This window comes from Arachis hypogaea, chromosome 10 (assembly GCF_003086295.3).
Source record: "Arachis hypogaea cultivar Tifrunner chromosome 10, arahy.Tifrunner.gnm2.J5K5, whole genome shotgun sequence".
In the NCBI taxonomy this organism is placed as follows: Eukaryota; Viridiplantae; Streptophyta; class Magnoliopsida; order Fabales; family Fabaceae; genus Arachis; species Arachis hypogaea.
The window spans coordinates 97,593,101-97,737,279 of record NC_092045.1 but is presented as its reverse complement, the minus strand read 5'-3'; the positions used below and the strand labels follow the sequence as shown (position 1 = coordinate 97,737,279).

The 144,179-nt window shown below is 36.8% G+C and overlaps 8 protein-coding genes and 1 long non-coding RNA gene across 11 annotated transcripts; 2 read left to right on the top strand and 7 right to left on the bottom strand.

Annotated features, from left to right (window-relative positions):
* Window positions 1-24,293: 24,293 nt before the first annotated feature.
* On the bottom strand, window positions 24,294-41,812 carry LOC112716068 (pentatricopeptide repeat-containing protein At3g09650, chloroplastic). 3 transcript variants are annotated; one of them, XM_025767921.3, is made up of 3 exons: window positions 41,688-41,812; window positions 27,502-27,568; window positions 24,294-27,295 (listed from the first exon to the last, which is right to left on the bottom strand). In XM_025767921.3, exon 3 carries the CDS (start codon window positions 26,948-26,950, stop codon window positions 24,686-24,688), a length of 2,265 nt encoding a protein of 754 aa, XP_025623706.1. In that variant the 5' UTR covers window positions 26,951-27,295; window positions 27,502-27,568; window positions 41,688-41,812; the 3' UTR covers window positions 24,294-24,685. The 3 variants fall into 3 exon arrangements, with proteins under 3 accessions (XP_025623706.1, XP_025623705.1, XP_025623707.1); XM_025767920.3 differs by lacking the exon at window positions 41,688-41,812 and adding an exon at window positions 28,920-29,768; XM_025767922.3 differs by lacking the exons at window positions 27,502-27,568; window positions 41,688-41,812 and adding an exon at window positions 28,920-29,649.
* An 11,800-nt stretch (window positions 41,813-53,612) lies between these two features.
* On the top strand, window positions 53,613-55,697 carry LOC112716067 (uncharacterized). The gene is made up of 2 exons (XM_025767919.2): window positions 53,613-53,938; window positions 54,906-55,697. Exons 1-2 carry the CDS (start codon window positions 53,848-53,850, stop codon window positions 55,508-55,510), a joined length of 696 nt encoding a protein of 231 aa, XP_025623704.1. The 5' UTR covers window positions 53,613-53,847; the 3' UTR covers window positions 55,511-55,697.
* On the bottom strand, window positions 54,692-56,407 carry LOC112717782 (uncharacterized). Its single transcript, XR_011866811.1, has 2 exons — window positions 56,021-56,407; window positions 54,692-55,213 (listed from the first exon to the last, which is right to left on the bottom strand). It is a non-coding gene; the product is annotated as an uncharacterized lncRNA (long non-coding RNA).
* A 591-nt stretch (window positions 56,408-56,998) lies between these two features.
* Window positions 56,999-59,258, bottom strand: LOC112716066 (ylmG homolog protein 2, chloroplastic). Its single transcript, XM_025767918.3, has 3 exons — window positions 58,636-59,258; window positions 58,347-58,552; window positions 56,999-57,494 (listed from the first exon to the last, which is right to left on the bottom strand). The coding sequence occupies exons 1-3, from the start codon at window positions 58,951-58,953 to the stop codon at window positions 57,221-57,223; spliced, it is 798 nt and encodes a 265-aa protein (XP_025623703.1). The 5' UTR covers window positions 58,954-59,258; the 3' UTR covers window positions 56,999-57,220.
* Window positions 59,259-61,663: 2,405 nt separating this feature from the next.
* On the bottom strand, window positions 61,664-63,605 carry LOC112717781 (uncharacterized). Its single transcript, XM_025769724.1, has 5 exons — window positions 63,084-63,605; window positions 62,765-62,990; window positions 62,516-62,640; window positions 61,886-61,955; window positions 61,664-61,779 (listed from the first exon to the last, which is right to left on the bottom strand). The coding sequence occupies exons 1-5, from the start codon at window positions 63,603-63,605 to the stop codon at window positions 61,664-61,666; spliced, it is 1,059 nt and encodes a 352-aa protein (XP_025625509.1).
* A 17,168-nt stretch (window positions 63,606-80,773) lies between these two features.
* On the top strand, window positions 80,774-91,312 carry LOC112716064 (copper-transporting ATPase PAA2, chloroplastic-like). The gene is given in 18 exon segments (XM_072205181.1): window positions 80,774-81,520; window positions 81,604-81,681; window positions 81,946-82,043; window positions 82,145-82,198; window positions 82,351-82,437; window positions 83,070-83,234; window positions 83,558-83,668; window positions 83,813-83,881; window positions 84,387-84,496; window positions 84,802-84,907; window positions 88,073-88,139; window positions 88,558-88,637; window positions 88,913-89,361; window positions 89,619-89,793; window positions 90,172-90,303; window positions 90,473-90,623; window positions 90,760-90,844; window positions 90,846-91,312. Coding segments are annotated over 18 exon segments (2,727 nt in total). The 5' UTR covers window positions 80,774-80,871; the 3' UTR covers window positions 90,907-91,312.
* A 52-nt stretch (window positions 91,313-91,364) lies between these two features.
* Window positions 91,365-93,167, bottom strand: LOC112716065 (uncharacterized). The gene is made up of 5 exons (XM_025767917.3): window positions 92,649-93,167; window positions 92,442-92,562; window positions 92,163-92,347; window positions 91,848-92,077; window positions 91,365-91,761 (listed from the first exon to the last, which is right to left on the bottom strand). Exons 1-5 carry the CDS (start codon window positions 93,043-93,045, stop codon window positions 91,603-91,605), a joined length of 1,092 nt encoding a protein of 363 aa, XP_025623702.1. The 5' UTR covers window positions 93,046-93,167; the 3' UTR covers window positions 91,365-91,602.
* A 731-nt stretch (window positions 93,168-93,898) lies between these two features.
* Window positions 93,899-95,381, bottom strand: LOC112716063 (uncharacterized). The gene is made up of 7 exons (XM_025767916.3): window positions 95,046-95,381; window positions 94,925-94,967; window positions 94,760-94,830; window positions 94,570-94,664; window positions 94,414-94,481; window positions 94,213-94,323; window positions 93,899-94,134 (listed from the first exon to the last, which is right to left on the bottom strand). The coding sequence occupies exons 1-7, from the start codon at window positions 95,248-95,250 to the stop codon at window positions 94,005-94,007; spliced, it is 723 nt and encodes a 240-aa protein (XP_025623701.1). The 5' UTR covers window positions 95,251-95,381; the 3' UTR covers window positions 93,899-94,004.
* A 1,519-nt stretch (window positions 95,382-96,900) lies between these two features.
* Window positions 96,901-98,489, bottom strand: LOC112716061 (protein OXIDATIVE STRESS 3 LIKE 1). The gene is made up of 2 exons (XM_025767915.3): window positions 97,851-98,489; window positions 96,901-97,676 (listed from the first exon to the last, which is right to left on the bottom strand). Exons 1-2 carry the CDS (start codon window positions 98,075-98,077, stop codon window positions 97,175-97,177), a joined length of 729 nt encoding a protein of 242 aa, XP_025623700.1. The 5' UTR covers window positions 98,078-98,489; the 3' UTR covers window positions 96,901-97,174.
* Window positions 98,490-144,179: the final 45,690 nt, after the last annotated feature.

Here is a 144,179-nt window from a genome sequence, read left to right as displayed (position 1 = left end):
CGCAAATTGTCCGGAGAAGCAGAAACAAGGTGCTGGAAAGGCACAACAGACTGGTCAGTGTTCACCACCTCAGCTATAGGTGCCGAGGGATCCGAGACACTTATTCGAGGTAACTGTGAAATGGCGGGTCAAACTTTAAATGCTTTATTTGATTCGGGAGCATCACATTCATTCATTGCATTTGAGAAAGCCCATGAGTTAGGACTAAAGATTGTAACTTTAGGTTATGATCTAAGAGTGTACAATGCTACCCATGAAGCCACGGTAACTAGGTTAGGATGCCCGGAAGTTTCCTTTAGGTTCAAGCAGCGTGATTTTGTTCATAATTTAGTCTGCTTACCGATGATTGGTCTTGATCTTATCTTGGGATTGGACTGGTTATCTAAGAACCATGTTGGTGCACGAAATTGTGATCAATAATTTTCACAACTCAAATAATCCCCGGTGATGAAACCAAAAACTTGGTGTTCAATACCATGGCATAAACACAACTTCGCACAACTAACCAGCAAGTGTACTGGGTCGTCCAAGTAATAAACCTTACGCGAGTAAGGGTCGATCCCACAGAGATTGTTGGTATGAATCAAGCTATGGTCACCTTGTAAATCTTAGTCAGGCAAACTCAAATGGGTATGGTGATATGCGAATAAAACATAAAGATAAAGATAGAGATACTTATGTAATTCATTGGTAGGAACTTCAGATAAGCGTATGAAGATGCTGTCCCTTCTGTCTCTCTGCTTTCCTACTGTCTTCATCCAATCCTTCTTACTCCTTTCCATGGCAAGCTTAAGCAAGGGTTTCACCGTTGTCAGTGGCTACCTCCCATCCTCTCAGTGGAAATGTTCAACGCACCCTGTCACGGCACGGCTAGCCATCTGTCGGTTCTCGATCAGGCCGGAATAGAATCCAGTGATTCTTTTGCGTCTGTCACTAACGCCCCGCCTTCAGGAGTTTGAAGCACGTCACAGTCATTCAATCATTGAATCCTACTCAGAATACCACAGACAAGGTTAGACCTTCCGGATTCTCTTGAATGCCGCCATCAGTTCTAGCCTATACCACGAAGACTCTGATCTCACGGAATGGCTGGCTCGTTTGTCAAGTGAGCACTCGGTTGTCAGGCGATCAACCATGCATCGTGTATCAGGAATCCAAGAGATATTCACCCAATCGAAGGTAGAACGGAGGTGGTTGTCAGTCACACGTTCATAGGTGAGAATGATGATGAGTGTCACGGATCATCACATTCATCAAGTTGAAGAACAAGTGATATCTTAGAACAAGAACAAGCGGAATTGAATAGAAGAACAATAGTAATTGCATTAATACTCGAGGTACAGCAGAGCTCCACACCTTAATCTATGGTGTGTAGAAACTCCACCGTTGAAAATACATAAGAACAAGGTCTAGGCATGGCCGAATGGCCAGCCTCCCAATGAGGGTTCAATCATCAAAACATGATCAAAAGATCCAAAGATTGAAAGATCTCCCTAATACAATAGTAAAAGGTCCTACTTATAGAAAACTAGTAGCCTAGGGTGTACAGAGATGAGTAAATGACATAAAAATCCACTTCTGGGCCCACTTGGTGTGTGCTTGGGCTGAGCATTGAAGCATTTTCGTGTAGAGACTCTTCTTGGAGTTAAACGCCAGCTTTGGTGCCAGTTTGGGCGTTTAACTCCCATTTTGGTGCCAGTTCCGGCGTTTAACGCTGGAATTCCTGAGGGTGACTTTGAACGCCGGTTTGGGCCATCAAATCTTGGGCAAAGTATGGACTATCATATATTGCTGGAAAGCCCAGGATGTCTACTTTCCAACGCCGTTGAGATCGCGCCAATTGGGTTTCTGTAGCTCCAGAAAATCCACTTCGAGTGCAGGGAGGTCAGAATCCAACAGCATCTGCAGTTCTTTTCAGTCTCTGAATCAGATTTTTGCTCAGGTCCCTCAATTTCAGCCAGAAAATACCTGAAATCACAGAAAAACACACAAACTCATAGTAAAGCCCAGAAAAGTGAATTTTAACTAAAAACTAATAAAAATATACTAAAAACTAACTAGATCATACTAAAAACATACTAAAAACAATGCCAAAAAGCGTACAAATTATCCGCTCATCACATGTCCTGCTTGATTGTTCTACAAAGTCGGTGTACTTTATGCCGGAAGATACAGAAGGGCCGGTCGTGGTAAATAATTATTACTTGAATTCGATGATGGTGAACTGTTTTGGAACCGAATGTCAGGGTATCATGTTGTTAACCGCGGGCGTTTCGGGTGATGATCAAAGGTTGGAACAGATTCCGGTTGTGTGTGAGTTTCCGGAAGTGTTTTCCGATGATATTGATGAGTTTCCACCTAACCGAGAGGTTGAGTTTGCTATTGAATTGGTGCCCGGGGCGGGACCAATCTTAAGTGCTCCTTATAGGATGTCACCGTTAGAGATGAACGAGCTAAAGTCTCAGTTAGAGGATTTGCTGGGAAAGAATTTTATACGACCAAGTGTCTCCCTTGGGGTGCTCCAGTGTTACTGGTGAAGAAGAAGGATGGGAGTATGCGGCTCTGTGTGGATTACAGGCAGCTGAACAAGGTTACAATAAAGAATAAGTACCCATTGCTGAGAATTGATGATCTCATGGATCAGTTACAAGGAGCTGGAGTTTTCTCCAAGATCGATTTGCGATCCGGTTATCACCAGATAAGGGTGAGGGGTGAGGATATCCCTAAGACTGCTTTCAGGACTCGTTATGGTCATTACGAGTACACTGTAATGTCTTTTGGGTTGACGAACGCTCCTGCGGTATTCATGGATTACATGAATAGAGTTTTTCGTCCGTTTCTGGATAAAACGTTGTTGTCTTCATTGATGACATACTGATTTATTCCAAGACTGAAGAAGAGCATGCGGAACACTTGAGGACCGTGTTGCAGATTCTAAAGGAAAAGAAACTCTATGCAAAACTGTCTAAGTGTGAGTTTTGGAAGAGTGAGGTGAAGTTTTTGGGCCATGTGGTGAGTAAGAAGGGAATAGCCGTAGATCCAACTAAGGTGGAGGCTGTGATGGATTGGAAGCAACCAACCACCGTAACAGAGATAAGGAGTTTTCTGGGTTTAGCTGGCTATTACCGAAGGTTTATCAAGGGCTTTTCACAGATAGCTTTGCCAATGACAAAGTTAACCCGCAAAGACACTCCATTTGTTTGGACTCCTGAGTGCGAGGAGAGCTTTCAGACATTGAAGAAAAAGTTGACCACTGCACCTGTGTTAGTGTTACCCGAGCCGAGTGAGCCATTTGAGGTGTATTGTGATGCCTCATTGAAGGGTCTAGGGTGCGTGCTGATGCAGCATCATAATGTGGTGGCGTATGCCTCATGACAGTTGAGACCTCATGAAGTTAGTTACCCTACGCACGATTTGGAACTCGCTGCGGTTGTGTTTACCTTGAAGGTGTGGAGGCATTACCTCTATGGGGTTAAGTTCCAAGTTTTCTCTGATCATAAGAGCTTGAAGTACCTCTTTGATCAGAAAGAGCTTAATATGAGGCAGAGAAGGTGGATGGAATTGTTGAAGGACTACGACTTTGAGTTGCATTACCATCCGGGAAAGGCGAACGTAGTGGCGGATGCGTTAAGTCGGAAGTTGTTATATGCGGCTTGGATGATGCTTCAAGAGGAGAAGTTGCTCAAGGGATTCGAGAGTCTAAAAATTGGTGCTCAAGAAGTATCTGGAACCTTGTGTTTGAGCCGATTAGAAATCTCAAGTGACTTTAAGTCCGAACTCCTAAGGGCTCATCAAAATGATGAAGCGTTATGGAAGGTGTTACCGGCTATTGAGCAAGGAAAACAGTGGAGAGTGTCGGAAGAAAAATATGGGTTATGGAGATTCAAGAGTAGGATCATTGTGCCGGATGTTGGCACTTTGAGGCAAGATATCTTAAAGGAGGCACACAAAAGCGGATTCTCCATTCACCCGGGAAGTACTAAGATGTACCATGATTTAAAGGCGATGTTTTGGTGGCCGGGTATGAAGAATGATGTGGCGGAATATGTTTCAAAGTGCTTAACTTGTCAAAAGGTAAAGATTGAACATAAAAGACCTTCCGAGATGTTGCAACCTTTAGAGATTCCGCAATGGAAGTGGGAAAGTATTGCAATGGACTTTGTGTCTGGATTGCCAAGGACTAGGACTGGTTTTGATGCTATCTGTGTGATTGTGGACCGACTGACGAAGTCAGCTCACTTTTTAGCCATTCGTATGACTTACACCCTTGAGGAGCTAGCACGGTTATACATAAAGGAGATTGTGAGACTTCATGGTGTACCTGCTAATATAGTCTCTGATAGAGATCCTCGTTTCACTTCAAGATTTTGGGGTGCATTTCAGAAAGCTTTTGGAACCCGATTAAGCTTGAGCACGGCTTACCATCCTCAAACAGATGGTCAATCTGAGAGGACGATCCAAACACTAGAGGATATGTTGAGAGCTTGTGTTTTGGACCAACCGGCGAGTTGGGATCGGTATATGCCATTAGTGGAGTTTGCATACAATAATAGTTATCATGCGAGCATCGGAATGGCTCCGTATGAGGCCTTGTATGGGAGGAAATGTCAATCTCCGCTATGTTGGTATGAAGCTGGAGAGAAAAGCTTGTTAGGGCCGGAAATGATAGCTGAGACTACTGAACAAGTCAAGAAAATCCGTGATAGGATGCTTGCGGCGCAGAGTCGTCAAAAGAGTTATGCTGATCAGAGGCGAAAGCCCTTAGAATTTGAGGAAGGAGATCATGTTTTCCTTAAGGTTACTCCGACTACAGGAGTAGGTAGGGCGATTAAGGCAAAGAAGTTGAATCCTCGATACATTGGTCCATTTCAGATCCTGGAGAGGATTGGACCAGTGGCGTATCGGATGGCTCTACCTCCTCATCTTTCAAATCTGCACGATGTGTTTCACGTGTCGCAGCTTCGGAAGTACACTCTTGATGCTAGCCATGTGTTAGAACCTGAGTCGGTTCAGTTAAGGGAAGATTTGACGCTTCCAGTGGCTCCGGTCAGAATTGATGATACTAGTATCAAACTGTTGCGTGGAAAAGAGGTTTCATTAGTCAAAGTGGCATGGATTCGAGGCGGTGTTGAGGAACACACTTGGGAACTTGAGTCGGAGATGCGAACGGATTATCCGCATTTATTCTCAGGTATTTGCATTTGAATTTTGTGGGCAAAATTCCCAATTAGGTGGGTAGAATGTAAAACCCGGTTAATTAACGGCTAATTAGCCTATAAATGAGAATTTATTCTAGAAAGTCCAAAATGTGATTTTTGTGGCTAAATATGATAGAGGAGATTGAGACGAGAATTTCGGTACCAATTTTATAGAATTCGGGCCAAGATTGGACCGAACGGGCCAAACCGGGCCAACTGGACCCAAAGTGGGCCCTTGGCCCAACATAACTAAACCAAAACCCTAGTTTTCAGCATTCTCTCTCCTCACTAAACACACTCACATGCTGAAAATGGAGGCCATGGAGGGAAGAACACTCTCTCAAGTTCTTTCTCTCACTTGATCTTCAAACCACCATAACTTTTGATCTAGAGCTCCGATTGCCGCTCCGTTTGTGGTCACGCGTTCACTGCAGAGAGCTCTACAAAACTCATACAATTAATCTTGAGATAAGCCACGTTTTGCTCTTCGAAATTCCAGCCTTGTTTTCGAGTTTTATGAGCAAAAATGTTGAGATTTTTGGGCTCTTTGATGTTATAGGACCCAACTCTCTTGAAGGAGAAGGTTAATCTTGTCTCCTTGGACCTTGGGTGTGGTAAGATTCTCAACCCTAGTGTGATTTATTGTTCTATGATGTTGTGTATGGGTATGATGATTGTGGCTTAGGTTGTGTATATGTGAATATTGGAGCTTAATTGGTGATTTTGAAAAGCTTGAAAAAGGGATTTGGTGGTGAAAAATCTGTTCTTGGAGGTGTTGAGGCCTTGAGAGCTTGTGGATAAGTGATTTGGAAGTGCTCCGGTTGAGCTTGGGAAATCGGCTAAGGTATGGTTTCGGTTTCCCGTATCTAATATGTAATGTGGTAGGAAATACTTAGGCTAGAGGCCCTAAGATAGGCATTGAATTGTTGATGTTGTTGAATTGTTGATATATATGATGTGGTCATATATGTGATGATGATTAATGATGCCTTGATGGTATGATGTATGAGAAATATGCATGTTGTGATATATGCTTGATGATTGGTTATGGTTGAATTGTGGGTTGAACCATGTTAATGGTGAGTATGATATTGATTGTGTACAATGATGATTTAGTGGAATTGATGTTGTTGAGAATTGGCATGAGGAAGAGTATATGATATGTCAATATGTTTGATTTTGAGCCACTTGGGTGAAGTGGGTTAAAATGATGAGATAGTGATTTTGTAAATTGTGGTAAAGTGTCAATGTGTGAGTTGAGGAGGCTTGATGTTGAAATTGATATATTTAGATTGAATTCAAAGAAAAGGGATGAAAATGGCATGTTTTGATTGATTTTGAAAAGAGTTGAATATGGCTTGTTTTGAAAATGGCATGTTGTGGTTTTGTATGAAAAACATGGTTTTTGGGCATACTTTGACGGGACATAACTTGGACTACAGATCTCTGTTTTGTACCAAATCTGTTTAGAAATAAAATTGGATCCGGGATGTCCCTGCCGTTCGAAGAACGGGTGAAAAACGATTTAAAATGAGGAAGTTATGTCCGTCGGAAGATTGGGGGTTGAAACTGTGAATTCTGCAGCTTTTAACTTAGAAAAATTTTTAGCAGAATGACCCCCCGCGCGTACGCGCACTTGGCGCGTACGCGCCGTTCTTCTCGAAAGCGCCATCCACGCGTGCGCGTGATGTGTGCGGGCGCGCCGATGTGCTGCACCCAATGCCCAGCCATTTTCCAGAGAGTTATGCCAGAACTGTGTCAGTTTTGTGCCTGGGGCACGAGAGTACCCATGCGTACGCGTGGTTGACGCGTGCGCGTCGCTTGACTAGTTTTCAATCCACGCGTTAGCGTGCATGACGCTTACGCGTCGATGAGTTTTCGAAGCCATCCACGCGTGCGCGTGGAGTGCGCGTACGCGTGGATCTGTTTTCATCCCAAAGTTAATTTTTGAGTTTTAAAAGCCAAATTTCATACTTCTAAGCCTCCGATCTCACCACTTATGTCTTAAATCAGTATGATATGTCTAGCTATGAGAAGAAGGGCTAGTGAATGTGGTAACTTGCGAGTGAAGCAAGGGAAAAATGGATGATCAATGAGGATCAAGCATGAATATGTGAGATGCGGAGGATGGTGGTGGAAGTGCTTGTTATGCCATGGGCCGAAAGGCTGTAATTGTTGATGAAACAGCTGGTTATGGATTTAACCGTGAGCTGGGTGGCTGGTTATGGATTTAACCGTGAGCCGGATGGCTGGATTATTGCCGTGTTACGGCGGGGCTATGATTATGGCTATGTATAAACACATATATATGCGGTTGAATGAATTGTGAAAGTTGCACTTCCATTATCGGAGATGAGAGTTTCCCTGGGAGAATGCAGTGGCTAGCCACCACGTGCTCCAGGTTGAGACTTGAATCTCTTTTGACCCTATGTCGTCAGGGTGGCCGGGCACTGTGAAATTCCCGGACGAGCTCAACCCCAAAAATATTCACCAGTAATGGTGATGGATAAATATTCACCAGTGATGGTGATGGATAAATATTCACCAGTGAGGGTGATGGATATGGATCATGATTATGATCAAGTTTACTTTGAGTATGACTCAAGTTGGGGAGACACAACAAAGGGACAGTCCAATGGTTAACTGCCAGGACTTGTCGGGTTGGCTCTATAACCGACAGATGATATCATCAGCCACTAGGGACAGGCATTCATCATATGCATACTATATGAATTGTTTGAGATTGCCTATTTGACTGCATATTACTTGCTAATTGTCTAAATGCCTTAATTGTTCCTATTTGTGTATTTCTTGTCTAATATAACTGTGTTTGCTACATTATACTCCTGCTGGTGGTTGGGAGGTGAGAAGGAATTGGAAAGGAAAGTATTAGTTAGACTGAAGAATCTTTAGTCAGATACCCTTATATGGTTTAGCTTGTTTATAAGCTTTGAATTATCTGGAGGAAGTTCTAGGATTGCCTTCGGCTTTCCTCTATTATTATGTATTATATATGTGGAAGCTGTTACCATGCTGGGGACCTCTGGTTCTCACCCATGCGGATTTTGTGGTTTTCAGATGCAGGACGTGAGGTTTCCCGCTGAAGCATGCTGGAGACTTCTAGATTTGCAAAGATCTTTTGTTCTCGGGGCTATGTTTTGGTTTATATGTTTTGCTTAGATACTTTTATCTCCATTAAATAATACTAACTGTGATGACTCCTCTTATGGGAGATTTTGGAGATTAGGTTTTATGTATTTGTGTCCCTTTGGGTTTCCTTTGGGGTTTTCCTTATTTTTGTCATATGTATATATCGCTATGCTCAGACCGGTTATCTTCGCAGCCGGATCTTGAGTCTTGATATTCCTATTTTTGATACTCCTTTGTAGATATATATAATCTCGCGTTGGTTACCCTTATTCATTACGTTATCGATCGGAGTGCTGCGCTTTTGAGTTGCGATTTTTGTTTACCCCTTTTTTTTTTTTACAAAGGCTCCTAGTTATAATCAATCATTCATACTACTATACGTACTAAATTTTTATTTTAGAGGTCGTAATACCTTGCCATCTCTGAATTATGACTTAAGCATAAGACTCTGTATGGTAGGGTGTTACAGTGCAAAAGGATCAATGGATCCTATTCCAGCACGAGTGAGAACTGACAGATGATTAGCCCTACGAAACCCGTATTTGGACCATTTTCACTGAGAGGACAGATGGTAGCCATTGACAACGGTGATCCACCAGCATACAGCTTGCCATGGAAGGAGCCTTGCATGCGTGGAGAAGACAACAGTAGAAAAGCAGAGATTCAGAAGACAGAGCATTTCCAAAACCTCAACATGTTCTCCATTACTGCATAACAAATATTATTCATTTCATGTTCTTTTACTTTTTACAAACAAAACTCTTTTCAGCATTAATCTCGTGACTAAAGTTTACAAAATAACCATAGATTGCTTCAAGCCGACAATCTCCGTGGGATCAACCCTTACTCACGTAAGGTATTACTTGGACGACCCAGTGCACTTGCTGGTTAGTGGCACCGGAGTTGTGAAAAGTGTGAATCACAATTTCGTGCACCAAGTATGATAATTGAGAATGTTAAATGAGATTTGAGAATAATTAGTTATTCTATTTCCAAATTTGGATGAGATCCTAGCTGATTCTGTTTTCAAATTGAGTTATGATTTGATTCATAAATTTGAAGGATTCAGATTTAGAATTTCAAGATATGATTTAAATTTGAATTGAGATTCAAATTTAAAATCAATAACGAATCTCATACTATATATATGTACGTCAAGAGTACAGGAAAGACATGAGAATAAAACACAAGGGGTTTATTTCTTCACCTCTATACACATAAACGTATGTGAGCCTGATTCTTGGAGAAGAACTTTATGGCGTGCAAAGAGTTGCAAGAGGTTTCTCAATTTAGATCAGATGTCCATTGGTCAAAGGGTTGACAGCAAAGGTTGATCTCTGTGTGGATACGTGATACAAGGATTTATACCGGTTCGAAATTCCACAAAATAATTCCATTGTTAGTATAGTCTAAACCGATAGTCAATCCTCGAATCAAATTAAATTTATGGTTTTGTCACATGTACAAACCCCAAATAAGAATTAATCGGAGTATTTGGACTCTGGGTCGTCTCACGAGGATTGCAATGAAGTGTATGATTATTGGCTATGAAGTATGTTTTGGGGTTTTTGGACTAAGAGACATGAAAAGTAAATGATAAGGAAATTCAAATAACAAAAAGGCCTTGGAAATGGTTGGTGGTCAAGGATCTCTATCCTTATCACTAACCACAACATGAGAATTGGCAAGGATCAACCACATTAAGTCATCCTCTAACTAATAATGGAGAGTCAAATGAGTTATATCAATCGAAGTCCATAAGTCCTAGGTCTCCACCAATTCAGTTAGTGAGATCTAAGGTCAATAGTTGCCAATCATCAATCACTTGGACATTAGCAACTCAAGAGTTCCTAAGTTACCTTTCCAAGCCAAGATCATAAAATTCTACTCTAAAGCCCAACCAAGCATTTTGGCAAACACTTGGTGGGTACAAATGGAAAGCATAGTAAAAGTGCAAGAAATATAAATCTACCAACTACCAATTGCAAGGAAAATGAAATCACAACTCAAATCAACAATAAAAGAACATCAAACATTAAATTGCACTAAAAGTAAATCAATTCCAACAAGAGCATCCATGAACATAAAAGATAGCAAAAAGGGGAATTAACATGAAAACTAAGAGGAATCAAGAATAAGAACATGAAATTGTAGAGAAAACAAGATGAGAACATGAAATTGGAACTAGAATTAAGATGAAATTATCCTAACCTAACCCAATTCTAGAGAGAAGAGGGAGCTTCTCTCTCTAGAAACTAAACTACATGATGCTAATCTACAAACAATTGCTCCCCCCCTTTGCTTGGGCTTCAATTCTGCATGAAATATACTCCGAAACATGTTGGAATTGGGCTTGGGCTGCTCAGAAATCGCCCCCAGCGTTTTGCCTTTAAGTGAGTCACGTGCGAGTATCGGCGCGTACGCGCCATGTGCGCGTGCGCATCGATTGGCTAATTCTTCATCTGTGCGGACGCGGCATGTACGCATGCGCGTCCTTAGGCAAACTCACTTTTGCGCGCACGCGCCTTGTACGCGTGCGCATCCTTTGATGCATTTCCAATCTTTGTTTCTTCATGCATTCTCCCATTTGTATGCTTTTCTACTCATTTCTTCCATCCAATACTTGGCTTATGAACCTGAAATCACTCAACAAACACATCAAGGCATCGAATGGAATTAAAGTGAGTTAAAATCACCAATTTAAGGGCCTAAAAAGCATGTTTTTACACTTAAGCACAATTCAAGGGAGAATTACAAAACCATGCTATTTTATTGAATAAATGTGGGAAAAAGGTGATAGAATCCCCCAAATTAAGTACAAAATAAACCACGAAATCGGGATTTATCGAGACGCATAGCACCTTCGTACGAGAAAGTAATTTTTACTAGCGTACACACAGGTATTTAGATCTTATCTATATATTGTTTATTATTGGAATAAAGTTTAAGCAAAAAATAGATCTTTAGGATACGTTATTACTTCCGCTGCATGTTGTGAACAACATGGTAATCCTTTAGATATACCCCATTAGTGATTATGAAAGCTATGTCTAACAAGTACAAAAAAGTGGTGAACTGATGCGTGAACATCTTTCCTATCTTTTCCTAGTGAATTTGCATCTAATTTGTTGAGTTTAATCAAGAATTAATTATATTTTAGCCACTATGGATGCTATTTTGAGTTTTGTGCAATACTGTTTATTTTAGGTAGCATTCGGCTGGATTTGATGGAGTTTCTGTAGCACAAGAATCAAAGGATATGGCAGCGAGGAGCGACGCGTACGCGTGATTTGGAGCTTTCCATGGCGACGCGTGCGCGTGACTAACGCATACGCGTGATTTGAAGATTTGCACAGCGACGCGTGCGCGTGATCGACGCGTCTGCGTGACTCGGAAAAAAGACCATCGACGCGTATGCGTGACTGACGCGTACGCGTGACTGACGCGTACGCGTGACCTGCGCCACGTTCAGAAAATGCAGAAAATGATGGGGGTAATTTCTGGGCCCCATTTTAGCACCCAAGTTAGGCGCGGATCCAGTGAAGCCAAGTGGTCCCCACGTTACAAAATGCGGAGTAGTTAGTTAATTTTGATTTAAATTCAAATTTGATTTTAAAATAGGAAAATATATTATCTTAATTTTAGATATTAGATTTTTAAATTAATTAGGATTAGTTATAAAAAGGGGAGACTTCTCTTCTATTGAGGGAGATTCCATTAGGGGGATTCCATTAGGGAATTCTATACAAATTTACATTCCACATTCCATGAGCAACTACTCCTCCATTGTTAAGGTTATGAGCTCTGTCTATTTGTATGGATTGATTCATTTGATCTTTCTAATTTAATTCATGTTTTGATTTATATTTCAATAATTGTTTTCGTTCTTTATTTTATGAATTTGGGTGGAACGGAAGTATGACCCATATTCTAATTGAGTTCTTGTATATCTTGGAAAAGCTCTTTACTTGAACAACAGTTTGAAAACATATTATCCTGAATTTCTAATTGTTTGTATTTAATGGGATACGTGACATATAATCCCGTTATTTTTGGATAATTAGGATTCTTGTGGCATATAAATTGAAATTTGATCATCACCTTCTAATTGGAATTAATTGACCAAGGAATTGGCAGTTAATGAATTTTAGAGGAGATTAGGAAGGTCTAAGGAATTAGGGTCTAGTCACATATAGTTTGCCATGAATTAAATCTTGCATGATTAAAATAGTTAGTAAGAAAAATCAATCCGGAAAAATAGATAACTCTGAAGCCTTAACTGTTTTCTCCATATTTTATTCCCAACTTATTTATTTTTTCTTTTGATATTCTGAGTTCGAACTTAAACCTTTTGAATATCTCAAAACCCTTTTCTACTTGCCTAACTAAGTCAATTAATCAATCATTGTTGCTTGATCCATCAATCCTCGTGGGATCGACTCTTACTCACGTAAGGTATTACTTGGTACGACCCGGTGCACTTGCCGGTTAGTCTGTGGTTGTAAATCACCGCACCAAGTTTTTGGTGCTGTTGCCAGGGATTGATAGTGATTAACAACTATTTGTTGTTTGATTGCTTAGATTAGGCGTTTTAGTTTTAATTTTATTTAATTTTTGTTTTAGTATTATTTTTGAAAAAAATTTATTTTGATTTATTTTATTTAAATTTTTTTTCTTTTCTCTTAATTTTTGAAATTAAGTTTGGTGTCCCCATAGTAATTTTTCTCTAAAAAAATATTTTTTTAAATCCTAGTATCTTTCTTTGTTTAATTTTTGAATTTATAGTTCACTTCTTTTCATTTATTTTCGAATTTTTTTATTATTATTTTTATTATTATTCCTTTTCAAAAAAATTATGTTATGTCTTCTTTGCTTTCCTGTTTACCACATGGTGCGTTTAATTCTTTTTGGTATTTTGTGCTAAGAAAAAATAATGGAGAGAGATCACATAGGTTACTACTCACACCCGAGTAGTGATTCATATTATGGTGGATGGAGGAGCTATCCAAATTTTGGTTGGCAAGGTCAAAACCAAAGAAACTTCAATGCTCCATGTTCCAACTATCTAGAGCCACCACCTCCATATTCATACCAAGAACCACTATCTCCATATGCATATCAAGAACCATCATCTTTCTATCCATATCAAGAACCGTCATCTTTCTACCCATACCAAGAGCCACCATCTCCTTATTCATCTCAAATACTATCAGATCTTGAGCTTCTCATGAAAGAATTCCTACATGATATAAAGACAAGTGTCAAAAATGTAGAGAAATATGTGCAGACGATGATCAAAAACCAGGAAGAGGAACAAACAAATTCTTTCCCAAGAGATACAATGTAAGATCCTATAGAAGAAAGTGAGGAAACCAATCAAAGGAGTTTATACTCTAGTGAATTAGAGAACTTTTCACCCTCACATATGGAAGAAGAGGAAGATGCACAACCTCCCATGCCTTTGGTAAGCAATGAAGAAGAGATTGAATTAGAAGAAAGCTACCAAGAGGAAGATGTTGAAATTGAGGAAGCTTGCAAAGAGGTAGAAGAATTCAAAGAAGAACACAAGGGAGTGGAGCTTGCAAGACCTCTTCCAAAGCCATCACCATCCAATACAACATTCAAGTGGGTAAAATTCCTATCCTTAACCTTTACTTTCCCACTTGAATATGGGCTACTGGAGACGGATGGTCAACATAGAGCTCTTTGTGGCATTAAGAGTAAGAGGAAGATGGTTAGTGGCAAGGGTTGTCAAGCAAGGTTCAATATGGTTGCATGCTCTAAATTGAAGTGCAAGGATTGGTGTAGAGCTCAATTGAATAGATCTAGAAGGTTGTTTGGATGTCTTTGTGAGAATTCAGATTGCTTGCCACCCGGTGGAAACAATGGTGATCCACAAGAAGACAGATGTAAAAGCAAGGTTTGGGACCTTGGAATTAATTCCCACGATCAACACTCTTGGGGCGTTGTCACTTGCTTCAACTTGCTCGAAGGCGTTATGCGCCTAGTTTGGGATCCCGGTAGCCATTGGAATTACAAACATTGGTGGAGATTCCTGGATCAGTACAAGCACAAGCCACCATGACAAGGAGCTCACCACATGTCCAACTTAAGGACTTTAACTAAAAGTGCTTGGTGGGAGACAACCCACCGTGGTATGATCATTCATTTTTATTCTTAGTTATTTTTCGTAGTAGTAGTTTTCTTACTTATTTTATTTTTATTGAGTTCTTACTAATTTTCTGATCATGCAGCTATTTTAGAACAGGAACCGGAAAAAAAAAAAAGAGCACCTGACGCGCAAGCGTCGCTGACGCGCACGCGTCAGATGGGTGTGCGTAAAAAATAAAAATGAACAGAGAATGTCGCAGGAGTAGCGCCAGAATGATGCCTTTTGCACAAACAAGCCCACGCGTATGCGTACCCCACGCGTGCACGTCATTCGTGATTTTGGCACTCCACGCGTACGCGTCACTGACGTGTACGCGTGACCTTGAAAAACGGCGTAAATATGTGTTTGGGCAGAGAGTTGTGCATGCGCACGGCTGGCTTCGCGCGAATTGCACAAAACCCAGGGCATGTGAACGCGTTCTTGACGCTTACGTGTCATTAAGGAAATTTTGTGCCCCACGCGTACACATGCTGCACGCGTACGCGTCGCCTGCGCCGTACAACTCCACTAGTTCGCCGCCCAAGTTTTAATTTTCTTTCCCCCTCTCCCAATCCTAATTCTCTCTTGTTCTTTTATCCTTTTCTTTTTCTTTCATCATAATATTTATCTCTTTCTATTTTTAGTTCTTCTTTGCTTGAGGACAAGCAAACCTTTAAGTTTGGTGTTGACGCTTCGCTTAAGGATTTTCTGTTTATTCCTATAGCACCAAAAGGAAGGCGAATCATCTTCATTGAGGAGCACAACCTGAAGAATAAAGTGACCGCTAGGATAACTAAGGTAGTTGAGTTCCTTTCATTCTATATTCCTCCCCTCTTTTTCTATGTTATGTTCCAATTTTTTGCTATTTTACTTTGTTTGTTGCATGATCCTTTATTAGTTAGAATCCTAGGACTAGTTTAGTTCTCCCTATTGCTTTAATTCTAAAAAGATGTCTCATGTATTACTCATTGAGCTTGAATCCAAATCAAAAAAATATAGGAGTGATATATTGCATGAGAAAGTGGGTTTATATTGAAGAATAGTCTTATTTACTTAAATGTGGTGGTATTTTCTGTGATTCTGAATGCATGACATGAACAGTGCATATTTTTTATAGTGAAGTTTATGAATGTTAAAATTGTTGGCTCTTAAAAAAATATGAAAAAAGAGAAATGTTATTGATAATATGAAAAATCATAAAATTGATTCTTGAAGCAAGAAAAAGTAATGAAAAACACAAAGCTTGTGAAAAAAAAGAAAGAAAAAAAGGATCCAAAGCAAAAAGAGTGTGCTTAAGAACTCTGGGCACCTCTAACTGGGGACTCTAGCAAGGCTGAGTCACAATCTAAAAAGGTTCACCCAGTTATGTGTCTGTGGCATTTATGTATCCGGTGGTAATACTAGAAAACAAAATGCTTAGTGTCACGGCCAAGACTCATAAAGTAGCTGTGTTCAAGAATCAACATACTAAACTAGGAGAATCAATAACACTATCTGAATTCTGAGTTCCTATGGATTCCAATCATTCTGAACTTCAAAGGATAAAGTGAAATGCCAAAACTATTCAGGATTGCAGTTGTAAACCCCACTACAAGAAGAGACATGAGCTTAATCGAACTCTCATTCTCATGCAAATTCACATCCTAAGCTTATATTAGTTTTGGTTACTTGAGGACAAGCAACAATTCAAGTTTGGTGTTGTGATGCGTGAGCATCTTTCCTATCTTTTCCTAGTGAATTTGAATCTAATTTGTTGAGTTTAATTAAGAATTAATTATATTTTAGCCACTATGGATGCTATTTTGAGTTTTGTGCAATACTGTTTATTTTAGGTAGCATTCGGCTGGATTTGATGGAGTTTCTGCAGCACAAGAATCAAAGGAGATGGCAGCGAGGAGCGACGCATACGCATGACTGACGCGTACGCGTGATTTGGAGCTTTCCATGGCGACGCGTGCGCGTGACTGACGCGTACGCGTGATTTGAAGATTTGCACAGCGACACGTGCGCGTGATCGACGCGTCCGCGTGACTCAGAAAAAAGACCATCGACGCGTACGCGTGACTGACGCGTACGCGTGACTGACGCGTACGCGTGACCTGCGCCACATGCAGAAAACACAGAAAACGCTGGGGGTGATTTCTGGGCCCCATTTTGGCACCCAAGTTAGGCGCGGATCCAGTGAAGCCAAGTGGTCCCCACGTTACAAAACGCGGAGTAGTTAGTTAATTCTGATTTAAATTCAAATTTGATTTTAAAATAAAAAAAGATATTATCTTAATTTTAGATATTAGATTTTTAAATTAATTAGGATTAGTTATAAAAAACGGAGACTTCTCTTCTATTGAGGGAGATTCCATTAGGGGGATTCTATTAGGGAATTCTATACAAATTTACATTCCACATTCCATGAGCAACTAATCCTCCATTGTTAAGGTTAGGAGCTCTGTCTATTTATATGGATTGATTCATTTGATCTTTCTAATTTAATTCATGTTTTGATTTATATTTCAATAATTATTTTCATTCTTTATTTTATGAATTTGGGTGAAACGAAAGTATAACCCATGTTCTAATTGAGTTCTTGTATAACTTGGAAAAGCACTTCACTTGAACAACAGCTTGAAAACATATTATCCTGAATTTCTAATTGTTTGTATTTAACGGGATACGTGACATGTAATCCCCTTATTTTTGGATAATTAGGATTCTTGTGGCATATAAACTGGAATTTGATCATCACCTTCTAATTGGAATTAATTGACCAAGGAATGGCAGTTAATGAATTTTAGAGGAGACTAGGAAGGTCTAAGGAATTAGGGTCTAGTCACATATAGTTTGCCATAAATTAAATCTTGCATTATTAAAATAGTTAGTAAGAAAAATCAATCCGGATAAATAGATAACTCTGAATCCTTAACTGTTTTCTCCATATTTTATTCCCAACTTATTTATTTTTTCTTTTGATATTCTAAGATCGAACTTAAACCTGTTGAATATCTCAAAACCCTTTTCTGCTTGCCTAACTAAGCCAATCAATCAATCATTGTTGCTTGATCCATCAATCCTCGTGGGATCGACCCTTACTCACGTAAGGTATTACTTGGTACGACCCGATGTACTTGCCGGTTAGTCTGTGGTTATAAATCACCGCTCCATGAACACAGTTAAAAAAAATTTACAAAGTATCAGTGGCAAATTGATATGTCGTTTCATGATGTATTTTGTGCTTAGGACTAATAAAGGTGATTGTACTAGCTAATGATAATGATCATGATGTGATTTATTTTTATGCCCATGCTACGATAAACTACCAACTTTGCTAGACATATTAATGCATAACCTGGAGGCATACTTTTTCTTACTTATTAGTAGATAATAATTATCATTAATAGAAATTATGCCCATTATTCTTCTTTAATTTACAAACAATCTTTCATATAATATACTATGCCAGTGGAAATGAATCGCCTCCAGCACCATAGGGACATCTACTACGACTGTGACCTTCTATACTGCATAGCCTACAACATCATGGACCTCGTATTGATTGTGTGTCCATCTCATTTAGGAAACGAGTCTGCTTGGGACGACCTTTAGTAACTCTTTTAAGTGAAGGATTAGGTATCATCATTGGCCCTCCATACATGGGCCATGTTGTTGGGTTGCCTAATGGCCTAAATCTAGCTCAGTACACCTTTCGGATCTCATCCATCCGATACACCTCGTGTACGTATACTTGCCACTCAAGACGTTAGTTTGCACAACATGCAAAGACATGACGACATGGAAAGCGATCTACTTGAAAATAACTACAATAACAGTGCCTTCATCGTAGATATACCGCATACTCAACACCGCTTGGCATCTCCTACAACTCGAATACCTCATTCTGCCTATCAAAGCAACTAACCATAATGTTTCCAACTACGATCAAATTTGCTTGAATCCTTTCAGTCACTGCTTCAAAGAATAAATGTCCGGCTCTAATGCAAGTCTCAGCATCAACCCTCTTCCTTGTGAAAAGCTCATTCAGTCTGTAAAAAGTTGCCTTAACTAGTGCTACGACGAAAAGATTGCATGCACCCTTCAACACCCCATTGATGCACTCCACTATGTTTGTCGTCCTATGACCCTATCGATTGCTGTCATCATATGCCAAAAAGTGCTGCTCACGGGGAATCCAATCCAGCTATCGAGTGTATGCCTCACCTCGGCTACGCAATCGTTGATAATGGATTTCATATTCATCCACCATCCTAGAACAGCCTAGAAAATATCATACAACAAAAACACGCATTAATAACCCCTATTGGAAACATGTTCACATAGTGCATAAAATATTAAATAGAACACGTTGCTAAATTACAAATGTTTACCACAAGCTTTTTCATGAACAGTGCCTTGAAATTCTTCAAGAAGTTGGATGCTATGTGCCTAAAGCAAAACATGTGTATGGCTATTGGTGACTCTGATGCTCCATGACAACGAGAAACAGCTGATCTAATAGACTCATGTCAATCGGAGATAAGCCCCACCACATTCTTCGTCACCACATGTGTTTGCAAATGACGAAGAAAAAAGAACCATGCATCTGATGTCTCACCCTCAATAAGGGCAAAAGCAATTGGCACAATATCATTGTTGCCATCCTGAAAAACTGTAACCAACAACGCACTTTTATAATTTTCATATAAGTGTGTGTCATCTACCTGCACAATTGGCTTGCAGTGCCTGAATGCTCTAATGCATGGGTGGAAACTCCAAAAAACTCGATTTAGAACCCTGACATCCTTAGCCAACTCATCCCCGCAGTAGCAAAGTAGCATTTCATATTCAACGGCTGTTGATGGCTCTTTCCTAACCATTGCTTTAGCTTAAACCATGTGGCCAACGCTTCATAAGAGGCTTCCTAACCACCAAAATTTTTTTCAACTGTCTTCTACTTAGCCAACCATGCTTTGTGATAGCTAATCGTATAGTTAAATTTTGATTGGACATCTGAAATTACTTATCGCACTTTTATAGATGAATTGGCCTCTTTTTGGTATATAAGGATCTATATTTTGACAAATATAAATCTTAAATTCATCGAACGACACTATAAAGAAAAGAACAGCTATACATAGATTATTACACATAAATATTACACCTTCTGATAAAATTTGACCATTATAATAAATTTTAAAACTAATATTTTTATTCATTTTTTATTATGAAAATCAAACTTTCATTTTAATAAATAAAATAAATTAATTAAACATTATATTCATAAAAAGAAATAACCATACATCTAAAATAAATAAATAAAAGCAACACTAAAAAAGAAGAGAAGCAAGAAAAATAGCTTCAGAAAAAGAAGAAGGAGAAGAGATAAACAATTGCAATGGGATTACATTCATGAACTCTCTTTATATAGAGAGGAGATTACAGATTCAAATTTTGATAAAACAAATCAACATTACCGATTTCATGGTTGCGGATTCCAAAAAATTTTTGTCCTACTTTAAATCATTAGTCTCATTTTGGTTTGTGTTTTGTCTTCAAATCGTTAGTCTCATTTTCAAAAATTTTTTGTTCTTATTTAAAATTGTTAGTCACGATTTTTCGTGACTTTAAAAACTCCCATATCAATGCATTATATCAAATTAGTGTAATATCCAAACAAAATGGTCTAAATTTATTACAAATTTAAAATATTTAAAATTATGTATTAAATTTTTAATAATTTTATTTTATATTTAGTTAAACCAATTTAATTACGGTTCTATTCTAGTCAAATCATTGAATTATTAAATAAATCATTTGACTGGTTTAATGATCGGTTCGCTTCTCGTAATTTTGGTTTTTAGTATAAGTGACGGGTAGCCAGCTTTCTTCGTAGCCATTCAATATGCATGCCACTTCCAAAGTTATCAGTAAATAACATATGCTAAAGAAATAATCTAACATGAATACTACACCACATAATAATTTAATTGCACTGTCTATCACCATAATTAGAACTTTAGATGGGACAGATCATATTGCGGTAGTTAGATAGCGCAATGCATCTATGCAGGTACTTATTGACTGAGTTATTACTTTAGGCGCAATAATAATTTTTGTAGAATTTTTTAAAAAAAGTAAAGTTGAATGAATAGTAAAAAAAATTTTAAAAATATACATTATATATTATATCTTTATTTTTTTAAATATTTTTTATTGTAAGATAAACAACTTTGTTCTTGTAACAGCCCAGACCACCCGCTAGCACGATATTGTCCGCTTTGGCACACAAGGTCTCACAGTTTTGCCTTTGACGATAGGGATGCTAGCCGAAACCCCCCACACTCACTCGTCAAAATGCGTCATGTTAGGGAGAGGTATCCACACCCTTATAAGGCATGCTTTGTTCCCCTCCCAACCGATGTGGGCCTTACAATCCACCCTCCTAAGGGAGCCCAGCGCCCTCGCTGGCACATCGACCCAGATTCCGACTCGGTATCAGTAACAGGCCAAACCACCCGCTAGCACGATATTGTCTGCTTTGGCACACAAGACCTCACGGTTTTGCCTTTGACGATATGGATGCTAGTTGAAGCCCCCACACTCACTCGTCAAAACGAGTCATGCTAGGGAGAGGTATCCACACCCTTATAAGGCATGCTTGGTTTCCCTCCCCAACCGATGTGAGCCTTACAATTCTTTATTAAAAAAATACTCTTTACCTTAACCTTACTCATTTTTTGTACATAATCTTTGGCATGTTACGCGGAGCGGTCCGGCGGGTTTAGACCCGCCGCCCGCAGTTAGGCGGGGTAGGGTGGGATTCTAGAACCGTCTCAGTAGGGGCAGGGCGGAGCGAGGCAAACTTCCACCCCTATTAAAGTAGCATTTGGTAGGGGGTACTAAGACTGAGATTGGAGACTAAAATTTAGTATTGTGTTTGGTGGTTAGAAATTGAAACTAAAATTTTAGTCTCTATCTCCAAAATTAGAAAGTAGAAACACAAAGAACTAAAATTTTTGGAACAAAAACTGAAACTTTAACAAATAATATTTTTCTAAAATACCCTTATCCAAATTAATAATTTCAAGTTTACTCTCGTTTAGTTCTTCAACCACCACTTTTGTCCTATCGTCGCCACCATGACCACCACCTTTCACCTCCTAACCTTACTCCATCTCTCATCCTTACCACACACATCTTTCATCATCCCTCCTTACAATCCATCACTATCAACAACAATAATATCAAGAACAATATCAAAATCAGAATAATAATACCAACAACAACAATATCAAATATATCTCTAAATCAAAACAGAGAAAAAAGAGAAGAAAAAAGAGAAAAGGACACGGTGTAATACGACATGACAGTGGATACTATTGTCATTGTTGCTGAAAAAAGAGAAAAACAGAGATGAAAAGAGAGAGAAAATGGATGGTTGGTAGGCAAGAGAAAAAAGAGTAACATGATTTTGATTTTATTAAGGATATTTTAGTAATTTTATTTATTAAAATTTTTATTTTTATCTTAAATCAAACAAAATACTAAGACATAATTCAGTTTTCTATATTTTATACCAAACATAGTATAAAAACTTAATTTAGTTTCTATTTCTCAGTCTCTCTCCCTCAATTTCAATGTTCCTTCAGAACCCCACCTAAAAGAAGGGGAAAATGCCAAAAAAAATTAAAGGCTTCGTGTATCAACTACTCTCTATGCTATATATACTAAAATACGTTCTATAAAAACATTCATATACCTCTGATTTTACATATCATCTATTTTATTATGGTGAATGCTACCGTGATAAAGGATACTTTTTTCCTCATGTGAGAAAGTAGCATAGAGTATGCTGTTGCACTGACTCATAGCATGCGTGGCATCACGTGCAAACAATGTCTAGAGACTTCTTACTTATTGTGTAGTGGAATTATCAGGAATGGGTCAATTAGGACAGTTTGGTTATGTTTTAATGAAAGTGATTAAGTTTTTGGATTTTTTGACATTTTGTGGGTGCATATTTTTGTTACAATGGGCTTTTTATTGCTGAGCTTGAAAGAAATTATGGACTTGCTTTAGTGTTTGCAGGCTATGTTTGGGTTTCAGAATTAAAAAATAAAGTACTTTACTAAAAAAAAGTAATACATATATTTAAGGTTTTAGAATTAAAAAAATTAAAAAAAAGAAAAAAATAAATACATATATTAGGATTTTAAAATTAAAAAAATATTAAGTGTTTAGGATTGCATAAAAATAAACATTTTAGAAGAAAAATAATACAAAATGTGTTTATTGGAGGGCAAATCATGGCCAAAAAAAAGAAAAGTAAAGTAAATACATATATTTAGGATTTCAAAAATTTAAAAATAAGGTTTAGAGTTAAGAATTTAGTGTTTAGTGTTGATAGATTAGGGAGTGTGATTTATAATTTAGGGTGTATAAATTAGGTGATTGTTGACATTCATAGTGATATAATTGAGCATTAGGTTATTGTTGCCAAAATAATTGGTGAACTTGATGACTTAGTGTGTATAGTGTAATGATATCTGGTATGCTTTATTTTAAATTTAATTAAAAGTTCTAATATACACTAAATACGTAGTATGAAAATAAACAGAGTCATATATTATGCTTATATTGTTAGTGATATATATTTTGTTTTGAAAAAAAGTTTTACTTTACAATTTTTTAATTAGTGAATATTAATTTAAATTTGACAAAAAAGTATAAATTAAATGACTTGAAAATAAACACTAAAAAAAATTGAATTTGTAGTTTAAAAATAAAATAAATTAGATTGTTTTTAGTTAATTAAAAAAGTTGCAATTATTATTCAGCTAATGTTGGTTTAGGGTTTTAGGATTTATCAAAATTGATATTAGTTTGTAATTTTTTAAATTAACAAATAAGCCTCAAATTTAAAATTTAAAATTATTAATATATTGTGAAATTACAAAATTTGAATTAACAAATGTTGCAGAATTAATTTTAAAATTGAAAATTAAAAAATTTAAAATTTGAATTTTTTTAAATTTAAAATTATTTTTAACTAATGCAGGAGAATTAAGTTTAAAATAAAAAAATTTAATTAAATAATTTAATTGTAAAAGAAGTACACAAGAATTTAATACTACATAGAGCAGCATGGTCCGTTTGGAATATTCCCAAAAAGTCAAAAACACAGCATGGGTCCGTTTGGAAAGCTTGAAAAATTATTTTTTTAGCTTTTAACTTACGAAAAATAATAGTATTAATATTAGTGTAATTTTTAAAATTAAATTGTAGTTTTTTAAAAAGTTATTTAAGTGCAAAAGTTAAAAAAATAATTTTATAATAAAATTTTTTATTATATTTTTTTTAAAATAAGTATTTTTAAAACTAAAAAAATAAATACAAAATAACTTATTTATAAACTACTTTTAATATAAATTTTTATTGTTTAAACTATTTTTTCAAAAAAAATTTAACTATTTTTAATATAAATTTTTATTGTTTAAATTATTTTTTTAAAAAGAATTTAATTAAGCTGTTTAGCTAAATTGAGCCGATACCCACAAACATCCAAAACATGAGTTAATTGCAAAACTGAATGCTTCGTCACGTTCAAAAACGGAGAAAAAAAAAATTTACCTTCCATAGCTTTCCCAAAAATTGATCTGTTTCAGACAAAAACGCCCCCAAATAACTAATCATATTATATGCAAAACTAACTCTAATTAATTAAGCATAACTTCGCCCACATTTCATGTCAATTCTCGAATATCAATGACTTTGTATTTAACTAGCACCTAATTATGGGCCCCTTGAAAGAAATTACACTTAATTGACGCAAAGCAAGTAACATCATATGGTCATAGGTGCACCAACTTTCCATGACAAGTAAATAATACATCCGGCCATGGAGAGTCTGTCTAGCCTTTCCAAATGACTACCAATACAAACAGAAAGTATACAAAAATCAGTTAGTTAATTACAAATTCAGGAAAATCAAAAGAATAAGAAAAAGAAGTAGCAGTGTGTCCTAATGTTTGTCAAATTATTACATCAATCTGTTCCTAGCATTCTACACTATTAACAATGAGCAGATTTTGTAGAACTGCCCAGTTCAGTAGCCATAGTTCGCACCATAAACTGAGCCGTAGCCTCCAGTATGGCCTTGGTCAGTTGGTTGGATGGTGGAGATGCATAAACAAAACTATGAGGCGGCGGTATCATCATAGCCCTCAATAGGTTCTAACCTCCACTCACTTCCATAATAAGAATTTGGCAACCCAAGCCAAAACTTAAAAGCCTCGGCTGCCCTTCTCCTCTCTATTCTCCTGTCTTGCCTTGCCCTTGAAGCATGCTTGCTCGTGAACATTCTTGAGTGCATCTCCACATAGATTCTAGTAAACTTGGTCTTGTTTGGAGATATACCATTTTCTTCCATGCAAGCCACAATCTCCAAAGCCTTTCTAAAGAATGCAGCCCTCACACATATATCAGCCAAGGTATCCAAAAGCCCTTCATCTGGCTTCAATGGAGGAACACAAGAATTATGTTTCGAACCTTTTTTTACCATCTCCCACCTCTCCTTCACTTCATTCCAAAGCAAAAGTGCCTCTCCTGGCCTTCTTGCCAATGCGATTCCATTTGCAAAGCTTCCGTAAGTTCCCACATCAGGGTGGAACCCCTCGTCCTTCATCTTTTGAATCACTTTCTTTGCTTCTTCAACCAAACCCAACCTACAATATCCTTCGACCAACATGTTCCATGCGATCACATCCACCTTCACTCGAGGATCATTCAACATTTCATCGAAGACCTTGTGAGCCAGCTTCGGCTGACCAGAGAATGCGAAAGCTTTCATCAAAGTCGTGTAACTAATCTTGGTGGGAGCTATCCCTCTTGTTCTCATTTCATTGAAGAAGCCGAGAGCCCCAGCACTGTCATCAACCAATATGCACCCATCAATGAGTATATTATAGGACACAACATCAGGCTGAATACCTCTATCATCAACCATCTCCTTAATCAACTCTCTTGCTTTATCTATCTGAAATTGATTGCAATAACCCTTAAGAAGAACATTATATGTTATCCGATTTGCCGCCACGCCAATCCTCATCATTTCAGCAAGAACTTGCCGTGCCCTGTCCATGTAACCAGCCTTCACAAGTGCCGAAACCACCGTGGTATAAGAAACATGATCAGGATGGCTACCAGCATCGTCCTGCCGGCGCATTGCCTCTAGCATCCTCACAGTATCAGTAACCCTCCCAGCCTTCATATAACCCTTCATCAGGGTGGTGTACATTCTAGTATTTGGAGCATAAGCTTTTGGCAAAACCGGCAAATCATTGCAACTGTTAGATTCCATGAAATTCGGAAGCAATTTCGCAAAAGCATTCTCAACGTCAACATCAGCATCATTATCATCACTCTCACTTAATTCTTCTAAATTCAACTCAATTTCTCTTTCTCTTTCCCTTATTATCCTAGAAAGATCCCTTCTTCCTTCCCTCATTGCTTGAACCAATCTCTCAGCAGTTTCTAAATCGCCAAGATCAACATAAGAGGCAACAATGCAATGCAAAGTTGTGACACAAAACGGAATCCCTAATTGAAGAATCCTCTCCAAAACATAAACAAGCAAGTGCTTCCTACCAGTTCTACAACACAGCTTCATCAAAATGTTGTAACTGAACGCATCAGGTACGACGTCGTACTGAGGCATTTCATTGAACACCTGCAAGAACATGTTAGAGTCACCCAAATTGGCACAGGCATTAAGCACCGCATTGAATGCGGCGGTGTCAGGCATTGATGCTGCGGCAACTACACCGCCACTGGAGAGTTTTCGAAGGCGGCGGGTGACGCCCTTGAAAAGACGGAGAGCCTCGGCGGGGCCATTGTCATCGGAAGAGGTGAGGCGGCTGACGACGGCTGACCAGGCCTTGACGTTAGGGAGGTAGCCGGAACGGAGCATGGACTTGAGGACGGAGGCGGCGTAGAGCGTGTGACCGGCATTGGAGGCGGCGACAGCAAGGAGTCCGAGGCAGTTGGCATCGAGGCGGTGGAGCTGGCGTTCATGTCGGAGGCGCGTGACAATAGACTGGGCGCGCTTGAGCCCCGAAATGGTTTTCTGAAAAGAAAGCTGAGAAACTAAGCGACTCAAACATGTTGAATTTGGAAGGTGTTGGAGATTAGAGTACAGTTCCCATGCTTCTTCTGTTTTTCTCTGACGTAAGAGATAGAGAAGGTTCTGGTCTTGGCTTTCGGCTGTGGTTGTGAGGTGTGTGAGCTTGGTGGTGATGGTGGTGGTGGAGGGGGTGCACGCGAGGGAGGAGCACGTGGTGGGGAATTTGAAAGGAGAAGGGAAAGTGTAAGGGAATGGGTATGGTTTAGAGGAATAAGAAGCAAGAGGAGGAGGTGAGGTTGTTTGTGATGATGAAGGAAGAGGTTGTAGTATTCCGTTCATGGTTTACTTCTCATTTGATAATTAAGCAAAGTCGTAATGAGTTGTGTAAATTGCAGAGGTTGTGTATGTGAGGATAAGCGAGGAAAAGATATTTGAGTGGGTTTGTGGGTGCGAGTAGGGGTGTTCGGTTTGCGGTTTGGTTCGGTTTTTAGAAGAAAAGTCATCTGAACTAATTACACATAAAATATTCGGTTTGGTTTGGTTCGATTTTTTTTGGGAGACCAACCAAACCTTTAATTGGTTAGATTCGGTTTTTGGTTTTTATCTCACTTATTCAAAAAAAGTTCCATGTCCTGCAAGGCTGCAACGATTTCACAAATTCTTTCTCATTCACCTTCTCTTTTCCTGCATTTACATTGAAAAAACAGAATTGAAATATAATCAATAGAACAGAACAAAAAAATTTAAAATTAAAACATAAAATTAGAATCAACAACCCAACCAAAGAATCAAGAATAACCCAGTCAAATATTTATTACAAATCAGAATCAACAAGACTAAACCAGAATTTCAAAAAAATCAGAATCAGAACAAAGAAAATCAAAACAAACCTGAGGCCGAGGCTCCATTGGAAAGGACGAGGGAGATGCTATGACAGAGGTGACGAGGCCAGAAGAACTGGAGAACAAATTAAAATGAAGAATAGTTCATGAATTCTAAGTTTGCGAGCGGTTTATAACTCACACTAGCTCTTGAAAAGCTATATGTCACACATGTACAAAGCAAGCATTGAATTCACTCATTTTAGTATGCCTAAGATGCCTTAAATAATACTGGCAAAATAAAACAAACAAACAAGTTAAAAGAGCTTAAGGACATTTAGGCAATCAAAGAATTGATGCAATTGTGATGGATTGTCCAAAAGAAGAGTTTTAGCATATGATATGTAGTGATTGAAATTCAAATTTCAAAGAAACCAACATGACATTTACAGACAACACATGTACTCAAAACTCAAATCAATGAAAAATTTTTAGCACTTTACCCAATTCTTTATCACAAATATTCATCTCAACAATGAATCATGCCAAAGAATCAAGCCTTTTAAATCACATGATAGCTACAACATGTAATTCAAAATCCAAGATAGTCATAGAGACATTTTATCGAATACTTGGCTTCCAAAGGCATAAACAACACAAAATAGCACTAACAAGCATTTTTTCAACATCAATTCACACAGTTCACCATATATAACACAAATTCAGCACCAATATCCGTCAAAGAATCAAGAATAAACATTTATAATCACATCAATGCATATTAAGAATAATTACATGCAAACGAACATTGATTTTCAAAGATTGAACCAAAAATTCATTAAAAGTTCTCTGAGACAGTTTATCGAACACGTGGCGTGCAAATGCATCAAACAACTCAAATAACACAACCAAGCCTTCTTTCAACTTCAATTCACCAAATTCAGCATCAATTACACAAAATCAACAACATATTGCAGAAACTCAGCAGCAAATCAGCAAACAATCCGAACCAAATGAAATTCAAACACAAGAATCATAATAGCATGATTAATTACGTACAAACTAACACCCAAAAATCCTAATTCTACTCTAAATCCAACTAACAGCAGCAAGTTTTTGGCAAAAACAACCTTAACGCAGTGAATTAACGCAATCAAACATCACTGGAACAATTTCAGCATCAAAATTCATCAAAATCAGCAATAAAACAGAGAATCTCCATACAATCAAACAATCACAGCAATAATTTCTCAGCAAAATAGTGATCAACACAGCAATTAACACAATCAGACAATTCCAAACACTTCAACAATCTAAAACCTAATGTATTAAATCTAACCTAACTTAATCAACCTAAATCTACTAAGATTAGAAAACTAAACGGAACTAACTTTAAAACTGATTCAAAAATTAAAATTGAAACTCTTATTGAACCTAAACCAAATTAAACAAAAATTAAAGGAATTGAAAAAGAGTTGTTCAAGAACCTGTAATGAAGAACAGAGTAAGAAATGATCAGGGAGGGAAGATGCAATTGTAGTGGCAGTGACCAGCGGCGTCACCGGGTGGTGTTGCAGCTTCAGGGTGGTGCCGGCGTTGGTGAATTGCTAGCCGGAAACTGGAGAACAGGGATGGAGTGCGTCTCGGAGGGCAATGCGGTGGAGAAACAGAGGTGAGCTCCTCGATGCTGGGTTAGAGGGAGAGGCAGCGCTTGTGGTGACTCTAGTTCGCGAAACAGGGAGTGGAGAGAGACAGAGAAGGAGGTCTGTGAGAGAGAGTCGCCGCGATGCTGGGTCACAGAGGGGAAGGGCTCGACGGCAGTGCTGGCTCAGTCGAGGGAGAAGAAGGGTAGGAGTAAGGGGCTGACGCCGGTGGGTTCTGATTCGAGGCGAGAAACAGGGGAAAGGCTTCGGTGGGTTTATGATGGTGGGTGGAGGAGAGGCCGACGGTGATGGTGGAGCTCGAAGAAGATGGCGGTTCGGCGGCTCTGAGGACTCCGATGTGATGGTGAAGCCGAAGGGGAAAGGGGAAGAAAAGGAAGAAAAAGAAGGGAGGAGAGGCTGGCTTCGGTGGGTGTGTGTGGGGCTCGAGGGGAAGAAGAAGAACTGGGTGGGGCTCGGTGGGTTGCGGCGGCACTGGGTGGATGAAGATGGCGACGGACAGAAGGGGAAGAAGATTGATGCGCAGCGTTGAGAGATGGGGGAAGTGTGGCTGCCCGAGAGGGGTGAGCGAAAGGGGATTAAGCCGCATGGTTTTGAAAACCGGATCAGACCGGCCGGTCAAACCAGTTCGACCGGAAATCGGAGAACCTTATGGTTCGATCCATGCTGAAAATCGTCATTCTAAAAACTGTTAAAAAAAACCCATTAAATTGGCCGAGAACCAAACTGAACTTCGCCCGGTTTTCACAAAAAGGGTCAGACATGGTGTAAAGGAATTTTTTTCTTAAATAAAATAAAAAAATTTAATAATTCTTCGAATAAGATATTTTAGATGTAGGGAAAATGACTGTTATTGACTTTTTAAATTTTTGACAAATATATTCCTGACAAAATTTAAATACAAAAAGTTTTTTATTTTAACAAACGGAGGACAATTTAAATATATTTGCCTCTCATACACTAAACGGAACTAGCTGACGTGGATGAAACGGTGTCCAGGTGTCCGTTACGGTGCCACATTGAAAGGGGAATAAAGTTCAAAGGACAAATAAGTTCTTGACGTCATTTTGCAAATAAAATTCGAAGGACATATAGGTCCTTGAGAATTTAGTTCATTATACTTCTATTATGCTTCTATTATGAGAATTTAATTTATAAAATTATGCTTGTATTTTGAAATCTAGTTAACTTGTTATATTATACAATTTAGATTATTTGTATTAAAATTGCAGAAATTGGGCTTGTTCTGTTCCTACTTTTTTTTTCTTAAATTGCATTAGTTCAGTTTTCTCACATTAATTAGCATTAGTTATAATTAGTGCATTTGTGTATTATATTAGAATTTGTTAAATTACATTAGTTCAGTTTTCATCATACCAGTGATATTAGTTAGCATCAGTTCATTTATGCATCAAGTTAGCATTAGTTCGCTTGTGCATCATTCATGTATTAAGTTAGCATTAGTGCATTTGTGTATTATATTAGAACTAGTATTTTTATCCGTAATAACATTACAGGAATAAATTTTTTTTTAAAATTATAGTTCACTTTGTTCTAACAGTATAAATTATGTATGACACAAAAGATTTATAAAATCAAACTTCTTTTACAAAAAAGTCGTAAGTTGACAAAAGTCTCTAGCTAAGAAGACCAAGATATCTGTAGATAAAAAATTAAATAATAAGATTTTTATTTATTGTTTTTATATGAAAAATTCTAATTTTTTATTAATAATTAATTTTAACATTCGTTATCTAAAATTTAAAATAATTTAACGTGTATACTTTTATATTTAAAATATTTTAATTGTAAAAAAATATCGGATGACATATTTTGATTTGTCAAATTACTAATATAAAATATAAATTATATATAGAGTAAAAATAGTAGAGAGAAATAGAAAAATGGAAAGAGGTAGATGGGAGAATTTAGGAAGGGAGTTTATTAATTTTGAAAAAAAATATTTTCTCTCAATTTTAATAAGAGTGTCATATGACACATTTGATTATTAAATTAGATAGTAATATATGATACATATAGAAGCATAATGAACTAAATTCTCAAGACCTATTTGTCCTTCGAACTTTATATGCAAAATGACGTTAAAGACTTATTTGTCCTTCGAACTTTATTCCTCTTTCAGTGTGGCACCATAACGGACACCTGGACACCGTTTCATCCACGTCAGCCAATTCTATTTGGTGTATGAGAGGCAAATAGACGGAAGGATTAAATTGTCCTCCGTTTGTTAAAGTCAGGAACTTTTTGTATTTAAATTTTGTCAGGGATGTATTTGTCAAAAATTTAAAAAGTTAGGAACCTATCTGTCCTTTTCCCTCAGATTTATTCTCAAGAATATAGTTTTTTTAGTGATTAGGGCAAGTTCACCGTACCTCCAAAACTCTATAATTTATATAGAGTTCGTCGCACATCCCTGAACTCTATGATAAGTTTTTAAAATAAAAGCATGCATGTTGATGTGCAGAACAACACAATTTTGTTGTTCATTTTCTTTCTCTTACTGTTGACATTTTCTCTACGATGTCAAGAAATCCATTATTATCCATTCATTACGATGGTGAAATAGTTTATGATGAAGAATGTTCAATCATTTTTAGATCGGGATAACCGATAATTACCTATATGACACCGGAAGTCGACAGTTTAACAACTTTGAAGAATTTGATATTATATTCTGTCGAGCAACAAGAAGCAAAAAGGGTGAAAAAATTTACTACACATATCTGACCGAAATTAATGGCAGTTTGTTTTATAAAAGGTATAGAGTAAAATATCATTTTTGTCCCCGACGTTTGGGGTAAGTCCCAAAATTGTCCCTAATGTTTCAATCGTCCTATTTAAGTCTCTAACGTTTCAAAATTGACTCATTATTGTCCTGCGGTTAGGGATCCGTTAACAGAATTAACGGTGGGACAAAATGGAGACGATTTTGAAACATTAGGGACTTAAATAGGACGTAAACGTTAGAGACAAAAAAATACATAAAATATATTTTAATTTAATTTTATCTTTCAATAATATTAATTTTTTACTATACATAGTATTCAATTATTTTTTAATTACATCTAAATAAATTACACTTAATCACATTACTTTCATTTTAAATATTTTTTTATAATTTTAAAGAATTTTGATACATTAGAGACAAAATATATAATTTATATTTTATTGTATATATATATTTTTTCTACAAGTTTATATACTAGTCATTCTACAAACATTTCATGATAACTAAAAATCTTTAAGAGTAAAATTATAAAAAAAAATTAATTTATTTAAAATGAAAGTAATATGATTAAATGTAATTTACTTAGATGTGATTAAAAAATAATTGAATACTATGTATAGTAAAAAAATTGATATTATTGAATGATAAAATTAAAATTTATTTCTATGTATCATTTTTGTCCCCAACGTTTTCATCCTATTTAAGTCCCTAACATTTCAAAATAGTCTCAATTTTGTCTCGCCGTCAATTCTGTTAACGGATCCCTAACGGCAGGACAACATTGAGTCAGTTTTGAAACGTTAGGGACTTAAATAGGACGATTGAAACGTTAGGGACAACTTTAAGACTTACCCCAAACATTGGGGATAAAAACGACACTTTACTCAAAAGTATATTATAGTTGTATTGTCTCTATTGCTATTATATTTATCAGACCACAGTTGTGAGAAATATTTTTATTTTCTTTAATTAGGTACTGTTTGCGCGATGACGAGGACGTATGGCTTATAAGGTCGTGGCACAACTGATGGTCAAATATTCATCTGTTGGAATTATTCGTGTATTTCGTTAAAGTGGGTGGTTGAGGATCATCTGCAGATACTGTCGATGATACTCTGTTGAGTGGAGCTGTTAGACGAACTATCAGAAGAACTATGGTAGATTTAAATATGCCACCTAAAGGTAGTCAGGAGCGGTCTAATGTTGAAGTTCGTAATGTTGACATAATGGACGACGGTGTTGAAAGTCATGATGGTTCTACTATCAGAGATCCGATGATGGATTAGTATGAAGTTAACCCCGACGACAGAGACGATGCTGATGAAGAACCACCTGAAATTTCTAATGATGGTGATGAGGAAGAAGAGATGAACTACTACGGTGACACACAGATCACCCTTATACAGCCTGCCATTTCTCGACCATATGACCGGCCGGATTATTTCACGAGGTTGAATCTTGATACAATGACTTCGAATTGGTTGTTTACCCAGGGAGGCCCTAAAGAGGATCCAAGCAACGAGTTTGAGGTTGGAAAACAATTTAAGAACAAAGAAAAAGTCATGTTGGTAGTTAAGCAGTATAGTATCAAGAGGGCTGCGGATTACAAAATAGTAGAGAGTGACCAGTTGAGGTACAATGCATAGTGTATCCAGTTTAGACCTGGTTGTAATTGGAGCATACTCATATCATATCGCCAAAATCAAGAAAAGTGGGAGGTTAGGTGATACACTGGGCCTCATTCTTGCATGCAAACTTTGATGGGATAATATCATGGTAGGTTAAATTCGAAAGTGATTACACAACACATTTTCACGATAGTCAAAGCTAATCTAATCAGCATCAGGGTTATCCAATGAGGTGTAGAGAATCACTTTGGTTACAAGGCGTCCTACAGAATGGTTTGGCTTACAAAACAGATAGTCATTGCTAGAATATATGGCAATTGGGAGGAGTCATACAACGAGCTTCCTCGTTGGTTATTCGCTATGCAGATGTACATGCCTGATAAGATTTATTTCAACTTTGGTTATTCACTGTTAAAAAATTCAGACGTGTACAATAAGCCAACTAATTATGTCTCTTTAGGTACTTAGGTGCAACTAGTGACTCAGCCTTGGCTTGGTTCCACCGACACAGTCATGTTTTATCGGGTCTTTTGGACGTTCCACTGTGTGTTGAGGCTTTAAAGCATTGCAAGTCACTTATTTCCATTGATGGCACTCACTTATATGGTAAATACAGTAGGACCTTACTGATGGCCATAGCTCAAGACGGCAACGCAAACATTCTGCTTATTGCATTTGCCGTTGTTGAGGGTGAGACAAAGGAGGCGTGGTCGTTCTTTCTGTCGTACCTGCAAGAGCATGTCACACCACAACCCGGGCTCTTAATGATTTCAAACAGACACAAATCCATTGATGGTATACTGAACGGTGAAGGGAGTTTATGGAAACCACCTCACGCCTTCCAGGCATTTTGTACAAGACACATTGCAGCCAACTTCATGAGTCACTTTAAGAACAAAAACTTGAAGAAGGTTCTTATTAACGCAGCGTATTCGAAGTCGTAGCGTGAGTTTGCTCATTATTTTGCCCGGCTGAGGGGAAAAAATATAGTAATCACAAACTGGCTTGAAGAAATGCCACGGTCACGGTGGGCACAGTATGCTGATGAGGGTCTTCGATTTGGTCATCTGATGACCAATATCTCCGAGTGCATTAACGCTATTATGAAGGGTTCCTGCAATTTGTCGATCACGGCTCTTGTTAAGTCAAGTTATTTCTGATTGGGTGAACTATTTGCAAGGAAGTGTTCCGAGGCACTGGCCCAACTTCAAGTCTGTGCTGAATTCTCTTAGACATTGGTGAAAGCCATAGACTTCAACTCTAAGCACGTGAATACTATGAATGTGTACCAATTTGATCGATCGGGGACAAACTTCACGGTTGAAGAGTTAGCGGCAGTTCCTTGTCGTCACGCCCTCGCAACTTGCTCTCATGCAAGACTTGATTGGAAGCGGTTTGTACATCCTGTGTATCTCTCAATTTAATTAACTAAGTAATAATAATATGAAATGTTATTGTAAGTATTTATAATACCTCTCCATCAAAGGAAATCGACGAGTATTAAAGCCGTCAGGCCGTAGCAGCAGAATATGGTGATAAGCCCAGGACAGCAGCAAGCTGACACACCCACCCAAATTACGTTGACCATGCTCTGTGGCATGGCACATTTGGTGGTACAGCCATGCCAGTACAGTCGAGCCCCACGATAACTGACCACACGTATCAAGGTCCTCCAGTAGGGGGAGCCACTTGATGTGCACCTGAGAGTCAGATGCATTTGGGAATAGAAAGTCCCCTATCAACTGCATAATGTACCCTCTTGTGTACCTCATTAGGCACACCTATGTGATGTCCTACTCCAGCTCTCCACAAACCGTGTTGTGGAACCAAGTGAGCTTCACAGTCTACTTCGTCTGTGACTCTCTGTCGTCTGGGTTGGAAACAACACCCAGAATCTTCTCACATAACTCCTCGATGGTGCATCCCTGATGGTGCTGCTCCCACCCACCAATGCATCCACTCACAGGATCACTGTCGATCTTGAGTCCCAACTGATAGGCCACGTCCTGCAGGGTGATAGTCATCTCTCCGCACAGTAGATGAAACGTGTGGGACTCAAGTCTCCACCTTTCTATCAAAGCCGAGGCAAGTGGCCAATCGTGCTCGAACTCGACCATATAGGCCGCATACTCAAACCTGACTCGTCTGAGATATGGCCTAATCTGCTCCAGCAGCCGTGTCATCAAATTCCTCCTGGTGCGCAAGATCCGAGGCACCTACCAAACGAAAACAAAAATAAAAAAAAGGGACAGTGAACACATAAAAAATAACAAGTTCATTGCTTATTAATTACAATAAAATAAAAAATAGTTAAAAAAGCGTACCACTCGATCGAACCTGCCAGCAATGTGCTCTGCATGGTCCAATCGGTACATCTCACCCTCATAACCCAATAACTGCTCCTCCATCAAAATACAATCTAGTAAAATAAAATCACACACACTGAATTTAGTTCCTTTTACGTTAACTAAATTATTAAAAAAATATGTAAATCCAAAATAGCTTATAAACTTAGTAATTCTACTTCTGTCCCAGCTAATTGACGTCATCAACTAACTAATTAATCAATAAATAACTAATTAATTATTCCACTAACTACATTCCGATTCACAACTTAAACTAATTATTCTGACTAAACTAACTAACAATTTATTTTGTTATACTACTTAACATGTTATAGACAATAAACAATAACTATACTTAAAAACAATAACATAAAAAATTTAACTAACATAAAAATAGTAAGTCTAAAAAATACGTAAACAGTAAATCTGTAACCCTAACTAACATGCAACCTATAAGTAATAATTTTATCCAACATGTAAACAGTAACTCTAACTAAGCTAAAAAAAATAACTCTAAGTAAGCTAAAAAATTAACACTAACTAACCCATTATTTGCTGACCTGGAACTGAGAATGTCGTCTACAATGAACTTTATGGGCGTCAAAAAAACAAAGAGAAAGGAGGAATAGAGTGAATTTGGAAGAGAGATTGGAAAAGAAAGGGACAAAGACAAATGGCCCCACTGGTACATATAATGTGCCGAACTCATCATAGAGTTCGAGGGGTACGGCGAACTTGCCCTAATTACCAAAAAAAAATTGTATTCCTAAAAATAAAGCTGAAGTATCTTGTTTGGGGAATTATTAAATTTTTTATTTTATTTAAGAAAAAAATCCTGGTGAAAAATGAAAACCCCTTTCTCCCTTCCTTCTCCCCTAACCCCTTTCTTCTTTTTATTTTTTTTTTTCAGAAACAAATTGAGCCAAAGAAACCCTAGCCATCACCACCTTCGCAAGCAGTGGCACATCACCGCCATCCATCCGTCCGTCTGTTAGTCCATCAAGCTTCCCTCGTGCTCCAAATCTCCAACCCCAGTTCGCTTTCACTGATCGCAGCTTCTTCCTCGAGGTCAGCTCAGCGTCCGTCATCTTCGTTTGCTCAGCTGCACTTCTGCCGCCAAGTCATTGAATCCCTTTTTCTTTGCGGATTGATGTTCTTCCCCCTTGCTTCACATTCAATCTGGCAGAGTACTCACTTTCCACCCTCCAATTCGTTCTGCTAAACGCATCACAAAGCACTAGTTGCAGAACTCTGCCGTCGCTGCGCCGACGAGGACGACCTTAAACTTCTACCGTCTTATCGTTGTCGTCTGTCGCTGTCTGTCCTCCTATGCGATCGAAGGTGAATGACTCAGAGCTCACTTGTTCTTCGTTTTTTTATGCTTTGTTCAAAAATCATTGAATGATTATTGAATTTTTTTGTTTTTGTTGAATGATATATGATTAATGATTATTGATTAACTCTCTGCTGCTATTTTTTGTTTTCCATTTTCTGATTTTTTTGGGTTATGATGTGCTACTGTCTGCTGGTGATGAATTGCTTTGTATTTACTATTTTGGCCTTTTTTTGGAAAGTGAAGTATTGCTGCTGCTTTGTGTTTACTATTTTGTGAATTTTTGGATAGTGATATATTGTTACTGTTTTACTTTTTACTATTTTGTGATTTAATTATGTTTAAATTGTGAGTTTGTAACTCTCTTAAACTCCTAATGATTCATTGTTTTATGATTTAATTATGCTTAGATTGAGTTTTGGCAAATTTTTTTTTGTGGCTAAGGATAAGAAAAGAAACAAAGAAAACACACTAAACACTAGGGACGTAGTCCCGTTGCAACAACACTGTTAAAACTTTCCAAATCTCATTCCATTCCAATTGTTGTATACAATGAGATGCTGCATATTTAGCCAAAGTATCAGCAACTTGGTTGGCATCTCTTTGAATTAGATTGACTTCTGCTCTCCAATTCCAACTTAGAACCTCTTTGATTTTAGTCACCAAATCATTATCAGAACTTTGCACTTGGTTGTTTCTATCATTAACAAGGATAAAAGCATCCAAAAAATCCGTCTCGCAAGTGACCTCTCTAAACCCAGCTTTTCATGCTAGAATTAGCCCTCTCCAAATTGCAAAAAGCTCGCTTCGAAGAATAGTAGCAGGTGGTAAAGAACTAGCACAACCACGCAACCAAGAGCCATTATAATCATGCAATACACACCCAAAACCAACAGATTCACCAAATATACTAGCATTACAATTTTCTTTAACCAAAAATTGGGTAGGAGGAGACGAAGAAAGTAGCAAATAAGAAGGAGTAGACACATGATGTATAGATAAGAACTTATGAAGTTCAAATTGAGAAGCATGAATAAGAGCTATAAACTTACACATTCTCCATGGATTAGCTGGATTAAAAACATCATTGTTACGATCTCTCCAAATCCACCAAATAGTCGCCGAGAAGAGGAAGGCATTGGAATTCATGCCACTGCGCAACCAGCAATCTAATTGTTGACCGTGAACTTCCAAATTCAAATTATGCCAGATAGCTTTGGCCTTGGGGCACTCACGAAGACAGTGAGAAATCGTTTCAGGTTCAGTATTACACCGAGGGCACAAATCAGAACTGTCCAAACCTCTATGAAATCGAAAAGCAGTCGTAGGAATTGCATTATGAATACATAGCCGAATAAAAATTTTTTACTTTTCGGGAACTCGGATCCGCCATAACCAAAGACAATTGGTCTACTCCTCCCAACCGAAAACACGCTTACAAAGCCACAAGTAGCCATTTCTAGAAGAATAAATAATGGAAGGAGTTGCTGACCACCTCCAACTAGCCCCCTCACCCATTTGACAATCTGGATTATACGAAAGAATACTCTGTTTAACAAGGTCAGGTAAGGGAGTGTGGCACCTCTTAAGCTTCCACTGTCCATCCTCCCAAAAATCACTGATATTACTCTCAAATCCAGAAATATGAACATACAGCACTTCCTTGGCCAAAGGACCTTCCATCCTCCATTTTCCAAACCAAAAAGATTGGTTAAGAGGACCAATATTCCATGTGAAACCATCTCTTAGAAGATTAAAGGCCTTGCAAATACTTCTCCATACATGAGATGCATTTCTGGGAGGCATGAAGAGACTAGTATCAAACTTTTTGAGGTATTTATGAAAAATCAGTTGGACCCAAAGTTTCTTCAAACAGTTAAAGAGCTACCAAATTATCTTTCCTATCAGAGCAATATTAGCGCAAGCCAGATCTCTAATGCCAAGCCCACCAAATTTCTTTGGGGTTATAACTGTATTCCAATTAGTCAGACTTAAACCCCTTCCATCAACCTTTCCTTTTCATAGAAAAAAGCCGCATCATAAATGTAATCTTATCAGATACAGAAGAAGGAAACAAAGATACCTACATTCGATAAGTTGGAATGGAAGCCACTACTGAATTAATGAGACAAAGCATGCCGGCTCTATTGAGAAGTCTGCCCTTCCAGTTAGCAAGCCTACCTTTGATCTTATCCACAATACCATTAAAAGAGGCTCTAGTAACTCTAGCATGGTGAAGATTAACTTCAAGATATTTACCTAAGTCTTGGGTAAAGCGGATAGAAGAGACACCAGTAAAAAGCTCTTTCCTTCTATTATTGACATTCTTAGAGCACAGGGCCTTTGATTTGTCCAAATTGATATTCATCCCCGATGCTCTACAGAAGCTTTGGAGGGCATGCATAACACATTCTACCTGAGATTTTTGCACTTTACAAAACAGAAGAAGATCGTCTGTAAATATGAGATGAGAAATTCTAGGACCACCCCTAGTCACTGCCACTGGATCCCAAATGCCCGAATCAACCTGATTAGCAATGTACCTAGCTAGGCGCTCCATACATAAAACGAAAAGGTAGGAAGACATGGGGTCTCCCTGCCGAAGGCCTCTTCTAGGAGCAAAACTGTCTAATCTATTTCCATTCCATAATAAAGTCAACGAGGAAACTCGAACACAAGTCATAATTAATTTGATAGTAGACGAAGAAAAACCAAACTTGCCCAAAGTATGCTCTAGGAACCGCCAATCAATCCTGTCATAAGCTTTTTCCAAGTCTATTTTGAAAGCAAGAGTTCCTTTACAGGACTTGGTCTGTTTCATGAAGTGTAGAATCTCTTGAACAATGATTATATTGTCGGGGGCGTCCCTCCCTGGGATAAACCCACCTTGAAGAGGACCGATAATCTTTGTCAAAAAAAGGTCGAAGGCGATTAACAAGAACCTTTGTGATGACCTTATAGACCACATTACATAGACTAATAGGGCGAAAATCCTTGAAATAAGAAGGAACATCTACCTTTAGGATAAGCACAATAAGAGTCTCCATGATTCTTGTATCAATAAGATTACCCCTTAAAGCACTCTTCACAAGTTGCCAAAATATCCACTCCTACAATTTCCCAATACTCCTTAAAGAAATAAGTCTGAAAGCCATTCAAACCTGGAGCCTTAAAGGAGTTCATGCTAAACACTGCTACTTTAACCTCAGCAAGAGTCACTGGAGCAGTAAGTGTCTCACAAGCTTCAGCACTAAGGCAAGGCAAAATAACGTCTCCCAAGCAATCAACTTCTACCTCCTCTATAGAACAAAAGAGATTCTTAAAGAAAGAGGTGGCTTCTTATTGAAGAATTTCTGAATCTGTAGACCAGGAATCATAAAAAATAATAGCCTATTAATCTTATTAAATCTCCTGCAAATCAACGTTTGAAGGTGGAAGAACTTGGTGTTTTTGTCACCAAACCGCACCCATTGTTCCTTTGACTTTTGAAACCAAAACAACTCCTCCTGAAGTAAAATGCGGTTATAATCTTCATTAAGTTTCTTTTCTTTAATCCTTAATGAAAAAACATCAGTCACCTCCAACCTCTTTTGAATGGCGCTGATCTGATTCTCTAAATTCCTCTTCTTAGTAAAAATATTATCAAAAACCTTAGCATTAAAATCCAAGGACCCTTGCTTAACAGCATTTAAATTTGTAGGGATACTATGATTATTACCACTCCATGCATTTTGTACAACTTGCTTGAAGGAAGGGTGAGTACTTCAAGCAACTTGGAAACGGAATGGCCTATCTCCCTTTGGCTGAGAAATACCATGGCACCTTAATAAAATAGGACAATGATCAGAGTGAAGATGACATAAGATTTCAGCATAAGCCTCGGGAAATAAAGAAAGCCAAGAGCTATTGATAAGCACTCCATCCAGCTTCTTTGCGATATCTATATTATTATGAACTCTTCTATACCATGTAAAATTTCTGCCTATCATTCGGAGATCAAAAAACCCACAATCATCCAAAGTTGAGGAGAATAAAGCAGCTCTGTGACTGGAGAAATGACCTCCATTAACTTCATCTTCTTTGAGAATTTCATTAAAATCTCCCATAACTAGCCAAGGGCCTTCAAAAGAAGTTGCCAAACTAGAAAGATACTCCCAAAGAAGAATTCTATGCTCAAACTGAGGGCTAGCATAAATTGCACTACACCTCCAATTATAAGAACCCAAATAAAAATCAAAGGTAATGCATTGATCAAAGCTATTTATTAGCTGGCAAGTTAAGTTGGGAATTGAAGAGAGGAACCAAATTCCCCCTTTATGCCCAGCAGCTTCAACAATTCCTACAATATTATAACCAAGACCCTCCCAAAAGGATTTCAAATTATTGAAAGAAGAGTGAGTTTCAACAATAATAAAAAAAGATGGATGAAATTTATTAACTAATTTCTTGCAGTGAACCCGTGCCAATTTGTTTGAGGCACCCCTAATATTCCACATCAAAATATTCAGTCTATCCATAATCAACAAAAAAAAATTGTACCCAAGCTTGCGACTTCATACTGCGGCTTTTGCCATTGTCGTAGGTCCACCTTCCACACTAACCCCTTCTTCACGCGCCGTTGCATCTGTTTCATTCTGGTTCACTGGGGAAGATTGCAAAGATGCTGGTCTGTGTCTCTTTCTTGCCGTTTCAATAAGAGGAGAATGAGAAACAATGCTCTGTTTAGCTTTTTCTGAAAACGCTTCAGAGATGCCAAATACCTCAGCCTTATTGGCCTTGACCCCTTTCCTCACCTTATTAGAACCAAGCTTAGTCTCCTTATGGCCCAAAGAAAAGCCTATTCTCTTTATGTTTGCATATCCTCCTTTATTTATTGCTTGGGTTTTATTATTCATAGGCCCAATTGAACCATTAGAATAATGTGGACCCACCGGAGCCTTACTTTTCCTAACTACTTTATTCCATTCATTTCCTTTATTAATACCCCCATCCACAACGTGAATAGCCTTGTCTTTTCTACCCACTTTAGTCCATCCATTATTTATATTAACTCCTTCATCAAGAACATGATTTGCATGCACATTCTTCTCCATAAAATCCGCACTATCCTTAGCCAAACGATCATTCCCGCTAATTGCTCCAAATTCAAAAACTTGCTTGACTTGGTACACCGCCGGTGATAGGATCTTCAATTGATTGTGAGCATCAACCACCGTCGCACCACTACCTATCTTTTCCAAAGATGCAGTGGATGCCGCACCCAAGGGAGCTTGGTGAGAAGGAGTCTCTTTCGGTGAGCTCGTCGCTAATATGAAGGCTGGAGCTTTGTTATTGGTTTTGCAATCTGCTAGTACATGCCCGTAACACCTATAAGTACCACAGATTAAATCTAAACTCTCATATTCAACGCAATATGTGCTACCATTTACCAATACCTCTGTGACAACAGGCAACCCCAGGTCTATCTCCACACAAGCCCTTGTAAATCTTCCTCTCTCTGCTTCCTTAGTGGCGAGATCAATTTTGATAGGGTTACCAATTGCTGCTGCTATACGATGCATCGCTTCTTCTTGATAGAAAAGAATGTTTAAGCCTGAAATGCGAATCCATACTAAAGTAGTTCCAAAGGAAGCATCATTCGGATGAAAAGACGGAGACCATGGTTTAACTGCTAAGTTATATCCTTGGATCATCCACAGTCCTCCCAAAAGAATTTTCTCTCTATCTTCAATCAAATCACATTTGATCATGAAATAACCAAAACCCACGTCCATAACTTCGTACCCTCCATGCAGCCTCCACACATGCTTGAGTTTGAAGACCATCGCTGAGTAGCTAAGAGGCTTGCCAAGAACTTTTATCACAATAGAACCCAAGTAAGGTTCTGCTAACGCTTTGAGTCCTTCCTCAGAGAAAGTAACACTTGGAGGTTTGGAATCGCCTTGTTTGCCTTGCACAGTAGCCAAACGATCTCCTACAAGTGCACCATCCATGCATAGAGGTTTAGGTTTAGAAGCTCCTATAACTTTATCTCGAAAAGAAACTTTCAAGCCCTTGTTTTCACCCTCTTTGACACCAGTTGATCCCACCCCAACACCCTCCTTGACACTAGAAGATCCCGCCCCAATACTCTCCCCCCTTGTTGCTCCCTCCGGCCTAACCATAGACCTTTCTATGTTTCCCTCGCTCATATATATCTCTCTCTCTCTCTCTCTCCGCCTAACCTATATCAGTACAGACAAATGTTAGTACACTTTTTAGTTTTGACAAATTTTGATGATTGATGACAAACTTTTATGTTTGATATTTATTTTTAGATATTTCTTGTGTGTTTAATTTTTGTTGAGCGATTATTTGATTATTGATTAGCTCTGATTCTATTGTGCTGTTGTTTTGTGTTGTAATTTTATTATTTTAATTTATTGATTATTGATTAAATATTTGTGATATATAACCTCTGCTTTCTAAGTACTTAAACTTTTGTGTTTGTGCACCACATTGGAAAAAAACTATATGATTTTGTCAATTACCCTTCTTAGGAGCCTAATGAAATGGTTTTTGTTCCCTTTCCTACAAAATCAAAAATTGGTATGCTTTTGTTAGTGATAAGAATTTATTTGGATGTCCAAAACTATGGTAATGACATGAATTTATTTTTGCTTCCTGCTACAGATGATTGATGATCAAGATCTAGGTTTTTTTGCCAAAGACTTCATTGACACTAGATAAAATTTGCTAGATAAATATTTTGTTCAGAAATCACTTTAAATGATTATTGATTAGCTCTGCTCACTGTTATTGTGTTCGTTCTTTTCTACTCTGAATTTTACTGTATTGTTGTACTTTTGTGCTCATTGTTTTTAATTCAATGAAGTAATAGATGAATTGAATTAACTCAATTAAATAGTGGAGTAGATGATCGAATATTTGTTATTGGTTTGGTTAATTCAATGAATTTTTATTTTTATTTTTGTGACTATCTTACTGAGTTCAATAGTGATATAATGACTAATAAATAATAGATTGTTAATAGTTATGAAATCAAAGGTTATATTAGATTTTAATTGATATAATACTTTATAATTAGAAGATATTTTAAAGTTCATATTAGACTATAATTATGCTTTAGAGTATTTATTTATTATTTTATTATAAAATAGTTTTTTCGGTTAGATCATGATTAAACCGTTTGAACTAGTAAATCAGTGACTAGAGCGGTTCGATGACTGATCTGGTTTTTAAAACCTTGATTTTCACATTGATTCCCTTCCCTCGCGAAGCATATGCTCGCGTATGCGAGCTCCCTGTTTCGTTTTTTTTTTAACTAATTCCAAAATGGATTTTCTAAACTAGATTTTAGCATCCTAAAGCCAAATTTAACTCCAAATTAACTAAAAATTCTAATAAATCTAATAAAAAAAGATAATCAAATTAAAAAAATTATGAACAAATTTTTTTTCAAACAAACACAACTTAAGCATGAACAAGACCTTTTAACATAATATTTACACACAAAAATAAATTAAACTCCAAATTAACAATATTTTTTTTCAACACTATTTCAACTATCAAACATTCAATTCATATTGAAAATCTACCAAATTATGGCAATAATAAAGAGAAATATGTAAAAGAACAGTAAAAAGAGATGAGTTTAGGAAGGTTTTACCATGGTGGATTGTCTCTTACTTAACACTTTTATTTAAAGTCCTTAAATTGGACAATTGGTGAGGCTCTTATCATGGTGGCTTATACTTAAATTCATCCTTAAATCTCTATTGATACTTGGACTTCAAATGCTCTCCGAGATCCCAAGTCATATAAACCAAATCATAAAGATTTGTTAACCAAGCAATGAGCTCCCGAAATTGTTGATTAGTGAATATATATTTCGAAGTCCCAAATCTTGGTTGTCCACCCACCTTGTTGTTGACCTTCAAGCTTCCATCTGGACGACACAAATCTTGAATTCTCCTTTAAGATCAAAATCCTCATTCGAAATCCCATGAATTTATCCTTGCACTACCATTGGACTCTAGGTCTTGATATGTTATTCTTAGTGAACATTGATTCACATTGCCACCCGACATCCAATTCCTTCTTGCTTAGCACCCCAAGAAGAGTTTTAAGTTGACCATCCGTTTCTAACAAAGCATATTAGTGTGAGCCAAAAAAGTTAAAGAATGACACGTTTGCCCACTCAACTTGTATTTTGGATGATAGTAACTTAGGAAAGGAGATTTTCAATGGATACGCGATGGCTGTTTCTATTCCCTTTTACTCTTGTATGATGATCTCCACCTCTTGATTATTGACTTCTTCAAATTCCATCTCTTGCTCGTCAACTTTTTTCCATATAATCTTCATTGCTCAAAATATATTTCGGAGGTTGTGCATGTTCCTCCTCAAAATTGATTTCACATCCAATGAAAGAAGATTCAACAAGATCATCAAAGTCACTATTATATTTGGTGTGGAATCATTCTCAATAGTGAAGCTCGTTCCTTGCTCAACTTCTCCTAAACCTTCAACCACTCTGTCGAATTTAATGCACTCAATATTCTCACCTTTTAGCAATGAATCCTTCACTTTCTCCTCTTCAACATCCTTCGCTTGTTGCGCTTCACCCATCAACTCCTCTTCTTTCACTTGAGGTTCCAAGTTTTCTTTCCTACCTCTCTCTTCAGTTGATTCTTCACATTCATCTACGGAAATACTTTGATTGTGGCATGAATGTAGTGAGGCTAAGCGGGTTAAGGTTTCGGCTAAGGTAGCCATGAAGTTTCTTTGCCTCTTTTGGAATTATTTTTTGCTCTTGAAAAATAAATCGAAGCTCCTTTTGTTGTTAGATTAATGGTTGTTGACCTTCGTCCATTGAGGATTGTGTATATGGAGGTGATGGTTCAAGAGAGGTATGGGAGTATTGATGTTGGAATGGAGGTGGTTCAAAGGATAGTTGTTTATGAGGCTCATAAGGTTGGTGGTATGGTGGATATGGATTTGGATCCCATAAAGGTGTTTGGTGGTGAAATAGGACTTGAGGGTATTGTGTTTGAGGGCAATGTTGAGGATAAAATTCATAGAAATATGGTGGTTGAGGTTCATAACCATAGCAATGGTCATCATAGTCATTTGGTTGGTATGCACTATAGGATGAAACATAATCATAGTAGGGTGGAGGAGGTTGATGCCATAAAGATTGGTCTTGAGTGTGAGCCTCCTCCCTCAATTGATAATTCACTCCTTATTAATTCCATCATTGAAATCGCTATTTTTTACAAAATTGTCACAACCATACTCAAGTCACAAGGATGAGAATTAATAGAAAAAGAGAAAATGGAAATAAAGGATATCAAATAGCAAAGAAAAACAAACTTCTAACTACTAACAAAATAAGGAATCAAACAAAAAATAAGCTATTCACATTATTCACATATTCACAATAACAAGCACACATTGCAATTCTCCGGCAACGGTGCCAAAAACTTGATTAAAGCGCTAAACACCAGTTTAGAACTTCATAAGTTTAAAAGCTCAATTTCGGTGTAACTCTAAACTGGAATTCAATGCTCTTCAAAGTTTGGTAAAAATTGTCACAAATTCTAAAATAAATAAACAGGAGTTTAATTCCGGATCGTTCTCTCTTGGAATCACAATAGAGTGCATATTATTGGCTGAGAAAAATTAGGGTTTTGATTGCAAGTAACGAGAATTTAAATAGCAAGAACTCGAACAAACAAGCAAGAAATTAAACTAGAGGCAATTAAGACAATTAACTAGTAAAAGAAAGTAATTTCAAATGCTAAAAGAATCTTGGCTAGGTTGAGGGTTAAAAATCACTATCCTTTTTACTGATAATAAGCATGATAATTATGGAGAGTTAATCCCACTTCGTCAACATCTACACATTGAGGAAGTCAAGTAGGTATAATTAATCATAATCCATAAGTCCTAACCAACTTATTAATTGAACTAGTAAAAGATTAGCGTTAATGAAAACAAGATTAATTAACAATCCTAAATTACCAATCAATATCGGACCTCAATGACTCAAGTTCACCCAAATTTTCAACTCAAACCAAGAATGAAAAATCTACTCTATAACTAAGTCAAGCATTTTATCAATCACCTAGAGTGCATAATCATGAAACATCATAAATTGCAAAAATTAGTAAAATCTACAACTACTCAATTCAAGAAAATAATAATAACAATTCTAATAAGCAACAAAAAACATAAAATATCAAATTCATTAAAGAAAAATTACAAATTCAACAAGAGTTCATAAGCTAAAATAATGTAAACAATAACTAACAAGAAAGAGTTAATGAACTAACATAGAGGAACAAAAAAATGTAAATAAAACTAAACTAAAACAATATTATAAACTAAAATTAGAGAGAAACAAGTGTAATAATCCGTATCATGCATGTGATAAGATTGAAATTATAATTTTAAATTATTTTTTAAAATTAATTTAAATTATAATAATTTGATTAATAAAAAAGTAACATGTTATGCATTGTTCGTTTTTTCTTAATCTAGTGTTAAGTGTATTATCTCTAAAATAGTTATTAATCGATTTTAGTAATCTATTTTTTTCAATAAATCAGACATATATACTGAATATGACCATAAATAACTTAGTAATACTTAAACCCATCAACAAATTTTTATATGTTGTTTTACTGTGAAGTAAGAACATATCAAAATCAGTTCAAAATAAACAACAACTTATTAGAGAATTCTAATGCACAAAGTTTTCTAATAAATAATAAATAAATTAAAACCACTAAAAAATAACTCAACACTCTCCTCTGATGTCTGCAAAACATATACCTGAAACAATATTATATCAATATTAGTATACAAAATTATATGATTAACATAATTTTAAAATAGTTTATCAAGAGAATAAAATAATATAGATTTTTATGATAATTTTAATATTCTCAAGTTATAAATGTAAAATAAGAATGTATTATCCATTAGCACATATAATTTGTCAATTTTTTTAATTAATAGTAATAAATTTTAATAAATTTAATTAAGAGATTTAGAAATTATCTTTTCATTATAAGCTCTAAAAAACTTCTCTATATACCACATTCATCGTGCAGTTATCTTCCGAATGTCTATAATCTTGCAACAACACTCGCAGACCATCTTTACTCTTTACTCTTGATAACACAACATACAATTGAGTTGACCATGGGTGAAAACTGGCCTTGAAAAGTATATTCCAACTTTTGATAAAAAAATTTCTTGAGACTTATTTATTATCATTGCAAATGACATAATAATTGAAAATTATCTTCTTTGAAACCTTATTGGTAATGTTTCATTATTTGGAATTAGATTCAGTCTTGGGATAAGAACAATATTTCTAGCTTTGTTACCGGTTAAAGTCCTACATTCTATTACATGGTTTCTCATTCTTCTAACTTACATTCTCGTTTCATTGTACAAACCATTAGTTTGGTCTATATTCCGCAGCAACATAACAGGAGCGCCAACCTTCATGATCAACTTGTGTGGTAATAGACTTGAACAATTTATTTTATTTAGAATCTCTAATGAAAAAGCATCTAACTCAAATTTCATATTTTCATTCTCAACACACACAGAGTTGCATCAGTGACACAATCCAAAGTTAATGCGAAAATTATTCTATTCTTAAAATAATTTTCAACAGATAAATTAAATAACATATCTAGATAAAAAGATATATTATTATAATAAAATATTATACCCATAAACAACTGTAACACCCTAATATTCAAATTCTTATGCTCGAGTCATAATTCAATGATATTACAGTGGTACAACTCTCAGGTGGATTTTTTATATATAAATATAGGTAATTTCGAAAGGAGTATTAATCGAGAAGCCTGAAAAGAGTAGAAATAAAATCGCGAAGACGTATCACTCACGTTTCGACAACGAAAAGTTAAACTGTGAAGCCGAAAGTGATATACGGACAAGGCATAAAGGAGATTGAGAGATAGATAACAGATAGATATATATAACATAAGTAATAGCCACTAGTCGCGACTCGCGAAGTTTAGGCCGGCTAGGGTACAGTATGAAAGTAGTTGACAACAGTATATCCTAATCTCTCCCAAAGGAAACATAAGAGCCTCTATAGGCAAGTTCCAAAAGAGTTCAATACATAATATAATCTTTTCAAAACAAAGGTGGAGAAATTCTAAACAAAACACAAAGAAGAGAAAATAAATATCTTCGCCGTCTCTCAGACGAACCGCAGCTAACTTTTGAGCACCTGAACCTGTATCTGAAAAACAAGAGTGTATACGGAATGAGAACCCCGGGCCCATGGGTTTCCAATACGGTAAAAGTGCCAAATAAATACAATACACTGCAATAAAAACTCACTAAGCATCCTAAACTCCTTTTCACCAAGTATCCAGCCTAGATTCTCACTAATCCATAAATAGGCATCTGTCGTAAGGGGATACTAAATCTAGTTCATGTTACACATGTTTCCCAGCTCGCTGATTCTTCCACGAATCAGACTCAGAATCATAAGCAAAACCATCACCAGTTGTTTTGCCTCAGCAACTCTATATCAATACATCATACCCTCGTCTGGAGCTAGTGAAATCACATCAATCCGTCTACCTAGGGAGCTCAAATTATCTCATTCAAAAATCATCATCATCATGCAATTGCATCATCAATTCATCTCATCAAGAACAACCCTCAACATCCACCGACACCAACATGAGGGATCTCTCAATTGTACAAACACAAGCAATACAGACAAGTAATACACAAATAAGGTACAAGTAGAACAAGTAACACATAATCAGGTAACATAGCATATATGATGTAGAAATCCAAAACAAATAGGCAAACCCAAACAATTCAAACATATGCAAATGATGTACGCCTACCCTATGACTGATGATATCATATGTCGGTTATATAGCCAACCCGACATATCCTGGTAGCTAACCATTGGACAGAAACACCCCTTGTGGAGCAAGTAGGTTTGAGCTACAACCCCCTTGCTACTACCCGCTCAACCCAGAGCCAGTGGAATAACCACTACTGCGGCTACTACCTAGGCGGGTGTTTAAAAGCTCAACCTGGAGTGAGTGGATTCACCACTACTGCCGCTACTACCCAGGCGTCACAATCTCTGACCTGGAGCAAGTGGGACGAACCACAACCCTTGCTACTGCCCAGGTATCTTAAGCATTAACCCGGAGCAAGCGGGACGAACCACAACTCTTGCTACTGCCCAGGTATCTCAAACATATATTCATTCAATCTCAATTCATATCATCAATCCTCATTGTTATCAAATCTCAAACATTAACCTGGAGCAAGTGGGACGAACCCCAACCCTTACTACTACCCAGGTATCAGAGCTACATTCATTCAAAACTCCATAATTAACTCATTTATCATAAACATCCTTTTCCGTCTCATACCCGGAGCAAGTGGACAACGCCACTGCATACTACCCGGGGTTACACATCACATTTCGACATTTTCCATTATTATCCATTTAACACATTCATTCATTAATCATATATACATTTATACTCAGCCATAATCAATAATGGCTTTGCCATAACCCAGCAATAATTCAGCCATCCGGCTCATGGTTCAATCAAGAACTAGCCATTTATCAATAAACATAGCCCTTCGGCTCATGGCATACACGGTACTTTCACCGTCATCCTCCATATCTCATATAATCATCTTTGATCATCATTGATCACAACTTCTCCCCTTGCTTCATTTGCAAGTTATCACATCCCCTAGCTCCTTCCTCTTTGCTAGGCATATCATAATGATTTAATACATAAGGGGTGAGATCGGAGGCTTAGAAGTATGAGATTTAGTTTTTAAAACTCAAAAATCAACTTTGGGATGAAAACAGGGCCACGCGTACGCGTACTCCACGCGCACGCGTGGATGGCCACAAAGCTCATCGACGCGTATGCGTCATACACGTGGACGCGCGGATTGAAACACAGCCAGACGACGCGTACGCGTGGGTGCATTTGCGCCCCAGGCACAAAACTGGCACAACTCTGGCACAACTCTCGGGAAAATGGCTGGGCATTGGGTGCAGTGCATCGACGCGCACGCGCACACCACGCGCACGCGTGGATGGTGCCTTCTTGAAGAACGACGCGTACGCGCTAAGTGCGCCTACGCGTGAAGGGTCATTCTGCTAAAATTTTCTAAGTTAAAAGCTGTAGAATTCACAGATTCAACCCCCAATCTTCCGACGGACATAACTTTCTCATTTTAAATCATTTTTCGCCCGTTCTTCGAACGGCATGGACATCCCGGATCCAATTTCACTTCTAAACAAGTTTGGCACAAAACGGAAATCCAGAGTCCAAGTTATATCCCATCAAAGTATGCCAAAAAACCATGTTTTCATACAAAACCACAAGGTGCCCTTTTCAAAACAAGCCATTTTCAACCCTTTTTAAAATCAACCAAAACATGCTAGTTTCAACCCTTTTTGAAATCAATCAAAATATACCAAAATCAACATCAAGCCTCCTCAACTCATACATTAACGCTTTGCCACGATTCACAAAACCGCCATATAACCATTTTTACCCATTTCAAACAAATGGCTAAATTACAAACACATTAACATGTCATACATCTTTCCTCATCTCAATTTCTAACAATACTATTTCCAATCAATCATCATTACACATAATCAATATTATACTCACTGTCACATGGTTTCACCTACAAATCAACCTTAATCATTCTTCAAGTATATATATCACAACATACATATCTCTTATGCATCATCATACCATCAAGGCATCAATAATCATGATCACATATATGACCATATAACATACCTCAACCAAAAACAAACATACCTCATCTATACAATTTCACCCAAAATTACCAATTTCCACACTTCAACTCCTCAAACCTCATTATTCAATAACCAACCCAATCATTCATATATTCATTATCTGAAATTCATCCAATCACTTGTGTCATCATACAATGCACACATCAACTTACCTTCCTTACCTCTTTCCGGCCTCCGGCCCAAAAATTTACGGCCTCCGCCCAATTTCACAATTTAAATGCATAAACCACAAATCAATACTCATTACCCAATACATCAAATTTTCAATACACCAAGCATTCAAGGCCACACAATTCTCAACCCAATCATGAATTCACATTACATACCAACTATGCATATTAGCACCAACTATTTACACAATCCAAACTTAATCCAGGGGGCATCTAGCCTAGGAATTCTCATCACACCACACGGTACTTAAATGAAACTTAAACCGTACCTCTTGTAGCCAAACCAATTGAGCCTCTTCTTTGGAAGTCTCCACCAACCCTAGTTCCAAGCCTCACCAAAGCTCCTCAAGCAACATCAATCTCCCAATTGTGCACCAAAATCATCAAATACACTAACATAACCAATATCACATACATACATCAACCTAGGGCTCATAAAAGTGACAAATCACAAGGGTTGGAGGGTTTCTTACCTTAGCCCACTGAAGTTTGTGATGAATATCACCCATGGCTCATACTAGAGCACTCCTAAACAACCAAAATCACAAGGTTTCCTCAAAACCCAAACCAAATTCGAATTTGAAGAGAAAAATGAAAACTAGGCAGAGGACAGTGGATTACTCACCACAAAACTTAGATATAATTGTAGAGGATGAGAAGAGCGACGCGTGGTCGCAAACGGCTCGTCAATCAGAGCTCCGTAGCCCAAGTTATGGTGATTTGAAGATCAAAGAGAGTTAGGTTTTCTCTCTTCTCTTCTCTCTTCCCAATTTCAGCGCCCAACACCCCTTCTTTAGGGTAAAATGAGCTGAAATACTCATAACTAATGTTTATATATGTTGGGTCTTGGGCCCACTTAGACCCGGTTCACTTATTTTTGTTCGTTGGCCCAATTTTGGACCAAAACCTTTAAGATTAGCGCTCTAAATCGCACTTCAAATATTTCTACCTCCCCTAATTATAATTCATCATTTCTTAATCTTATTTACTCATAATCAATTTTCTCAGCTGCAGTACCAAACAGATCTCAGCCGGTACTTTCGGTCAAAATTTCACTGCATGCTTTTACGCAGAAAACTATGTTTTCCGACTCGGAAAAATTCACTGAATCCAAATATCATATTTAAATCATCAAATTCCAATTGTCAAATCTTCCACCCATATTCGCTCTTACTTAACTTGTTATTTAATTAATTTCGGTTAGACCAGGTATTACAACAACTATATTTATAAAGTAATTTTATTAATACACTATATATATAGTATTATCATATATTTTCGCAAAGAATAACTATTAATTAATACAATATATATATATATAATTATTATATTATTATATATTTTCACAAAAATTACAAAAAATTGTTTTCTCACATCTTAAAACATAAAAATGGCAATATGTGTATTATCATTGGTTTTCAGAACATTGGTTTCACACTTTCACCACATAAGAGCCATAGGCAAAAACAGAATAAGAATTAATAAATTAATGAAAAAAACAAAAAAGCAAGTTGGAGTGGGGCACTCGGTTGTTACATACTGATACTTACATTACAGCTATTGAAGCTGACATAACACTGACTCCCTCCCCTGTTCCACTCCGATCTACTCTTTCTCTCTTCTCTTCAAACACACAGCAATGGCCAACACCACTATCATCACCATCTCCTCCTATTTTTTAGCGACACTTCTCGTCCTTCATGCTGCCACTGCTTCCATTCACGCTCAAAGTAAGTCCTAAACTCTAAACCCAATCAGATTTGGACCCTCTCTCTGTTTTGATCTGCATTACAATCTTTCTGTATAAAGTTGCTTACTTTCAGTTCTTGTTAGTCTCTCTCATGCGTGTGTTGCATCCTTGCCGTTTTTATCTATAAATAAAAACAAGTGCTTACAATGGCAGTGAGAAGCTCATAGCTGTTTATATGTGTCTAGATCTTGATGTCTTATATATAACTCTAGTGCAATGTTTGGTTCCTTAAATAAATTCAGGATAAAGAACACCTTTTTCCCATTTTGGATCTTGGACTTCACATATATGTTGTATTCTTGAATATTGGAACTGAATTAATTGTATCAGTTATTAGCTTCTAAGGGTGTGCCATTGACCGTATCTTCTGTTTCCAATGGCAACAACCCCATTTGCGGTTTATAGCTCAAGTGCTTATTCAGCCATTTCCCATTTTCCCTAAGGCTGATTATACAGAAATATAACTTCAGCTAGAGAATTGTTGTTGATCTGAGAGGCGGAGAACGTGTTTTTTGGCTAATGAATTTCTGGCCTTCACAATGGCCACTAGAGAAATATATATTTATCAAAGATGAATTAGTTGTTTTACCATAATTTGGTTTTTATCCAAGCCCAAAATATAAACATTAAAAACTAAGAGGTGGGGAAATTTTTTATTTTTTATTTTTTTATTTGTGTAATTGAAGCTTGCTACTTGTTCCTCCTCTCTTGGATGTGCTATATATAGGTACTGTTTGATAAAAAAAAAATTAGTTATATATATATATATACAAATATTTTGTATTCTTCATGAATTTACAAGCATTCTCCCCATGAAGTGCCATATCATTTATTGTTCAGTATCTGTACCTAATTCTTGTATTAATTTCTTCATGAATTTACAAGCATTCTCCCCATGTATCTGTTTTCTAATTTCCCAGTTGGAATTAATGAACAAAATTTTGCAGTAAAAGTGACTAAAAACCCTGCGGACAAGTTGGTAGCTGTGATTAATGACAACAGAACTGCTCATAAGGCATCATCTTTATACGATAACCCAGGCCTTGCCTGCATTGCTCTACAATACATCAAGGCATACCAGGGAGACTGTGGTGCTGTGGGAGGACCTGATGCCAAGAAGCCTCCGGAATCTCAGTTTGCCGAAGTTTTTGCCCCAAGTTGTGGTGTTAAGGTATCAAGTCTTGGTCCCATAACCGGCCGGTTCCTAGGGTGTCAGACGAAGTATGTCCATGCACCTGAGGCATTCTCCGAAATCCTGATAAGAAACCAGAAAAGCTTAGACATACTTTATAGTAAGAATCACACTCAGGTTGGAGCTGCTGTTACAGGAACTGATGGAGGTTCTCCTTATTTCTGGTGTGTTCTGTTCAGCAGTGGCAAACCTAACAGCACCTTCACCTTTGAGGATGGTGTGGCTAAAATATCGAAGCCTGGTTGCTTTAGCGGCGCGAATGATGAGTGCAGTGGTGCCCATGGTTGGTCTCCAATAAGAGGGATGTGGCTACTTGCCACTTCAATTCTGGTTGCCTTGGGGATTGCTTTGCCATTATGATCTAAAAATTGAGATGATTTTTGTATGGATTTCCACTTTGATCCAAAGGCCTTTGTCATGTTTATTGTATATGCCATGGCCTCAACTATTCTTTCTTTTTTTTTTCATTTTCTTTTTCTTTTTCTTTTGTTATTTCTTAAGAGATTCATGCCTAATTATATTGCTTAAATTGTTGATTGCATATAAATCTTTGGTATTCTCAGGGGAAACAAGAATTCGTAATTAGCGGGAATGATTTTTGCATGCAATCTTTTCAATTCGAACCACCTCCGAATTTAGATGACTGTGTAAAACGTTTTATGATAGAACATTAAACTCACATCAAGTCCACAACATTAATATGATAACTAAGTTTTTCACATATCAGAGATACATCAGAAAAAAAATATCCTTAACATGGTCACCTTTGGATATCTATAAGTAAACTGCTTTTGATCAAACATACTTATTGTTACACAGAAGACTTAAACTTCAAAACAAGAAAAAGGATAGTGAGAATGAGAATAATACCACCAGAAGAGCCACCAACTCTGTGAATCCAGTTACGATCAAACCTTGTGAAGCTCTGATCGAGGAGAGTGGATAAAGCAATGGCTAACATCAACAGAAAGAGCAACACAGGCAACCAAAAAGCAAAGTTTATTGGTTCATCTTCTTCCGATTCGCTCTCCGGCTTGCTGTCTATGTAAAGAGGAGAGGCCACTGCTAGCACCACCAACCCTATGGCGGCGAGTTTCTCGTATGAAGAAACTCTGCTTCCCCTTCTGAATGCTCCTCCTTCAACTTCCATTCACAATCTCTGTTGGAATTTGGAAACAACTAAACTGAAGTGTTGCTGGAAAACCCACCAAAACTGGTTGCGTTTATTCGGTGGCTTGCTTTAGCATTTGCATTAACAAGTGTATAGGCAACACTCGAAGATTCCTTTTTCATTATTCAAAATCCTAGTTACTTTTTTCTTCACTAAAAGAATCAGAATAAGGAATAATGCATTAATGCTACGATTGCTACTCAATTAGTATTTAATGTTTTGTTACTGATTTATAATGTTACATTACAACCGCAGTTTTATGTGTAAAAAAGGTAAAGTTATTAAAAAAGGTAAAGTTATAGCAGAGGACTGGAAATATTCGATGCTCAATATTCTTTTTCTGTAGGGATAAGATTTTCCATTTTTCCATGAACAAAGCTCAACATTCGATAGTTGGTTTTTCCCGAATGTGTAACTCAACGTAACGAACTCACTAACAAAAAGTGTGAAAAACGTAACAAACTAAAACTATTGGGTATGTTGTTTTAATTGTTTCTGAGAAATAATCTTCTCCTAATTAAGTGATAATATATAATTCTTTCTGTTGCTGAGTTGCTGTTTTTGTGTCATAATTATTTGTGGAAAATATATTAACCTATCCAGTTATGCATTATGACAGACTGACAGTGCATTCTTGCCGAAAGGTTTATTGTGGTTATATATACATACAAACAGAATTTAAATAAATGACATATTATGATTACTCCGAAATATATAACTGGTGCTTTATACCAGTGCGATTTGACCAGTGGCCTAAAATAACTCTCCAAATCTAAGGTACCACAAGCTCAAAAATTGTGCTGCCTAGAACTACAAAGATTGGGAACAAATCAGAAACCAATGTACATTATTAATTCATAAACAACCAAAGGGACAAATAAATATTTTATTTTTATATTCTAATTAACACGATCAGAGCTCTTTGACCTGTTGTTCCCTTGAAGTCGTCTCAACCATTTCTTTTGTGCAAAAGTAGTAACATCAGATGGCTGCAATGGTGGTGCACAATGTTGTTCAGATTGTTCTGCGGCTGGAAGCTCAGCAGGGAGTGCAGCAGCGGTGTTAGTGAATGCATTTAGGACCAAGAATGCTAGGATGGGAGAGAGATCCAGTGTTCCTCCAAGAGGGGGAATGAGTCCACGGAATATGTTCAGATATGGGTCACATATGGTGCTGAAGGAAAAAATAATCATCATTTTATTACCAATTAACACTTGCAAATTCAAGAACCAAATAAACTACTGTATGCTATCATGAAACATGTTCCCGAATTAATGGATCAACTGAAAGTTTAAGAGCATATAAGTCATGCAAGAATATTCAGTAAATAAATATTTATCTCTCTATTCTTAATTCTTAATTGGTACTTTGGCCAACGGTAAAGGTGAATCTCGAATCATATCAGAACCTTCTATGCAACGACAAGAGCAAGACTGCAATTAGATCCATCAATCCAGCAACCATCTAATCAACCCATACAGATACACATACTTAATCCATCATCCAGAACCATCTGATTATGAAAATAAATTTAAGAGTAAACACTCAACATGCCTCGACATTTGAAAATTTGCGATAGATTAGTCCCTCAACATGCACAAGGAGAACTAGCATGTCAACTGTTTTGAATGGTGACGAACAAATTTGTCGTTTTAAAATCTCGAGATATAACTGTCTTCCTTGTTCTTGGTCTAGGACAAGATTAAGAGTTTACTCTAAATTTGATGAATAGAACATTCAGTGGGTGATTAATGGGGACACCATCCAACATACAGAATAAAGACATCGCCTACAACATTTCTGATATGATTGATAAATTAGAAGATTGGCTTCAGCATTATAAAGTATTCTGAACTGATATGAAATTGGCACAGGTCAGGTGATCATTGACCTTTTGAAACTGTTCCTAAACCTAATGTCCTAATTCCAGAACCTAGTTATAATCCAAACGTGAAATACGTGTGTACTGTGTGGTGAATAATAATAATAATGCATGTAAAAAGGTCGAAAGGAAGAAAGTTTAACCTGAGAGGGCTAACAATGGCAGGAGGAGAATTGGGGAACCAGGTCAAAACAAGCCTAACAACGAGCAAAGTATTGTAAATGTTCAAGAAATTCAGGATTCCGTTAGAAACCACGAGACCCGCCACCGAGTCACCGCCAGGTAAAACAGCTGCGAAATTGTGACTACCACTCACCGACCCCATGCTCTTCAAGCTACTACGCCGAATCTGCAACCGCCAAAATCAAGGAATCAGTAGAATATAACCGTAACTGCTCGCGAAATTCGTTTAAGTAAGAAACCGAGCGATACCTGAAGGCATATGCTCTGGAATTGGGAGTGGAGAGAGATGAGTTTGTTGACAACGGGGTTTTGAGAAGCGAATCTGATGAGGTCATGCGCAGCATCGCTCATGAACCTGCGCAATTCAGGAATGTTGATGATGTGATTGTTTGGAGAGGCGTTGGAGCTTGGAGCTCCGAAACGGCGGAATGGGAGTGCAAACGGCGTTTGAGGATTTCCCCAACTGCGTACCGAGCAAAACGACGCCGCCTTCTTAGCTTCGTCTATCTCAGTGGCAGTAGTCGTTGTCGTTGACGATGACTCATTTACATTCATAGTCACGGCCATTGCAGTTCAACGACACTCAACCTACCTCTCTCTCTCTATCTATCTCTTACCAGAGGCTATGCAACCCTCACAGGATAACGCAAGCGCGTGGACAAGATAATCCTAATCCAGATAAATAAATATCCACTATCTATCTATTTCTGGTAATTAAATTTAAGAAATTATTAGTTAGGTAATATTACACACTTTTTTTTTTTAATTTTGATATTAGGATAAATGTGGTGTACAATTCGCTTATGGAAGTGCAGGGTGTATATCTTTGACAAATCAAATGGTCCGATTTAAAGAGAGTAATTGAACGGTCCAATTACAAATATTACAGACTATTCAATTTGTATAGAAAATAGATTTTTTTATTTTTTTTTTACATTTAAAAAAATAAAGTATAATTTTTTATTTTTAATTTTATAAATAAGACTAAAATTAAATAAAAAAATAATAAAAGATAAAATTTTACATTAAACACCATCTAATTTTTTTTTCTACGAACAGAATCTACTCCCATTTGCACATTGGATACCAAGCGTTAAACATGCATTCACCCCATAATTGTATACTCTCCGGTGATGACCCCATCCCTTTTATTCTCATTCCACTCCTGCTTCACTCATTCCAACTTCACTTTCTCCTCTTTTTTTCATTGTTGATGAAATTAGTCCTGAGAGCAAAAAAAAAATTAGACCATCAACCTTTAACAATGTTAAGAAGAAAAAAAAATAAAAGACATTAATAGTTGGAAGTTCTATATTATTAATTATTTTGATCATCTCAATTATATAAATTTTTATTATTAAATATTTTAATTTAATTTAAATAATAATGATAATGTTAAAGATTAAAAAAATATTGTAGTAATAATTTTTATTAAGATTATAGGTATGATTGAATAATAAATTAATTATTATTAATTGTTATTAATAAATTTATTGTGTGATAATTTTTATTAAGATCTAGGTATGATAATAAATTAATTATTATTAATTGCTAGTAATAATTTATTGTGGTAATAATTTTATTAAGATTTAGGTATGATAATAAAATAATTATTATTAATTTTTATTAATAAATTTATTGTAGTAATAATTTTTATTATGATCATAAATTAATTATTAGTAATTGTTAGTAATAAATTTATTGTAGTAATAATTTTTATTAAGATCTAGGTATGATAATAAAATAATTATTATTAATTGTTATTAATAAATTTATTATAGAAGATATATAAAAAATTATTGAATTAATGATTATTATTATGAGTATAATATTGATATTTAATAAAGAATTAATGATTTATTGTTGTGTGCTGTTAGAATATAATAGTTAATTGATAATGTTTGTTTGTTATGTTGGAAGTGAAAATTTTAAAATTGTTTTAATATAATAATTGTTGAAAATGAATTAATTAATGTATATTATTATTATTGTTATAGTACCATGAAGAATGGAAACCGAATAAATTTAGTGTAATTTAGGTAATGAATTATGTTAGTGATAGTAAATTTTAAATATGAATTTAATAAATTATTTATGATTATTGATAAATTTGGTGATATAAAATGTATAACAATAATTTAATTGAAGTGTTTAATATATTTTAAAATTATTCTGGTTATATAAATAGAAAATAAGGAATAAGAATTATTATTATTATAAAATAATTAGGTTTTAGACATTAGAATATGTAGTTTTGATGTATCTAATAAAAATTAGATTTATATTTAAGGTTCGTTTAAGATTTATTGATATATGGCTACGTTTTGTAAGATTCACAGATGTTACAATGTAACCATTTAATGCCGTCGGATCCGTACAATCAAATTGTAGAGGGGTATTTACGAAAAACTGTCTTTTATCACGTTTTCCATATTAGAGTTGTCCAATGTCAATCGGCGTTGGTTAATGCTCTCATCGAGAGATGGTGCCTTGAGACTCACACATTCTATTTTCTGATTGGTGAGTGTGTTGTGACGTTGGAGGATGTGATAATAATTCTTGGTCTTTCGGCGAATGGTCTGCCAATTACAGGACTGACTCTCAGTAGTTATGAGGCCTTAGAGGCTGAATGCTTGGATTAGTTTAGTGTTCCACCTAGAAAGATAGACTGTAGAGGAAGCTTCATAAAATTGACGTAGTTTCGAGAACTGAAAAATCGTTTAGTGTTGGCTAATGATATTCACATTCTTAAATACGTGTCTTAATAATAAAATCTATCTATCGTTTAATAATAAATTTATATTTGTGTTAAAATTTGACTAAATATATTAGCCTTGATTATTATTTAACAACTAGAATTTATTTTGAGATTTTTTTTATATAAAATATTAGAAGTTTTAGTTATTATTAGTTGATATTTCTAGTTAATTTATATTTGTAGTAAGGTTCTGAAAATTGAACTGGTCATCGAACTGCTATAGCTATTGGTTCACTAGTTCATAGGTTCAATCGGTTCGACTATGGTTGAATCGAAAAAACCGTTTTATAATAAAATAATAAATAAAATATAAATAAACACATTAAAACATAATTATAGTCTAATATAAATCTTAAAGTATCATCCAAATTAAAAGTACTACATAGACTAGCATGTTATGATCTCATTCAAATACAAACTCAAAAGTCAAATAATAAAAATAACCAATCAAACATAAACATAAGATGCCAGCATCCAACTGATTCAAGTTTGTCATCAATCATCAAAATCCGCTATAACTTATTGCATATTTGCTTTGTTAATATCATCACCTTCTTGTCCACTACTAGGACCAGAAAAATCAAGTGGTACAGCATAAAATGTACTACTACTACCACCATCACCATCACCTTTATCTAAATCAGCATCAATCTCATCTAACAAAATATATAACACATTATCAATAAATTAAAGATTAAAGCTGTTGTAATAAATGATCAGACAATAAACTATAATACTCACGAAGTAAGTCTTCAATATTACTTCGTTTACTTGGAAGATTAGGCTCTTTTTCAACAATCTCTTCCGTCACCTAAAAGTCAACCAAATTAATACTTTCAATATCGATTGGATCATATTGCACCTTTTGCTTTTTCTTTTGTCTTTCTGTCCTAACAAATTAAATACAATATATGATAAGCCTAGTATATTAACTACACAAAATCTCATGATATGAAATGAAAGGATGAAATATATATTACCTGGATTTAAGACGTAAATTATATGTAACATACATAATATTACTTAGCCTATCATGCTCCAATCTATTTCTTCTTTTTGATGGATTTGATAAAAAAGACTCTAATTCCTTTCACACCCCGAAGAAGCAGATGCTTGGCTAAGAATGCGAACTGCCATGCTTTGTAAACATGGAGTAGAACCACCAAACAACTTCCACCATTCATCTACAAGTTACAATCCCATAGCTCAATTATTAGTTATCAAATTAAGGAAATGAAAACATAAAATAACTAAAAAAGTAATTATCAAACAGATACTCTTACCAGGTTGAAGATTTTTTGCAGCTCAAAAAGCTTGAGGCCTATCAAAGCTTTCCGTTCAATCTCTATATAAGTGTATTTCTTTTATTGCCTCAACTGAATCTAAATTATTAACCTTGCAATGCAATGTAACAAGATCAAGTAAACCTCGCATGACATCAGGTGTTTCTTTACAAGTTTCATCGAAAAAGCAAGCAAGATTCAAGAAATAAGCCGCTGCATGAAGATTTTTTTTTCAAATGTTTGTCCCATCTTGAGTTGATAATCTCTGTGTAAGGTTAATATGCAGTCTTACTAAGCTTGAACATTTCTTTGATTCTATTTTCTGACCTCAGCATACCTTCATAAACAATTTCCAATGATGTTTTATCATCAACATCTACCAACCTCATCAATTTAATCAACAGACTCACAATTTTGCATGTAGTAAAACAATCATCCCAAAATTTATTATCTAGGATAATTGCACTCACAGCTCTACCATTAGCACTCCTTCCTAATTTGTGTCCGGTAAAGTGTGTATCAACAACCAATGCTTGTAAATCAATTTTGTGCTCAAAGATACTCTTCAATGTGATGAAGATAGTGGCAAAACGAGTTGCACCTGGACGAACAATCTCCTTTCAAGTAGTTCTTTGTCTTAGCCAGGACAAAAATACCGTATGATTATACACAAACATGATAATCTTCGAAGCACGTGTTGCAAGTTTAGAAATATGTAGCATGCTGCTTATATCTTTTAGAATAAGATTCAAGCAATGAGAAGTACAAGGTGACCAGTGAATATTTTCAAACTTCTTATTAATAAGCCTACTAGTAGCAACATAATTTGCCGCATTATTAGTCACTACATGAACAATATTATCAGATCCAATCCATTCAATCACCTCAGAAAACAAGTCACACAAGCTTGAAGCATTTTTTACCACATTTGAAGCATCTACAGATTTCACAAAGCACAAACCTTTCGAACAATAAACCAACAAATTAATCAACATTCTTTGCCTTTGATCTATCCAACCATCAACCATGAGGGTACATCCAGTTTCTTTCCAAGAAGACCTATAGCTATCAACAACTATTTGACACTCCCTTTTGAGATCGGTTAATAAGTTAACCCTGAGCTTATCATAAGAAGGACCTTTATAATCAGGCCCAATGCCAGCAACACCATCTACCATATCTTGAAAAAATGGTGACATGACCATATTGAAAGGAATCCTACAATCCTAAAGCCAACTAGCCACTCGCTTATCAACTTCATGAAGCGCCTCTTTGTTTTGAAACACACTTTTCAGACTTGGTTGACTTCTCGGAGTTGTTCTTGGTGCAAACATAGGAGAAATAATGGTTTTTGCTTTCTTTTTGGGATCGCCTCCAATCACCTGCTTAGTTGGTAACTGACTTGGAGTTTGTTGTTTTCTAGCACTATTGCTTCGTCAATTGCATCCTCAATCTCATCACTACCCTCTTCATTGAAACTTACTTTTCTTTTACTACTTTTACTTTTCTGAATCTCTTTCAATAAACCTTCCATTTGTTTTTTGGTGCACAAAATTGTTATCACTAGGCATGGCTCCAAAAACTTGGTGCACAACACCATGATTCACACGTCTCTTCACAACTTCGCACAGCTGACCAGCAAGTGCACTGGGTCGTCCAAGTAATACCTTACGTGAGTAAGGGTCGATCCTACGGAGATTGTCGGCTTGAAGCAAGCTATGGTCATCTTGTAAATCTCAGTCAAGCGAATTCAAAAGGTTATGAAGTTTTGATAATTAAAAGATAAATAAAACATAAAATAAGATAGAGATACTTATGTAATTCATTGGTGGGAATTTCAGATAAGCGTATGGAGATGCTTTGTTCCTTCTGAATCTCTGCTTTTCTACTGTCTTCATTCAATCATTCATACTCCTTTCCACGGCAAGTTATATGTTCGGGCTTCACCGTTGTCAATGGCTACCTCCCGTCCTCTCAGTGAAAATGGTCCAACTACGGGTTACGTAGGGCTAATCATCTGTCGGTTCTCACTTGTGTTGGAATAGGATCCAGTAATCCTTTTGCGTCTGTCACTACGCCCAACAGTCATGAGTTTGAAGCTCGTCACAGTCATTCCATCCCAGATCCTACTCGGAATACCACAGACAAGATTTAGACTTTTCGGATCTCAAGAATGCTGCCAATTAATTCTAGCATATACCACGAAGACTCTGATCTCACGAAATGGAAGGCTCTATTGTCAGGAGAGGCTACCATACGTCGTGAACCAGGAATCCAAGAGATATACATTCAAGCTTGTTTTCAGGTAGAACGAAAGTGGTTGTCAGACACGCGTTCATAGGTGAGAATGGTGATGAGTGTCACTTGATCATCACATTCATCATGTTCTTGTGTGCAAATTAATATCTTAAAATAAGAATAAGCTTGAATTGAATAGAAGAATAATAATACTTTGCATTAATACTCGAGGAACAGCAGAGCTCCACACCTTAATCTATGAGGTGTAGAAACTCCACCGTTGAAAATACATAAGTGATGAGGGTCCAGGCATGGTCGAATGGCCAGCCCCCCTAAAAGTCTAAGATAGCATAAAACTGATCAAAGGATCAAAAGATAATCCAAAGATGATCTAAGGATAATCCAAAGATGTCTAATACAATAGTAAAAGCTCATATGTATACTAGACTAGTTACTAGGGTTTACAGAAATAAGTAAATGATGCAGAAATCCACTTCCGGTCCCACTTGGTGTGTGCTTAGACTGAACATTGAAGCTTTCATGTGTAGAGACTTTTCTTGGAGTTAAACGCAAGCTTTTATGCCAGTTTGGGCGTTTAACTCTAGCTTTTATCTTGTTTCTGGCATTTAACGCCAGAATAGGACAGAAAGTTGGCATTTAAACGCCAGTTTGCATCGTCAAAACTCGGACAAAGTATGGACTATTATATATTTCCGGAAAGCCCAGGATGTCTACTTTCCAACGCAATTGAGAGCGCACCATTTGGGCTTCTGTAGCTCCAAAAAATCTATTTCGAGTGCAGGGAGGTTAGAATCTAACAGCATCTGTAGTCCATTTTCAGCCTCTAAATCAGATTTTTGCTCAGGTCCCTCAATTTCTGTCAGAAAATACCTGAAATCACAGAAAAACACACAAACTCATAGTAAAGTCCAGAAATGTGAATTTTTCTTAAAAACTAATAAAAATATACTAAAAAGTAGCTAGATCCTACTAAAAACTACCTAAAAACAATGCCAAAAAGCGTATAAATTATCCGCTCATCACAACACCAAACTTAAATTGTTGCTTGTCCCCAAGCAAGTGAAAACAAAATAGGATAAAAAGAAGAGAATATACAATGAATCTCACAATATCAATGAAACTTAGTCCCAATTAGATGAGCGAGGCTAGTAGCTTTTTGCTTCTGAACAGTTTTGGCATCTCACTTTATCCTTTGAAATTCAGAATGATTGGCATCTATAGGAACTTAGAATTTTAGATAGTGTTATTGATTCTCCTAGTTCAGTATGTTGATTCTTGAACACAGCTACTTTATGAGTCTTGGCCATGACCCTAAGCACTTTATTTTCCAGTATTACCACCAGATACATAAATGCCACAGACACATAACTGGGTGAACCTTTTCAGATTGTGACTCAGCTTTGCTAGAGTCCTAAGTTAGAGGTGTCCATAGTTCTTAAGCACACTCTTTTTGTTTTAGATCACGACTTTAACCACTCAGTGTCAAGCTTTTCACTTGGACCTTCATGCCACAAGCACATGGTTAGAGACAACTTGATTTAGCCGCTTAGGCCAGGATTTTATTCCTTTAGGCCCTCCTATCCATTAATGCTCAAAGCCTTGGATCCCTTTTTACCCTTGCCTTTTGGTTTAAAGGGCTATTGACTTTTTCTGCTTGCTTTTTCTTTTTTCTTTCTTTTTCTTTTTCGCCATTTTTTTCGCAAGCTTTGTTATTCATTGCTTTTTCTTGCTACAAGAATCAATTTCATGATTTTTCAGATTATCAATAACATTTTTCTTTATTCATCATTCTTTCAAGAGCCAACAATTTTAACATTCATAAACTTCACTATAAAAAATATACACTGTTCAAGCATTCATTCAGAAAACAAAAAGTATTGCCACCACATCAAAATAATTAAACTAATTTCAAGATAAAATTTGAAATTCAAGTACTTCTTGTTCTTTTGTAATTAGGCACATTTTTCATTTAAGAGAGGTGAAGGATTCATGGAATTATTCATAGCTTTAAGGCATAGACACTAGATACTAATGATCATGTAGTGAAGACACAAACATAGATAAACATAAAGCATCAAATTTGAAAAAAACAGAAAAATAAGAACAATGAAATCAAAGAACGGGTCCACCTTAGTGATGGCGGTTAGTTCTTCCTCTTGAAGATCCAATGGAAGAGCTCCTCTATATCTCTTCCTTGCCTTTGTTACTCATCCCTCATAGCTCTTTGATCTTTTCTAATCTCATGGAGAATGATGGAGTGCTCTTGGTGCTCCACCCTTAGTTGGTTCATGTTGTAACTCAAGCCTTCCAAAGAGGTGTTAAGTTGCTCCCAATAGTTGTGTGGAGAAAAATGCATACCTTGAGGCATCTCATGGATTTCTTGATGAGGGGCTTCCTCATGCTCTTGTTGAGGTCCATGAGTGGGCTCTCTTGTTTGCTCCATCCTTTTCTTAGTGATGGGCTTGTCCTCTTCAATGAGGATGTCTCCTTCTATGTCAATTCCAACCGAATTGCATAGGTGACAAATGAGATGAGGAAAGGCTAACCTTGCCAAAGTGGAAGACTTGTCAACCACCTTGTAGAGTTCTAGAGGTATGATCTCATGAACTTCTACTTCCTCCCCAATCATGATACTATGGATCATGATGGCTCGATCCACAGTTACTTCGGATCAGTTGCTAGTAGGAATGATGGAGCGTTGGATGAACTCCAACCATCCTCTAGCTACGGGCTTAAGATTCGGTCTTCTCAATTGAACTGGCTTGCCTCTTGAGTCTCTTTTCCATTGAGCTCCTTCCACACATATATCCATGAGGACTTGGTCCAACCTTTGATCAAAGTTGACCCTTCTAATGTAGGGGCGTGCATTTTCTTGCATCATTGGTAAGTTGAACGCCAACCTTATATTTTCTGGACTGAAATCTAAGTATTTCCCCGAACCGCATTGTAAGCCAATTCTTTGGATTTGGGTTCATACTTTGATCATGGTTCCTAGTGATCCATGCATTGGCATAGAACTCTTGAACCATTAAGATTCTGACTTGTTGAATGAGGTTGGTGAGAACTTCCCAACCTCTTCTTCGGATCTCATGTCGGATCTCTGGATACTCATTCTTCTTGAGCATGAAAGGAACCTCAGGGATCACTTTCTTCTTGGCCACAACTTCATAGAAGTGGTCTTGATGGACCTTTGAGATGAATCTTTCCATCTCTCATGACTCAGAGGTGGAAGCTTTTGCCTTTCTTTTCCTCTTTTTAGAGGTTTCTCCAGCCTTAGGTGCCATAAATGATTATGGAAAAACAAAAACAATGCTTTTTTCACACCAAACTCAAAAGGTTTGCTCGTCCTTGAACAAAAGAAGAAAGAAAGAAGGGGAAGAAGAAGAAAATGGAGGAGATAGAGGGAGAGATAGGTTCGGCCAAGGGGTAGGAGAGTGTTTGTGATGTGTGAAAATGAAGAAGTGAATAGGGGTATTTATAGGGAAAGAGAGGGAGAGTGGCCGAATGGAATTGGGTGGGTTTGGGAGGGAAAAGTATTTAGATTTGAAAAATGAGGTAGGTGGGGTTTTTGAGGAAGAGGGATGGAGGTGATTGGTGAAGATAATATAGGGAAGATGATAGGATTTGATAGGTGAGTGGTGTTTTGGGTAGAGTGTTATAGAGATGTGTGAGGGGGAGAGAGAGAGAGGTGGGGATCCTGTAGGGTCCACAGATCTTGAGGGGTCAAGGACTTCTCATCTCTGCTCCATTTAGGCGTGCAAAATGCCCTTAGAGTGCAATTCTGGCATTTAACGCCAGACTACTACCTGTTTTTGGCGTTGAACGCCAGCTTTTATACCTTTCCTGGCGTTTAACGCCAAGTTGTAGCCTGTTTCTGGTATTAAACGCCAGTCTGGTGCCCATTTCTGGCGTTAAATGCCCAGAATGGTGCCAAACTGGGCGTTTAACGCCCATCCTGCTACCCTTACTGGCGTTTAAATGCCAGTAAGTTCTTCCTTCAGGGTGTGCTATTTTTAATGCTATTTTTGAATTTGCTTTGATTTTTGCAGTTGCTTTTGTGACTCCACATGATCATCAACCTAAAAAAAATGGAATAATAATGGAAATTCAACATAGATAAATAAAAATTGGGTTGCCTCCCAATAAGCGCTTCTTTAATGTCAATAGCTTGACAATAGGCTCTCATGGATCCTCACAGATGATCAGAGCATGGTTGTGGTCTCTCAACACCAAACTTAGAGTTTGGTTGTGGCCTCTTAACACCAAACTTAGAGTTTGGTTGTGACCTTCCAACACCAAACTTAGAGTTTGAATGAGGGGGTTTTGTTTGACTCTGTATTGAGAGAAGCTTTTCATGCTTCTTCTCCATGTGTACAGAAGAAGAACCTTGAGTCTTGAATACAAGGTAGTCCTCATTCAATTGAAGGACCAACTCTCCTCTGTCAACATTAATCACAACTTTTGCTATGGCTAGGAAAGGTCTGCCAAGGATGATAGATTCATCCTCATCTTTCCCAGTGTCTAGGATTATGAAATTAGCAGGGATATAAAGGCCTTCAACCTTTACTAGCACATCCTCTACTAGTCCATAAGCCTGTTTCATTGATTTGTCTGTCATCTCTAGTGAGATTCTTGCAGCTTGTACCTCAAAGATGCCTAGTTTCTCCATTACAGAGAGTGGCATGAGGTTAATACCTGACCCTAGGTCATACAGAGCCTTCTCAAAAGTCATGGTGCCTATGGTACAAGGTATTAAGAATTTACCAGGATCCTATTTTTTTTTTTTTTTTGAGGTAAAGTGTGCTGAACCCAGATATTCAGTTCATTAATGAGCAATGGAGGTTTATCCTCCCAAGTCTCATTACCAAATAGCTTGGCGTTCATCTTCATGATTGCTCCTAAATACTGGGGAACTTGCCCTTCAGCAATATCTTCATCTTCTTCAGAAGATGAATAGTCATCAGAGCTCATGAATGGTAAAAGAAAGTTCAATGGAATCTCTATGGTCTCTGTATGAGCTTCAGATTTCTTTGGTTCCTCATTGGGGTACTCCTTAATGACCAGTGGACGTTTCCTGAGGCCTTCCTCACTGGGAATCACTGCCTTTTCACTTTCTCTAGGTTTGGCCATGTTGGTCACAGTTATGGCCTTGCACTCTCTTTTGGGATTCTCTTCTGTATTGCTTGGGAGAATGCTAGGAGGAGTTTCAGTAACCATTTTACTCAGCTGACCCACTTATGTCTCTAAGTTTTTGATGGAGGACCTTGTTTAATTCATGAAACTGAGAGTGGCCTTAGATAGATCAGAGACTATATTTGCTAAGCTAGATGGATTCTGCTCAGAATTCTCTGTCTGTTGCTGAGAGGATGATGGAAAAGGCTTGCCATTACTAAACCTGTTTCTTCCACCATTATTATTGTTAAAGCCTTGTTGAGGCTTTTGTTGATCCTTCCATGAGAAATTTAGATGATTTCTCCATAACGGATTATAGGTGTTTCATAGGCTTCACACATGTAATTCACCTCTGCCATTGCAGGGTTCTCTGGATCATAAGCTTTTTCTTCAGAAGATGCTTCTTTAGTACTGATGGATACAGCTTGCAATCCATCCAGACTCTGAGAAATCATATTGACTTGCTGAGTCAACATTTTGTTCTAAGCCAATATGGCATTCAGAGCATCAATTTCAAGAACTCCTTTCTTCTGAGGCGTCCCATTATTCACAGGATTCCTTTCAGAGGTGTACATGAACTGGTTATTTGCAACCATTTCAATGAGTTTCTGAGCTTCTACAGGCATTTTCTTCAGGTGAATAGATTCACCTGCAGAATGGTCCAATGACATCTTAGACAATTCAGACAGACCATCATAGAATATATCCTGGATGGTCTATTCTGAGAGCATGTCAGAAGGACACTTTTTGGTCAGTTACTTGTATCTTTCCCAAGCTTCATAGAGGGATTCACCTTCTTTCTGCCTGAAGGTTTGAACATCCACTCTAAGCTTGCTCAGCTTTTGAGGAGGAAAGAATTTGGCTAAGAAAGCCGTGACGAGCTTATCCCAAGAGTTCAGGCTATCTCTAGGTTGATAGTCCAACCATATTCTAGCTCTGTCTCTTACAACAAAAGGGAAAAGCATAAGCTTGTAGACCTCAGGATCAACTCCATTGGTCTTAACAGTATCACAGATCTGCAAGAATTCAGTTAAGAACTGAAAAGGATCTTTTGATGGAAGTCCATAAAACTTGCAATTCTGTTACATCAGAGAAACTAATTGAGGCTTAAGCTCAAAATTGTTTGCTCCAATGATAGGGATTGAGATGCTTCTTCCATGGAAGTTGGGAGTTGGTGTAGTAAAATCAACAAGCACCTTCCTTGTATTGTTATTATTGTTGGGTTCGGCCATTACTTCTTTTTTGAGACTCTCTGTAAAGTTTTCTCTGGATTATTGTGGTTTAGCTTCTCTTAGCTTCTTCTTCAAAGTCCTTTCATGTTCAGGATCAGCTTCAACAAGAATGTTCTTGTCCTTGCTCCTGCTTATATGAAAAAGAAGAGAACAAAAAAGGAAGAAGAATTCTCTATGTCACAGTATAGAGATTCCTTTATGTGAGTAGAAGAGAAGAAGAATAGAGGAGGAAAAATTCGAATACAGAGAGAGAAGAGAAGAGAGTTCGAATTATGAGTAGAAGAGAAGTGTTAGTAGATAAATAAAATAATTAGAAAGAGGTGAGAGAGAGAAATTCGAAAATTATTTTGAAAAATGGGTTAGCAATTTTCAAAAAATTTAGAAGAGATAAAATTAGAATTTAAATCAATTAGTTAATTAAAAAGATTTTTTTGAAAAAGAGGGAGGTGATTTTCGAAAATTAGAAGAGAGAGAATTAGTTAGGTGGTTTTGAAAAATATTTTGAAATTAATTTTGAAAAGATAAGAAGTTAGAAAAAGATATTTTGAAATTAAAGGTTGAAAAATATATGATTTGAAAAAGATTTGTTTGAAAAGATATGATTGAAAATATATGATTGAAATTTATTTTGAAAAAGATTTAATTTTTAAAATCAGAATTAATGACTTGACTCACAAGAAATCAAAAGATATGATTTTAAAATTTAAAGTTTGAATCTTTCTTAACAAGAAAGTAACAAACTTGAAATTTTTGAATCAAAACATTAATTGTTAGTATTAATTTAAAAAAAATATAAGGTAAAAATAGGAAAAAGATTTTGAAAAGTTTTGAAAAAGATTTTTGAAAATTTTTGAAAAACAAAGGAAAAAAATGAAAAAGATTTGATTTTGAAAAAGATTTTGAAATTGAAATCTTGAATTGACTAACAAGAAACAACTTATTTTAAAAAAATTTTGACTAAGTCAATCCAAAGATTTCGAAATTTATGAGTAAAATAAGGAAAATATATTTTTTTTATTTTTGAACTTTTAATGAGGAGAGAGAAAAACACAAAAATGACTCAAAACATAAAAAAATTGGATTAAAACAAATGATGCATGCAAGAACACTATGAATGTCAAGATGAACACCAAGAACACTTTGAAGATCATGATGAACATCAAGAACTTAATTTTGAAAATTTTTAAGAAAAGAAACACATGCAAGACACCAAACTTAGAAATTTTTAATGCTTAGACACTAACAAACTAAAAATGCATATGAAAAATAAGAAAAGACACAAAACAAGAGAATTTTAAGATCAAACAAGGAGACTTATCAAGAACAACTTGAAGATCATGAAGAACACCATGCATGAGTTTTCGAAAATTTTTTTAGGAAAAATTAAAAACATGCAATTGACACCAAACTTAGAAATTGACACTAGACTCAAATAAGAAACACAAAATATTTATGATTTTTTTATTTTTTTGTATATTTTTTTCAAAAATTATTTTGAAAAAGAAAATAAGAAACTCAAAATTTTTTTAATAAGAATTCTAGGAATCATGCAATGTTAGTCTAAAGCTTCAGTCTAAAAAGATTAGACATGGCTAGCGAAGCTTCAGCAAGACATTACATACAACAGCCAAATTGATGGGAATCAACTAGCTCCTGTGATGATAAAAGCATCATCTGAAACTCTAGAATTCATTCTTAAAAATTCTGAAGAACAAAATAAAAAGAAAAATACCTAATCTAAGCAACAAGATGAACCGTTAGTTGTCCAAACTCGAACAATTCCCGGCAACGGCGCCAAAAACTTGGTGCACGAAATTGTTATCACTAGGCATGGCTCCAAAAACTTGGTGCACAACACCATGATTCACACGTCTCTTTACAACTTCACACAGCTGACTAGTAAGTGCACTGGGTCGTCCAAGTAATACCTTACGTGAGTAAGGGTCGATCCCACGGAGATTGTCGGCTTGAAGCAAGCTATGGTCATCTTGTAAATCTCAGTCAGGCAAATTCAAATGGTTATGAAGTTTTGATAATTAAAAGATAAATAAAACATAAAATAAGATAGAAATACTTATGTAATTCATTGGTGGGAATTTTAGATAAGCGTACGGTGATGCTTTGTTCCTTCTGAATCTCTGCTTTCCTACTGTCTTCATTCAATCATTCATACTCCTTTCCAGGGTAAGCTGTATGTTCAGGCTTCACCGTTGTCAATGGCTACCTCCCGTCCTCTTAGTGAAAATGGTCCAACTACGGGTTACGTAGGGCTAATCATCTGTCGGTTCTCACTTGTGTTGGAATAGGATCCAGTAATCCTTTTGCGTCTGTCACTACACCCAACAGTCATGAGTTTGAAGCTCGTCATCCCATCCTAGATCCTACTCGAAATACCACAGACAAGGTTTAGACTTTTTGGATCTCAAGAATGCTGCCAATTCATTCTAGCTTATACCACGAAGACTCTGATCTCACGGAATGGAAGGCTTTGTTGTCAGGAGAGGCAACCATGCATCGTGAAACAGGAATCCAAGAGATATACATTCAAGCTTGTTTTCAGGTAGAATGGAAGTGGTTGTTAGACACGCGTTCATAAGTGAGAATGGTGATGAGTGTCACTTGATCATCACATTCATCATGTTCTTGTGTGCGAATGAATATCTTAGAATAAGAATAAGTTTGAATTGAATAGAAGAACAATAGTACTTTGCATTAATACTCGAGGAACAATAGAGCTCCACACCTTAATCTACGAGGTGTAAAAACTCTACCGTTGAAAATACATAAGTGATGAAGGTCCAGGCATGGCCGAATGGCCAGTCCCCCTAAAAGTCTAAGATAGCATAAAACTGATCAAAGGATCAAAAGATAATCGAAAGATGATCTAAGAATAATCCAAAGATGTCTAATACAATATTAAAAGGTCCTATTTATACTAGACTAGTTACTAGGGTTTACAGAAATAAGTAAATGATTTAGAAATCCACTTCCGGGCCCACTTGGTGTGTGCTTGGGCTGAGAATTGAAGCTTTCATGTGCAGAGACTTTCCTTGGAGTTAAACGCCAGCTTTTTATGCCAGTTTGGGCGTTTAACTCTAGCTTTTATCCTGTTTCTGGCGTTTAACGCCAGAATAGGGCAGAAAGTTAGCGTTTAAATGCCAGTTTGTGTTGTCAAAACTCGGACAAAATATGGACTATTATATATTGATGGAAAGCCCATGATGTCTACTTTCTAATGCAATTGAGAGCGCACCATTTGGGCTTCTGTAGCTCCAAAAAATTCATTTCGAGTGCAGGGAGGTCAGAATCCAACAGCATCTGCAGTCATTTTTTAGCCTCTGAATAAGATTTTTGCTCAGGTCTCTCAATTTCAGCCAGAAAATACCTGAAATTACAGAAAAATACACAAACTCATAGTAAAGTCCAGAAATGTGAATTTTTCTTAAAAACTAATAAAAATATACTAAAAAGTAGCTAGATCCTACTAAAAACTACCTAAAAATAATGCCAAAAAGCCTATAAATTATCCGCTCATCATTTTTCTACGTCATAAGGGACCTTAGCACGTTTCTTAATATCTCCACCTATATTTGCCAAATGCTTTTTCATTCTATTAATTTCCCCGCCACCAAAAGTACTCAGACAAAATAAGCATTGGTAATGCGGTTTTCCATTTATATTTTGTAAAGCAACATATCTCCAAGCAGAATCAGTTTTTTCTCGAACATTAGAAGTATGTGATTGACTTTTGTTAGATCCGGGAGGAAGAGAAGGTTCATTTGAAGCCGAGTTATTATTCCTAGGTAGTTCTTGGTTGATACTCTCATCCATACCTAAACATTACCAGCAATCCAATAACAATACAATCCAATTCAATTATTTAATTGAAACAGGCAAACAGTCAATAACAATCCATTCCAATAATAATACAATCCAATCCAATAAAAATAAAAAATTCACAGTTCTGAATCAGTAACTTAGTTAAGTTGAAACAGGCAAACAATTATTCAATCAATTATTCAATCACTATATCACTATATCAGTTCACACTTCACAGTTCACAAAAAAAATAATTATTCAATCACTATATCACCATATCAGTTCACAGTTGAATGCCTTGAATCAGAGTTCACAGAGCTTCACTATATCAGTAAATCATAAATTTAGAGTTTACAGAGCTTCACTATATCAGAGTTCAATCATAAATTCATAGTTAATTAAAAAATTTACCTAGAGAACATGCAAGACACTGTGGTTGCGAAGAGTGACAGAGACACCGAGAGACAGAGACAGAGACACCGAGTGACCAAGGGAGACAGAGCATGCAAGAGTGGTAGAGCAGATGGTGGCTTCGAAGGTTGCGCTGGCTGCTGCGCAATGGAGGGGAAGTGAGCGAGCACGAGGTGGTGGCTATTTGAAGGAATGACGACGGCGGCGGCACGAGATGGTGGCTGGACAGAGGTGAGCTCGATGAGATTGAGAGGACTGAGGAGCCCTCCCTAGACTGAGTGTGTGTGAGAGACTGAGAGGAGCTCGATTAGGGCTTGGCTTGTGCGATGGAGTAAGAGTTAGGGATTGCTGGTGAGTGACACGGCGATGTTTAATTGCCTTTTCAAAAACCGGTCGGGTCATGGTTTGGTTCGACCGACCAGTTCCTGATCGGTTCATCAGTTTGATGGCGGTTTTTGAAATCTATGGTTTTACCTTTTGTCCGAACCGCTTTTCTCAACAGTTCACGAAACGATCGGCGGTCCGAACCGGTTTTCAAAACCTTGATTATAACCCATTCTATCTATGTTGGGTTCTGAAAAATCAACATCTTCAATTTCTTTGAACTCAACATATAACTTGATAAGTGAGATTTTTGCTCTAATTTGATGGTTGGTCAAAAGTTTGTCTTGCATACTGGCTTCATCAGCCACATGCATTATTTGAAATTGAATGAAATTACCAAATACTAGCACAGGCTGCCTGTACAAAATATTTATCATTCTATTCAGTATTTGATGATTTACACTTTGAGAAAGTATATTATTAAGTCCTTCATATGTTATCGAAAGAAGAACAATAATAACACATGAATTTTTACATAAAAAAACTCATACCTTTATGTGTATCATGCAAAATCTAATTATTATCATATTTTTTAAACTAACATAACTCTCTATTTAATATACTCAATACATTTATCCACAAATTTTTTCACTCAACATATATAAAGTCAACTACTAAATAACACTCTCAAAATCTAAAAAAAAAAAACTTTGTATTGCTCACTTCTATTTTTCCGTAATATGTTTTCAAAATAATGGTAGGACTCTTTTTATAGTTAATTTTATATTTTTTTTGTTTGTGTTAGTACAAAATGTCAATGACTTTTTGCTTTTACTACACAACGCTAACATTGTTTTGACCAATTTCAACTTTTAAATTTATATAATAGGCAAAACATGGCTGTTATTTTTCATTTTTTTATTAAAAAAAAACATTCACAAAACGGCATTGTTGTTTTCTAATAGTAAAATTTTTAAATAATTATTTTATTACAAAATAGCATTGCCGTTTTGACTTTAAAGTTTAAATGATTAAAAATTTTAAACACATACAATTCGGCAGTGTTATTTTAATTTGTGGTGTTCTGACATATTAAATTTTGGATTAAGTGTGATTTTGGTTTGTAAGTATCGATTAAAAAATTTTTTTGTCTTTAATATTTTTTGGCATAAAAAATTGTCTCTAAGATTCAGTTTAATTTTAAAATCGTCCTTCAAACCAAAATACCATTCTCCAATAAACTTTCTTCACCAAAATACTCAGTTTCGCTTTTTCTTTTTCTTCTTTTTCATCACAACATCAGCAACAACAATAATGAAATTAGAAGCCAAAACAATGTAATAACCAAAAGAAACAGAATTAAAAGAATCAACAATGTAATTAACAAATCAACAAATATCAAAGAATTAGAAATAGAAGAATCAATAATGTAATAAACAAGAAATACAAGTAGAAATCAGTACCAAAGAATCAAAAAATCTGCATTTCAAATATCAAAGAATCAACAAAATAATAAAAAAAAGAATTGGAACCTTACGAAACAATGGCGACCATGCAAGGAATAGCGGCGAGCGGCGAAGAACAGGAGCAGAAACGGCGACGCTGTGCGTAACATCCTCCCTCACCGATCTGTTGGCGTTGACGTCAAACACTGGTGTAGGAGCATAAATGGCGACGCGGTGTGCGATGTCCGTCCTCTCTCCCCGGTGTCGTCACCACCTATCTCTTTACCCTTTTTCTTCTTCCTTTCCCCTTTATTCTTCTTTCCCTTATTCTCTTTCTCTCTCTCTCTCTCTCTATTTCAAACACTCTCTTTCTTTTATTTTATTTTATTTATTTTTTTATTTTATAATATTTTTGTTAGGAATAATTTGGTCCAAATTTTTAAGATTTAAGTAAAAATGACGATTTTAAAATCAAGTTAAACCTTAAGGATGATTTTGTATGCAACAAAAGAATGGAGACGAAAAATATTTTTGACCTAAACTTTAAGGATCAAAATCATACTTAACCTTTAAAATTTTCTCCCATGGCATTGTGTAATTCACGCATAGAAAAAATAATGAAAAAAATCACTCATCTTCTACAATATTAAGAAAAAGCATCCTAATTTCGAGATTTGTTTAAATAGATAATTTAAATATTTTATTTATGGATATAGATAACTTGTAGTCTATTTATCAATCTGTATTCTCTTATTTATCTTGTTTATACTATAAATAATATAAACCACGTTTTGTATTGCATGTATCACATTTGCACACGCGTTATAAAACGGGCTTATCTCGCTTATAATATAAATGAGATAAGCAAGGACCGCGTCTATATAAGAAAGTTGTTTACAAGGTGACTCATGTCACTCTTACACCCTTTTTGACTTCCTTTCTCTCTTTTTTAGACATTTCTCTTTGATATTCTTGAGATAATATGACATTATGGTGCAAAAATGCACAAGACAATGACATCAACCGCCTGAACGTAAGGTATTATATCGCTGGAGTAATTGACTTTCAGATTAGTGTTGTTATTTTTCTTTTTTAGTTAAATAAGCATATAGTTATAGTTGGAGTATTTTTATAGATTTAGTATTTATTATATATGACTAAATTAGATGTTGTTTTAGTAACATAAAATAAATTAGTTGTCATATTATTAGCATCTGTTAGGTGGTGGAATATATTATTAATAAATATTAATTAATAAATTTAATTTAATTTATTTAGTAAATATTTATTACTTTTTTATTTTTTTAATTCAAATTTTATATTTTAATTTTAATTTTGAATATGCTAGATATCTTATTTTAGCAAATATTTATTCACCTTATTATGTCGGATAACTTTTTTAAATGTTTGATTTATAAAGTTAATTATTCTGAATATATTTACGGATTTACGTATTTAACTTAATTCTAAATCCAACTAAATATGAAATGTGAAATAATAATTTATTATAATTTTTATTTTTTTATTTTTCAAATATTTAATATATCAAATGTATTTTTTATTAAAATATTTGTCATTTTAACAGAGACCTCGCTTACTAACTGCACCTTGTAAACTAGGGAAAGTAACTAATGGGTTGGATTATATAAAGGAAAGGAAGACACTATATATAAGGTTATTATCCAACTGTCGATAATTTTGAGATATGGTGGAATTAAACAGGTATGCGGATTGCCAAATTTACACATCTCTTAACGAATTAAAATATAATCGGTAGGCATTCAAAACCAAAATAATCATGATAAATAAGAATATGCATTACACTATAAAATAAGGCTTACCGATATTCGAGATTCTATCGAAAGGCAACATAGAGACTCCAAGATCATCCTTTAGCAAATTGCCTGCAATGCACATGTTACTTTGATCGATTCGACTCCACAACTCGGTATTCAACACTTCTTCGAATGCTGTAATTCTTTACACTTTGCATGACTGCCTTTCTACTTTTGAATTTGTGACCAATGCGAAACTTCACACCACCATCTATGTTGTAATCGTCCCCACCCATATTGGAAAATGAAGTTTCTTTGAACATCGCATCCATATCCAATATATGATAGGACTAGATACATGTGATAACTTCGGAATTGGTTGTGGACAGGCATAAGATACCGAACTGAAGCACCGATTGGAGTCTCTGGTACAAACTCTTCTTCCTCCTCATTTTCAGAAGAACCACTATCGTTGCTATTGGTAACATACTCTTCATCGGACTCCTTACCGTCCACGTCTATGTCTACCACTAGACTAGCACAGTGCAGCGGTAATGGTGCAAGACGTGGGTCATCCTAGACAAAATTTGAGTGGCCACCACCACTAACATTATCAACCTCCGCAGAAAGTTTCATCATTTGTTCGTTATAATTCTCCCGTTGATATCAAACGTGAGACGCACATGCTCATCGCCATCAAGCCAAAATAGACGAAACTGAAATACTCTATTTTTCATCGGTGATACTAACCTATACCTAACTCTTCCAACCTCTTTTGTCCCATTATCACTTAAATTCGTCAATATTAGATTCTTTAACTCAGATAAAGAATTTATTCTTCGAGTGTATAACATAATAGGATTATCATACTCAAATATAACTCCAGTGTAACTGTTTTTCAAATGACAATTAAAATACACACTTACAATAATATATCTATTATTACTAGACATTTTTACTAAATTTATTGAAGAAATGGAGAAAAAGAAGAAGTAAAATGTTTGTGAAAAATACAAAATAATTGTAAATCTTTTTATAGCTGCTCGTAATTTATCGTACTTTATCTTATTTACAATGCAAACAAATTAATTTTTCTAATATCTCATTTGTAGTGTAAACGAGATATGTGTTAATCACTCTCTTTTATGTATCACGTATGTAAACGTGATACGTGCAACGTGAAATATGACTTATTTTATTTATAGTATAAACAGATATACACAAATTTATTTCGTTATACTATAAATAAAATAAGTAAAAAAATATACATTGATAAATAAATTACAATTATTTATATCTATAAATAAAATATTTAAATTATTTATTTAAAAAAATCCCAATTTCGGACCATTTCTATTAACTAATCTATCTAAACATCATTTGGAACACTTCACCTTTGGGTCAACAGATACCTCTGCTAACTCGGTTAGTTACGTCCCCTCATTATCTGATGCTCATTTACTATTGATAACATTATCTATCAAAAACAAAATTTAATTATACATTAAAATTCAATCATCATTAATTTTTCACTTATCTTGGATATTGGTAATTTTTTATATAAAAAAAGGAACTTTGGAAAATAATACATGAACAATTATTTTTCAGATAATTTTAAAAAAATTATTGATTTTAGCCATGGCAATTTTCATATTGTGATTTATTAAATATAGTAGAAGTTTTAATTTCTATATCCACAAAGTATCATATTTTGAACCTAACAAGTATTCTGTATTCCTAATAATTTAATCACGTTTATTTGATTGCAATTCGTTCTGTGTATCAGTGTGTGTGTTTATTAATCCAAGATGAAGTTCTAAACATTTTATGTCACGTGATATTACACACGTGGCATGTTTGGATTGGAAAGATATTGGACGCACGCCGCTACCTTACTCTGTCCGAAACGAGCTGACGGTAGGTGCGACACAAGTTGAACACGATAAATTCGTGGTTCACGTTCTCAACTCCTTTTCCCTCTCTCTCTCTCTCTCTCTCTCCCCGTTCATGACCATGACGACTCAACTCCTCAAGCTCAATCTCTACCCGAAATCCAACATCTCCTTCAACCACGCACCAAATCGTCATGTTCAGTTCCTTCCCCTTCTTCCCACTAATCACCGTCGCAATGACATTCACCGCAACTGCCACCGCCCGGGATTCCTCCGGCCACATTTCCTCGTATCTAACTCCTCGCGCACCGAGATTGCCTCGCCGGAGCCAGCTCAGCTAAAGACTACAGACTCCCCGCTCCTGCTCGACGTCTCCGGTATGATGTGCGGCGCCTGCGTCTCACGAGTCAAGAACATCCTCTCCGCCGATGACCGAGTTGACTCGGTCGTGGTCAACATGTTAACCGAGACCGCCGCCGTCAAGCTCAGGCGGCTCGACGAGGAGAAGGATGTGGAGGAGCCGGCGACGGTTGCGGAGAGCCTGGCCCGGAGGCTGACCGAGTGCGGTTTTCCGACGAAACGAAGGGCGTCGAGTTTGGGAGTTGCAGAGAACGTCAGGAAGTGGAAGGAGCTTGTGAAGAAGAAGGAGGAACTCGTCGCCAAAAGCCGCAGCCGTGTCGCTTTTGCTTGGGCTTTGGTGGCGCTGTGCTGTGGATCTCACGCTTCGCACGTTCTTCATTCTTTGGGGATTCACATTGGTCATGGTAATTCAGCTGCTAATTCTGGTCCAATATAAATAAACTAAATTCGGATTACACGATCATAACTTGCTTTTTATAATTCGTAGGATCGGTTTTGGAAATTCTTCACAATTCATATGTGAAAGGTGGTATAGCTCTGGGGGCTCTCTTGGGACCAGGACGAGGTTGGTTCATCTCTCTTCTATCTTGCTTTCCATATACAGCAACATCTTTTAAAATTTAAATTAAGGCACTACATCACCGAAACTTTTGTAATTATTATGTAATAATGGAAATGACGTTTATTTATTATATATAATATAATAAAAAGATGTATTTTATTTTTTAGTTAATAATAATTATTTGTATTATAACAGTTTTGTTCTTCTTGTTATTAATTATGAATATACTTGTAAATTTTTTAATGTACTACATTCATGGTAATGCAGAGTTACTCTTTGATGGCCTAAACGCATTTAGGAAGGGATCACCAAACATGAACTCTCTTGTGGGATTTGGTTCTATAGCTGCTTTTATCATCAGTTCGGTGAGATTCTCTTTGGAATTTGACCGTTCTGCTAAGCTATAAGACTGCCAAGTTCCTGTTTTCGTTTGATGAATTAATCAAACTTCATCTTCTTTCTGTAGATATCACTACTGAACCCCGGGTTGGCCTGGGATGCAACATTCTTTGATGAGCCGGTGACTTTCTTTCCTTTCATACAATCATATGTTCCAATATCTGAAACTGGAAAATATTCATTTTGATCTAGCACTTTGTTCTCTTATTGGCGTTTTCTTGTTCATGTCAATAGTAAGCTTCTCATGTAGGGATTGTGTATTTTAGCATGCAGGTCATGCTTCTTGGTTTTGTGCTTCTTGGACGTTCTTTGGAGGAAAAGGCAAGGATTCAGGCGTCTAGTGATATGAATGAACTCCTTGTAAGTTGCATTATTGTTCATCTCTTTCATCTGACTGTATCCCACAGTGGAATGTCTAAAATGCTGCCTGTACTGTATTCTTAGTCCTTGTGTTCCACGGTTGGACCCCTTTTTTTTCTTAAAGATTCTTCTGTCTCCCTTGCATCCTTGTTGCAATTGAAAATATTTATTTTTGTTCCGATCTTTAACCCGTCGATTTCTAGTTTTCTATACTTTGCTATCAGCAATCTGGAATCATATTTATGCTTACAAGAACAATAATTTCCAATGTTTGTAGGCTCTGTTGGATATCGTTAACAGTTTTGGTGAAAATTTATTTCTTGGAAGCCTAAATGCAAGTGGCTTTGCAAGTTGAAGCAATGTAAATTAGGAAATATATTGATTTTCTATTTAAAATTTCAATCTTACGACTGCTATTTCCATTTTTTTATCACTTTCATATGTCAAAATGAATAATCCAGATTGGGAACTCTGGTTGAAATAAGTGCATCATTTATGAGTATTATACATCAAGTTATAGTTTTTTTCTTTCCCCTGTAAAGGGTGTCATTTTTCTGTTGGAGTAATTATTAAACTTAATTATTTTCCATTATTTAGTGTTATGTGATTCCATTGTTGTGTATTTTTGCCAGTCATTGATATCTACTCAGTCAAGACTTGTGGTTACTTCATCGGAAGGTTCACCATCTACAGAGAGTGTGCTCGGTTCTAACACAATTTGCGTTGAAGTCCCAACTGATGATATCCGAGTAGGTGACTCAGTGTTGGTGTTGCCTGGAGAGACTATTCCTATAGATGTAAGCATTTCTGACTGTTTAGCGAAATTCAGCCTATTTTATTGAAACAGATAAAGCAGTATTGTGGTGCCTGAGTTAAGTTCTAGCATCATCATCTCGATTATGCATAGTACTTTCATGGTGCCCATGACCAGGTAGATTTTTTGACCCAATCATCAGTAGCTTATAAACTATAATAATGACATTGTCCTGACAAGCAGTTTCAACTTTCAAGTCTTCTATGCTTGAAATGAACTGCATCCCTTCATATCTTAAGATTGAGAATCTGATGAAAATTGTTGGTTCAATGCTCTTGCTTGCTAATGCTAGAAATACCTGGGCAGGGAAAGGTCATTTCAGGAAGAAGTGTTGTGGATGAATCCATGCTTACTGGAGAATCACTTCCTGTATTTAAAGAGGAAGGCCTCACAGTTTCTGCAGGAACTATAAATTGGGTAAGGTTATATGGAGACTTGTATATTGAATTTTATGTTGTTGCACTACATTCACATTTAGGGCTCCTGTGCAATTTTGTTTCTACCTTTGGTTCAGAGTGCTGTTACTAATCTAATTGATTGGCCATACAAATTCTATTTCAGGATGGACCTTTAAGGATTGAAGCTTCTTCATCTGGCTCCAACACAATGATATCCAAGATTGTACGCATGGTTAGTATTTCGTCTTGTGTGATAGATTAGTAGAGAGATGCTATCTAAAATTAATAAGAAATGCTAGAGGGCCAGTAGAATTTGTTGTTTTTGGCCAGTAGTTAGCCATCAATGTTTAAAAGTGTGGGTTAAAAGTATATTGTTGGATTATTAGACTAAAAGAATTGGACTAATGGCTAAAAGTGCTGGCCAAAAACAATAAATTCTGCTAGCCCTTAGAGCTTTTTTCAAATTATTTCATAACAATTCAATTTTTTGCTTTTCCAGTTAATCATATAATTGTTTCCAGTCCTAATTGTTATAGATTTATTGGAGAATGTATGCTAATTTAAATAAATTGTTAATTACTTGATTCATATGATTTCAAATCATGCACATCCGGGAATGATGGTTTAAGACTGCCTGGCTGAAAGCACATTGATGCAGGGAATAGATGGAAATCAAACATTTGCAGAGAAAATTTCCCCAATGTTGTCATACTCATGGCTCTTTCTTGTATATTTAGGTTGAGGATGCCCAGTCACGTGAAGCACCTGTACAGAGGCTTGCTGATTCCATAGCAGGGCCATTTGTATACAGCGTAATGACTATGTCAGCAGCAACATTTGCATTTTGGTAAGTCTATTTCTGCTTTGCCTATATTTCCTTAAAAAAATTTGCCGTGTGATTTGCATCAATTATATCAAATGTTGGGGCTTATTTGACAAAGCGGAGACGAGACTATTGTTAATTTATTTTCAAAGTTTAATCCAAACCGTATAGTTCTGCCTCTAACACATCAAAAGAAAAAAAAAAGTTGTCTCGGAATCTGGCAATAAGATTTATGATTATCTTTCAATTTTAATTCTTCTAAGGAAAAAAGATTCATGTATGGCTCCTATACCATTTAGCTTTAACAAGTTTCTTGCAATTGTCTCCAGGTACTATATTGGATCAAACATATTTCCTGATGTTTTGCTCAATGATATTGCGGGCCCAGAAGGGGATCCTTTGCTTTTGAGTTTAAAGCTTGCTGTAGATGTTTTGGTGAGTGATTTTAAAATTCTACTTCAGATCTATGATGAAAACTAATCATCCTGATTGACTTCTCTTTCCCTGTTGCTTGAGCATTGATCACTTTGTTCTACTGGTTCTTAGCTTCTCTTCTTGATATGACCAGACCATGGCTGATAATTATTAGGGTAAAGTATATTTGATCTTTGAAGTTTGCTAAAAGTTTTAAAAATACCCCTAGTTTTTATTTGTTTTAATTTTGTCTTAGAAGTTTTCGATTTGCACCAAATTTATTCCTTAACGACTAGTTTTTCAAAAAGTTTATGACCAATTCAGCAATAATTTTACAAGAACAACCTTCAACACAAGTATATCAGATATCGTTATTATGCATTATTGTTAGATTGGTCCTAAACTTCTTAAAAATTTAGCTGTCAAGAGTATATTTGATGCAAATTGAAAATTTCTGCAATAAATTTGAAACAAAATAAACCTTAGGGGCATTTTTGAAACTTTTGACAAATTTCAACAAACAACAACAACCAAACCTTGTCCCACTAGGTGGGGTTGGCCACATCGATCAAACGACGTCATTGAGTTCTATCGTGTATCATATCTATAGAGAAACTGTTTACATGTAAATCTCGTTTGACCATCTCATGGATGGTCTTCCTAGGTCTTCTTCTGTCTTTCACTTGTCCATCTTCCATCTCATCCACCCTCTTGACTGAGTGTTCTGTTGGTCTTCTTCTCACATGTCAAAATCACCTAAAAGGCTGAAACGCGATTCTATCATCTTTTTCACAATAGGTGCTACTCTAACTCTCTCTCTCTTATATATTCGTTCCTTATTCTATCCAATCGCGTATGACCACTCATCTATCTCAATATCGTCTCTGTCACACTTAACTTATGTTTGTGCTCTCCTTTGGCTGCGCAACACCCTGTACCATAAAGCATAACCGGTTTGATAGCAGTACGATAGAATTTACCTTTAAGTTTTAAAGACACTTTTTTGTCACATATAAAATCAGACGCACTCTGTCATTTTGACCAATCTGTTTACATCCTATAATTTACATCATGTTCAATCTCTCCATTATCCTGTATGATGTACCTAAGATACTTAAAATTTTTAAATTTTTGTAAGATATTTTTTCCAATCTTTACCTCTGTATTAGGGTTTTTCCTTCGGCGGTCGAACTTACATTCCATATATTTCGTATTGCTACGGTTTATGTGCAAACCATACACTTCTAGAGCTTCTCTCTATGAATCCATCTTCTTATTTAGGTCTTTCCTTGATTCTTCCATAAGGACGATATCATAGGCAAAAAACATGCACAATGACACAGGTTCTTAGATATACTCTATGAGTACTTCCAAGACTAATGTGAAAAGGTATAGATTTAAGGATGATCCTTAGTGTAATTCCTATATTAATAGAAAATTTCTCTGTCACATCATCTTGAGTTTTCACACTAGTTATAGCCCATCATACATGTCTTTAATTGCATACTCTCTTTTCCATAACTTTATGGTATGACTCATGAACTTGATTTCTCTATAGTTTTTACAATTTTGTATATCCCTCTTATTTTTATAGATAAGTATCATGGTGTTCTTTTTCCACTCATTTGACATCTTCTTTAACCTTAAAATCTCATTAAAAAGTTTGGTCAATCAACTGATGTCTTTCTCTTCAAGGCCCTTCCAAATTTCAATCGGAATTTTATCGGGTCCTATATGTGTTGTTAAACTCTCTCTCAACTTTTACTCAACGCGAAAATTCATGACAAGCATCTTATATGTGTTGTTAATCTCTCTCTCGAAATAATTTTACAATTAATGTAAAATTTTCGGTCAACTCTTCTCAACAAGAAGAAGTCGATTTGAGAGTTTGTCATGCCACTCTTATAGGTTATATAAGATGTTTGTCTCTCTTTTTAAAACATGCATTTGTGATGACAAGGTTAAAGGTTGATGAAAAGTCCAAAATAATTTTATTCTCGATATTGACCACCTCAAAACCATGACTTTCGTGAATACTTCCATACCCAGTCAATTTTCTTCCAATATGGTTATTTAAATCTCCTTATAAGAAAATCTTATCTCCCAAAGGTATGTTTTGGACCAAACTCTCTAGATCCTCTCAAAATCTTATCTTGTATTGCTTAGCCGAACCCACTTGCGGTGCATAGGCGCTAATCACATGAAAAGTACTTCCTTCTACCACAAGTTTGATAGAGATGATCCAATCACCCACCCTCTTGACATCCACTATGCCCTTCTTCCACTGCTTATCCACGATAATACCTACTCCATTCCTATTTTTCACTTTTCCTGTATACTAAAGTTTGAATCCGAAGGTATCCAACTCGTTAGCCTTCGCGCCGACCCATTTTGTTTTTTGTAGGCACATGATGTTAATCTTTCTCTTTGTTATGGTATCCATCACCTCCATGAATTTTCTTGTTAAAGTGCCTATGTGTCATGTTCCAAATCTCAACTTTCTGTCGCCCTGACCTTTACCTTTTTCGTTGTGAACTAGCTCATTTACCTTCGTCTGTTCACGAAAACGCGGGAACCCTTGCTCATTTAATTCTACATCCGGACACTAATGCTGCGGCTCTTGCTCATTTCAACACTGTACGCGATCCATACAGCGCATTGCTTCTGGGCAACGACCTAGCTTTAGCGCAATAACGCCTTTAATCCATGTCATAAATATTCGACTAAGTTTTTATGTTGGCTGTCGAAGGCCTAACATAACCCTCCCCCTTTATTCGGGTTTGAGACCGGCTATGTACTGCAGGTGTAGCATAGGCGGAGTTACTTTTGACAAATTTCATGGACAAAAAATATACTATAACCTAATTATTAATATTTTGCATATTTTTGTGTTAAAAGTTTTAAGTCATTTCAAATAGCCTTCACCCTTCACATTATTCAGCTCTCAGACATCTGCTACAAGGCAATATTTGAAATGTTATCTATCTGAAACCAACTGTGTATGTAATGGCAAGAATGTGAATAAAAGAGATGAAGAGAAAAGTTGGGTCACAGAGATGAGAGCATGAATACAACTTAATCTTCCTGTATAAAGGAGAATTATCACACAGGACAACCATGCATTGTGTTTCTAACTTACTTTGAGTTAATTGTTATTTAAATAATAAAGAGTCTTCCCTTTTGCAGGTTGTCTCTTGCCCTTGTGCACTGGGTCTTGCCACACCTACAGCGATCCTGGTTGGCACCTCCCTTGGTAAGTTGCCCATATTTTTTGCATTTATTAAACTTAACATACATGTTACTCAAAGTTACTTGAATATTGATTCCAAATGTGACCTCCACAAGTCATGCTATAAAACCTGTTTGTTCAAATACTGAATCAATTTTCTCTAATACTAATGTTTTTGAACCCCCCCCCCCCCCTTCTCTCTCTCTCTCTCTCTCTCTCTCAATGTTTTTGGACCCCCTTCTCTCTCTCGCTCTCTCTCTCTCTCCTAACGCTTTTGAAGTAGGAAGCAGATGTGTAGTTTTTGCATAAATACTTAAATTTGTAAATTATATTGCAAAGAAATATTACGGCCTGATAATCTGGTTCAGAATTTTAAGTACATAGTAGTATCTTTTAACCGGCCTTTACAAAGTAGGCATAACACATCTTGAAAATTGACTAGGGGCAAGAAAAGGACTTCTTATTAGAGGGGGAGATGTGCTAGAACGCTTGGCCAGTATAAATTATATTGCCCTTGACAAGGTAAATTCCAAGTCCATGGACTATTATCGTTGTCTCACCCCTCCCCTTTTCTCCTTCACTAAACATACATATGCCACTATGTTTATGCATGCGTAATAGGGTAAGGATCCATACATCGGTGTCATTGCAAATCAAGATTCGTCCTAAATAACTAATGACATTAATAGGATGAATTTCTTACACTGTTGGCTTAAGTTAAATATTTTTTATGAATAAAGAAGGAAAGGCTCTCTAAGTACAAAAGTAGTAGATTGACTGAAACACTCCAATTTCAGACCGGAACCCTCACCAAAGGAAAACCAGTTGTCTCCTTGGTTAGCTCTATTAATTATGGAGAATCAGAAATACTTCAGATTGCTGCTGCGGTGGAGAAAACAGCATCTCATCCAATTGCAAAGGCTATTATCAATAAAGCTGAGTCATTAGAGCTGGTCCTTCCAGTTACACAAGGGCAATTGGTAGAACCAGGCTTTGGAACATTGGCAGAAATAGATGGGCGTTTAGTTGCAGTTGGATCTTTAGAATGGGTCCATGATCGCTTCCAGATTAAAATGAACCCCTCTGATTTAGTGAATCTCGAACATACTTTGATGAATCATTCATCAGAGACATCTTCAAACTATTCAAAAACTGTTGTCTATGTTGGACGTGAGGGAGAAGGCATCATTGGTTCTATTACCATATCTGACGTTGTACGTGAAGATGCTCAATCTACCGTAGCAAGGTATGTTTAATGCTGTTTGTGTACCTTCAAGCAAAAATATTAAAAAGTTCTATGGCATTATACAAAATGCACAATTAACATTGTCATGTTCATTTGTAAAAAGAAAATATTGATTTTTCTTTTCTTCTTGTTTACTTTCCTATTAACGGGATGCAAATTGATTGCACAGTTCTTCTTGTAGGATTTAATATATTTATGAATTCTTGTTATGCTACATTTGTTCTGTATTGGCTGACTTTTTTGCCTTTGATTGGAAGACTCAAGCAGAAGGGGATTGAAATGGTCCTGTTATCAGGAGACAGGGAAGAGGCAGTTGCAACTATAGCACAGACAGTTGGGATTGGAAGCGATTTTATGAAAGCATCATTGTCCCCACAGCAGAAATCTAAGTTTATTTCATCTTTGAAAGCTTCTGGACATCATGTTGCAATGGTACGATCATTTTCATCCTCACTTAAGACCCCCCCCCTCTTCCCCCCATTCTCTCTCTCTCTCTCTCTCTCTCTCTCTCTCATTCTCTCTCTCTCTCTATGTATATATATATATATGTTGGCCTTACTCAAATATGGAATCATTGTATGGTAAAAGTTCAGAGTTCATAAAGTGGTGGCAAATTGATGTGCAATACAAGGTGTTGGTAGCACTTAAAAGTTGGAGATAATTGAGCGTGCTCTTAGAATTCAATAAAATGTTGAGCACCCCCTTTTAGAGTGTGTGTGTGTGTGCGTGTTTCTTGTAAAAATTGACTTTCAGCTAAGATAAAAGGCATTTACTGCCACGTTCCTTTTTTTTCCCCCTCTCTTCTCAAAGGTTGGTGATGGGATAAATGATGCACCCTCTTTGGCTGTAGCTGATGTTGGGATTGCTCTACAAAATGAAGCTCAAGAGAACGCTGCCTCTGATGCTGCATCCATTATACTTCTTGGAAACAAAATTTCTCATGTATGACATTTCTTTATGCCGATTTATTATTTCACATTTATGCATAAGAAAAAAAAGAATCATCAACTTTTCTGCTTTCACTGCACTTCATTTCATATGAGAGATGCAAATATGCCATGCTACAATCTCGAAAAATCATAGTTATAGCTAATGCCTTTTCTATTTACAGGTTGTTGATGCACTAGACCTTGCACAGGCAACCATGGGAAAAGTGTACCAAAATTTATCTTGGGCGGTAGCCTACAACGTTGTTGCCATTCCCATTGCTGCTGGAGTTTTACTTCCCCAATTTGAATTTGCTATGACACCTTCACTATCAGGTAAGCAACACCTTCACATATTAGCGAGACAAATAGTTCTATTAGCCCCAATATATTTGATCTTGTTTATTAATGTACTTTTCTATCACCTATTAAGTGTTCATTTATGTTTGTCACCCCTGATATTTGATCACAGGAGGGTTGATGGCTTTGAGCTCCATCTTCGTGGTTGGCAACTCGTTGCTTCTACAACTTCATGGGTCTCAGACCTCCAAAAAGGCCACATAATAAATCTATTTCCATCCATTCAAACATGGATATGTACAGTCTAAAAGATGCATAAGAGGCGGTGTGATCTTTATAATGACAGTATGAGTACAAATTTGGCATCCATGAAATAATTATATCTCAGAAATCCGAATTGTATTTGTGACCAACAAGCTCCTTTTTGTAAGTTATGGCTATCTATTCAATGTTAAAAGGTCATGAAGCATGGACTAATATCATGACAGACTAGCTGCACTTGGTGCATTCAAATAGGTCTTTGCTTATATACTTTGATATTTAATGTATACAATTACCAATTTGTAGTCAATATTTATTTATGTAAAGCTGTAGGAGCAATAAGAGATTATCAAAGTTTGTAAGAGGGCCATGGCTCTCTTTTTTGCTTTTCTTGGTTCAACCTTCTATTATGTATCATTGTAAAAGTAAAAATAAACAGTTCTTTGTTCTGTTTTTTTTTTCAAGGTTGTCCGAGCTTTCGACGAAAGAACAAAAGTAAAATGAAGAACCAATGAATTTGTTACAAAAATAAATTTGCAATCTACAAGGGGGGAAAAAATTACAAAACTCTCGCGTACATATGTACAAAAATATTTACATTTTATCATTTATCATCCCACATTCATTATCCACAAAGTCAACTCAAATACACACCCTATTTACAAGGGGGAAAAATTACAAAACTCTCGCGTACATATTTACAATTAAATCAGAGATTCATCCTACAAATTAAATCTACATATTTACAATTGAATCATGGTATAACTATTCCAGATGGGTATCGTCCAGCACAAATCTCTCTTAATTTTAGATGGAGCCTGTAAATCTCTGCCTGAATTCTTGCCTTTGACCTTTCATCTTTTGATTCCATCGTTCTCTTAAGTTGTGAGATCTGCCTTACAGTGCTTTTGATCTGCTAAGCACATCAAAAGGAGCATCTTAAGCAATACATTATTAGCATTGCATATGATAGCTGAAAGAAAAAACAATGAAATTTACCTTCCTGTAAGGCCATCGTGATAATCCTTCCTTACGGCAAATTTTCTTCACAACGGTGGGGCAGATATTCATTTGCCTCGATGCTTCCTCAATTGGAAAATGAAAATAAGGGGCAAAATCGTCCAATTTCATCTTCCCCGCTCTATCCCTCTGTTCCGAAAGAGATAATCTTCTAGGAGCCTTTCCTGATGCTCCTACTCCATTGTCAGCCACTTGTTCATTCTCATCATCTACATTACCCATTAATAAAATGTTTGAAACTTAACACAACATAACATAGCATAACATTTTGCCAACAGGGAGATAAAGAACAACCTGAATTGCTTGCATTCAAATCGTCAGTGTCATCGCTGAACTCTTCGACCCATTCAAGTCCAGTGCATAGGGCCTCATAATAAGCAGATAGTGGATCTTGCAACATAAAGTACCCTGCTGCACTTTGTACTCTGCAATACTCAACTAGGAAATTCTTCACGTCATCAATGCTTCTCCTACAAAAACTATCAAAAATTGAAATTTGGTCATAAAATATCAAATAGAAGAATAATAGATTGCATGCATGAAGTTAATTGTTGAAAAAAAAAAAAAACATACTCGATCATTTGATATTGAAGGTTGCCAGTGGAAACAAAATCCCCATTCACAGTAGGATGTTGAATTGCATGAGAGATCAAGCCGGGCCTTCCATGAATCTCAACTTTCGTAGAGTTAAATCCTGCAATTAATTATATTAGTAAGATATATCAAAAGAAACACGTGATAAAATTATATAATAGAAAAAGTTAAGTCCATACTCCATACCATTGGTGTGAACAATTTCTCTGAGGATACTACAACAGCTACAAGAAAACGGGACTGGTGGTAGGGGCCAATGGGACAGCGTAATTGTATTCACATCGTTGTTGAAATCATGCGACGGACCTTCTTCAGAATGCACTTGTAACAAAGGAATTGATTCGAAGTTATTCCCTCCTGTTCCTCCAACAGAGTTATTATCTTGAATCATCGGATCAAAAGTTGGTTGGAGATTAGCCTCTTGAATTCCATTACTCTTTTGTTGAGAGTGCCTGGATTCGGTTCCACTGGAGACATTGGTAAGATCGAGAAGAGTAGGGTTGGAAATGTTGAAAAAACTCGGACTCAGTGGAGGAGTATCATATGGATCATGGTACGGCACAACAAAGTAAGGATTATCCATGGTTATTGAATCTATTCCTTGTCCTTAATTGCAACTCACTCACTCTCCTCTTTCTGTTTTCTCTCCCTCTTCTCTAGAGCGAAGAGAAGAGAGAAAAAAGAATAGAGTAGAGAAGAGAAAGACTGAAATTTGAATCAGAAATAGAAAATAAATTTTCTAATAGATTATATACAAAGAAAAGACGGTTAATGACCGTTGGAATAATCCAAGTAGCTTTTTAAACATGGAACGAAACATCGCACTTTTTGAAATATCGTTTATATATTCACTCTCAGTGTTATGCTTAATCCATCCTCTACTTCAAATTTTTTTTATAATTTTGATCATTTTTGTAATATTAACGCATAAAAAATATATTATATATAAAAAATATATTCCTAGAATTTACCGTATTTTTTAAAATTTTTATATAAATTTTTTTGATAATTTTAACATTAATTTACGAAATATATTTTATTTTATTTTGTTTAAAAATTAAAACAATAATTAAAAATTATGGACACAGAGTACCTAAGGTACTCTAATATACTATATGAGTTGTCTTTGTAAATCGAATTGAAAAACAAATTGTATCTCATTGAAGGTTTGATCATTGATCATTTTAAATTGGTCCCTTTTTTAACAAAGCAATTATTGTAAATTATATTCATTTAATTTTGTGATAGTCAATACAATTTTGTTCATTAATATTTCTATTATTTTGTTCACTTAATTTTTCAGTCGAATTGCTGTCTACCTAAAGTAAAATTTGAATTGAGTGCAGTGATCACTCAACCAATTTAGGTTGATTATTCATTAATATTTTTTTATTCTGCCTCAACAAAATCAATATCATCAAATAATAAGAATGATGTCAATGAAATAGAATAAGAAATTATTAAAAAAAATATGTTCACAATGTTTGAAGGTTTTAACTCACATAACTAAGTGTTGGACGAAGAAAATGCATTTTTAACTAGTCATAGTATTGATTCTAATTGCTTTAAATTAGGGTCTGAAGTCTCTGTTTCTACTTCAGCAAGGTCTTTGTATGAATCAGCTATAACCTTCCCTTTACTTAGCACATCGGAAGACACCGTTTGTAAGAGACTGAAACAAAAACAAGTTATTAAGAATATATCTGTCAACGTGTAACGAACAAATCAAAGTTAATTAAAATAAATTCACCTGTCAATAGCGATAAGCGCTGTATTGATTTTGTCTTTCATTGATTTGACCGAGGCTTCAGGATCCTTTCTTGAAGCATGCAGAAGCAAGGAATCAAGTTCCTCTAGCGACCTTTCAGAAAACAGAATTTTGTTAGTTTGGATAGTTATGGAAGTTATAAAACTCTGTTATCAGTGAAAATTGAGTAACAAATGAAAATACCTAAGACATTCGTCGACGTTGTTAAATGCAGTTTTGCCATTTCCACTGTCAAATGCATACTGCGCCATCTATAAAACAAAAATTATGAAAGTTTTAATTAATCTTTAATATACAAAAGAAAGAACAAGAAAATGTATGTAAGAAATTCTAACTTACTGCGCGAATGTTTACACGAAGGGATGCTGCAGGTCCAGAACGAAGTAAAGAGCGGCATAGGCCAAACTGGGGTTCATCACCCTCTATTGTTTTTTCTAATAAACAAATCCATATTATATATAAGCATGCATTACAACCTTGTCTAGATTTCCGATTCAAAATACAAGCAATCAGTTTTTGTCAAAATTACCCAAATCCTTGATCTGGAACCGTGTAAGTATGACAGCTGGCACATACGTTTCTAGAGGATCAAGCTTTTTTCTACATAGACAGAAACTCAAACTATATGATTAATAAAAAAGAAAAAAAATTCAAACCAAGAGTATAATATATAAAAAATAAAAAATATTGCTACCTCTTAACATATTTATCGAAAATATTTCCTTCAGCAAGAGCACCTACAACAGTGCAGAAGATACACATAATTAAGAGTGCTAAATATGAGATGACATAAGATAAGATGAGAGGTAACGTACCGTTAGAAAAAGTGAGAAGGAAAGAAGAGAGAGCTACGGAGATAGACAGAGATCGACGACTCTCGTGGCAGTGGAATCTAACTGGTGGTTGCAGTGAACACCTCACTGTCATAGGCACACAGGACTGTTTGGCGTTGAAAGTTGATCGGCGTCGGAAGTAGTTGTTGCTGCTAACGTGGGCAGGAGTGGTGGCAAGTGACGCCATTTCCACACAAACAATGGCAGGGAGGCTACTGTCGTGTCCGCTGCTGCTTATCCTCTAACTCTGAAAAATAAATCTGATCCATCTGTTATAAATTTTCAATTTTTCCCAAAATATCCTCCATAAAAATAATCAAATTTATAGAATATAATTCAACCTAAATTATATAATTTGATTCAAATAACTAATTAAGAGTTTAAGACAGTGCATTATACATGTTAGGTCAATCTCTTTTAAAACCACGAGATGGATAAAGTAAAAAAAATTATAATTAGAGTAAAATTTATTTTTTAATTTTAATCATTTTTAATATTTAATAATTTTGTCCCTAACATTTTTTTAAAATATTAAAACTTAGAACAATAATTAAAGATGATGGAAGCAGAGTACTTACAGTACTCTCTAATGTATTATATGAGTTGTTCTCATAAACCCAATGAAAAATAAAGTTGTATACTTGTATCTCATTGATAATTGATCCTTTTAAATTTGTCCATTTCTTTAATAGAATAATTATTGTAAATTATATTAATTAATAATATTACAAATCAATAAAATAAATAAATTGAATAATTAATGAGAAGAATATAGTTTTTTAATTAAAAAAACAAAAAATATTCTTCATATTTTGTTTAATTTAATTTTATCTTTAACATTTATAACAAATTTTTATTTATTTATTCATTTAATACTTTGATAGTCAATATAATTTTGTTCATTAATATTTCTATTCTATTTCATCAAAATCAACATCATCAAATAATAAAGCTGATCTCTATGGAATAGAATAGAAAATTACTAAAAAAAAAAGTTAACTCACTATTAATTATCCAAAAAATTAATATAACTTTCCAAGAGTAGGACAAGTTGATTGAGTTATGGTCGTTGTATTATTGACTTAAATGTTGAAACTTATCTTTTTAAGCAACAATTTAATTTTGAGTTTTAGTTATAAATTTCTAATGCTTTTCAGTAGTGTATTTTTTATTTTTTATTTAATTTTCTTTACCTTATTTTTTTGTTTTGATTTTTTTAGTCCAATATAAGATTTTTCTGGCTACATAGACCAACTCAATGTCTGGTCTAGTGACAACAATATATACCTTGCTATAAAATATATTGGGTTCAAATTCTAGTTATAACTAAAAGGTTGACATATGAAACTCATTGTAACTTGATTAAAATAAAAAAAAAAGCCTCATGTTAGTAGGCCGTATCCATTAGAGCTTGGAAGTTTAAATTCTTGATGATGCTTTTTACTTTCAGTAATGGATATAGTAATGGATATTGCATAGTTGGGCGATTAATATACGATTAGGCAGGTAACTAGCCTTCATTCCTTTGTAGTGCTGATATTGACCTTCGCTTGCCAACATCCTAACTTTTGCTAAACGCCAAATTTCAGTAACCATATCATTAGTCAAACGCCCCTGTAAGATCTATCAGCCAGATGTTCATGACTTTTGGCTACCCGGTGAAATTATTTGTTCAATTTCTCCGTACATTAATGTTATTGAAGAAATTTTTGAAGATGATAGCTTTTTGGGAGCCAGATGTTGTGTCGGATCTGGCCAAATTTTACTGATCTATATATATGTTGGGAAAATTCATCATCGGCTTAATGTTGCTATTAAGATAATATGGACACTAAAATTAATCATCATCAATATAAAATATATATTAAAATATAAATATATATTAAAAATAAATTAAATTACATATATATTTATACATAAGTATGTTAATAGTTGATTATAGCGTAGAAATGATATTTTTTTACTCCTGCAAAACACATTATAATACCGATCTAAGTTAGTCTTCATACCTACTAATTAACGAAAATTCTAAGCTAACCTATTAAGATTTAAAGAACTATCATTTTTTTTTCCTTCTTCAAATCTACCCTGGTGATGGAGGATTAGTGATACTATGGATGAGCTGCATCATTTCTTAGGGCGGTGGAATCCGGCATATTGACGGTTGCGGCTGTGCCACAATAATGCAGATCCGCCACGGAGAAGGACCGCCAGGCCGGAAGACTCCGCTGCAGAGGAGAGGAAGGGCCTGTGCTGGCACCGGACAGGCGATTGCGGCGATGGAGTGGCGGAAGCGACCGCGGTGGCGTAGGCGACCTTGAATTTGAACTTGAGTCCTCGCTTGTAAAACTACTAGTACTATCGTAACTACTAACGGCAAAGGCAAGAGCCAGAGCACTTCTACTTGAATTCATTGACATTGTTCTCTTGGAGATTCCACCACCGTTGCGTCTCAACTTGTCCCAAACGTGGTTGAAAGCCATCAAGTTCCTTCGCCTTCTGCTGTAAGCATTTTCCGCTTTCGCTATGTCTTTGACGGACGCAGAAGAAGCAGCGTCTGCTAGGCTTGCGAAGGACTTTGATTTTCCATTGTAGAATTTTGAGATCCCCCTCCTGCCAAAACAAGATTCATCATTTTAACCCTAGATTTAAGGAAACCGTAAATATTTTGTAAAATTTCTCAATAATATCATCTGGATAAAGCCAAATACACACAACATAAAGAAAGAAGACGAAGAAACAATATCTGAAGGGTAAAAAATAGAAAGCAGAGGCAGTTACGATTACCTAATAGGGAGAACCTCTTCAAGAGAGTCCATCATATCGAAAGGGCCATTATAAGCACTCTGAACTTCATTCTCATTTTCTGCTATTCTTTCATTCTCTGACGACACATCGCTGTTCTTTCCGATCGACGATGTCGTTGAAGATGAGCACTTATCATCATCGTCGTCGTGATGTTCATCCTTTCTTGAATCCAGCACCGCTGCTGATGATGCTTCAATGTTCATCATGTTAGTTTTGTAATTATACTATCCAAATTCACCGATATCATATGATATACGAAATGCAGAAACGAAGAAGAAACCAAAAACGTTAGTTGGAAACAGAGAAAGAGAGAATGGGTTGCCACTTAACCACGTTGTGTTATGTTGCTGAGTGCTCTCTTTTTATCTCTTTCGTTTTCTTTTAAATTATTTATTTTAGTAGTATAAATTAGGTTTGCTTTGCACTTTATTGTTAATTGTTATTATTATTTAATAATTTATCTCTTAATCTTAATCTTAACTGAAAATTGGATAAAGTATCCAAGGACGGATGATCCCGGGTTTCTTCTTGTACTTGAGTTCTTTTCTTTCTTGCTATGTTAATGTGGAAGGCGAAGGCCTGACCTTATCCTCATCCACTCCACATTAACACGTCAGCATAGTTACCTTCCTTTTTTTTAATATTCTATATTAAAATTTGAAAAGGGTGCGGTGATCCAGTGCTTCGCATTCTTCTCGTAAACGTATTGGGATTTGTTAGCTTTTTGCCTCCAAACATTTTTTTTAATAACAATGTGTATCCGAGTGTGAGTTAAGAATTAACGGGTTAAGCAATGTAATTAGTCAATTCAAACCCGTTTTACATTATGTTCCGTCAAAGAGGATTTTTTTTAGGTATAACTCGTCTGCTAACGTCGAACGACCTCTTTTTTAGATAATAATAAATATTTTTTAGAATTTGAATTGGAGCATAAAATTTACAAAAATATTTTGACGCTAAAATCAGTATGTATCTTAAAAAATAGAAAATAATAGAGTTGGTGTGTATTTTTTTTATATCTCTTTTTTTATATTTTATAGATTTTTTTGTAGTTACTTTTTATAGGAATTTTTGTAACTGCTTTATTATTTAGTATCCGAGTTTATATACAAATTTCGCAGAAGTGGTCCATATGCTCAGTCCGATTTGTTAAAAATATTTAAAAAATCTTCGAAGTATATTCGAATTGTTCCAAGATATAAGGGGAGAGGACCATAACTCCCAAATTTGGCTTGTTATATATAATAGGTCGTTTTTTTAGCAAGTTGAGATTTTAAAAGATGATGTTATATTCATATATCTCGGAATGTTGTTTTTACTTTGGTTTGATTATACAGCATGAGTTCCTAAACTCAACATACGTCGTTTCATTTATTTGTGGATAAGCTTGGGTTCTTTTTTTTTTTTTTTGAGAATGTACAAAATAAAGTGCATTTAATTTCATGTGGTATTTTTCGAGGGAGTCATTATCACGTTGGCCAATAGAAAATGAACAGTTTTAGAAATAGTTTATTTTGCAAAACGTGCAATAAAACTTCTATTTGCTATTTTATTACTTGGTATTTGTTGGAAAGGGATAGTTTTTATCTGCTGGGTTTACTTGAAGGAAGAGAAATGAGTTTGAAAGATTATTGCCTCTCTATTTTTGTCTCTGTTATTCTTTTTGTGTTCTATGGCTAGGGAAAAAGTGGTGGCGGTAAAAGATGATATTTATCACTAAGTACATGTGGATGTGAAGTCTCATGCGTCTGTGTTTAATAACACAAAATCACTTTTCTCATTTAGTGGTGATAGTTGGGTAAAAAATGGGACTAATATTGGTGTGGAGACTGGAGTTTTTTTAGTGTAATGGAGAAGATAGAGTTTGTGAGAGGAGAAGGGACTGGACTTATTTTTCCTTATACTTTCCTATTCTAACAGAACTAAAGTTAAAACTTTCATTTTTCTATTTTGAATGTACTGTGCTGACACAACTTAACTGTGCCCCGTCACAATTACACCCTAATTCGTTGGCTTTTCTTCTAGCTTATGAACAATTGATGGAATTTATTGAGTTTTCTCCCTCTTTAAATGTCTTCTTTTCACAGTTTCAAGCTAAAGATGTTCGGAAGGGTACTTGGATTAATCCTAGTAGTTTTTCTAGTAATTTCATTTTTTGTTGTATAAATCTTCATTTAAAAATTTTAAGGTCATGTTTGTGAAAATTCGATCTTCTGAAACTGAATATCCCTTTTTTTGGATGATGAGTTGGTTGAAAAATTTTCCTTTATTTTGGTGCCTAGAACCTATGCAAATTCTTGAGGTAGTAGAGAGGAGTGATGAAGAAAACTGATTTTTGAATTTTTGAATTTAATGCTTTTTGGTTGGTAAATGTTTGTCTATTTTTAAAATGTTGAAAATGGAGGCAGACGAGAAAGCTCTAAGCGATGTTTTTAATATATTTTGTTTTTGGTTTTCTGATGTTTGGATGCGTGATTTTATGTTAGGTGGAAATGTTTCGACGTTTACCTCATCGCGGTTAAAGTCGTTTTTGACTCAAAAGAAGAGAGGGGACAAGGATAGTGTGGCTATGGGTGTTGAGGGGAATGCTGGTGATGCGGCTCAATCCAGTGCTCTTCCGCCACCACCTAAAAGAAAAAGGCCTAATTCTAAGAAGTTTTTGGAGATCTTGTCAGAAAAAGAGTTGGATGTGGGTACTAAGTTGGAGCTATTGTTGAAAAACAAAAAAGACTTCATGGTTTTTCTGATGGTTTCAGCATTCAATCACTTTTGAGTGAGTAATTCCCTATAATTGAGTTAGCGGATAAGGGCACTCAACACCCTGGCAATATTAGGCTATTGAAGAGGGTGGATAAGGAGGCAGTTGGGAGGTATATGCAGGTATGTACTTAAGAACGTTCTTAGTTATTAATGTGTACTTTCTTTGGTCATGACTAACTTGTGTATTTTTCAGGTGGTTACCTCGAGGCTGCTATGTATAGGTCGGTCAACGGAGCTCATTAGAGTGGAGGAAAGGACCCTTACTGAGAGGTTGGCAAATCTGGAGAAGACCTTAAAGGAAAAAGATGAGGTCATAGCTAATATTACTGCAAAAATAAAAAACAGAGAAGAAGAAGTGACAAAGTTGCAAGATCAAATTTGGTTGCTACAAGTCAAATGAAGAATTTCGATAATGAGAAAGGAAGGATGACTTCTGTAAAACCCGGTTAATTAATGAATAATTAACTCATAAATTAAAATGTATTAAAAAAATTAGAAACATGATTTTCATGGTTTAATATGATAGAGAAAATTAAAACGAGAATTTCGACACTAATTTTAAAAAATTTGGCCCAAAACTGGGCCGAACGGGCCGGACCAAGCAAAATGGGCCTGTATTGGACCTAAGGCCTAGCCAAGCCTCATTAAACAAAAGGGCTCAGCACCCTCTTCTACCCCACATAAGCAAAACACTCTGCAACACATTGGGGAAGAGAAGAATATATCACAATTTCTCCAACCCTCACTTGATCCTCAAATCCTTGTAACTTTTGATCCGGAGCTCCGATTGCTGCACCGTTTGCAGCCACGCGGCCGCGGCATCAAGTTCTACAACGCCCACAAAGTTGTGTAAGAGGTAAGATACGTTTTTCTTCAAGTTTTCTCAGCCCTTGATTTTGAAATTATGGGGTAAAAGTGTTAAAATTTTCAGCTCTTTGATGATATAAGATCCAATTAGCTTGAGAAAAATGCTTAGTCTTGCCTCTTTGATCCTTGGGTGCGGTAAGAATTCTCAACCCTTGTGAAATTCTTGATTTATTGTATATGGGTATTAAGTTGCTATGTTTAAATGTGATATTATGGAATAGGTAGTGTATATATGTATATTGGAGCTTGGTTAAGGTTTTGGAAAGCTTGGAAGTAGAGCTATATGCTGGAAAATTTGTTGGTGAGGCGTTGAGGCCTTGAAAGCTTGAGGATAAATGAATTGAGAGTGTTCCGAGTTTGATCAGAAAATTGGCCAAGGTGTGGTTTCGGTTTTTCATATCTAAAATATAATGTAATGTGAAAACTTAGGCTAGTGACCCTAGGATAGGACTTGAACTGTTGAGGTTGATGATTTGGTTTAAAATTGATTGTTATGCACGTGGTTAATATCCTTGGACATTATGAATTGGTGCTCTTGTTGATGAATGTATGAATTGTTCATGATATAGATTAGGTTGTGTATAATGATTGATGAATTTGAAGTTGATATGGTATTTGATATGGATATTTAATGAGTTATATTGATTGTTGTGAAATTAGAAAATATTGGGTTGGAACTTGATGAAAATGGAGAATTGGTTGGATATGGATATAATGAGGAAGTTGATTATGTGGATTTAGAATGTTTGATTTTGAATTGGTAAGTTTGGGTTGGTTTTAAAAGGATTTGGAAGTTGTATGGTTTGAAATTGGAGGTTTACAAGTTTTGTGAAAATTGTGATTTTGGTCTAACTTTGATGGAGTATAACTTGGTCTCCGGACCCCCGATTTGTGTCAAACTTCTTTAGAAGTAAAATTTGGTCCAATATGTTTACGCCGTTTGAAGAACGGAGGAAAAATATTTCAAAATGAAGAAGTTATGCTCAATCAAAATTTGGTGTACAAAATTGAAAATTCTGAACTTAGTAACTTTTCAAAACTTCTGCTATGTATGCGTACGCGAGGGACACATGCGACGCAACCAGTGGATATGGCCTCAAGGTCTCACGTACGCAGGGTGTGTGTCGTGTATGCAAGAGTGGCATTTTCTTGGTTGTGCACGCGACCACATGGCACGTGACGCGAGCGATCAATTTGGGTTGAGGAGCTCGCGTACACGAACCAGTGATGCGTATGCAAGAAGTCCAATTTTGCCAGGGTGTGCACGCGAGAAGGGGCACGTGACACAAGCATATGCTATGGGCCATGCTCCTTGCGCACGCGAGCCCCTATTTTTCTGCAACTATGATTTTTGGTTTTTAATACATTCCTCCAACGTTTAGATCCCTGTTTTCTCTTGTTTAATGCATGATAGGTAGTTTTTGGGTAATGAAGCTTAGTTAAGGCTGTAAGGAAGGTAGCTTGTGAATGAAGTAACGGGAAAATTAATGATGAATCAAAAGTAACAATGATTGCATGAGTTATTAAGGATGATGGTGGAAGTGCTGTATATGCCATGAACCGAATGGCTATAATTTTTAATGAATTTTGGCTGGTTATGAATTATGTTATGAGCCGGATGGTTGTGATAAATATTGATTTATGGCTGAGTATGTATATGAATATGACTGTTGATTGATATACTTATAATTGTGCTTTCTACTTGTAACAACTGTATATACTTATGTGCTCGGGCCGGATATCTTCGCAAATCAGGTCTTGAGCTTTGATATCTGTATTTTGGCACTCTTTTGTATATATATATCTGTGTTAGCTTATCTTTTATCCTGTTTCGCTTACGTTATTGCATTCGGGAGTGTTACACTTTTCAATTTGACAATTTTTGCTTTATCCTTCTCTTCAAAGGCTCCTAGTTAAAAATCTTTTTCACTATTAATATATATAATTTTACTTATAGAGGTCGTAATACCTCACCACCTCTGTCTTATGACTTAAGCATAATGCTTTGTGTGGTAGGGTGTTACAACTTTCCAAATTCATGAGTTGGAAAATGAAGTGCTGGAAATGTTCGCTTCTGGCTTTGATTGAGCTGTGAGTTATGTGGTGACTGTTTTACCTGAGTTTAATGTTTGCAATCTGGACATGACCAAGATCATCGTAAACGGAAAGTTAGTTGATGATGAAGCTAGAGAACCTGAGGACGAGAATATGGCTATTGTTGAAAAGAAGTCTTAGTGACTCATTTGTTTATAGTGTATTTTATGCGGACCTTGTATGTTGGTCTTTTGATATGAACTTGTTTGAATTTCGGCCAATCTTTGATGTCGGTTCTATCTTGTAGTTTGAATATTGGCCAAACTTTTACGTCGATTTATTTTGTGAATAGTAATGAATATTTGTTTATTTTGTTGTTGGTAGTAGGAATTTTTTGACAAATATTGGAATTTTATTATTGATAGTATATGATTGACAAATAACATTCTGATTGCTGAAGGTATGGGGTGATCGGCCTCGTTAAAATCTATCCGAGTAAAATACTATGCGGGAGAAAACCTCGTGACCAGGAAAAAGAGTACCGCTCTGCCCCGTCTTTTACAGGATTTCATTTATAGTATAAACGAAGCGATGATATGTTCGATGTATTGGGGAGGTCTGTTCCAGCTAATGTTTGTAGAGAGTATGCTCCCCTTTCATGTACTTTTGTTACCCTGAAAGAGCCTTTCCAATTAGCAGCTAGCTTTCCATGTCCTTGTGGCTTTCGAATGTCTTCAATTCTCTGGAGTACCAGGTCTCCTTCTTATAATGCTCACGAATGCACTTTCTTGTTATATTTTTGCCTTATTGTGATTTGCATGGATTGCTGTCTGATGTTGGAAATATCTCGTTCTTTGTCCAATGTGTCCAGCGCAGCTAATCATGTTGCTGTGTTGGTTTCATCATCCAATAGATCGGCTCGAAGTGAGCCTTGCGAAATTTCAGCTGGTGTCATGGATTCGGCACCATAGACTAGTCAGAACGAGGTTTCCTTTGTTGAGGATTGTGGAGTGATGTTATAACTCCATAATACTTTAGGGATGAGCTTGGCCCATTGTCCTTTAGCTTCTGTTAGCTTTTTTCGTAAAGCCTGCAAAATGACTTTGTTAGCTGCCTCTACGAGTCCGTTACTTTGTGGATGCTCGAGAGAGAAAAAATGATATTTGATATTAAGGTTTGCTAAAGAAGAACATGTTTTCTTATCGGTAAATTGCCAACCATTGTCAGGATTGATACCTTTAGGCAACCCATATCTACATATTAAAAACTTTCAAATGAAAGAGCGTACCTTATCCGAGGTCATTTTGGCAAGTGGTTGTACTTCTATTCATTTTGTAAAGTAATCTATAGCTACTAGTAAGAATTTTACCTGGCTGGTCGATATTGGAAAAGGTCCGAAGATGTCAAGCCCCCATTTATGAAAAGGCCATCTAATTTCGGTGGTGTGTAGAAGCTCGACTGGAGTATGGATGATTAAAGCACATTGTTGGAAGCTGTCATAGTGTTGCACTTTCTCCATGCAATCCTTCTTTACTGAGGGCCAGAAGTATCCTGCTTGCAACAGTTTTAAGGCCAGATTACGTCTTCCAATATATGTACCACATATGCCGTCATGTGCCTCGGCTATTGCTAAATCTGCTTCAGTTTTGCCGAGACATTTGAGTAATGGTCGAGAGAATCCTCTCTTTTATAGATTGTCTCCGATGGTTGTGAAGTATCTTGCCCTTCTACTAAAACTCCTGGCTTATCGGCTGTAGGTACCTTTCCTGTTTTAAGGTATTCTATGTAGGGGTGTTTCCAATTTGTTTCCTGTGATAAACTCATAACATTTTTATTATGTATACTTGATTTCCAAGTGTCAGCTGGTATGGAGTTGGTGGAGTATCTTGTGTTATACTTATGGCTAACTTGGACAAGATATCAGCTCGGTTATTTTGTTCCCAAGGTATATGCACTATTTCAAAATGTTGGAAAAATTGTTGTAGGTTCTTTACTATATTCAAATATTGTTCTAAAAAGTTATCTTGTACCTGAAAATTGCCACTTACATGTTGGACGATTAATTGGGAATAACAATGTATTCTGATGTGCTTGATGTTTGCTTCTCTGGCGAGCCATAGACCAGCAAGCAATGCCTCATACCAGCAAGCAATGCCTCATACTCGGACTGGTTGTTACTTTCCTAGAATGAGAATTTGATTGACTGCTTAGCAAAAATGCCGTTGGCATGCTTTAAGATGATGCCAGCTCCGCATCCCTCGTTGTTTGACGTGCCAGTAACATATAAGTCTCATATTGTTGTGACCTATTTTGTTGTAAACTCACTGATAAAATTGGCTAGGTTTTGAGCTTTAAATGAGCCTCTTGATTGATAGGAGATGTCATATTCTGAGTGTTCAATTGAATATTTGATGAGTCTTTCGGCAAGATCTAGTCATGCCAGCACTTGGCGTAGCGGTTGATTCATCCGAACTATAATCCGATGGCTTTGAAAATAATGACGTAGGCGACAAGCTGTGATTAGTAAGGCGAAAGCGAGTTTTTCCAAAATATACTGGATATTATTCTTTTCCTGTTTCTGTGACAAATACAAAGCTAACAACGTGAGGGGAAACTGAGAGACACAAATAAATAGGTTTACCAAGTTGTGGTTTCTGGAGGATGGGTGGCGAGCTCAAGATGTTTTAAAAACATGTGAACATTTTTTTGCAAGCATCCATCTATGTAAAATTCTTTGCTTTCATAAGCTGTTGAAAAAATGAAACGATCTTGCGGCAGCTGCCGACAAGAACCTTAATAGCACAGCTAAGCGTCCGGTGAGTTATTAAACTTCTTTAACAGTGTTCGGTGATCTCATTTGAAGTACAACTTGGCACTTTTCGGGGTTTGCTTCTATACCTCTGTGTGACAGCATGAAGCCAAGAAATTTGCTGCCATGTACTCCAAATGGACATTTCTCGAGATTTAATCGCATGTTGTATTTTCTTATTTGCTCGAAGACTTCGAAAAGGTCATCCGGGTGGGCTTGTTTGGATTCTGATTTTACGACCATGTCATCGACATAAACTTCCATGTTTCGACCAATTTGTTCTTGGAATACTGTCCATTAGACTCTGGTATGTTACACCTACATTTTTAAGTCCAAAGGTCATTACTTTATAATAAAAAAGACTTTGATCAGTTATGAAAGTTATTTTACCTTGGTCCTTGGGATGCATTTGGATTTGATTGTAGCCGGAATAGGTGTCCATAAAACTCAGGACCTGAAAACCCAAAGTGTTATCCACCAAGTTGTCAATATTTGGTAATGGGTATGAATCCTTCGGGCATGATTTGTTGTGATCTATAAAGTAGACACACATGCGCCACTTTCCGGAGTTTTTCTTTACCATGACCACATTGGCTAACTTGGAGGTGAATCTAATTTCACATATAAATCCTGCATCGAGTAGCTTTTGAGTTTCTTTTAGGGCCGCTTCCTTTCATTTAGTTTCAAGATTCCATTTTTTTCTATCGAATAAGTCGAACGGCTGAGTTTGTTGCTAATTTGTGGTATATAATATTTGGACCGTTCCAGGCATGTTAGTGGGTGTCTATGCAAAAAGATCAGCATTACTTTGAAGTAGGCAGATAAGACTTTGGTTATCATCTGCAGAAAAAATAGATCCAATGTTAGTATATTGTTCACTATTTTTGGTTTGTGTGTATGGTCGTCTTAGGGGTCGAGCTCGGCCAGTCTTGGAATGTCCTCTGATGAGCGGATAATTTATACGCTTTTTGACATTGTTTTTAGTATGTTTTTAGTATGATTTAGTTAGTTTTTAGTATATTTTTATTAGTTTTTAGCTAAAATTCACTTTTCTGGACTTTACTATGAGTTTGTGTGTTTTTCTGTGATTTCAGGTATTTTCTGGCTGAAATTGAGGGTCCTGAGCAAAAATCTGATTCAGAGACTGAAAAGGACTGCAGATGCTGTTGGATTCTGACCTCCCTGCACTCGAAGTGGATTTTCTGGAGCTACAGAAGCCCAATTGGCGCGCTCTCAACAGCGTTGGAAAGTAGACATCCTGGGTTTTCCAGCAATATATGATAGTCCATACTTTGCCCAAGATTTGATAGCCCAAATCGGCGTGGCAAATCAGCCTCAGAATTTCCAGCGTTTAACGCTGGAACTGGCATAAAACTTGGAGTTAAACGCCCAAACTGGCATAAAAGCTGGCGTTTAACTCCAGAAAAGGTCTCTACACGAAAATGCTTCATTGCTCAGCCCAAGCACACACTAAGTGGACCCAGAAGTGGATTTTTACGTCATTTACTCATTTCTGTATACCCTAGGTTACTAGTTTACTATTAATAGGATCTTTTGACATTGTATCTGTACCTCATGACACTTTACACGTTTCTTTGTGTACCTTCCACAGCATGAGTCTCTAAACCCCATGGTTGGGGGAGAAGAGCTCTGCTGTGTCTTGATGGATTAATGCAATTACTACTGTTTCTCATTCAATCATGCTTGCTTCCATTCTAAGATACTACTTGTTCTTAAATCGGATGAATGTGATGATCCGTGACAATCATCATCATTCTCAACTATGAACGTGTGCCTGACAACCACCTCCGTTCTATCTTAGATTAAGTAGATATCTCTTGGATTCTTTGACCGGAATCTTCGTGGTATAAGCTAGAACTGATGGCGGCATTCAAGAGAATCCGGAAGGTCTAAACCTTGTCTGTGGTATTCTGAGTAGGATTCAATGATTGAATGACTGTGACGAGCTTCAAACTCCTGAAGGCGGGGCGTTAGTGACAGACGCAAAAGAATCACTGGATTCTATTCCGGCCTGATTGAGAACCGACAGATGGATAGCCGTGCCGTGACAGGGTGCGTTGAACATTTCCACTGAGAGGATGGGAGGTAGCCACTGACAACGGTGAAACCCTTGCATACAGCTTGCCATGGAAGGAGCCTTGCGTGTTTGAAGAAGAAGACAGTAGGAAAGCAGAGATTCAGAAGACAGAGCATCTCCAAAACCTCAACCTATTCTCCATCACTGCAATTCAAGTACCTGTTTTATGTTCTTTTACTTTTTACAATCAATCCTGATAATCTTTGATATCCTGACTAAGATTTACAAGATAACCATAGCTTGCTTCAAGCCGACAATCTCCGTGGGATCGACCCTTACTCACGTAAGGTATTACTTGGACGACCCAGTGCACTTGCTGGTTAGTTGTGCGGGATTGCAAAAGTGTGATTGCAATTTCGTGCACCAAGTTTTTGGCGCCGTTGTCGGGGATTGTTCGAGTTTGGACAACTGACGGCTTATCTTGTTGCTTAGATTAGGACTGCTTTGTTTTTTTTGGTTTAGAGTCTTTTAGTTGATTCTAGTTTCATATTTTAAGTTTGGTGTCAATTGCATGCTTTTGTTTTTCTTTTAAATTTTCGAATTTGCATGTGTTTAGTCCCTTTTTGATCCGTAAAAATTCTAAGTTTGGTGTCCTATTTGTGTTTTTCCCTTGAAATTTTCGAAAAATTAGTGTTTGATTTTCTAAAAATTTTAAGTTTGGTGTCATTTTGTTGTTTTTCTCTCTCCTCATTTCAAAAATAAAATCTTCTTCATAAAATTTTTCAATCATATCTTCCTAATTGCTGATTTCAAAATCTTTTTAATTAACTAATTGATTCAGTTCTCAATTTGCTTTGAACTTATTTTCTTTTTAATTTTCGAATATTTTTTTTTTGTTTTAATTTCCTTTTGTTTTTGTTTTATTTTTTTCGGTTAATTCAAAAAAAAAAAAAACAAAATTTATCTATTTGCAATCCATATCATTTCCCTTTATCCATTATGGACCTGAGTGGGATTGATCAGTCCAGAAGGACTCTGGGGTCATATGCTAACCCCATCACAGCTGCATATGGGAGTAGCATTTGTACACCTCCCATCAAAGCAAGCAGCTTTGAGCTAAATCCTCAACTCATTATCATAGTGCAGCAAAATTGCCAGTATTCCGGTCTTCCACAGGAAGAGCCTACTGAGTTTCTGGCACAGTTCTTACAAATTGCTGACACAGTACATGATAAAGAGGTAGATCAGGATGTCTACAGACTATTATTGTTTCCATTTGCTGTAAAAGATCAAGCTAAGAGGTGGTTGAATAACCAACCTACAGCAAGCATAAAGACATGGAAACAGTTATCAGACAAATTCCTGAATCACTTTTACCCTCCAAAGAGGATGACACAGCTAAGGCTGGACATCCAAGGCTTTAAACAAGATGATAATGAATCCCTTTATAATGCCTTGGAGAGGTATAGAGGTATGCTAAGAAAATGCCCCTCCGAAATGTTTTCAGAGTGGGTACAGTTAGACATCTTCTACTATGGGCTTACAGAAAAAGCTCAGATGTCTTTAGACCACTCAGCTGGTGGATCTATCCACATGAGGAAGACAATTGAAGAAGCTCAAGAGCTTATAGACACTGTTGCTAGAAATCAATATTTGTACTCTAGCAATGAGTTCTCTCCAAAAGAGGAAGTCATGACAGTAGTCACTGACCCTAATCCTCAAGAACAGATGATTGAGCTTAATCAACAATTGCTCCTGATGACAGAACAGTTAGCAGAATTTAAAGAGATGCTCCATGAAACTAAAGTTGCTAACAAGAACATATAACTGCAGTTGAATCAAGCAAAACAGCAAATATCTAAACAGATAACAGAGGAATGTCAAGCAGTTCAACTGAGGAGTGGGAAGACACTGAATAACACTGCTCAAAAGAGCAAAAGGCCAAATAAGGAACAATTGACAGAGGATAACCAACCCACTGTTCAAAATCCCTCTGAGGACAGTAAGAGCCCAGAGAGGAATACTTTTGGCATTCAAACGCCAGAGAGGGAAGGAAAGTTGGCGTTAAACACCCATTCCTTGCCCAGTTCTGGCGTTCAAACGCCAGAAAAGGAGGAAAAGTTGGCGTTAAACGCCCATTTTCCACCCAATCCTGGCGTTCAGACGCCAAGGGAAGATCAGACACCTGAGAGTGCTGACAGTAATCCCTCTAACAAGGCTTCTTCAACCACTTCTGTAAGGAATAAACCTGCAGCATCTAAGGTTGAAGACTATAAAGCCAAGATGCCTTATCCTCAAAAACTCCGCCAAGCGGAACAGGATAAGCAATTTGCCCGCTTTGCAGACTATCTAAGGACTCTTGAAATAAAGATTCCGTTTGCAGAGGCACTTGAGCAAATACCTTCTTATGCTAAGTTCATGAAAGAAATCTTAAGTCATAAGAAGGATTGGAGAGAAACTGAAAAAGTGTTTCTCACTGAAGAATGCAGTGCAGTCATTCTGAAAAGCTTACTAGAAAAGCTTCAAGATCCAGGAAGCTTTATGATACCATGCACATTAGAAGGTGCCTGCACCAAGACAGCCCTATGTGATCTTGGAGCAAGCATCAATCTAATACCTGCATCCACTATCAGAAAGCTTGGGTTGACTGGAGAAGTCAAACCAACCCGGATATGCCTCCAACTTGCTGATGGCTCCATTAAATATCCATCAGGCATAATAGAGGACATGATTGTCAAGGTTGGGCCATTCGCCTTTCCAACTGACTTTGTGGTGCTGGAAATGGAGGAGCACAAGAGTGCAACTCTCATTCTAGGAAGACCTTTCCTAGCAACTGGACGAACTCTTATTGATGTACAAAAAGGGGAAGTAACCCTGAGAGTCAATGAGGATGAGTTCAAGTTGAATGCTGTAAAAGCTATGCAGCATCCAGACACACCAAATGACTGCATGGGCGCAGACATTATTGACTCTCTGGTAGAAGAGATCAATATGACTGAAAGCCTAGAATCAGAGCTTGAGGACATCTTCAAGGATGCTCAACCTGATCAAGAAGAACCAGAGGAAACAAAGGAATTTTCGAAAATTCCTCAGGAAGAGGATAAGCCTCCCAAACCTGAACTCAAACCACTACCACCATCCCTGAAATATGCATTTCTGGGAGAGGGTGACACTTTTCCAGTGATTATAAGCTCTGCTTTAAATCCACAGGAAGAGGAAGCACTGATTCAAGTGCTAAGAACACACAAGACATCTCTTGGGTGGTCCTTAAGTGATCTTAAGGGCATTAGCCCAGCTAGATGCATGCACAAGATCCTGTTGGAGGATAATGCCAAACCAGTGGTCCAACCACAAAGGAGGCTAAATCCTGCCATGAAGGAGGTGGTGCAGAAAGAGGTCACTAAATTACTAGAGGCTGGGATTATTTATCCTATTTCTGATAGCCCCTGGGTGAGCCCTGTCCAAGTTGTCCCCAAAAAGGGAGGCATGACAGTGGTTCATAATGAAAAAAATGAACTGGTTCCTACAAGAACAGTCACAGGGTGGCGTATGTGTATTGACTACAGAAGGCTCAATACAGCCACCAGAAAGGATCATTTTCCTTTACCATTCATAGACCAAATGCTAGAAAGACTAGCTGGTCATGATTATTACTGCTTTTTGGATAGCTATTCAGGTTACAACCAAATTGCAGTGGATCCTTAGGACCAAGAGAAAACAACATTTACTTGCCCTTCTGGCGTGTTTGCCTACAGGAGGATGCCTTTTGGTCTGTGCAATGCACCTGCAACCTTTCAGAGGTGCATGCTCTCTATCTTCTCAGATATGGTAGAGAAATTTCTGGAAGTCTTCATGGATAACTTCTCAGTATATGGAGACTCATTCAGCTCCTGTCTTAATCACCTAGCACTTGTCCTGAAAAGGTGCCAAGAGATGAACCTGGTTTTAAACTGGGAGAAATGTCACTTTATGGTGACTGAAGGAATTGTCCTTGGGCACAAAATTTCAAGCAGGGGAATAGAGGTGGATAAGGCAAAGGTAGAGGTAATTGAAAAATTACCACCACCCGCCAATGTTAAGGCAATCAGAAGCTTTCTGGGGCATGCAGGATTCTACAGAAGGTTCATAAAGGATTTTTCAAAAATTGCAAAACCTTTGAGTAACCTGCTAGCTGCTGACACACCATTTGTGTTTGACACACAGTGTCTGCAGGCATTTGAGACCCTGAAAGCTAAGCTGGTCACAGCACCAGTCATCTCTGCACCAGATTGGACATTGCCATTTGAACTAATGTGTGATGCCAGTGACCATGCCATTGGTGCAGTGTTGGGACAGAGGCATAACAAGCTTCTGCACGTCATTTATTATGCCAGCCGTGTTCTAAATGACGCACAGAAGAATTACACAACCACAGAAAAAGAGTTACTTGCAGTGGTCTATGCCATTGACAAGTTTAGATCCTATCTAGTGGGATCCAAAGTGGTTGTGTACACTGACCATGCTGCTCTTAAATACTTAATCACAAAGCAGGATTCAAAACCCAGACTTATAAGATGGGTGTTGCTTCTGCAAGAGTTTGATATAGAAATAAGAGACAGAAAAGGGACAGAGAACCAAGTAGCTGATCATCTGTCCCGACTAGAACCAGTAGCTGGGGCGTCCCTCCCTTCTACTGAGATCTCTGAGACCTTCCCAGATGAGCAACTCTTTGCCATTCAGGAAGCTCCATGGTTTGCAGATATTGCAAACTATAAAGCTGTGAGGTTCATACCCCAGGAGTACAGCAGAGTGCAAAGAAAGAAATTAATTTCAGATGCCAAGTACTACCTCTGGGATGAACCATATCTCTTTAAGAGATGTGCAGACGGAATGATCCGCAGATGTGTACCCGGAGAAGAAGCACAAAGGATCCTATGGCACTGCCATGGATCACAGTATGGAGGACATTTTGGAAGTGAGCGAACAGCCACTAAAGTCCTCCAATGTGGCTTCTACTGGCCTACTCTCTATAAAGATTCCCGAGAGTTTGTGCGTAACTGTGACAGTTGCCAAAGAGCTGGTAACTTGCCTCACGGATATGCCATGCCTCAACAAGGGATATTAGAGATAGAATTGTTTGATGTATGGGGCATTGACTTCATGGGGCCATTCCCACCATCATACTCAAACACTTACATTCTGGTGGCAGTGGACTATGTATCTAAGTGGGTAGAAGCAATTGCTACACCACTAATGATACTAAGACCGTGCTAAAATTCCTCCAAAAATACATCTTCAGCAGGTTTGGTGTTCCCAGAGTACTAATTAGTGACGGGGGCACTCATTTCTGCAATAGACAGCTATACTCTGCTATGGTTAGATATGGAATTAGCCACAAAGTGGCAACTCCGTATCATCCACAGACAAATGGGCAAGCTGAGGTCTCTAACAGAGAACTAAAAAGAATCCTGGAACGGACTGTGATAGCCCGAAGAAAGGATTGGGCAAAGAGCTTGGATGATGCTCTGTGGGCATACAGAACAGCATTCAAGACTCCTATAGGAACCTCTCCATACCACTGGTGTATGGGAAGGCCTGTCATCTGCCCGTGGAACTGGAACATAAAGCCTACTGGGCAACCAGATTCCTAAACATGGATGCTCAGTTAGCTGGTGAAAAAAGATTGCTCCAGCTAAATGAGCTAGAGGAGTTCAGACTCAATGCCTTTGAAAATGCAAAAATTTATAAGGAAAAGGCAAAGAAATGGCATGACAAGAAGTTGTCAACCAGAGTCATTGAGCCAGGACAAAAAGTTCTGCTCTTCAACTCTAGGCTCAGACTGTTTCCAGGAAAACTTAAATCCCGGTGGAGGGGTCCGTATGTGATTACAGGAGTGTCACCATATGGATATGTTGAGCTTCAGGATATTGATTCTGACAAAAAGTTCATTGTTAATGGACAGAAAATCAAGCATTATCTTGAAGGCAATTTTGAGCAGGAATGCTCAAAACTGAGACTTGAGTGATTCTCAGTAAAGGTCCAGCTAAAGACAGTAAAGAAGCGCTTGCTGGGAGGCAACCCAGTCATTAGGAGGTTATATGATTTGTTCTTACAGAGGCAAGTATCAAAAATGAAGGAATTCACAGAGTTACAGAAGGATTCAGCTCAAAAAGCAGAGAAAAAGAGCTTACTGGCGAAAAAACGCCAGTAAGGGGCATTTTGGGCGTTAAACGCCAGAATGGGTACCATTCTGGGCGTTTAACGCCAGGAATGGTGCCATTTTGGGCGTTAAACGCCAGAATGGGCACCATTCTGGGCGTTTAACGCCAGGTGTGCAGCATCCTGGGCGTTTAGCAAAACGCCCAGTGATAAAGGAATTCTGGCGTTTAACGCCAGCCAGGGCACCTGGCTGGGCGTTAAACGCCCACAATGGGCAATCAATGGGCGTTAAACGCCAGAATGGGTGCCATTCTGGGCGTTTAACGCCAGAAAGGTGGGGGGAGCAAGATTTTGTTTTCAAATCAAATTTTTTCAAACTTTCCTTTTCTTACCCATACTTTTCTACAAAAACACATTTCAATCTCTCATCATTCACTTTCAAATTTTCAAAAATCTAAAATCATTCTTCAAATCTCTCAAATCAATCCCAAATTTTGTTCAAAAACTCACCCTTCTCTCAATTTCCTTCCATATCTTCTCAAATCTCCTTTCAAATTTTTCTTTTTTTTCGAAATCTCTCCTTTCCCCCCTTTATAAATACACGTTCAGCCCCCTCATTCCCCCACACCATTCGAATTTGCTCTTCCTCTCTCTCTCTTCTTTCCTTTCTTTTGCTTGAGGACAAGCAAACCTCTAAGTTTGGTGTGCTTTTCCGTGATCACTAAGTCAAGATTCATCAAGATCATGGCTCCTAAGGGAAAACAAACCAATTTAAGAGGAAAGAAAGAGAATAATCCAAAGAATCTTTGGAATCAAGAGAAGTTCTTAACCAAAGAACATGAAGACCATTATCACAAAATAATGGGTCTGAGGTCAGTGATCCCGGAAGTTAAATTTGATCTGAAAGAAGATGAATATCCGGGGATCCAAGAGCAAATTCGAAACAGAGGATGGGAAGTTCTAACCAATCCTGAGATAAAGGTTGGAAGGAATATGGTTCAAGAATTCTACTCAAATCTGTGGTTAACAGATAAGCAGAGAATGACTGGAACTGCTTACCATACCTACAGAACCATGGTCAGAGGGAAAGTTATGTACTTCCATCTGGACAAAATAAGAGAAATCTTCAAATTACCTCAACTGCAAGATGATCCTGAATCCTTTAATAGGAGAATGGTGAGAGCAGATAAAGGGTTGGATCAAGTTCTAGAGGACATATGCCTCCCTGGAACTAAGTGGATAACCAATTCAAAGGGTGTCCCAAACCAACTCAAGAGGGGAGACCTCAAACCAATTGCAAGAGGTTGGCTAGACTTTATTGGGCGTTCCATATTGCCCACTAGCAACCGTTCTGAGGTCACTATCAAGAGAGCAGTGATGATTCATTGCATTATGCTTGGAAAAGAAGTGGAGGTTCATCATGTGATTGCTTGTGAGATCTACACAATTACAAATAAGAATTCTACTGAAGCCAAACTAGCTTACCCAAGCTTGATCTCCTTGCTCTGTAAAGAGGCTGGGGTAAAGATGGGAGTAGATGAATTCATACCCATTGAACATCCAATCACCAAGAAGTCAATGGAAGGACAAATGCAAGACAACTCTATCAAAAGGAGGGCGCAGGAGTTCCTCCCTGAATTCCCTGAAATTGGCTACTGGGCCAGCCTAGAAGCATATATCAACAAGTTGCAAGAGACTATGGAGCAACTTAAGGAAGAACAGCAGAATCAGAACTGCATGCTCTACAAATTGCTGAAGGAACAAGAGAAGCAGGGTAATTTATACGCTTTTTGACATTGTTTTTAGTATGTTTTTAGTATGATTTAGTTAGTTTTTAGTATATTTTTATTAGTTTTTAACTAAAATTCACTTTTCTGGACTTTACTATGAGTTTGTGTGTTTTTCTGTGATTTCAGGTATTTTTTGGCTGAAATTGAGGGTCCTGAGCAAAAATCTGATTCAGAGACTGAAAAGGACTGCAGATGCTGTTGGATTCTGACCTCCCTGCACTCGAAGTGGATTTTCTGGAGCTACAGAAGCCCAATTGGCGCGATCTCAACAGCGTTGGAAAGTAGACATCCTGGGCTTTCCAGCAATATATGATAGTCCATACTTTGCCCAAGATTTGATAGCCCAAACCGGCGTGGCAAATCAGCCTCAGAATTTCCAGCGTTTAACGCTGGAACTGGCATAAAACTTGGAGTTAAACGCCCAAACTGGCATAAAAGCTGGCGTTTAACTCCAGAAAAGGTCTCTACACGAAAATGCTTCATTGCTCAGCCCAAGCACACACTAAGTGGACCCAGAAGTGGATTTTTACGTCATTTACTCATTTCTGTATACCCTAGGTTACTAGTTTACTATTAATAGGATCTTTTGACATTGTATCTGTACCTCATGACACTTTACACGTTTCTTTGTGTACCTTCCACAGCATGAGTCTCTAAACCCCATGGTTGGGGGTGAGGAGCTCTGCTGTGTCTTGATGGATTAATGCAATTACTACTGTTTCTCATTCAATCATGCTTGCTTCCATTCTAAGATACTACTTGTTCTTAAATCGGATGAATGTGATGATCCGTGACAATCATCATCATTCTCAACTATGAACGTGTGCCTGACAACCACCTCCGTTCTATCTTAGATTAAGTAGATATCTCTTGGATTCTTTGATCGGAATCTTCGTGGTATAAGCTAGAACTGATGGCGGCATTCAAGAGAATCCGGAAGGTCTAAACCTTGTCTGTGGTATTCTGAGTAGGATTCAATGATTGAATGACTGTGACGAGCTTCAAACTCCTGAAGGCGGGGCGTTAGTGACAGACGCAAAAGAATCACTGGATTCTATTCCGGCCTGATTGAGAACCGACAGATGGATAGCCGTGCCGTGACAGGGTGCGTTGAATATTTCCACTGAGAGGATGGGAGGTAGCCACTGACAACGGTGAAACCCTTGCATACAGCTTGCCATGGAAGGAGCCTTGCGTGTTTGAAGAAGAAGACAGTAGGAAAGCAGAGATTCAGAAGACAGAGCATCTCCAAAACCTCAACCTATTCTCCATCACTGCAATTCAAGTACCTGTTTTATGTTCTTTTGCTTTTTACAATCAATCCTGATAATCTTTGATATCCTGACTAAGATTTACAAGATAACCATAGCTTGCTTCAAGCCAACAATCTCCGTGGGATCGACCCTTACTCACGTAAGGTATTACTTGGACGACCCAGTGCACTTGCTGGTTAGTTGTGCGGGATTGCAAAAGTGTGATTGCAATTTCGTGCACCATCCTCCTTGTTGCACATTGAGTTGACTTGTTGGATTTGTTCCTCTAGTGGTGATCTAATCTTTAGACCTATATTATAGCAATGTCTTGCCTCTTTGTGGTCACCAAGAATGGTTACTATTACATCATCCTGCACATGAAACTTGACACACAAGTGAATTGTTGAGACAATTGCTCCAAAAGTATTTAATGATGGTCATCCCAAAATTATATTATAAGGGCATATGCAATCGACTACTAGGAACTGAATATTTAATATTTTCAAGCATGGAGGCTCCCCTAAGGTTGTTTTTAACCAAACATAACTTGTCACGAGAACTCTTTCATTGAAGAACCCTACCAATTCTCCGATAGAGGATTGTAGAGCTTTGTTGCTAAGTTGTATCTTCTTAAATGTGGAATAGAATAAAACGTCGGCACTGCTTCCCGGGTCCAATAGAACCTTTTTAACTATTAATTCTCTGATATTCACAGAGATTACCATGGGATCATCAAGATTTTGGCATTGTGATTGAAGATCCGAGGTGGTGAAAGTAGTACTGGCTGGTGGCGTGTGTGTTTGTGCTATTGAAGATCCTTCCATAGTTAACATAACTCGGTAGCTTCATTTTCTTGCTGAATAAGTGGTTTTGCCTCCTACGAAACCTCCTAAAATGTAGTTGATAACTCCCCGGGTTGCAGAAAATTGGGGTTGGGTATCCCATTTTTCCTTATCTTTTGGTGTTGAGGTCTTATCTCCTATTGTTGCTGCATGTTTTCGGCCACTGACATATTTGTCCAGTAAACCCCGCCATGCTAAATGTTCAAGTAAATCCTTTTTTATGACACTTTCATCTGTTGTGTGTCTGAACTTTTGATGAAAGGCACAATGTTTTCTTTTATCCATGTACTTTTGATCTTGATAAGTTTTTGCCTTACTGGGTGATTTTATTATTTTAGCATGGAGGATTTCCTTGATTATATCTTTTTTTTTTTGGTGTTGAACTGTGTATACATGTCAAATTTAGGTGTTAGCCTGAAAGGCTTCTTTTGTTCCTATGCTTGGTTTGACCTTCCATGTTTATCCTCATCTTTTCGGGGTGTTTGTTTCTTGTCTTTTCTTGCTTTGCGAAGCTTTTCAATCTCAATTTGTCTTACTGCTTTGTCCTGAAACTCAGCGAATGTTTTAGGTTTGGTGACTGCAATCGTTTCTTGGAACTTCCCGGGCATGAAGCCGCTCTTTAGGGCATGTAGACATACTTCGAGGCATAGTTCGGGAATTTTTATTGCAACCTTGGTGAATTGAGTCATGTAGTCCTTTAAGTTTTTGTGTTGGCCTTGCTTGATGGTACTAAGATAGTAAGAGTTTTTGACATAGATTTTAGAGGCTACAAAATGGTTGATGAATAGGTCGGCAAACTCTTAAAAGCTGAAAATTGAACCTGCAGGCAAACTAGAAAACCAAAGTAAAGCAACTCTATCCAAAAAGGTTGGGAAAAAATGGCATAAAATAGGATCAGAAGCACCGTTCAGAAATATCATTGATTCAAATTTTGTGACATGTATCTTTGGGTCACCCAGCCCTTCGTATGGCTTCAAAGTGGTTGACAGTGTAAAATTCTTCGGTATTTGAAAATTCACAATCTTTGTCAAGAAAGGATTTGTTCTTCTTTTGCTGGTTTTAGGGGGGGTAACCTCCATTGTCGTATTCATGTCAGAGTTATGCTCATTGTTGAGATGTTCTTTGTCAGCCTTCTTATTTTCTCCGTCCTCTTTACTCCCACTTGTCTTGATGGCAAGTAGGTTGGTCATTTTCTTGACTTCGGCTTGGAGTGCAGCATTTATAGCCACCAGCTCGGCATAAGACAGAATAAGAGGGGGAGTACCATCATTTGCCATGACTGCGGTCCTACAGAAAAAGGCTAAAATAAAATGTAAGGTAACTTTATTATCGGCCCACGGTGGATGCCAAATATTCCGTTAAAGAGGATATCTTCTGAGGTATAACTCGTCTGCTAACGTCCAAAGGCCTCTTCTTTAGATAACAGTGAAGACTCCTCGGAACTCGGACTGGGGGCGTAGAAGCTTCAAAAGAGACTCTGACGCTCAAGTCAGTATTTATCTTAAGAAACTGAAAGCAATAGAGTTGATGTGTATTTTTCTGGTATCTCTTTCTTGTATATCCTATAAATTTATTTGTAGTTGCCTTTTATAGGCATCTTTTGTAACTGCTTTGTTACTTAGTATCTGAGTTTATATGCGGACTCTGCAGAAATGGCTTATAAGCTCAGTCTGATTTGTTAGAAACGTTTAAAAAATCTCTGAAGTATATTCGAATTATTCTGAGATATAAAGGGTGAGGACCACATTACATAAAGAATTGTTATAAAAGATCATTATCATTGCACCTAGCTTAATTAAATTCATAATATTATATTTTAAAGTTAAAATTAAATTTCTTAAATTAAAATATTATTCTTAGGTATTGTGATGAGAAGATTAAATTACTATTTTTAATTGTAAAAGATTTAAAAACAAACAATTTTAATTAAAAGAATATAAATTAACTTAACAAATATTAAATATTAAAATTAGTTTCATAAAATTATCCAAAATATTCAAGAAAATTCTCTTATAAATTATATATTTTTGGATAGAATTACTTATAGTGAAATTGATAAGCTGTATACCTCGCGTAATTAAAGAGTAATTAGCCAATAAATTAATTATTAATAAAAAATTAGAAAATTATATTTTATAGTTTAATGAAGTAGAAATAATTAAAATATGAGTTTGAACACTAATTTTAAAGATTTTGTCCCAATATTGAGGCAAACGGACCAAACCAATTGAATCCCAAGACCCAACCCAACTCATCAATACTCATGAGTTTCAGCTTATCTTCTCCTCTATCACATTGAACCACGCTGGATAGGGGGAGGAGTATAAGAAAACCTAAACCCCTTTGCTCTCAAAAATTTCAATATCTCATAACTTTCAATCTGGAGCTCCGATCGCTGCACAGTTTGCAGCCACGCGATTATCGTGTTGAGCTCTACAATACCCATTGAACAATTCGGTAGGTAAGTCTCAAATTTTCATCCAGCTACTCATCTCTCTCATTTTTGAAAATCTTGAACAATGGTGTTGAGGTTTTATTGATTTTGGTGTTTAGGATCAAGCTAACTTAGTGGACATGCAAAGTCTTGTCCCAATTTTTGTCGGTAAGGTGAGAAATCTCTAACTCTCATGAATCATTAATAACAATGAACCATAAGTTAATTTTTGCATAATATTATTTGGTATTAGACTAGATTATATGTGTTGGAACCAAATTGGTGGTGAGAAAGCTTGATTGTGGACGTTGGAGGCTAGATTTTTTGTTTCGCGTGCGTTTGGAACCTTGGGTGTTAGTGCAAAAGAGAAATTTGAGGTGCTTCGACATTAGGGAGAAAGCGGCCAAGGTATGATTTTGGTTTCTCGTAGATAATATATAATGTTTCGTTAAAATGTAGGCTAGACGACTATAGGATAGGTTGGAATGTGTAAGTAGGTTAATGTTTAGTAACCTTGATAGAATTTTGGAATTATGTTGAGAATGAGTTGATGAATGATGTTATTGTTGATTGTGATGTTGATGTTTGATGATGATAATGTATTATAATGAGTTATGTTATATGATTTTGGGTGTTTGGAGTGAAATTACTATAATTGAGTAAATGATAAAGGGGAGGAGATGAAATGGTTGTGATCTTGTTTTATATACAATGGGTATAGTTTTGAGGAGTATATATTAATTTTAAAATGAAAGTTGTTGAAAATAAAGATTTTGGTGATTTTGTAAAAAACTAATCTTTGGCTGAACTTCGGCAGGTCATAACTTGATTTTTTGACCCCCAAATTTATGACGTTCGAAGAACAAACTAAAAATGATTTTTAACGAAAAAGTTATGCGCGTCAGAAGTTTGGTGTGCAAAAGTGAATTCTACAGGACTTAGCAGCATTTTAACACTTTTGAGGGACTCGCGTATGCGGACACACACGTGACGCGAACGTTCGGCTATGTCTAGACATCTCACGTACGTGGGTGTGTGCATGCGTACGTGAAAGGCGGATTTTACAGGCCGCAAGTACCACGGGATGCGAGACATCTCCTCTGTCTAAGGGGCTTGTGTATGCGGACCATGCTCATGTTCGCGAGTTGGGCAAATGAAACTCCCGCTATGCGAAACATGGCATGCGTACGCAGAACCCCTCTTTTTTAGAAAAATGAATTTTTTGTGATTTTCAGCCTATTTTCTAACTTCCAGACCTCTATAGTTACCTCTTTGAGTTCCAAATTTAGTTTCTACTCATAGGGAGAGGGGTGAACATTGAGAGGGTGTTTACTTAGTGGTGAAAAAAGATTGTGAAGTGGTGAATTATAATTGAGAAGTGCTGAAACACTGAATATGTGATGAACAATGGCTAAAATTATATTGAATAATTAAATTTGAATGATTATTTTGGCTTGTGCACTTCTTTTTATCTGAGATACGAGTTTCTCTGGGTAGATACAATGGCTAGCCACCACTTGCTCCAGGTTAAGACTCGATACTCTGTTAACCTTACGTCACAAGATATGGCCAGGCACTTTAACTCCTCGAAATTTTTTTGAATGAGCTGAGTTTGATGATTGATTGTAAAAGCTATGTATAGACTCTTGGGGATGTACACACGGAGAGACAGTCCAGGGTTAGCTACCGGACATGTCGGATTTGGCTATATAATCGACAAATGAGACTCATCAACTATAGAGTAGGCATACATCATATGCATTTGTCTATTTTGTTTAAGTTTGCATTACTTGGGGTTGCCTACTTGATAATCTATGCTTAACTATTATATGTCCTATTTGCTGTAACTGAAATCTTCTGTATTTTCTTTGTCTGTATTATATGTTTATGCAACTAAGAGATCCCTTGTCTAGAGGAGGAGGGACGAGGGAGGTTCCACTGGAGTTTTGGAGGGTTGAAGGGGAGTGAGAATTAAGGGGTTGAGTTATAATTGGATTAGAGTCTCAGTACCTTAGATAGTTTACCTTGTTTCTAGTTTAACTCATAACTCTAAGTTTTAAATCTGAGTGTCAGAGTTCTAGGATCGCCTCTGACTTTTCCGGGACCTTATATATTATATATATTGGCACCATTACCTCGCTAGGCATCTAGAGTTCTGATTGCAATCGAAGTTGGGATGCTAGACTTTTGATATTTTGCTATGTATATGTATATATGTCTAGATGATTCTTAGTGTTCATGTTCTAAATCTTATCCTCTTAGAGGCTTTTATAGAGAACTAAGTGTATGTCTATGTATTTTGGGATAGTGAGTTGTATATATGTATATATGATATTATTCTCCGGCCGGTCTTGGCTTCGCAGGTCGAGCCTAGAGCTTGATATTCTATATCTTTAGACACCGCACTCTTATTATTATAATATGTGTCTTTACTTTCTTCCTGTTCAAGTTTCCGTTCACGCAAGTGATGCGCTTTTATTTTCACGATTTTGTTTAAGCTTTCCTTTAAGCCTCCTCGAATATTACATTCATTCAACTATTATTATGTACTAGCGGCTCAACAGGAACTATCGTGCCTGTTCAACCGCTTTTCTATTGTTTTGAAGAGATTGATTTTTATAATTTTATTTTTAAAATTATAAATTTAATAAAATAATCTAAATATTAAGAATAAAAAAAATTTAAAAAAATAAAAATTTTATAAATTATTTAACTTTTAGAATGTATAAAATTTATAAATTTAAATTAAATAAGATATTAAACAAAGTTATTATGTTGTTATTATGTGTAACAAAATGAAAATAAAGATTTAGAAATATTATTTACAATTAACTATTTATAAACGTTATTGTTTTTTTATTTATTTTTTGATAATATTTAATTTAAAGCAATGATAAAAAATTTATATTCAAAACACTCTTTATCTTCATTCATAATTTCAATTGATAAAAAATATATTTTTTATTTTATACCTAATTTTTTAAATTATCTTTATTTTCATTTTTTTCAAAATTATTAATTTATATTTTTATTATATCCTCTCACTATATTAAACACTATTCTTTCTCTTACTATATATTATTCTCTATATACATACATGTCATTGTTTCATTGTGACTATTATATTATCTTGTTCTCCTGTCTCATTTTTTTCCCTCATTCGACATTCTCTTCATCCAATTATTATTAATTATTACCAAGTATCATCATCGCAACTTTTACTCTGTTTATCACTTTAATTTATAACCATCTATTGTGTTAATTTTTATAAGTTGTTGAAGTTTTGCTAAAAAAAATTAAGACATAAAGTATTTAAATTTTTTTTAAATTATCAAAATTTGATGCCAATAATCCTAAAAAATATTAAAATATATTATTTTTAACTAAAATAATTAAAAATAGTACATAATTGTAAGTTTTTTAACTAATAATTATAAATTTAAGCCGCAGTTTAATATAATACCTTAGAAAAGAAGGGAACCAGTACTATCCACATTTGAATGCTATTTTATAAGTTTCATATTTATTTTATTTTGCACATCAATTAAATTATACTTTATTATTTTATTTTATATATTTTAAAATAATGTTATCGTATTATAAGGATGAGATTAATTTTTATAATCTAATACGAATCTTCTTATTATTTTCTTCATCATTTGAAAACTATCCATAAAAAATAGTTACTTAAAGTGAAATACTATATAAAGAGAGATAAAAAAAATTTTAGATTCCTCGTTCTGATTTACTTCTTAAACCCCAGTTAGGGCCCGTTTGGGAAGTTTTAAGAGTAACTTTTTTGAGCTTATGACTTATGAAAACTAGTAGTATTAATATCTGGTACAATTTTCAAAAAGCAAATTGTAGCTTTCTAAGAAACTATTTAGAAGCTTATAGAGAAGTTAAAAAAAATGGCTTCTCTTGTAATACTATTACTTTTTATAACATTTTTATAAAATAAGCACTTTTAGAAGTAAAAATTCAAATACAAAATAACTTATTTATAAGTTACTTTTAATATAGCCATTTATTGTTTAAGCTATTTTGTCAAAAGAAGCTTAATTAGACTGTTTATCCAAATTGGGCTTTAATATACTAAAATTTAATAGTTTTGATGGTGGTGATTTTTTGTAATTAGTTAGAAGGTTTTAACTTTTTCTTTCTCTCTCTAGTTCTCCCTACGATTTTGAACAAATTTAATTTTGTTATTAAATAATTTTTTAAGTTTAAAATATTTTTAACTTCTTATATAATAAGTATCTTTTAAATTATCTAATACATAAAAAATTACATCTTTTCATGTATCTTGAAAGTTAAAAATTAAAGTTAAATGATATTAGTTTTTTTATTAAGTATGAAAATAAATATAAAGTCTAAACGATATTAGTTCTTTTATTAAGGTAGAAAATTCTATGAAAGGATAATATTAAGTCCCATGTTCTTATATATGAGAACATGCACCATTTATTATATTATATATAATCTTTGTACCATATAACAAAAGGTGAAAATTTATATCTTTCTCCTGTTACGATTTTTTTTTGTTGTTGTCTAAATTAGTTTGTATATTATGAACTTACTTTTATTATTTATGCAATATTTTTTTCTTCTAGTAGTTATCCATTAGTAAATGTTGAATTAATGATTCTGTTTATTGTATTTCAATGTGTTTATTTCTGTTAGACTCAATAACTTACCAAAATTCAAACCTATTCTGTTGAACTACTTCTTGATCATATGGTTGGAATCGTTTAACAGAAGATCTTTAGACTCTAAGATTTTTAAATTAAAAAAAATAATAAAATAAATTAAAAACCCTGATAAAATAAAATGATTTTTAAAATAGAATATATATAAAAAAATAATAAATTAAAACTTACATGGCCCATGACATAGAACAATAAATAGAAAAAAATAATCATAAAAGTTGAAACAACCAAAACATAACATAATTCTTATCTTGCCACATTTAAATGTTATATGTCAATTTAATAATCAATAAAAAATAATATTTTCAATGTAAAATAGATTAAAAATAAAAAAGATATTAACAAAATCAATTAGCAAAGTTCTTATCTTAAATTACCAGATTATTTAAAAAATCAATTAACAAAATTCTTATCTTACTATGTTTGTTGTGTTATACGTCAATAATCTAATAATCAATAAAAAATAATATTTTTGAATGTAAAATAGATTAAATAAAAAATAAATTAACAAAATATACATAAATTTTTTTCACTCTACCATTGGTAGGTATAAATTTTTTTTGCATCTTTTATATGCTAATCATGTGAGAGACGAATAATATTAAATTAATTAATATTTTTGCAATATAATTTAAAAAATTAATAAATTTCAAATCTAGTACTCGATATAATTAAATGTCAAATTCAGTACTCTACATAATTAATAGTTTAGATAGTTTAAGAAATTAACATATTAATGTTTTTAACGAATCCTTGATAGGTGTAAAGCCCGCTAAAATTGGTAAATAATTAGTCAATAATTTGAATTTTAATTAGAAAAATTAAAATTACAAAACTAATATCAAAATAGGATAGAGCTCATCAAAACGAGAATTTTGATACCAATTTCAAAAATTTGACCCAAAATTGGACCGAAAGGACTAAATCGATTGAACCGAATCCAAACTAGACCCATAAATTAAAAAGGGACAGAAGCTCTTTCTCCCCATTCAGTAACAACAACACCGAACAGATTTGGGGGAAGGAAAGAGCTTTCCCTAACCCTCACCAATCTTCCAACTACCACAATTTTTCCGTTCGAGCTCCGATCGCCGCACCGTTCGCAGTCACGCGTCCAGCGCGTCGAGCTCTACATTTCTATAGGATCAATTTTATCGGTAAGCTCCATTTCCACCCCAGAATCTCTATCACCTTTCTATTCTTGAAATTGAAACCCTATAGTGAGATTTTGCCAATTTTGATGTTCTAGGTTCGATTTAGCTTGTAGGGCTTAGGGGTTTGACTTGCAACGCGTGTGGGAGCGGTAAGAATTTTCTAAACTTTAATTTAATTTTGAATCCATTAGGTAAAATCTGAATTTGGAATTTATGTATGTATTAGGTGTGAATTAAGTTCATATACATGCATTGGAATTGAAAAGTGAGTATTTAGAGGATTATTAGTGATTGAAGCTCGGTTTGTGGCTGGTTTTGTTGATCTTGGGGGGCTATATTCTAGCTTGTGAGACTGCCTTGGTTTGAATAAAGTGATCGGCTAAGGTATGGTTTAGGTTTCGCGCGTTTAACATTTAAGGTGTTGTGAAAACTTAGGCTAGAGATCCATAGGTTAATTTGAAAAGGTTAAATGCATTAAATGATTAGTTTTGTGATGATATTGGATAAATTTATGATTGAGTTTGAATTAGAATTTATGAGCTTGAGCTGTTGATGTTGTTGAATATGTGCTCTTGGACTTATTAATGATCGGTTGATGTTGATGTTGTTACATGTTAATGAAATTTGGTTGATATATGTTAATAAAGGATTGATATATATGTTGAAGGGTTAATATATGTGAAGGGTTGATATATGTATTGAGGGGTTGATATATGTTAATGAAGGGTTGCTCGTATATGTGGTTTATGTTGATATAAATTGGTGGTTATGGCTTGTTGAATTAGTTAAAGGTAGTTTAGGAGTGGTTGTTAATGAATTGGGGCTGGATATGTTAATAATATGCAGGTTTATGGGTAAGGAATATGAATGTGGTGAAAATGAGGTTTGGATGTTGTTTGGTAAAAAAAAATAAATTTTGGTGAACTTTGAAAGCCCATAACTTGCTCCTCAAATATTGGATGGAAATGTGGTTTATTTCAAATGAAAGATGGTTTTATAAGGTTTTGAACGATATCAATTTTGTGAAAAATGGAATTTTGTAGAGAAAGTTATGGACGATGGAAGTTTGGTGTATAAAACCGTGTTATGAAGGTGTTAAAGTACTAGTTATGTAGCTTTCTGGGAATTCTGCCAATTTTGGAAAAACGTCCATCCACGCATACGCGTGGCGTGGCATTTTGATGACGTATGCGTGAGTAGTCGTGCGTGCGCGTGAAAGGCTGATCACACGTACGCATGACTCACGCGTAAGCATGACGTGCTATTCTCACCATGCGTGCGCGTGGGCCACGCGCACGCGTGGCCTCTGTTTGCTGCAAAACTGGATTTTTGGTATTTTAAATCAGATTTTCACTTCTAAACTTCAGTTTTCTTCCTTTTAGACTTAAGGTATAGTACTAAATCCAGTAGCTAGGTGAAGCTAGGAAAATAAGATAACTTGGGGGTGAAGTAAGAGGTAAATGATGACTTATATGGAGAAGATGAGAATAATACTAAATCTTGTAGCCAGGTCGAAGCTCGATACTCTGTTGACCCTACGTCGTAAGGGAGACCGGGCACGTATAAATTCCCGGGTTTGGATAGCCCCCATTGAGTGATTTAAATGATAATTGATTATGAAATCTATGTATAGACTCATGAGGATGCGTGATGAGGGACAATCTAAGGTTTTCAGACTTGTCGGGTTGGCTGGATAACCGACAAATGAGCCTCATCAGCCATAGGACAGGCATGCATCATGTGCATTTGTTTGTTTTGATTGCTATGCATTTCATGGGTTTGCCTAATTGAATATATACCTCCTGCTACCTGTTATACTTGCTACTTGCGCTATCTACTTATTACTTGTGCGTGAACTTGTTTTGGCTGCTTGTCTCTGCTAAATTATGGATGACTAAGGGACGGAGGAAGGGTGAAATGGCTTGGTGTTATGTTAGGTTTAAAATTGAGTGAGTTTAGACATGTTTAGATTACCTACCCCCTATTTGTGGCTTCTATTTAAAAATTAGGTTTTACAATTGTATGACGGAGTTCTAAGATTGCCTCTGGCATTCCCAAAACCTTATTTATTATACGCGTGGCACCTTTACCATGCTGGAACCTCCGGTTCTCATCCCATACTATGTTGTTGTTTTCAGATGCAGGTCGAGAGGCTCCTCGCTAGGCATCTGGATCTTGAAACAGAGTAGTCCCTAGGTTATTTTGGGTTTTATGATTGTATATATAAATAGACCTATATACTTAGCTTGCTCTCCAAGAAATTTGTTTATTTTGTTCCTCATAGAGGTTAAGGGAGATCTAGGACCTTATTTTGAGTTTTGAGTACTTTGGGATATCTGTATATGTATGTCTATATATTCTCCTGCCAGCCTTGGCTTCGCAGGCTAAGTCAGGAGCTAGTTATGCTGTTTCCTTGGCTTTCCTTTACTCTCTTGCTTATCTTTATCATTTCCTATTAGGTTTCTTAGCACGCAAGTAATCATATTCCTCGAGCGTTGCGCTTTTCATTTTGCGAATTTGTTTTACCCATTTTCAAGGCTCCTAGCATATTGTCTTTTCCACCATTATATGTATATATTTATTTTGTAGAGGTCCGTAACACCACACTACCTCTGTTCTATGACTTAAGCGTAAAACTCTGTGTAGTAGGGTGTTATATTATGGTATCAGAGTAGTTCGTTCCTATAGAGCCTGAGGACGGACTGATTGTGCTTCTGTGCATTCTCTGTGTATGTGTTTATGTGCTAGTAGGATATCTAATTGATATATGTGGCATAAATGTTCATGAGCATGCATTTGGGACTTAAAGCACTAAACTTGCGATATTGAGATTGATAAACTTGATATCACTTGTTTGGTGTGTATAAGGACCAGATGTCGACTCGCGGACGCGGACGCGGGTGAGGTAGAAGCAGAAAAGGCAATGCTATGTCTGAAGCGTCAGGGAATACTCCTAACACTGTAGACTTCATGGCTGCTTTAGGCAATATGGTAGCGGCAATGCAAGCGACAGCTGAAGCCCTGGGAAATCAAATTAGTAATGGAAATAATGGCAATAATGGCGATAATGGCCCAATGTCACTTTCTTCCTTTCTGAAGGTTCACCCTCCAACCTTCAGAGGGACCTTGAATCCTACTGATGCTGATAACTGGATACAGGGTATTGAGCAAGTATTACAGGCTCAACAGGTTCCTGATGAACAGTAGGTTGAGTTTGGAAGCTACCAGTTGCATGGTGAAGCTCAGCGTTGGTGGCAAGGCATGAGGCCCATTCTGCAGCCTGACGGGGTTGTGATATCTTGGGAGTTGTTTCAAGAGGAATTCTATAAGAAGTACTTCCCCAACTCAGTTAGAAATGCCAAAGAACTTGAACTGCTTCAGCTGAAACAGGGCTAGATGACCATTACTGAGTACACAAGTAAATTTGAGGAGTTGCGCCGCTTTTCACGCATCTGTCAGCGAGCTCCTGAGGACTTTGCTGAGTGGAAGTGCATAAAGTATGAAGGAGGCCTTCAGAGTGACATTCAGAGCTTTGTAGCACCTATGGAGATTCGGGTGTTCTCTGAGCTTGTGAATAAGAGCAGGGTGGCTGAGGATTGTGTCAGAAGGGCTGCAGCAGAAAAAGGGAGTATGAGGATGCCATTCCAGAGGACCACAGGGAGGAATTTTGCACCTAGGGGCAGACAGTTTAAGCATGGCGGCTTTTTCCCTCAGAACAATCAGGGGCAAGGCAACTTCAGGAGGCCTAATACCAATGCTAATCAGGGAAGGAGACAGGGGAAGCAGCCACAGCAGGATGTGAGTTGCCACAGATGTGGGAAGTACCATTTTGGGCCATACAGGTTTGGGACTGGAGTATGTTATTCCTGTGGACAGCCTGGACACTTGGCTAACAGTTGCCCAGAGAAGAAGAGGTATGAGATAGGTAGAGTGCAACAGCCAAAGAGAGTGTACACTACTTCTTCAGTAGGCGCTGAAGGGTCAGAGACATTAATTAGAGGTAATTGTGAGATGGCTGGTAAAACTTTGAATGCCTTGTTTGATTCTGGAGCTACACATTCCTTTATTGCATTTGAGAAGGCTGATGAGTTAGGCTTGAAAATAGTAGTCATGGGGTATGATTTAAACGTATATAATGCCACCCACGAGGCTATGGTGACTAGGTTAGGGTGCCCCCAAGTTCCTTTTCGAATACAACGGCGTGACTTTACGCATAACTTAATTTGTTTGCCAATGACTGGTCTTGATCTCATTCTGGGATTGGACTGGTTATCCAAGAACCATGTTATACTCGATTACTCTGCAAAAACAATGTGTTTTATGCCTAAAGACACAGAAGGGCCGGTTGTGGTGAATAACTACTACCTGAATTCCATGATAGTGAATTGTTCTGAGGCCGAATGTCAGGGAATATTGTTGTTATCTGCGGGTGTTTCAGGTGATGTTCAAAGATTGGAGCAAATCCCGGTTGTGTGTTAGTTTCCAGAGGTGTTTTCTGATGATATTGAGGAATTTCCACCTAACCGAGAAGTTGAGTTTGCCATTGAGTTAATACCTGGGGCCGGACTGATCTCGAGTGCTCCTTATAGGATGTCACCTCTAGAAATGGCCGAATTGAAGTCTCAACTGGAGGATCTGTTGGGTAAAAACTTTATCCGACCAAGTGTATCTCTGTGGGGTGCACCAGTATTACTAGTGAAAAAGAAAGATGGGAGTATGCGATTATGTGTGGATTACCGGCAGCTGAATAAGATTACTATGAAGAATAAATACCCGTTGCCAAGGATTGATGACCTGATGGACCAGTTACAGGGAGCCGGTGTGTTTTCTAAGATTGATCTACGATTCGGATACCACCAAATAAGGGTCAGAGATGAGGATATTCCTAAAACTGCCTTTAGAACGCACTATGGCCACTATGAATACATAGTGATGTCCTTCGGACTGACTAATGCTCTGGCGATATTCATGGATTACATGAACAGGATTTTCCATCCAAATCTGGATAAGTTTGTTGTTGTGTTTATCAACGACATTCTTATCTACTCTAAGACAGAGGATGAGCATGCAGAACACTTGCGAACAGTGCTGCAAATCCTGAAGGATAGGAAGTTGTATGCCAAGCTATCCAAGTGTGAGTTTTGAAAGTCTGAAGTGAAATTTCTTGGTCATGTGGTGAGTAAGCAAGGAATAGCAGTGGATCCTGCTAAGGTTGAGGCAGTGATGAATTGGGAGCGGCCAACTTCAGTAACAGAGATCAAGAGTTTTTTAGGCTTGGCAGGTTACTACAGGAGGTTCATTAAAGAGTTTTCACAGCTTGCTTTGCCTTTGACCAAGCTAACTCGGATGGATGTTCCTTTTGTGTGGACCCTGGAGTGCGAGGAGAGTTTCCTTGCCTTAAAGTAGAGATTGACTACTGCACCCGTATTAGTGTTGCCTGAGCCGAGAGAACCATTTGAGGTATAATGTGATGCATCCTTGAAGGGTTTAGGATGCGTGTTAATGCAGCATCAAAATATTGTAGCTTATGCCTCACGTTAGTTAAGGCCACATGAAAGAAACTACCCAACTCACGATTTGGAGCTTGCAGCTGTTGTCTTTGCCTTGAAGATTGGAGGCATTATCTCTATGGTGTGAAACTCTAGTCTTCTTGGACCATAAGAGCTTGAAGTACCTATTTGAACAAAAAGAGTTGAATATGCGTCAGAGGAAGTGGATGGAACTCCTAAAGTATTATGACTTCGAGCTGAACTACCATCTGGGAAAGGCGAATGTGGTGGCGGATACCGTGAGTAGGAAGTCCTTATGTGCTTCTTGGATGATGCTAAGAGAGGAAGAATTACTAAAAGCCTTCAAAAGATTGAAACTGGGAATTAGAGAAGAGTTTGAGACTTTATGCCTAAGCCAGTTACAGATTTCAAGCGACTTTAAGGTCGAACTACCAAAGGATCATTAGAATGACCAAGAATTGTATAAGATTTTGTCGGCAATTGAGAAAGGCAAGCAATGGAGAGTGTCAGAAGATAAAGATAGGTTGTGGAGGTTCAAAGGTCGGATAATTGTGCCAGATGTCGGGGATTTGCGATAGAGCATATTGGAGGAAGCTCACAAGAGCGGGTTCTCCATTCATTCGGGAAGCACCAAGATGTACCAAGACCTAAAAATGATGTTCTGGTGGCCAGGAATGAAAAAAGATGTGGCGTTGCATGTTTGCAAGTGCCTAACTTGTCAGAAAGTCAAAATTGAACACCAAAGACTAGCAGGAACCCTTCAACATTTGGAGATTCCACAATGGAAATGGGAGAGCATTTCTATGGATTTTGTGTTGGGTTTACCAAGGACTCGAACAGGTTGTGATGCTATTCGGGTGGTTGTAGATCGATTGACCAAGTCAGCTCATTTTCTGCCTATTTGGATAAGTTGTACTATGGAAGAGTTGGCGCGGTTATACATAAAGGAGATTGTGAGGTTACATGGCGTACCTTCCACCATTGTATCTGATAGAGATCCTCGCTTTACATCACGATTCTGAGGAGCTTTTCAGCGAGCTTTCGGCACTCAATTAAGCCTAAGTACTGCATATCATCCTCAGATGGATGGCCAATCAGAAAGAACAATCAAAACCTTGGAAGACATGCTACGAGCTTGTGTTTTAGACCAGCTGGCAAGCTGGGATCAAAATATGCCTCTGGTGGAATTTGCTTATAATAACAGCTATCATGCGAGTATTGGAATGACTCCATACGAGGCTTTGTATGGAAGAAAATGTCAGTCTCCATTATGTTGGTATGAAGCAGGAGAAAAGAGCCTAATAGGACCTGAAATGATAAGTGAAACCACCCAGCAAATAAAGAAAATCCGAAGTTGAATGCTTGTGGCACAAAGCCGTCAGAAAAGCTATGCTGACCAAAGGTGGAAGCTTTTAGAGTTTGAGGAAGGAGAATACGTTTTTCTGAAGGTTACTCTGAAATAGGGAGATCCATCAAAACTAAGAAGTTAAATCCCTATTACATTAGGCCGTTTGAAATCTTGAAGAGAATTAGACCAGTGGCTTATAGGATCACTTTACCACCACATCTCTCGAACCTGCATGACGTGTTTCACGTATAGCAGCTTCGTAAATACACTTTTGATCTTAGTCATGTCCTAGAGCCAGAATCAATTCAAGTGAGAGAAGATCTTACGCTTCCAGTAACTCCGGTTAGAATTGATGATACCAATATTAGCATTTACGCGGGAAAGAGGTTTCTTTGGTAAAAGTAGCTTGGAGTCGGGCTGGTGTTGAAGAATATACCTGGGAGCTTGAGTCAGAGATGCGGAAGGACTACCCACACCTCTTTTCAAGTAACTCACTCTGAATTTTGAGGACAAAATTCCTAATAGGTTGGTAGGATGTAAACCCCGCTAAAATCGGTAAATAATTAGTCAATAATTTGAATTTTAATTAGGAAAATTAAAATTGCAAAACTAATATCAAAATAGAATAGAGCTCGTTAAAACGAGAATTTTGATACCAATTTTGAAAATTTGGCCCAAAATTAGATCGGAAAGGCCGAACCGGTTGAACCGGGGCCCAAACTGGGCCCATGGATCCAACCGGACCCATAAATTAAAAAGGGACAGAAGCTCTTTCTTTCCCTAACCCTCACCAATCTTCCAACTACCACAACTTTTCCGTTTGAGCTTCGATCGTCGCACCGTTCGTGGCCACGCGTCCAGTCCGTTGAGCTCTACATTTCTATTAGATCAATTTTATGGGCAAGCTCCATTTCTGTTCCAGAATCTCTATCCCCTTTCTATTCTTGAAATTAAAACCCTATATTTTGCCAATTTTGATGTTCTAGGTTCGAGTTAGCTTGTAGAGCTTACTGGGTTTGAGTTGCTACGCGTGTGGGAGCAGTAAGGATTCCCTAAACTTTAATTTAATTTTGAATCAATTAGGTAAAATCTGAATTTGAAATATATGTGTGTATTAGGTGTGAATTAAGTTCATATACATGCATTGAAATTGAAAAGTGAGTATTTAGAGAATTATTGGTGATTGAAGCTCGGTTTGTGGCTGGTTTCATTGAACTTGGGGGGATGTATTCTAGCTTGTGAGGCTGCATTGGTTTGAATAAAGTGATCGGCCAAGGTATGGTTTAGGTTTCGCGCGTTTAACATTTAAGGTGTTGTGAAAACTTAGGCTAGAGAACCATAGGTTAAGTTGAAAAGGTTAAATGTATTAAATGATTAGTTTTGTGATGATATTGGATAAATTTATGAGCTTGAGTTGTTGATGTTGTTGAATGTGTGCTCTTGGAGTTATTAATGATGAGTTGATGTTGATGTTGGTACATGTTAATGGAATTTGGTTGATATATGCTAATAAAGGATTGATATATATGTTGAAGGGTTAATAAATGTGAAGGGTTGATATATGTGTTGAGGGGTTGATATATGTTAATGAAGGGTTGCTCATATATGTGGTTTATGTTGATATAAATTGGTGGTTTTGGCTTGTTGAATTAGTTAAAGGTAGTTTGGGAGTGGTTGTTAATGAATTGGGGTTGGATATTGTTCCGAGGGTTACCTGAAACTATAGGTCGATCTCGGACGAGATCTTCTGTACTGGTCGGAGCTGTTGTGTCCGACTTGATGATGGTGGCGGGAGCCGCCGTGTCCCACTTGTTGGACTTGGTAGTGCTGCTGATCCTTCATCTCGGAGGGTGGGGGGTACCTGCAAGGGACTCTGATGCTTAAGTTAGCAAGGGTATTAAGCAGGTATTGAGTAGAATCAAAGTATGAGTTATACCTGGGTGCTCCAGTGTATTTATAATGGTGTAGAGAGACCTTCTTTAGATAAGATAAGTTAGTTATCTTATCTTATCTTTATCTTCGAGCGAGGTCATCTTATCTTTGAGGGAACCGCCTTTATCTTTATAGACTTGGGCTGCCCTTGGATTCGGGTCGTGTTCCTCTGTTTGGGCCCTTTATTGGGCTTTCCTGGTAGTTTGGTCGAGCTCTTTGAGAAGAGGTCGGATTGTCCTGACCTGAAGAGGTCGGTCGCTTTGTCGGTAGAACATCCCGGGTCGGATAGCTTGACCCAGGGTATGAACAGTGCCCCTGCTCGAGCTCGGTCTTCCTTTTGAGGTCGAGTCTTTAGTCTGTAGGACTTCGGAACTTCTCGGGTGAAGCCGATCTCGAGCATTTTGTCGATTTCTTCTTTGTAGAGTTCTCCTTTGAATGCGGAACATTTCTTTTGAATTTTATTCTTTTGAAAACATGCATCTCCCTGCTTTGGGAATGCGTGAGGGTTTAATAACCTCATTAATTCTTTTAATGCTCCGTCTCTTCGTTCGTTTTGAACTTTTTTCACAAAAACGATTTCTCTTCTCTTGCTTCTTTTGCTGTAACTTCCCCTTTTCTTTCTCCCTTTCTATTTTTGTCTGAAATTTGCATTTTTGTGTTTCTCTTGTGACGTCTCTTGTTAATTGTTGATGCTTGGTGGACGAAATTGTGATACATGAATTCCAGGTACTGTTAGAGAAGCTTTTTCTTTCCACAACTCCGTTCAACTTAACCAGCAAGTGTACTGGGTCATCCAAGTAATACTTTACGTGAGTAAGGGTCGATCCCACAGAGATTGTTGGTATGAAGCAAGCTATGGTTACCTTGTAAATCTCAGTTAGGCAGATTAAAAGGTTTTGGGTTTCGAAAATTAATAAATAAATAGAAAATAAAAAGGGATAGAAATACTTATGTAAATCAATAGTGGAAATTTCAGATAGGCGTATGGAGGTGCTGTGCTCCTCTTGAAACTCTACTTCACTACTCACTCTTTCTTCAATCCTTCTTACTCCTTTCCATGGCAAGCTGTATGTAGGGCATCACCATCATCAATGGCTACTTTTAATCCTCTCGGGAAAATGGTCCTATGCGCTGTCACTGCACGGCTAATCGTCTGGAGGCATCACCCTTGGTTGATGGCTACATCCCATCCTCTCAGTGAAAATGGTCCAAATGCTCTGTCACAGCACGGCTAATCATTTGTCGGTTCTCAATCAGGTTGGCGTAGAATTCATTGATTCTTTTCCGTTTGTCACTAACGCCCAGCCTTCAGGAGTTTGAAGCTCGTCACAGTCATTCAATACCGGAATCCTACTCGGAATACCACAGACAAGGTTACACTTTCCGGATTCCCAGGATCCTACTCGGAATACCACAAACAAGGTTAGACTTTCTGGATCCCCATGAATGCCGCCATCTATCTAGCTTATACCACGAAGATTCTATTGGGGAATCTAAGAGATATGTGCCCGGCCTAAGGTAGAACGGAATTGGTTGTCAATCACGCGCGTTCATAGGTGAGAATGATGATGAGTGTCACGGATCATCACATTCATCAATTGTTGTGCAACGTATATCTTGGAATAAGAATAAGAGAGAATTGAATGAAAAGTAATAGTAATTGTATTGAAACTTGAGGTACAGCAGAGCTCCACACCCTTAATCTATAGTGTGCAGAAACTCCACCGTTGAAAATACATAAGTGAAAGGTTCAGGCATGGCCGAATGGCCAGCCCCCAAAACGTGCTCAATGGCCTCCTAAGATGAAGAATAAAACAAAACTGAGACCAAAGATGAAACGTGGTCAAAAAGACCGAATGGTCAAAAGACATCTAATACAATAGTTAAATGTTCTATTTATAATAAACTAGCTCCTAGGGTTTACATGAGTAAGTAATTGATGCTTAAATCCACTTCCGGGGCCCACTTAATGTATGTTTAGGCTGAGCTTGATCTATCCACGAGCTGAGGCTTTTCTTGGAGTTGAACTCCAAGTTATGACGTGTTTTGGGCGTTCAACTCCGGATCATGACGTTTTTCTGGCGTTTAACTCCAGACAGCAGCATGTACTTGGCGTTCAACGCCAAGTTACGTCATCAATTTCCGAATAAAGTATGAACTATTATATATTGCTGGAAAGCTCTGGATGTCTACTTTCCAACGCCGTTGAGAGCGTGCCATTTGGAGTTCTGTAGCTCCAGAAAATCCATTTCGAGTGCATGGAGGTCAGATTCCAACAGCATCAGCAGTCCTTTTGTCAGCCTTTTTCAGAGTTTTGCTCAAGTCCTTCAATTTCAGCCAGAATTTACCTGAAATCACAGAAAAACACACAAACTCATAGTAAAGTCCAGAAATATAAATTTAACATAAAAACTAATGAAAACATCTCTAAAAGTAGCTTGAACTTACTAAAAACTACCTAAAAACAATGCCAAAAAGCGTATAAATTATCCGCTCATCACAACACCAAACTTAAATTGTTGCTTGTCCCCAAGCAACTGAAAATAAATTAGGATAAAAAGAAGAGAATATACTATAAATTTCAAAATATCAATGAATATTAATTCTAATTAGATGAGCGGGACTTGTAGCTTTTTGCTTCTGAACAGTTTTGGCATCTCACTTTTTCCTTTGAAGTTTAGAATGATTGGCTTCTCTAGGAACTTAGAATTTCAGATAGTGTTATTGACTTTCCTAGTTAAGCATGTTGATTCTTGAACACAGCTACTTATGAGTCTTGGCCGTGGCCCTAAGCATTTTGTTTTCCAGTATTACCACCGGATACACAAATGCCACAGACACATGACAGGGTGAACCTTTTCAGATTGTGACTCAGCTTTGCTAGAGTCCCCAGTTAGAGGTGTCCAGAGCTCTTAAGCACACTCCTTTTGCTTTGGATCATGACTTTAACCACTCAGTCTCAAGCTTTTCACTTGGACCTTCATGACACAAGCACATGGTTAGGGACAGCTTGATTTAGCCGCTTAGGTCTGGATTTTATTTCCTTGGGCCCTCCTATCCATTGATGCTCAAAGCCTTGGATCCTTTTTACCCTTGCCTTTTGGTTTTAAGGGCTAATGGCTTTTTCTGCTTGCTTTTTCTTTTTCTTTCTATTTTTTTTCGCCTTTTCTTTTTTCGCAAGCTTTTTACTTTTCACTACTTTTTCTTGCTTCAAGAATCAATTTCATGATTTTTCAGATTATCAATAACATTTCTCTTTGTTCATCATTCTTTCAAGAGCCAACAGTTTTAACATTCATAAACAACAAGATCAAAAATATGCACTGTTCAAGCATTCATTCAGAAAACAAAAAGTATTGTCACCACATCAATATAATTAAATTAAATTTAAGGATAAATTCGAAATTCATGTACTTCTTGTTCTTTTGAATTAAAACATTTTTCATTTAAGAGAGGTGAAGGATTAATGGATTTTATTCATAGCTTTAAGACATGGTTACTACATACTAATGATCATGAAATAAAGACACAAAATATAGATAAACACAGCATTCAAAAACCGAAAACAGAAAGAAACAAAGAACAAGGAATGAATCCACCTTTAGTGGCGTCTTCTCCTTGAAGGTCCCATAATGTCCTTAAGCTCTTCTATGTCCCTTCCTTGCCTTTGTTGCTCCTCCCTCATTGCTCTTTGATCTTCTCTTATTTCTTGGAGAATGATGGAGTGCTCATGATGTTCCACCCTTAATTGTTCCACATTGTGGCTCAAATCTTCTAAGGAGGTGTTGAGTTGCTCCCAATAGTTGTTGGGAGGAAAGTGCATCCCTTGAGGCATCTCAGGGATTTCTTGATGATGAGCTTCCTCATGCATCTCTTGAGAACCGTGAGGGATCTCTCTTGCTTGCTCCATCCTCTTCTTGGTGATGGGCTTATCCTCTTCAATGGGGATGTCTCCTTCTATGATAACTCCAGCTGAGTAACATAGATGGCAAATAAGGTGAGGAAAAGCTAGCCATGCCATGGTGGAGGACTTGTCGACTATTTTGTAGATTTCATTGGAGATGACCTCATGAACTTCTACTTCCTCTCCAATCATGATGCTGTGAATCATGATGGCCTGATCCACAGTAACTTCAGATCGGTTGCTAGTAGGAATGATGGAGCATTGAATGAACTCCAACCATCCTCTAGCCACAGGCTTGAGGTCCAGTCTTCTTAGTTGAACTGGCTTGCCCTTGGAGTCTATTCTCCATTGAGCTCCTTCCACACATATGTCCATTAGGACTTGGTCCAACCTTTGATTAAAGTTGACCCTTCTAGTGTAGGGGCGTTCATCTCCTTGCATCATGGGCAAGTGAAACGCCAACCTCACATTTTCCGGACTAAAATCTAAGTATTTTCCCCGAACCATTGTGAGATAATTTTTTGGATTCGGGTTCATACTTTGATCATGGTTCTTAGTGATCCATGCATTGGCATAGAACTCTTGAACCATTATGGTTCCGACTTGTTGCATGGGGTTGGTTAGGACTTCCCAACCTCTTGTTCGGATCTCATGTCGGATTTCCGGATACTCATTCTTCTTGAGCTTGAAAGGGACCTCAGGGATCACCTTCTTCTTTGCCACAACATCATAGAAGTGGTCTTGATGGCTCTTGGAGATAAATCTTTCCATCTCCCATGACTCGGAGGTGGAAGCTTTTGTCTTCCCTTTTCCTTTTCTAGAGGATACTCCGGCCTTAGGTGCCATTGATGGTAATGGAAAAACAAAAAGCTTATGCTTTTACCACACCAAACTTAAAATATTGCTCGCTCTCGAGCAAGAAAAGAAAGAAGAAAAGAAGAAGAAGAAGAAGAAAATATGGTAGAGAGGGAGAGATGTAGGTTCGGCTAAGTAGGAGAAGAGGGGTTTGTGTTGTGTGAAAATGAGGTAGAATGGAAGGGTATTTATAGGGAGAGGGGGTAGTGTGTATTCGGCCATTTAGGGTGGGAATGGGTGGGAAATTGATTTTGAATTTTTGAAGGTAGGTGGGGTTTATGGGGAAGAGTGGATGGATGTGAGTGGTGAAGGGGGTGATTGGGAAGAGGAATTGAGGTGATTGGTGAGGAGTGTTGGGAAGTGTGACATGGGGAAGAGTAATCACAAAAACTAGGATTAGGAGGTAAGGTGGGAATATGGTAGGTGGGGATCCTGTGGGGTCCACAGATCCTGAGGTGATCCTGTGGGGTCCACAGGTCCTGAGGTGATCCTGTGGGGTCCACAGGTCCTGAGGTGTCAAGGAATTCCATCCCTGCACCAAATAGGCATGTAAATTTCCTTGGCACACCATTCTGGCGTTTAAATGCCGTGTGGTGCATATTCTGGGCGTTCAACGCCCATGTAAAGCATGTTTCTGGCGTTGAACGCCAGTTTCATGCTTGTTGCTGGCGTTCAGCGCCAGCTTTTCTTCTCTGGGCACATTCCTGGCGTTCAGCGCCAGAATGTTGCTTGTTTCTGGCGTTCAGCGCCAGAATGATGCTCTGTTCTGGCGTTGAACGCCGGCCAGATGCATCTTACTGGCGTTGAACGCCAGCCTGTGCTTCCTCCAAGGTGCGAATTTTTTTCTGCTGTTTTTGACTCTGTTTTTAATTTTTATGAATTTTTTTGTGACTCCTCATGATCATGTACCTAATAAAACACAAAATAACAATAAAATAAAATAAAATAAAAATTAGATAAATAAAATTGGGTTGCCTCCCAACAAGCGCTTCTTTAATGTCAATAGCTTGACAGTGGCTCTCATGGAGCCACAAGGTGATCAGGTCAATGTTGTATAGTCCCAACACCAAACTTAGAGTTTGGATATGGGATCTTAACACCAAACTTAGAGTTTGGTTGTGGCCTCCCAACACCAAACTTAGAGTTTGACTGTGGGGGCTCTTCTTGACTCTGAACTGAGAGAAGCTCTTCATGCTTACTCTCTTTTGTCACAGAGGGATGGTCATGTGCCTTAAACACAAGGTAGTCCCCATTCAATTGAAGGACTAATTCAACTCTGTTGACATCTATCACAGCTCCTGCTGTGGCTAGGAAAGGTCTTCCAAGGATGATGCAATCATCCTCTTCCTTCCTAGTGTCTAAGATTATGAAATCAGCAGGGATGTAAAGGCCTTTAACCTTTACTAACACGTCCTCTACTATTCCATAAGCTTGTCTCAATGACTTGTCAGCCAATTGTAATGAGAACAAAGTAGGTTGTACCTCAATGATCCCCAGCTTCTCCATTACAGGGAGTGGCATAAGATTTATCCCTGACCCCAGATCACACAGAGCTTTTTCAAAGGTCATGGTGCCTATGGTACAAGGTATTAAGAACTTGCCAGGATCTTGTTTCTTTTGAGGTAGAATTTGCTGAATCCAGGTATCCAGTTCACTAATGAGCAAGGGAGGTTCACTTTCCCCAGTCTCATTACCAAACAACTTGGCATTCAGCTTCATGATAGCTCCTAAATATTGAGCAACTTGCTCTCCAGTTACATCTTCATCCTCTTCAGAGGAAGAATAGTCTTCAGAGCTCATGAATGGCAGAAGGAGATTTAATGGAATCTCTATGGTCTCTATATGAGCCTCAGATTCCTTTGGATCCTTAATAGGAAACTCCTTCTTGCTTGAGGGACGTCCCAGGAGGTCTTCCTTACTAGGATTTTCGTCCTCCTCCTCCCTTGTGCATTCGGCCATATTGACTAAATCAATGGCCTTGCACTCTCCTTTTGGATTCTCTTCTGTATTGCTTGGGAGAATACTGGGAGGAGTTTCAATGACTTTCTTACTCAGCTGGCCCACTTGTGCCTCCAGATTCCTAATGGAGGATCTTGTTTCACTCATGAAACTGAAAGTGGCTTTTGACAGATCAGAGACTAGATTGGCTAAATTAGAGGTGTTTTGTTCAGAATTCTCTGTCTGTTGCTGAGAAGATGATGGATATGGCTTGCTATTGCTCAGCCTATTGCGTCCACCATTGTTAAAGCCTTGTTGAGGCTTTTGTTGATCCTTCCATGAGAAATTTGGATGATTTCTCCATGATGAGTTATAGGTGTTTCCATAAGGTTCACCTATGTAATTAACTTCTGCCATGGCAGGGTTCTCAGGATCATAAGCTTCTTCAGAAGCTGCCTCTCTAGTACTGTTGGATGCATGTTGCCATCCATTCAGATTTTGAGAGATCATATTGACCTGTTGAGTCAACACTTTGTTCTGAGCCAATATGGCATTCAGAGCATCAATTTCAAGAACTCCTTTCTTCTGAGGTATCCCATTATTCACGGAATTCCTCTCAGAAGTGTACATGAATTGGTTGTTTGCAACCATGTCAATGAGTTCTTGAGCCTCTTCAGGCATTTTCTTTAGGTGAATAGATCCACCTGCAGAATGATCCAATGACATTTTCGAAAATTCAGAGAGACCATAATAGAATATATCTAATATGGTCCATTCTGAAAACATGTCAGATGGACATCTTTTGGTCAGCTGCTTGTATCTTTCCCAAGCTTCATAGAGGGATTCACCATCTTTTTGTTTGAAGGTTTGAACATCCACTCTTAGCTTGCTCAACTTTTGAGGAGGAAAGAATTTATCCAAGAAGGCAGTGACCAGCTTATCCCAGGAGTCTAGGCTATCCTTAGGTTGTGAATCCAACCATATTCTAGCTCTGTCTCTTACAGCAAAAGGGAAAAGCATGAGTCTGTAGACTTCAGGATCAACTCCATTCGTCTTTACAGTCTCATAGATCTGCAAGAACTCAGTTAAAAACTGATAAGGATCTTCAGATGGAAGTCCATAAAACTTGCAGTTTTGTTGCATTAAGGTAACTAGTTGAGGCTTAAGCTCAAAATTATTGGCTCCAATGGCAGGAATGGAGATGCTTCTTCCATCAAATTTGGATGTTGGCTTTGTGAAGTCACCAAGCATTCTCCTTGCATTATTATTATTTTCGGCTGCCATCTCCTTCTCTTGTTCGAAAATTTCTGAAAGGTTACCTTTAGAATAATTTAATTTAGCTTCTCTTAATTTCCTCTTCAGAGTCCTTTCAGGTTCTGGATCAATTTCAACAAGAGTGCCTTTTTCCTTGTTCCTGCTCATATGAAAGAGAAGAAAACAAGAAAAGGAAGAGGAATCCTCTATGTCACAGTATAGAGATTCCTTTATGTTAGTAGAAGAAGAAGGGGATAGAAGAATGAAGAAGGATGGATTCGGATTTTTGGATGAAGAGAGGTGAAGAGAAGTGTTAGTAATTAAATAATTAAATAGAATAAGAAAAGAGAGGGAGAAATTCGAAAATAATTTTAAAAAAAAGGGTTAGTAATTTTCGAAAATTAAATATAAGGTATAATTAAAATTTAAAACAAAAAGAATTTTTGAAAAAGAGATGAGATATTTTCGAAAATTAGAGAGGGAAAAGTAGTTAGGTGGTTTTGAAAAAAAGATAAGAAACAAACAAAAAGTTGATTAGTTAGTTGAAAAAGATATTAAAATCAAAATTGAAAAGATAAGAAGATAGGAGGTTAGATAAGATATTTTGAAATCAAATTTTGAAAAAGATAAAGTTTTTAAAAAAGATAAGATAAAAGGTAAAAGATTTAATTTAAAAATTTGAAATTACTTACTTCACTAACAAGAAACTACAAGATAAGATTCTAGAACTTAAAGATTG

Excerpts from the sequence above, each read along its gene's own strand:
- LOC112716068 (XM_025767921.3), bottom strand. The coding sequence starts at position 26,950 with ATGAACGGAATACTACAACCTCTTCCTTCATCATCACAAACAACCTCA.
- LOC112717781 (XM_025769724.1), bottom strand. The coding sequence starts at position 63,605 with ATGGTAGATGGTGTTGCTGGCATTGGGCCTGATTATAAAGGTCCTTCT. Across the intron at positions 61,956-62,515 it reads ATAATTTAGATTCAGTTGAG|GTGACGGAAGAGATTGTTGA; the intron begins GCAATAAAAGAA and ends GTTGACTTTTAG. Across the intron at positions 61,780-61,885 it reads TAATATTGAAGACTTACTTC|ATAAAGGTGATGGTGATGGT; the intron begins GTGAGTATTATA and ends ATGCTGATTTAG.
- LOC112716063 (XM_025767916.3), bottom strand. The coding sequence starts at position 95,250 with ATGGCGTCACTTGCCACCACTCCTGCCCACGTTAGCAGCAACAACTAC. Across the intron at positions 94,968-95,045 it reads CCTTCTCACTTTTTCTAACG|GTGCTCTTGCTGAAGGAAAT; the intron begins GTACGTTACCTC and ends GCACTGTTGTAG. Across the intron at positions 94,482-94,569 it reads TTCGTGTAAACATTCGCGCA|ATGGCGCAGTATGCATTTGA; the intron begins GTAAGTTAGAAT and ends TTTGTTTTATAG.
- LOC112716065 (XM_025767917.3), bottom strand. The coding sequence starts at position 93,045 with ATGGATAATCCTTACTTTGTTGTGCCGTACCATGATCCATATGATACT. Across the intron at positions 92,563-92,648 it reads AGAAATTGTTCACACCAATG|GATTTAACTCTACGAAAGTT; the intron begins GTATGGAGTATG and ends AATTAATTGCAG. Across the intron at positions 92,348-92,441 it reads CTTCAATATCAAATGATCGA|TTTTTGTAGGAGAAGCATTG; the intron begins GTATGTTTTTTT and ends AATTTTTGATAG.
- LOC112716066 (XM_025767918.3), bottom strand. The coding sequence starts at position 58,953 with ATGGCCGTGACTATGAATGTAAATGAGTCATCGTCAACGACAACGACT. Across the intron at positions 58,553-58,635 it reads TCCAGAGCATATGCCTTCAG|ATTCGGCGTAGTAGCTTGAA; the intron begins GTATCGCTCGGT and ends TGGCGGTTGCAG. Across the intron at positions 57,495-58,346 it reads GCCATTGTTAGCCCTCTCAG|CACCATATGTGACCCATATC; the intron begins GTTAAACTTTCT and ends TTTTTCCTTCAG.
- LOC112716067 (XM_025767919.2), top strand. The coding sequence starts at position 53,848 with ATGGCCAACACCACTATCATCACCATCTCCTCCTATTTTTTAGCGACA. Across the intron at positions 53,939-54,905 it reads TGCTTCCATTCACGCTCAAA|TAAAAGTGACTAAAAACCCT; the intron begins GTAAGTCCTAAA and ends AAAATTTTGCAG.
- LOC112716061 (XM_025767915.3), bottom strand. The coding sequence starts at position 98,077 with ATGATGAACATTGAAGCATCATCAGCAGCGGTGCTGGATTCAAGAAAG. Across the intron at positions 97,677-97,850 it reads GAAGAGGTTCTCCCTATTAG|GAGGGGGATCTCAAAATTCT; the intron begins GTAATCGTAACT and ends TTGTTTTGGCAG.